The sequence below is a fragment of the Poromitra crassiceps genome (assembly GCF_964638095.1).
Source record: "Poromitra crassiceps genome assembly, chromosome: 13".
Lineage (NCBI taxonomy): Eukaryota > Metazoa > Chordata > Actinopteri > Beryciformes > Melamphaidae > Poromitra > Poromitra crassiceps.
In genome coordinates, this window is record NC_139644.1 from 26894359 (window position 1) to 27038537 (window position 144179).

General features: G+C 42.6%; 10 protein-coding genes across 10 annotated transcripts; 4 read left to right on the plus strand and 6 right to left on the minus strand.

Annotated features, from left to right (window-relative positions):
- The first annotated feature begins 11758 nt into the window (after window positions 1-11758).
- Window positions 11759-15040, plus strand: LOC310788261 (uncharacterized protein). The gene is made up of 4 exons (XM_083649805.1): window positions 11759-11990; window positions 13582-14046; window positions 14729-14822; window positions 14926-15040. Exons 1-4 carry the CDS (start codon window positions 11825-11827, stop codon window positions 14996-14998), a joined length of 798 nt encoding a protein of 265 aa, XP_083505931.1. The 5' UTR covers window positions 11759-11824; the 3' UTR covers window positions 14999-15040.
- A 36977-nt stretch (window positions 15041-52017) lies between these two features.
- On the plus strand, window positions 52018-64522 carry LOC310787982 (testis-expressed protein 2-like; the record flags this gene model as incomplete). The annotated part of the gene is made up of 11 exons (XM_083649448.1): window positions 52018-53250; window positions 59146-59346; window positions 59903-60188; window positions 60450-60637; window positions 61626-61826; window positions 62484-62583; window positions 63158-63290; window positions 63402-63539; window positions 63716-63925; window positions 64020-64140; window positions 64376-64522. The coding sequence occupies 11 exons, from the start codon at window positions 52018-52020 to the stop codon at window positions 64520-64522; spliced, it is 2958 nt and encodes a 985-aa protein (XP_083505574.1).
- LOC310787817 (uncharacterized protein) lies at window positions 56184-59135 on the minus strand (the record flags this gene model as incomplete). The annotated part of the gene is made up of 6 exons (XM_083649294.1): window positions 56184-56219; window positions 56872-56956; window positions 57146-57304; window positions 57457-57625; window positions 57919-58050; window positions 59129-59135. The coding sequence occupies 6 exons, from the start codon at window positions 59133-59135 to the stop codon at window positions 56184-56186; spliced, it is 588 nt and encodes a 195-aa protein (XP_083505420.1).
- Window positions 64523-65462: 940 nt separating the features above from the next.
- LOC310787466 (large ribosomal subunit protein uL3-like) lies at window positions 65463-70048 on the minus strand. The gene is made up of 10 exons (XM_083648899.1): window positions 70031-70048; window positions 68893-69085; window positions 68361-68529; window positions 68099-68234; window positions 67081-67267; window positions 66715-66875; window positions 66439-66540; window positions 66171-66266; window positions 65871-65990; window positions 65463-65631 (listed from the first exon to the last, which is right to left on the minus strand). Exons 1-10 carry the CDS (start codon window positions 70031-70033, stop codon window positions 65572-65574), a joined length of 1227 nt encoding a protein of 408 aa, XP_083505025.1. The 5' UTR covers window positions 70034-70048; the 3' UTR covers window positions 65463-65571.
- A 2063-nt stretch (window positions 70049-72111) lies between these two features.
- ndufb10 (NADH:ubiquinone oxidoreductase subunit B10) lies at window positions 72112-74726 on the plus strand. Its single transcript, XM_083649004.1, has 4 exons — window positions 72112-72328; window positions 72647-72785; window positions 73275-73414; window positions 74574-74726. Exons 1-4 carry the CDS (start codon window positions 72181-72183, stop codon window positions 74660-74662), a joined length of 516 nt encoding a protein of 171 aa, XP_083505130.1. The 5' UTR covers window positions 72112-72180; the 3' UTR covers window positions 74663-74726.
- Window positions 74727-75519: 793 nt separating this feature from the next.
- On the minus strand, window positions 75520-79088 carry rps2 (ribosomal protein S2). Its single transcript, XM_083649384.1, has 7 exons — window positions 79066-79088; window positions 78629-78763; window positions 78394-78483; window positions 76576-76683; window positions 76127-76460; window positions 75742-75833; window positions 75520-75650 (listed from the first exon to the last, which is right to left on the minus strand). The coding sequence occupies exons 2-7, from the start codon at window positions 78758-78760 to the stop codon at window positions 75567-75569; spliced, it is 840 nt and encodes a 279-aa protein (XP_083505510.1). The 5' UTR covers window positions 78761-78763; window positions 79066-79088; the 3' UTR covers window positions 75520-75566.
- Window positions 79089-79967: 879 nt separating this feature from the next.
- rnf151 (ring finger protein 151) lies at window positions 79968-82780 on the minus strand (the record flags this gene model as incomplete). The annotated part of the gene is made up of 4 exons (XM_083650007.1): window positions 79968-80417; window positions 81233-81329; window positions 81908-82077; window positions 82775-82780. 4 exons carry the CDS (start codon window positions 82778-82780, stop codon window positions 79968-79970), a joined length of 723 nt encoding a protein of 240 aa, XP_083506133.1.
- A 333-nt stretch (window positions 82781-83113) lies between these two features.
- On the plus strand, window positions 83114-109611 carry tbl3 (transducin beta like 3). Its single transcript, XM_083648648.1, has 23 exons — window positions 83114-83242; window positions 83486-83537; window positions 83648-83743; window positions 83829-83876; window positions 84084-84225; window positions 84332-84416; window positions 84830-85000; window positions 85312-85387; window positions 85552-85648; window positions 85786-86006; window positions 86204-86345; window positions 88095-88153; window positions 88896-89002; window positions 89173-89308; window positions 89785-90024; window positions 93540-93610; window positions 93782-93938; window positions 97103-97161; window positions 99427-99530; window positions 104805-104876; window positions 107126-107284; window positions 108152-108245; window positions 108920-109611. Exons 1-23 carry the CDS (start codon window positions 83211-83213, stop codon window positions 109323-109325), a joined length of 2826 nt encoding a protein of 941 aa, XP_083504774.1. The 5' UTR covers window positions 83114-83210; the 3' UTR covers window positions 109326-109611.
- Window positions 109612-112679: 3068 nt separating this feature from the next.
- Window positions 112680-118037, minus strand: noxo1a (NADPH oxidase organizer 1a). The gene is made up of 8 exons (XM_083649908.1): window positions 117863-118037; window positions 117673-117753; window positions 116637-116709; window positions 116360-116543; window positions 115398-115594; window positions 115041-115166; window positions 114738-114855; window positions 112680-114320 (listed from the first exon to the last, which is right to left on the minus strand). The coding sequence occupies exons 1-8, from the start codon at window positions 117926-117928 to the stop codon at window positions 113546-113548; spliced, it is 1620 nt and encodes a 539-aa protein (XP_083506034.1). The 5' UTR covers window positions 117929-118037; the 3' UTR covers window positions 112680-113545.
- An 18759-nt stretch (window positions 118038-136796) lies between these two features.
- On the minus strand, window positions 136797-142657 carry gid4 (GID complex subunit 4 homolog). Its single transcript, XM_083650217.1, has 6 exons — window positions 142340-142657; window positions 141698-141757; window positions 140415-140522; window positions 140198-140299; window positions 139960-140090; window positions 136797-139795 (listed from the first exon to the last, which is right to left on the minus strand). The coding sequence occupies exons 1-6, from the start codon at window positions 142574-142576 to the stop codon at window positions 139732-139734; spliced, it is 702 nt and encodes a 233-aa protein (XP_083506343.1). The 5' UTR covers window positions 142577-142657; the 3' UTR covers window positions 136797-139731.
- Between the last annotated feature and the right edge of the window lie 1522 nt (window positions 142658-144179).

Genomic DNA, 144179 nt, shown 5'->3' on the forward strand with positions numbered 1-144179 from the left:
TTAATCCTCGATTATCGATTCATATGTCCAGAGATCGATTTTTTTTTTTTTACTAAACAGGCTAAAATATTGTGCTGTGTGTGGTAGTTGAAACATAGTTTCAAGTTGACGTTTAATTATGTTTGTAGTTGAAACAAAAACATAAATACTGTAGGCTACATGAAATGTTTGATCATTATTAATATCTACTTTTAGAAATTATATAGGCTGAAATCAAATCACTGTGCATAATTGTGAAAGTGATATTGACAGATGAAAAGGCTGTTATTTACCATTTGTCACCATGTGGTGAGTAAATATATGTGTAACTAAAACCATTAAAATTGACAACAGGTCTGCAACTTTTTTTCCCCATGTATCTACTTGGCTGGTTGGAAACCCCTGTGTTACATAACTGGACAGTCATGTAATTCAGGGTACAGCTCAAAAACCACGTTTTGGTATCACTAACCAAATCAATATTGAAAATTGATCGAATCGGAATCGAATCGAATCGAATCGAATCGAAATTAATCGATTCGCAACCTTGTGAATCGGAATCGAATCGATTCTTGAAATTTGAACCAATACCCAGCTCTAACTACAAACTAAGCATGTTCCCAAATCACTCCAGGTTCTTTTCTGTATGAATCCAGGCTTTCCAGATGAAGCTCTGGACTCACTGTACCACACTGTTTCACTACACTGTAATAGTTAATTCCTTCTTTTTTGGCCGGGCCAGCAGGTGGCAGTATCCACAATAAAAGTATCCTTCAATATCATTGAGAGCCTTGCTTGGCAGTAGTATTAAGGCACATGGGGCGGCTGTAGCTCAGGAGGTAGAGCAGGTCGTCAAATCGCTTTGGAGAAAAGAGGTCGGTGGTTCGATTCCCGCCTCCAGTCTGCATGTCAAAGTGTCCTTGGGCAAGATACTGAACCCCAAATTGCTCCTGATGGTGTGCCAGCACCCTGTGTGGGAGCCTGCCACCTGATTGTAAAGCGCTTTGGATAAAATCGCAATATAAATGCAGGCCATTTATCATTTTATTTAAAGCACATGTTATTATTCACTTTCCATATTATCTATACTTTCATTTATTTTTCTAGTCTCTGGGGTACCAATGCAGGCCTTATGTAGAACTTAAAGATATGCATTTGAAATCGTTTTTTTCCTTTCAACTAATTGTCCCCATTGAACTGCGGAATAATTTTTATTTACCCTGTGTGTTTATGTCTGTGGATGTGGACTGTTTATTACTCTTGTATAACAAAATCTACCAAATACTCGAATAAAACAAATGTTCAATGTTTTTAGTGTGTTGAGATTATTGGTGGCACATATGGATCATCTTTAACTTCACTGATTCACAGCATTATGGGGACGTTGCAGTTCCACGGTATTCTGTGCTCAGTGGCAACCCAGTATCACAGCAGTTGGTGAAATTGTCACTTAATTTAATCGATAGGTTTGTGTTACAAAGAATTTCGTGACAGCCTGACTTTTAAACTAATGCTTTTTCAATTGGAAGTATCTTTTGCCTCCTGCAGCACATTTTTCTGTCAGTTGGGACTCGGGAGCACAGAAGCTGTATTGTTTTTTTCTTTCTCATTTGTTATGTCTTAACTATAACCACTGTTGTAGTGCTTATTATTGAGTTCATTCTTAAAAACAGGTTTATTTGAATTAGCATTTGTGGATGTGGTATATTTAGCAAGTAGACAATAACATGTTCCTTCATATTCCATCTTGAAATCAAACACACACACACACACACACACACACACACACACACACACACACACACACACACATATATATATATATATATATATATATATATATATATATATATATATATATATATATATATATATATATATATATATATAATTAATTATTATTATTAATTATTATATATAATTAATTATTATTTTATTATAATTTTTCAGAGTTGAACTGCAGCCCATGCCGTATCAAGTTTGTCCAAGTGGTTTGCCGTAGATAGCCTTTCCCAAGATGCTCGCGCATGCGTAATTGCGCTTACACCGATAGCTGGCATTTTTAGTCTATGGCTGGCACCGATTATTTTGGATACCCTGCATTGCGGTCAAACTACTGTCCAAGTAAGTTGTATGTATTATGAGTAATAGTCTGCTGCATGTTTTGCTTAAATGTTACACTTGATGCTTTCTTTGCTATTACTAGCATGGTACATGTTAGCGCAATGGTTTAAAGTCTGACGCCTTGCTGGCTGGCTGGCTGGCTAACGTTAGCTAACGCTGAACAGGCTTTTCTTTCCTAATTTCTATTCATAACAAAACGTGAAATCACCTCATCATTTGGCTACACTTTTTAAACATTTCACTATAAATATAAACATACACATAACGCGAATTAACTGTTTCTGTTCTCCCTACAGCTCCTGTCAAACCAAACAACTCTCAACTGTCAACAACTTTAAGAAACACAAAGGCACTTTTAAGAGCCAAACTCTGTCTCTCTATCTATAACATATTTCTATCCATCTCTCTCATCTCTATTTATCCCCCAGGCTTGATATATTTCTCAGTCTCTCTGTCTACTCATCTGTCTTCTGTCATCAGTCTGTCAGTTTGTCTGGCAGAATGCCAGGGTCTACAAAAAAGATTTGCCCCTTTTGTCAGGGGATTTTATTTTGTGCGCAGAAGATCTGCTCACATTGTAAAAAGGAGCAGCCTGTGAAGCAGCGCCTTAAGAAGAAGCTTCAAAAGTTTGATGAAAAGCGAGAGGAATGGGTGGTTAGTCGCAAGAAGCACCACAATATTGCATCCATTAAGGATGAAGCCATTGTCATGGTATGTACATGTTTTATGACTTTATGTTTATGTTTTATTAAACTATCCAGATAATCTCGGAAATAAGTTCAGTGATATCATTCGTGATTAAGTGAGGATTTCACTGCAAGTTTAGAAAGTGATTGCTAACATTTTGCTAATATAATAGGTCAGGATAAAGTTGTATTTCTTTGTACTGGCTGTCTCATCTGAACAAATTTAAGCACAATTTAACTATGAACTTCGAAGACAGATGTAATTGTGATTATGCAAGAGTATCATTACTGTGTTTATTTCATAGTAATACCCATAAGTAATTGCATCTTCACCTTCAGACATCAGTCATAAATTGTTTACTACAGCAAAATTGGAACACACAGCAAATCTAAGTGATACTCAGGAATTCTGAGTTCATAACAAATACAGGCCTACATTATGACAGAATCACAGGTGCAGGATCATAATCAAAAGTTCTTATCAAGTGGACGGGGAAATATCAAATGGAATGCATTCATGCTACTACTACATTCATACTCAAGGCACTTTACAGTGTATGCACAATCATATTGTCAACTGTAAATGTGTGCAGCATTCACCCATTCAGTCATAGAATCACAAAGGTTATGCATTTATTTTGAATTTCATCTATAGCACCCTAGCTTATTTCCTATTGCAATCATTGCTAAAACAGTAGCTGGGTTTCAAAATGTTCTAAGAAACAGAATTCCAGTGAAACAGTTTATAGATTGTCCAGTTGCACAGTGGTTACAGTACACATTCCAATCTATATAGTAAGGTGCCAAACCTGTGCTACAAATGTGACAAAAAGTTTGATTGTAACCATACCCATTTCAGGCAATGCTGAATGGCTGAATGGTTATTGTTGCTGTTGCTTTTCCTTATCTTTAAACCGTAAATACATAATGTTCTCATTGCAGCTTGAGAAACTTCATGCCCTTGGCTTTAAGCCAGTGCTGCTTCTTGCCAAGAAGACCAAAAAGAAAGAGAAGAAATGTGAAATATTAACCCCTCGATGCACACTTACCACCTATGCCCAGGACTACCTCCAGAAGATATACTCATTTTATGAGTACCTTTGTGAAGGTGAGATGCATGCACTTTTTAAAGTTACAGTTCTCAGCTAGAGTTGGGTATGCAAAATATTTGATCAATGTTTCAATCTTAAATGGTACTTTATATGCTTGTCCCAAAACACAACGAAATGGCTACAAGTGACAACATTTGATAGAGCCAAGTGGTCGTGCTCGGTGTGCAGGTGCACTTACAATAAAGCCCATGACACACCAATCAAACATTCTCCAACAACTGCCAACATTCAACAAGGATTGAACATTTTATGTGACCAAACATCTCCAAACAAGGACAGACAGCCATGGCACACCAAACAAACATCTGTGTTTGTTGTAGAATGGTTGATTGGTGTGCCATGAGCTTCTCTGTGGCAGTTGACCGGCCGACATGTAATGGAAACAGGTGTCTGTAGGGTAACTTTTGCCTCCTTCTCCTTTGTAGCCACAGAGCCTCTACAGGCCAACAGCACCGTGGTTGGAGAGGAGTGTGACCCGACTCTGCTGCAAGACCCAGGACCCTCAACACCACTTGAGATGGAAGAAGAGTCAAACTTCAGTCTGAGGCTTGGTGTCCCGGGACCTTCTCAAAACAATGCTGATACAGGAAATAAAGACTGGAGCTATTGCACGCTTCAGACAGACCTCGACATATCACAGATAAAAGAAGAATGGGAGGAATTTAGCATTGACAATCAAGAACAAGAGGATATTTTTTCATCTCCTGATATTATGAAAAATGAGCCAGATCAACCAGAGAAAGAATTGACACATGAATCGCAGCCTCTTTCTTCAGCTCAGAGTGAGAACAGTGACAATGATGAAGATTGGGTGAAGAGCACAGGAGTACAGAGAAGCTCGAAGAGATGGAAAGAAGAGGGAGTGCAAAGACAAAGTAAGCAGGTGGGACTACAGTGTTGTCTTATGATGAAGGTTCTGCTAAAAGTCCAACTGAAATTGCCTTTCAAGTACGTAGGTTCTAATGAAGCACATACAAATGTATAACAATGTAGTGTGTTTGTAGGAGTCATGTGCTATAGGATCAGCTGTCACTAACCTATATACTTCCAACCATTCCCTTTATATCATATGAAAATTAAACTCTACGGCATGTGTTGCCAATGTATAGGGCACTTATTCTCATAAGCACCCTCTCATTTGGGTTATTAGGGAAACTGGCTACCTTTTGACTTCTTTGAGTGTGATGTAGAAATTCTGATTATTATACTATGCAACTATTTAATTAAAAAACATACACTCATAGAAAGGTTTTCCCTCTGAATCATCACTTATGACCCATAGAATTGTGTGGTGGTGTATTTATGGGCAGAAACACTTCCACTTGTCTGTATTTGTGTGTTTTCACAGTGTTTTGCTGTTTGTGGGTGGAAACATTTTGTCTGGTCGCGCAAGGTTGACCGTAAATGGGGAGAGCGAGCGGCACAAAATCTGTGAAATGCAGGCATTAAAAGTTTTTTTTTCTGATGGTTTCACAGCGGTTATGTTATATATATTTTTTTTTCGATTTTTCTATCCCATTTTTAATAACAATAACTTAAACCAATAATATAAATTATCATAAATAATGACTGCATTGTTAACAAAAACACACTCGATTCGCCAGCTTGTTTAACAGAACAAGCATATATAAAAAAATTAGTGCTAATTTAATTTATTTATCCTGCTTGCTACTCCACCCTCTGTCAATCTGGGGAGAGCCGAAACTGGCTCCATGCTTCCTCCGAGACATGGGCAGTTAGCCAGCTGCTTTTTTTCACCTGACAGGGGAAGCTTCACCGGTAGGACATAGCACGTGGGCCAACCAGTTCCCCTCCCTCTGAACAGGCGCCCTTAACGACCAGAGGAGGAACCACATTAGCAACCAGGATATTGCATGTTTTGGTGAAGGGGGTTCCTATATGAAGGAAACCCCCGGGAGGCACGGGGAGAACATGCAAACTCCACACAGAAAGGCTCTTTTGACGACCCCACCTGGGCGGTGGGCACTCGAGGACATGCGGACGGGCATGCATTCCTTCAGCGTTCACAACGTCCCAGGTGGGAATCGAACCCAGGACCTTCGAGCTGTGAGGCGACAGCGCTTACCACTGAGCCACCGTACCCCCCTACAGCAGTTATGTTATAAAAAAAAGCACTAATAAGCACACACATACCGCCATGGTTTGGAGGTGTGTGCGTCACACACACCTCCAGTCCAAACCATGGAGGTATAAGCTCCAAACACCTTGCAAAACGCTCTGGGAAGGTGCTGCATTTCCTAGTTTCAGCAGACTGCCTGACTCCGCTCTGCTGAGCTGCACCGCTCTCCGCGATGTTATTGGCTGGGGGCTACACGCCGCCACATGGGGTTCTGAAAATGCTGCTGCCCAGAAACGTCCTAAACAGACCAAAACATTGTGAAAATACAGACAGGGGGCAGCGTCTCTGTACATAACCACACTGCCACACAACTCTATGGGTCATAAGTAGACTCAGTTCTCATGCTTAACTCATTTGGTGTAGGGGGCGCTGTTGGCACCGCTCACCAATCGTCTGGGAGCCAAGACTGGGGAAACTTTTGAATGAGTGTCTATATATATCTATATATATAGATATATATATATGGATACACACATACATACATACAGTATACACCATATATACATACATATGCACATATGCATATGCAGCATGTGTGTATATATATATATATATACATATATATATATATATATATATATATATATATATATATACACACAGTATATGTGTTTATTTATTTTTTATGAAATAGTTGCATGGTATACCTTTAATGACTTCACTGCAGTGTTAACAGGACCATTGGTCATCTTTCTTTAGGCATCACAGCACCACCCCCTTTCCCACTACCGTCTCAGCTCCCATCAATGTCGATGGTAAATACCCCAGTATGGAGACAAATGCAGAGCGAGGCAGCCACTCGTAAGTAATTTTAAGTTCAAAAGAATGCACAAAATGACTTGACTGCAGTGTTAACAGGATCATTGTGATATGACTTGCCTGCAGTGTTAACAGGATCATTGTGATATGACTTACCTGCAGTGTTAACAGGATCATTGTGATATGACTTGACTGCAGTGTTAACAGGATCATTGTGATATGACTTACCTGCAGTGTTAACAGGATCATTGTGATATGACTTACCTGCAGTGTTAACAGGATCATTGTGATATGACTTGCCTGCAGTGTTAACAGGATCATTGTGATATGACTTACCTGCAGTGTTAACAGGATCATTGTGATATGACTTACCTGCAGTGTTAACAGGATCATTGTGATATGACTTACCTGCAGTGTTAACAGGATCATTGTGATATGACTTACCTGCAGTGTTAACAGGCTCATTGTGATATGACTTGACTGCAGTGTTAACAGGATCATTGTGATATGACTTACCTGCAGTGTTAACAGGATCATTGTGATATGACTTACCTGCAGTGTTAACAGGATCATTGTGATATGACTTGCCTGCAGTGTTAACAGGATCATATGACTTGCCTGCAGTGTTAACAGGATCATTGTGATATGACTTACCTGCAGTGTTAACAGGATCATTGTGATATGACTTACCTGCAGTGTTAACAGGCTCATTGTGATATGACTTGACTGCAGTGTTAACAGGATCATTGTGATATGACTTGCCTGCAGTGTTAACAGGATCATTGTGATATGACTTGCCTGCAGTGTTAACAGGATCATTGTGATATGACTTGCCTGCAGTGTTAACAGGATCATTGTGATATGACTTGCCTGCAGTGTTAACAGGATCATTGGTAATCTTCCTTTAGGCATCACACCACCACCATCTCAGCTCCCAGTACCAATGGTAAATACCCCAGAAAGGAGACCAAAGCAGAGCGAGGCACCTACTCGTAAGTAGTTATAATTTGAACAGAAAATCAATCTTCAGTCAATATTCAGTCTTAATTCAGTGGAGCAGGAACTCCATGAAAATCCAGACATTGGATACATGAGCAGAATATAGACCTATTTACACCTATTTACTTTTGATGGAAATTATTTGCTGTATGCCTGGAAAGTTTACTTAAAATAACACATGCACAAAACACAATTTTCCCAAAATACTGACTTAGATTGATTTTCTTTTGCAGAGTTCTCTACATTTGGCGCAACAGTTCAAATGGAAACTAGAGCACAAGATCAAAGTAAGGATACTTAATGATATGATATGGAAAGAGCTCTTTGCTCATTGACAGTTATTTGCACTTGTTTCTAGAGGAAATTCAGTTTTGTGAAAAGTGCAAAAAATATTGAAGTACTTTCAGACACAACTCTGTTTATATCCAGAATTTCAGAGAGTGGTATTGCAGCAGCTTGCCTCAATCACTGAGAACCAAAAAGACATCATACAGATGCTACAGGGACTCAAAATCCATGAGTCTGACTCTGACACGGTCTCACTGTGGAATCCACTGGACCCTGCAAAATCAGAGGATGAGCTGCAGGTCTTGGAAGAGCAGTTGAAGGACAGAGAACATCAGAGGAAGATGGTGAGTATTAGTAACTGCAGTGCAGAAGATGTTTTCCCCCCTTTTTTAAATATATTGACATAATTGCACTGGTGTAGTAAAAGTGCCATTCATACTAATTGGTATTGGCAGTGGAAAAAGTATTGAATTCGTGCATCGCTACTCAGTCTCAAGGCAAAACATAAGTAAAGTAAATAACACTAGATTGTCTTTGTACTATGCAGACACAATATCTGAGTACAATTGGTGGGAAAGACTTGGCAGATGGAGTCCGGAGGGTAATGTTAGCGATCGCTACCCGCACTGTTTGGAGCAACTACAGTGTACATGGGAACAAAGGGAAGAAGCCTCTGAAGAATATGACAGTATACAATGTCATATTAGGTAAGGAATAATTCATATTGTTTCCCAAAATATATTTCATTGTCTTTTGTTGTGTGTTCATGACAAATCCATTGAAACCATTGCCTTTATTCAAAACTTTATGAAGGGGCAGTTATGGCGTCCAGGCCAGAGGATACCATGGCAGATGTGGCTCTCCAAGTGCAGAAGACACTGAAACATGCCCCTGCTCGATACAAAATGGTATGTGAATTCAGGGTTTATTTGATTTCTCCTATCCAGTGACATGACACACACACACGCACTTGTGTGTAAAAGTAATCAATGTGTAAACTACAGGGTAAAAGTATTTTTATCACCAGAAAGTAATCAATGTTTATGTCAGTTGTGTGTTTACAGCCATTACTTTGGATATGTTTTTAGGTGTCTGCTGAAGCTCCAGCCCCTGTGTCCAGCTCACCTTCAGATGGGGAACTTTAACCATCTTTGATTCCAGAAATCTTGCCCGACTCTTCATCCTTCGTGTTGGGACTTTTTTTTTATTGACTAAAAAGTTGTTTATGGACCCGCTGTTAAAGCCTCTCTCCAGGTGGATCAGGTTGGTTTAGTTCTCTCCATAGTCCTTGTTGAAGTGTACGCCATGGGACGCCTCCCTCCCTCAAGCTGTTTATGGCACCCGAGAACTCTTGGGGAGGCAGCACAGCCAAGTCATCGCAGATCAGTTTTGGACTCAAGTCACACAGTGCTACCTGCCCAACCTCCAACCTCATCAGAGATGACAGCAGTCCACTTCAGATCTATCGTGGGACAACTGTTAATGGTTATGGACTCACAGTTACCGGCAGAGGATGCATGTCTCCCTTTGGCTAAACATATTTGAACTAGCAGAAATGCCTGTGGATACTGATGGCAGCACCCCCTCCATAGCAACGGGAACTTTTTGGAGTTCTAATTTGCTTCACAAATTAGGCGGCGGCTGTATAAACCCCCCTGTTGCTGCCACTAGGTGGACTCATGCGTGACATTGGCAGTAGTGTCGGGGAAAACTGACTAATTTCACAAGTCAAATGCCTGTGCAAGTTCAGTCCAGTTCGGTCCAAAGTAAATTCCATTATTCCAGGGACTTAATGTTCACTTCTTTGTTTGTGGACTTGTGTGCATTCATGTTGCATTCTACCCCTATTCTGTGACCAAAGGAAGGTCATATTTGCTGTAGCGGGTGGATAATGCTATAATATGTAGCCGCATGGTTTTATGCTAGCACAGGAGGACACGAGGCAGCACTCAGCGCTCATGCAGATTAAAGCTGATGCAACCAAGGAGGTAATTGCGTTCCTGTGTTATGTCGTATATGTGGCATAGTTAATTTTTTTATTTATTTTTTTTATTTAGCCTTTATTTATACAGGGAAGCACTTGAGAGCGAGCTCTCATTTCCAAGAGCGCCCTGTTACAAAAGAACATATACAGAAGTTACAGACGGACAAGATAATATTAATATTAATATTCTGTAGGCTATATTATATCCTAAGCAATGTTGCCTTGTGTAGATATTTGGGTTCGCTATCTCTCAACTCTCATTGATTTGTGAATTTCTATTGTTGTTACTTTGTCATACTAGCCTGAACCTTTGTAATATTTCTTACTTTCACATTCATGTCATAGGTATTTCCAGGTTATTACTAATTTAATACTGGGTAATTGAACTGGTGCATTTAATCTTTGTGTGTTTAACCACTAGTGAGCACAATATTGGAGTATTTTCTGATTATAGTCAATGCCTGCATTCTTTGCCGTTATGTATATTGGGAAGCAGTTTTCCTTGGATTGTTATTCATTATATTGTTGTCATTGTTTATTTCAGATACCTCCCATTTCACATGTTGATGTTATCCACAAGCAACCTTTGAGTAAAGAATTATTCCATTCCAAATTCCATTTTGGGCCAAATACTGTGTGGGGCAATGTTCCTCCATGGATATTACCAGTTTTCAGTGTGGATTTAAAACTTGTGGAACAGAAGAGAGAGTGGATTGAAATGGATGGTAATAATATTTGATATTTGGCTAATGACTATCTGAAGAGGAATTATTATAGTTATATGCTAATATTTACTGATGGATCTAAAGATCCAGAGTAGTCATGTAGGAACAGGAGTGTTCATACCTGAGTTTGATATATGTAAAAGAATTAATGACAGATCTGTATTTACAGCAGAAATAGTTGCCATTATTTTAGGATTACAATGGATAGAGGTAAGGCCTGGGAGCGCTGTCATTTGTTCAGATTCTACTGCAGCTCTTAATCATTTGAATTTAAAAGAAACAATAGATGATTTATTGATGGAAATATTTACAATAATGTTGAGAATCCAGAGTTGGAATTGATGTAACATTTTGTTGGGTTCCTGCTCATGTTGGTGTTGAGGGTAATGAGAATGCAGATGAGATCGCAAAGAGCGCATTGAAATTGAATTATGATAAAATTAGGAAAGTTCCCTTTGGAAAAGGTGAGGCTGAATCATTAATAAGAAAAATATGTATGGCAGAAGAAGTGGGACACAGGCGGATACCAAAGAAAGACACTAGCCTACTACAACATACAAAAATCAATGTGAAAGCTTTCAAAGGGAAGTGCAGAATATATACTGTATACATTTATTTATTTATTTTTAGATTAAAATTGTGACATAATGGATTAAAATCAACTCTTTGTTTAATAGCAAAGTGCTTATCAGATAAATGTGATGTTTGTAATGTTCTTGAAAATGGCATTATGAGGAGTATTATTCAGAGAGGATATTACCATACTTCAGGATGGAACTTGGAAGGGATTTTAGTGATGAGTGAGAAAATGAGGGAATGCTGCCTGCAGGGCTTATAGCAGGGCTCTCTTTATTTATCATTCCGGTGCAGCAGGTGGCGGTATGTACCTATATACACGGTTGCGATCCGCCATTAAAAGTAGAGAAGAAGAAGGTTCTCTATCGCCGCGCTGAGTGTGTTGTTCATGTTGCTACAACAACACTCATTTGCAACACATCTTTCCATTCAGAATCAGAAACTGTTAAACGATGTTTCAACTGAGGGACTTTGTGAACGAGCGACTCTCTGCAGCAGCGCTGGAGATATTTGGAGAGGTGGAGAAAACGATAGCATTGTACCAAGTCGAATTTCTTCGTTCCAGAGATGAGATCGACAATCTGCGAAAGCAGCTGGACCTTCTGCGAAAAGGATCAGGTTTGGGACCCTAATTTATTGCGTGACTTATTCATTTTACAGCAACTTGCCACTCGAAACGGTGGTGGCAAGTTACACATCAGCCACGATTTCAGCAGCTCTCCATTCGTTGTCTGAAGGGAAGGGAACCGAAGCGCCAGTGTAGGCCGAGCCTCGAGCAGTTGACTAGCGGCTAACGTTAGATGCTAAGTCGTGGCTAACGCGATTTTCCACTGTAACTGTTAAAGTAACGAGGGTTGCCAACTTTGGGTACCTGCTGGCTGGAGTGAGATTTTGATGGCACTAGGAGGGTGGAGACTGCAGACTGACACCTCCATCACTGATGACATCACAACATTTGCTCGAGTGACATCACTGATGGCATCACAATTGCCCAAGTGACATCACTGATGATGACAGATGGGCACCACTTAGCCAATTTTAACTTTGATGGCATGGGTTATGCATACGCGCACGCAATCATGTGTACATGACTCAATTCACCATTACACTTTAAAGACCCCCTAAAGTCAAAAATCTGTATTTCTTCTTGTTCCTACGGTTGGATGTCTGAGCTTCACTGTGCAGAATGATGTCTGTGCAGAGTTTGACACTAGAAGGCTGTTTCCACAATCGTCTGCTGAAAGTGGAAACAAACTTCTCTGGGCTCACTGAAAAGGCCGTTTTCAACAAGCAAGATTCATGACATCACGAATATTGGAGCCAATCCCTGTCCAGTATTCAGCAGTTAAAGCACCAACATCACGTCATCTGGTGCATACACACTTGGTGTTCTCGTGGAAAACGCTGGGAACGGCCCCCAAAAAACAATTCTGGTCTGAAAACAAGGTGTCATAGTAACATAAATAAATGTGATCCACGTTTGTAGCTATGTAGCTACAAAAATAAAATGAACTAACACTATAAAACCATTCCCTGTTGTAATGGGTACCAGGCTCTCTCTCCTTTGAGAGAGCCTGGTGACGCAAGGTTAGCCAACACATTCTCACTCCCAACTCGAACTATACTGCAGATCGGTCATGAACCTCGTCACCACTTTGTCATGACTCATGAGTGAGAATGTATTGAAAAGCCTGTATTGTATGCTGTGATTGGCAAGTTATGTTCTAGATAACCCTGATTGCTTGCTTTGGATTTTTAAATAAGGAAGAAGGTGATAAAGACCATGAGAAAAAGGTTAGATGTAACCTCTTTATTTTGAGCCGCTTATTTATCAAGGCACACAGGTAATAATTTTAATGTTGATACAATTACAAACACAAATTGAGTGTTGCAGCTGTGTAATAAATATGCTGGTTTGGGAACTTTAGGATTTGTCTGATTGATTGGCTGTATTGAGTGTCATTCGTAGCACGCTCCATTATCAAGGGACATATCGATATATTGAACTATTTTCTTATTGTATTGATGATTTGTGTATCACCGATATATATTGCTATTGATTTATCGTGCAGCCCTAGGACAGGGTTGTGAACAGAATAGATCATGTAACAGGACAGACTATCGAAATCATCCGCTTGACAACAAGGGAGCCAACATGTAATTGAAACATGAACCTGTAGGGTAACTTTTGCCTCCATCTCCTTTGTAGCCACAGAGCCTCTACAGGCCAACAGCACCATGGTTGGAGAGGGGTGTGACCCGACTCTGCTGCAGGACCCAGGACCCTCAACACCACTTGAGATGGAAGAAGAGTCAAACTTCAGTCTGAGGCTTGAGGTTCCAAGACCTTCTCAAACCAATGCCCATACAGGAAATAAAGACTGGAGCTATTGCATGCTTCGGACAGACCTTGAGATATCACAGATAAAAGAAGAGCGGGTGGAACTTGGCGTTGACAGTCAAGAACAAGAGGCTATTTTTCCATCTCCTGATATTGTGAAGAAAAGTGAGGAAGATCAACCAGAGACAGAATTTACACATGAATTACTGCATCTCTCTTCAGGCTGTTCTGCAGCTCAGATTGAGAACAGTGACAATGTTCAGGATTGGATGAAGAGCGCAGGAGCAGCAAGAATGACAACGAACCAGAACGAAGATATAGCGCAAAGACAAAGTAAGCAGGAGGGACTTACAGTGTTGCCTCATGAAGATTCTTCTGCTAAAAATCAAACAGACCGAAGCTTTTGCCATTTGTGTGGCAAAGCCTTCCAGTACATGGGTTCTTTAATGAAGCACATACAAATGCATGACAAGTTTACATGTCAAGACTGTGGCAAAACATTTCTCCAAAAGAAACATTTCATTGTTCATATCAGGACTCACTCAGGTGAGAAACCGTATGACTGTGATATTTGTGGCAAGGCGTTCAGCCAGAGCCAAAGTCTTAAAATTCATAAGCGAAGTCATACAGGTGAGAAACCATATGACTGTGATATGTGTGGCAAAGCATTCAGCCAGAGCCAGAATCTTAGAACTCATAAGAGAAGTCATACAGGGGAGAAACCATATCATTGTGATTTGTGTGGCAGAAACTTCAGCCAGCCCAGTCACCTTAAAGCACATATGAAATACCATTCAGCAGAAAGAGATTATTTGTGGTAAACATTTTCCATGTCGTTAAATGCAGGTTGGACATTTATTTGTTTTACATGGACCTGTTATAAAAAAAACTGCTTTGTTATTGGATGTTTTTCATTTTTGAGCCAATTCTCAAAATCTGTCTCAAGCATTTATGCCAGAAGATTATATGGATGAAAATAAGTATAAAATGTGATACTTCACTCTTTTTGAGACAGTGACGAGTGGGAGAGAGAGGACACGGAGGTATAGAGAGAGAATTAACCTGGATCCATTCAAAAGGGAGGAGATCCTAAGAGAACGACGCAGAAAGTAAATAGAATTTAAATGTTATGCAGCCATTATTATATATACTTTAAAAATAGTTTTCCCCCCTCTTAGATTGTAATGTATTGTCTATGAATTTTTCAAACAGGTATCATGAAAAGAAGTCTACGGCGAGAGTGGAAACCTTCACTATCAACTTGCTGCCACAGGAAGCAGAATGAACTGTAGAAAGTGGAAACAAAATTAAAAGAATAATAATGAAAAGAAACTTAAATAAAAAATACTTTAATACCATACCTCTCACTTTTTTTTCATGCAATAACTAGAATTTCTTTATGTCCTTTAGTGTGACATAATGTCATCTGGTGTGGCACACAGAATAAAAAAATCGATTTTTTTTCTTTTTCTTTTATCTGAAAATATCTTAAAGGAGCAGTTCACCCAAAATGAAAATTATGCCGTACTCACCATCATGCCAGTTGAAACACAGGTGAAGTTTGTCCATATAACGCACAGGGAGGTTGCCAGCACAACTTGAGGGGAAACCAGTCACCATTGACTTCAGTTATACTGTACAGAAGTCAGTGGTGACTAGTTTACTATCTTGAGTTGGGTTACATGGATAAAACGTCACCTGTGTTTTAACTTGCATGAGGCGGAGTAGATGATGACAGAATTTTCTTTTTTTTTGTGTGAATTGTTCCTTTAAACTTTAAAGAAACAGTTCACACATAATTTTTTTTTTTTGTAGAAACAGTTGTGTATTGCATTAGGGAGTATAATCATCACTCATCTTAAATTGGTAAAGGTCAAATCTCACCGCCAATTGGTGGAAAGAAAAACGGGTCAGGTGAGTGCAATAGATCAAATACAATCACATGTAGTAAATAAAAAATATTAATACAGATAGTGTGTTTTGCTCCGAACATAAGCCTATGCAAAATTTACCAAAGTAAAACATACCCAAGAAAGACAAAATTGCCATTTCAAATATTAATATACTACATACTTAATATACTACATTCACCCTTGTGAGTGATCTATTTGTATTATTTTTGATATTGTTTTTACATGAAAGATTAGTACTATTTGGAGTGATAGCACCATGTTCAGTTACCAGACTAATACTTTTCTGGGGGCATCTTTGTCTCCTGTTAGGAGTATAGGCTAGTTTGATATTTTCTGTTTCTTCAGCTCTGACCTATACATTTACTATGGAAATTTGGATTTTGGAAATGTTACGAAGACGGAAGAAAGATTAACCTGTTATCTAATGATAGAATACAATTGTTTGGAACCATTAGCCTACCTACTGTGTTGTGAATGTTTTCTATTTTTCAATGTGTGCATGGACCCTGACAAACACTGCCTGCAGCTACATACAGTAACTGGAGTGATAATTATCAATGTAATGGAAGTTTGTGGAGCTTCAGAGTTCATCGTTATTCCCTGTGGTTTGGAATGATAGAAAAGTCACGCATGCATATAATATAGGCCTATTAATCATATGAATACATGGATATTGATAATCATTTTTATAACTATAGCCTATTGATGTATTTTAATGTTTGCAATATATTACAGTATATATCTTAACATATTTATTATTAGATTTCTAATATATATTTCATATAGTTTTCATATACAGTAATTTTTTATTTTTCATAATACAGCATTTTGTGGACTTCTGAAAGAAAATACAATACACCCTCCGACCAGCGGGGGCGATAGTTACAAAGTTTCCAGCGGCAGACCTCCGGCCTAGGAGGATATCGTCATAGGTACACTCCTCAAAACAATAGAAAAGTGCCGCCAAATGCTACTCGTTTCACTAGCAGGGTTAGCTTCAGTGCTGACTCTTGAGTTGTTGCTAATACTAGCGTTGATTTGCAACACATCTTCCCATCCATAAACTTTTCAACAATGTTTCAACTGAGGGACTTTGTGAACGAGCGACTCTGTGCAGCAGCCATGGAGATATTTGGAGAGGTGGAAAAAACAATAGCATTGTACCAAGTCCAGGTTGCTCGATCGAAAGAAGAGGTCGACTATCTGCGGAAGCAGCTGCACCTTCGCTCAGGTTTGGGACCCTCATTTATTGACACGCGTGTTCATTAATTATGGAGTAACATAACTAAGGGCAACTTACTAGAATCAGGTGTGGCAAGTTGCACATCAGCCACGATTTCACAGGAATTCAGCAGCTCTCCCTTCAGAGTGAATGGCATTAACTGAAGGGAGCCGAAGCGGCATAGGCCGAGCCTCCAGCAGTTGACTAGCAGCTAACTGGCTAACACGATTTTCTACTGCAACTTTACAAAGCAACGAATTAATGGTGTTGAGATTAACATAAATTCGGGAATTTACAAATTACTTATACTGTAGTTATTTTTAAACTACTGAGCGGGTACCTATTATATGGTTACAGGGTATGAATTACCTACTGAGCATGATCTGGAAGTTTGGGAGGAAATTAGAGAGACTGTGAATGCGTTTTATCGGGCCTGGAGAAGCTTCGTTTTTGCACCGGGGTTGTATTGTTAAAGAAAACGTCGAAATAGTAACGTTATGAACGAGTACACCCGAGTAGGCTACTCTCGCCCACCCCTACAACGTATTCTGTTATTTCGGGGGTACAGTATGACTGATCCAAAATCTGGACGTTTCAGGGGAAAGAGATGGAGTGATGCCTTCTGCAGCACTTACATTTAGCTACTGGTTCCCTTTGCAGGAGATGGATCATTCCAACTAGATAAAGGCCTGGGTAGTGTAGTTTGCTAACTTAATTTTGTCATTGATGTAAAAACATGACATGTTGATACTTTCTAATCACATCCAAATAGCCACTTAGCTAGCTAACTTGCTAAAGAAAGACACATTATAAAGATTGTATTTGGGCAAAATTAAAAAAAGAAATAAAACCGAGAATTAATTAGTCAGATGCTTGTGTGGTCGTGCTTGGTGTGTATGACATGCGCAGTAGGCTAGCTTACTTGAGCTGCTTTCACACATGTCTGGAATTCAGGAGTTATCTAGAGGCCATCCGTATTGGCTGTCATGTGTGAACAGATTTTTGAGGCTCATGCGCGCTCCCGCGAGCCTCATCCTAGCCGGAGGGAAGTGTAGCCCCTGCCCTACACACAAGTGCCTTTTAAACATGAACTCTGGATCATGTCCTGCTAGAGAGAGCAGGATATTTTCAGGTTTTGCCTTTCTAAACATCAGGGGTCTTTGTTAAGAAACAACTGGATATGAGCCGTTTTTTCTGCCAGTGGGCGGGGGGGGGGGGGGGGGGGGGCGCGGTAGCATCTATCGAAAACAAGAAATGTGATAGGAAGCAGCTGTAGCTATGAGGCAGTCAAAATAGTGGTCGCACCGTCGTCAATCACTGTGGGTGATCTATTTTACAAGTGGCAACTAGTCATATCTGACTAGTTTTAAATGTAGGCTATTTCTCCCCACAAAAGTTTGATAGCCTATCAGTCAGTCAGCTCCTATCCTCTACGCAGTGGAGAGGCACACAACACTGCCTGCTGATATAATTGGCTGCATCACGTTAGCGACAAATCTGGAGACTTCAAAAAGCATGCCGTTGGTTTTAACGGAGTCCATTCCAACGAGGGGTGGCAATGTGCCAAAAAATGAGCGCTTCACATTGCTACATAAAGCAGGCGCAGCCCAGTCAAAATAGTGGTCGGACTGTCGTCAATCACTGTGGGTGATTTATTTTATAAGTGGCATTTCAAGTCATATCTAACTAGTTTTCAATGTATTTCTCCCCACACAAGTTAGGCTTTTTCTGACATGGGAGCAAGCAAGCAGCAGCAGCAGCAGACCTGATGCACTGGACCTGCCTGGCTGCAGCTGAAGCGCATTGGCCAAACAATCAATCAATCCGTTTTTGCAGCACTTGAGGAAACCGTGAGTTTGCTCGTTGATATAAGCGATTGCCCGAACGATTCATTAATTAATAAACTAGTGAACGTGAAGTGAGTCACGAGCCACACCTGCCCACTACGGATATGCGGATAATATCCTGCCAGCTGTTTAACATGAGCTGCGATTGCGTGGAAGCGGATCTTATACCGGTGGTCGAGGTAGATAAGATACGGACTCGCGGGAGTGCGCGTAGGCCGGCTAATTGTTGTTTAACATGCAGGCCAACCGGCTAGGTGCAGGTTATAATACGGATTCCACTGCATGTTAAGAAGTGGCTACAGGGGCGGATTGTCCCCCCCCCCCCCCCCCCCCTCCAGAGCTCCGTGAAGTAGTCAGCTCGTGAGTGCATGAGGACAGACAGAAAGCCAGCATGACAGATTATTATTATATAAATAGTCGATGTGAATGAGCGAGCAAAAAAACATCATGCAAAGTTTTTCGAATGAAGCGCCTCAAACCTGCTCCGTGTGCGACTGTGCCATGTTGCTGGATTGAAAGGCTCATGGCTCTGGTCCGATTTCATGTCTGCATAGCTTCGCACAGCACACACATTTAATAAGCATTTTTGGACGCGAGGGTCGTCCCACTTCCCAGTATTGGACATTGCTAGGTAGTGTATCTGGATCTGGTTGCGTTCATGTCTTTGATTTAACGTTTAAACAGCGTTTGTGAAGATTCAATGGCAAATGGCAGAACCGCAAATTCCAAGTAGCGTCAAGTCAGGCAGTATAAAACGAAAACTTCCGGGTATAACCTTTGCAATAAATAAAGTAAATGCACGTGTAATGTTTTTTTGTGTGTGTTTCGAAAGATACAGAACGGAGATAAACTGGAAGAATATCTGCTCCCTTCGAAAAGTCAATTTTAACCCGTAGTGAGTCGACATTCAGATTTTTTGTTACTAAGTAATACAACATTTATTTTATTTTGAAGGTAAAAACGACTAGCTTCCTGTATTCTGTATAATTCTAGTAGGTTTGATGCATTTTAGGACTGAACATAGCAAAGACCTGTTTTGTATGTAGTGCTTGCAACTCGAGGAAATCGATGCATCTGGGCGTGAGTTGTAGGGTTGTTTAATTAATTACTAACGTTATGCGCAAACGATTATATGCCGTGAACGTTAGGCAGTTATCGCCCATTATGTATTTTTAGTTTACTCAACATTGTGTGGTCATGCCCAAATTCCCCCACCCCCGCCGCCCGCCCCCTCTCTACTTTACAAACTCTGCGGAGGTGCTACTCATGTGAGAATGCAACATGCCTCATGTGTGAAAGGGTACACTTCACGTATCATCCGGGGCAGGCTCAGTGGGGAGCAAACCTCACCTGATCCGGAGTTCATGTGTGAAAATAGCTTTGGAGTAATTGGCAGTTGACTCGCCAACATGTAAAGGAAACAGGAGCCTGTTTGGTAACTTTTGCCTCCATCTCCTTTGTAGCCACAGAGCCTCTACAGGCCAACAGCACCGTGGTTGGAGAGGAGTGTGACCCGACTCTGCTGCAGGACCCAGGACCCTCAACACCACTTGAGATGGAAGAAGAGTCAAACTTCAGTCTGAGGCTTGAACTTCCAGGATGTTCTCAAACCAATGCCGATACAGAAAATAAAGACTCAAGCTATTGCGCGCTTCAGACAGACTTCGACATATCACAGATAAAAGAAGAGGGGGAGGAACTTAGCATTGACAGTCAAGAACAAGAGGCTGTTTTTCCATCTCCTGATATTGTGAAGAAAAGTGCGGAAGATGAACCAGAGACAGAATTTACACTTGAAAGGCAGCCTCTCTCTTCAGACTGTTCTGCAGCTCAGAGTGAGAACAGTGACAGTGATGAGGATTGGGTGGAGAGCACAGGAGTACAGAGAAGGCCGAAGAAACGGAAAGCAGAGGGATTGCACGGACAAAACAAGCAGGTGGGACTTACAGTGTTGCCTTATGAAGATGCTTCTGCTAAAAGTCAAACTGTCCAAAGCGTTTGCCATGTGTGTGGCAAGGCCTTTGAGAACAGAGGTTCTTTAACGAAGCACCTAAGAATGCACAAGACATTTGACTGTTGTGTTTGTAAGATAACTTTCTATTCTAGAGAAGACTTGATAAGTCATTTACAATGTGGTCACAACAAAAGCCATCCTTGTGATGTTTGTGGCAAAACTTTCACCAAAATCCAAAACCTCAGAAACCACTCAAAAATACATGCAAGCGTAAGACCGTTTCCATGCCAAGACTGTGGCAAATCATATACCAAAAGAAGTTATCTCCTTGTGCATATGAGGAGTCACTCGAAAGAGAGCCAGAGCCAGGATCTTACAATTAATAAGATAAGTCATACCGATGAGAAACAATATCATTGTGGTGTGTGTGGCAAGTGCTTTGCCACTAGCAGTCCCCTCAAAGTGCATATGAGATGCCATTCAGGACGAGAAAAGCCCTACTTCTGTGATATTTGTGATAAACATTTTAGCCGAAACAGACAACTGACCAGACACAGGAAAACACACACGGAGAGCGGCCGTACAACTGCCATGTTTGTGGCTGGTGAGTAGGGCTGCAACTAAGATCTATTTTTTATTATTAAACAATCAACTATTCAGATTTTGAATCACATAATGGTTTTTATTTAGCTGTCGATTTAAAAAAAATTGATCTTGACGTTTTTTGGAATGTGCTAACTAGGGATAGGCCGATATTCAGCATTTTTATTATTATTCGGTATCACAACCTTTTTTGGGCAGATTGTCGATATTTATTGATATGTGTTTGACTTCCTGACGAAGGCTTGATGCCGAAACGCGTCGAAGTTTGGTTTTTAATGTCTATTATGACATTGCCATGCAAGTAAAGTCATTTTAACCTTTTAAAATGAGAGTGCCTTGGAGTTTTTTTTAATTTCTTCAGCCTATATGTATCCCTATCCAAAGAGCACCTCAACCAAACACATTTTGAGTCCAGGAAGCATTCCCTTCTAAACATTTTTAGATTGTCGATATTTATTTAGAAATGCGCTACTTTGGCTCTGAGCAGCTGCCTCTCTCTGTATTAGTCCACACTATCTGATCGGTTACCTCACACAGGGTTCCCGCGGCTCCTTAAAATGTCTTCGATTGAAATAAGGGAAATTAAGGTTTATTGTTGGACAAGTCCAAGCAGATATATAGCTGGAGAGCTATCAGCCCGCACACTCACCGGATAATTTAAAGTCTTAGGTGCACGGCACAAGAGTTTCTTGAAGCAATAGAGAAGGAGCCAGCACTCAGAAAGTCCTTTTGAGGGTTTTTATTCCTGTTGCACCACAACGTACGAGTTTCAGCGATAGCCTTCGTCAGCGTTGTGCTGTGTCAGGCGGAAAAGGGCGAAATTTGTCTTGCTTCCCAAGACAAATTCTCATGAATACAAAAAAGGTATTACATTTGCAGATGGCATTTGTAAGGCTGATGGAAAAGTATCCGTTTGATCACTGCGCTTGGAAAAACTCACGGTAACGTAATGCAAGTGGGTTTGTTTTGGTCAATGAAAACTAGTGTATCATGGTGGAAGGCAGTGACGTGTTTTAGCCTCATGACAACTGTCAAAAAGGGCTTTCGTTTTTAGGGGGCATGGTGGCTCAGTGGTAGAGATGTCGCCTGCAGGTTAAAAACAAAAATTATATATATTTTTATTATAAAAATTATCGGTATCGGTTATCGGCAGGAGAAGCAGATATTTATCGGTTGAAAAACTCCATATCGTGCATCCCTATGGGGGATAAAAAAGGGGGGGGGGCTTTAGTTTTTGAGATACCATACCGGAGGTAGAAGAAAAGACAACAATGTTTTTCCTCTTCTCTAAGGTCTCCCATATATGAAATGGATTCTTGTATAAAATGTTACGTCAAAAATGATTAAATTGATAGATATTTATTTTGCTATACACCCCAAAACTAGTAAAAAGAACCAAAATATAGTCTGGTCGTATGGGAGTTGAGACTCATGTAGAGTAATAATAAAAGCTCTGAGAGCTTTCAAACTTGACATGCTAGCAGTCAGAAAGTTGCTTAACCTATAGAAAAAACTGGATATGAATATCTTAAGTCATGTAGGAAATATAGACCTATGAACATATACCTAAAATAAGATGAAATGTAAAAAACTATGCTAAATGTACTCATCTACTTTGTAGTAACTCTGCTATGGATTGTTGTAGAAACACCAATGGGCTTGTTGCAAAGGTGTGGTTGTGCTGAATCCAGCAATATCACATGTGTAAATATAGCATGCATAATCAGAGAGGTATGGGGTGTCCCAAACGAAAGAAAATGAAAAGTCCAAAACCCATTATCAGTGGTGAGAAGAATGTTGACAAATTCAATGTTATTGCAAAGAAAAGTCACTTGAGGAAAAGTGCTGCTCTATAATGCTAATATTCATATATGTATGATCAGTGTAGGGGGAAAAAGGGGTGCTGCTTTTGCCCCACTGTCTAAAAATGGGGGCATTTACACAATTTTAGGGACACTTTAAAAAATAGTAAATTAGTCCATAAATTCGCTAAAGCATAGTGTGAACAACAGCGCCCTTTGTGTGTGCTTTTCATCGTCTTATCCTGGCAACCAGCTTGCAGGTGCTGAGTATGTTAGAGAAGGAAATGGAAATTAAATGATCAAAATCTTGGAGGCGCTTTTAGCCCCTTGATCGTGGGTTTTAGGGGCATTCTGGTGTTTCTTGGGGCATTTTTGCCCTTGCACCTGGCTAAATTCCTACGCGGTTTATGATACATTTCATATATGGAAAGTTTGAAACAGATTGAAATTGAACACCTTTATTGAAATGTTTACATCCACTTTTGGCCAAATCATTACTACAGAATAGAAAAGAACCATGTTAGCTTCTGGCTCTGGCAAAATAAACTTGTCTTTGTTCACATAATTTGTGTGTAAAGAAAATGCTTTTAATCACTGAATGAAAAAAGTGATTTCAGTCTTATTGTCTGTTGTTGGTTGGTATTAGGCATCATTGGCATTTGCTGTAGTACTGCAAGATAAACGTCTGTTTTCAGCTTGACCCGCCCACACACACGTGTCAGAGCAAGGGGGCTAGAATTTAGAAAATGTGACCATATATTTAAGCAATAGATCACGACAGGCCATGATATATGCTCATTATACCACACCTAAGAGTCGTGCTTAGGTGTGGTACAATGAGCATATATCACGATCTGAAGTAGGGCTGCATATAACGATTATTTTCATTATCGATTAATCTGTCCATTATTTTCTTGATGAATCGATTAGTTGTTTGGTCTATAAAATCATGAGAAAATGTGGATCAGTGTTTCCAAAAGCCCAAGATGACATCCTCTGTCTAGTTTTGTCCACAACCCTATCTAAAAAAACGTATAAATGTCCCCCACACATAAACATAGTCATTGGGTCCTATTGATCAGTCTAACAATGCTATTGGATAGGACATTTGTATAGAAGTCGCGCCCACAAGGTCATGATGTATCACAACTTCCAGAACTTGGCTGAGCAACCACACTTTGTTTCATTGGACTGGGTTTATCAAATCTAAGTAAGTAAAATGCCTTTAATAATTTTTTGTGTCATCATAGACTAGAACATGTATATACGGTATGATGTTATTGTGAAATACATTCCCCAAATATAAATTAAAGCATGTTTTATATCTATTGTATTTCTGCAGCACTGGGAGAGTGTGGCAGCAAATAGCCATGTTGTAAGTTTACATACCTGGATAAGTGTAGTCTAAATAGACATGTTTTGTCAGGGATCTACTGGTTTTCACAATATCTTTTAAATTACACACAATTTCTACTCATTCCATACCATATTATATAATGTGGGATATACATGTATATTTATTTTTACTTTAATTTCTAATCCAATAATCCTTGTAACCCATTGTACTAGAAGCTGAATTCCAAACGTATATTACAATAGCATATCACTTTTCACTGCAGTTTCTCCTGTTTACAATCTGCCCATTATTTTTGCTCAATCCATAGTAAAAGCAGTTAGTTCTGGGAAGATGCTGGTAGATGCCTGTTGCAATGTTCAGGAATGCAAGGTGTGGTCCTAAGTGAGGGGCTGCATGAACCCTTTTACGATGATAATCAGAGCACAATACATTGGTAAAACAGTATTGTGTGACTTGTGAAATGTGTGAATAGGTTGAAATGTGGAAACACTTTGCCCCACCACCCATACTAAAGCTAATCCCATTTTATTTTCTGGTAAAAAAAATCAATTTCTGTTATTTACCATTCGTAATACTTTTTAATATTTCAATGTTTGCAATGTCAGACTTGTATCTTAATGTATCTTTGCCATGTATATTAATTGATTCTGTTCTACTCAGGTGGACACAGTCAGAACTCCAAAGAGGGGATGGCCATCTTCAGGCAATGGAAGCCCAGTGACATGGACCGTGACAACAAGCAGCGCTCTGAATGCTCAGAAGAGACCATCCTCAGGTGATGGGAATCCAAACAGCGTCCCACCCAAGAGATCATGTGGACACCTGCCACTGGATGTGCGCAAGGACCAGATTGGACATTTCCCAATGAAGATACAGAGAGGGCGCTGCAAACATTGCCCTGGAGGGTACACCAACACACAATGCCGCAAGTGTGATGTTCGTCTTTGCTTTTCAGAGGCCAGGGACTGTTTCTGGGACTATCACAGCTAATGAACAAGTGAAATGTGAAATTATGTCATATCAAAGTCATGCAAAGCCACTCGCACTACTCCCCAACCTTCTGTATATAGCTTACCCTGGGAAGATGCTGAAGATGCATGTTTTTCATTTCTTAAAAAATAAAATCATAAAAATATAACTAATGTTGATATTATCATTCATATTACATACTGTTCTGGGGCTAGGTGATAAGCAATCAACCATGCAAGTTAACCCTTTAGTTTTATTGAAGTACCATAAAACCTTACAAAAACAAAAATTTTGCAAACACTTCATTATCATCTCCAAAGGCCTCCTACAACACCATCTAAAAGGTTGCATTTTTATGCCTCCACCGGCGATAGCCAGGCCGGGGGCATTATGGATCCGGGTTGTCCGTCCGTACGAAGTTCGTTAACGCGATATCACAGGAACGCCTTGACGGAATTTCATCAAATTTGCCTCAAACATCCACTTGGACTCAAGGATGATCTGATTAGATTTTGGTGGTCAAAGGTCAAGGTCACTGTGACCTCTCGAACGCCATTTTCAAGCTTGTTAACGCGATATCTCAGGAATGCCCTGATGGAATTTAATCAAACTTGTCTCAAACATCGACTTGGACTCAAGGATGAAAGGACTAGATTTTGGTGGTCAAAGGTCAAGGTCACTGTGGCCTCTCAAATGCCATATTCCAGCTTGTTAACGCGATATCTCACAAATGCCTTGACGGAATTTCATCAAATTTGCCTCAAACATTGACTTGGACTCAAGGATGAGCTGATTAGATTTTGGTGGTCAAAGGTGAAGGTCACTGTGACCTCTCGAACGCCATTTTCAAGCTTGTTAACGCGATATCTCAGGCATGCCTTGACGGAATTTAATCAAACTTGTCTCAAACATCGACTTGGACTCAAGGATGAACTGATTAGATTTTGGTGGTCAAAGGTCGAACGTCAAGGTCACTGTGACCTCTCAAACACCATTTTCCAGCTTGTTGACGCGATATCTCACAAATGCCTTGACGGAATTTCATCAAATTTGCCTCAAACATCGACTTGGACTCAAGGATGAACTGATTAGATTTTGGTGGTCAAAGGCCAAGGTCACTGTGACCTCTCGAACGCCATTTTCAAGCTTTTTAGCGGAACATCTCAGAAATGCCTTGACGGAGTTTCATCAAATTTGCCTCAAACATCGACTTGGACCCAAGGATGAACTGATTAGATTTTCGTGGTCAAAGGTCAAGGTCACTGTGACCTCACGAATGCCATTCCCAAGTTCGTTAAAGCGATATCTCAAGAACGGCTTGATGGAATTTCTGCCAATTTGGCTCAAACATCGACTTGGGCGAAAGGATGAAAGGATTACATTTTGGTGATCAAAGGTCAAGGTCACTGTGACCTCCAACGCCATTTTCAAGCTTGTTAACGCCATATCTCAGGAATGCCTTGACGGAATTTCATCAAATTTCCTCAAACATTAACTTGGCCTCAAGGATGAACTGATTACATATTGGTGGTCAAACTTCAAGGTCACTGTGACCTCACAAACGCCATTCCCAAGTTGGTTAACACAATATCTCAAGAACGGCTTGATAGAATTTGTTCTGATTTGGCTCAAACATCGACTTGGACGCAAGGATGAACTGATTCCATTTTGGTTATCAAAGGTCAAGGTCACTGTGACCTCTCGAACGCCATTTTCAAGCTTGTTAGCGGAACATCTCAGAAATGCCTTGACGGAGTTTCATCAAATTTGTCTCAAACATCGACTTGGACCCAAGGATGAACTGATTAGATTTTCGTGGTCAAAGGTCAAGGTCACTGTGACCTCACGAATGCCATTCCCAAGTTCGTTAAAGCGATATCTCAAGAACGGCTTGATGGAATTTCTGCCAATTTGGCTCAAACGTCGACTTGGGCGAAAGGATGAAAGGATTACATTTTGGTGATCAAAGGTCAAGGTCACTGTGACCTCCAACGCCATTTTCAAGCTTGTTAATGCCATATCTCAGGAATGCCATGACGGAATTTCATCAAATTTGCCTCAAACATTAACTTGGCCTCAAGGACGAACTGATTCCATTTTGGTGGTCAAACTTCAAGGTCACTGTGACCTCACGAACGCCATTCCCAAGTTGGTTAACACAATATCTCAAGAACGGCTTGATAGAATTTCTTCTGATTTGGCTCAAACATCGACTTGGACGCAAGGATGAACTGATTCCATTTTGGTTATCAAAGGTCAAGGTCACTGTGACCTCTCGAATGCCATTTTCAAGCTTGTTAACGCGATATCTCAGGAATGTCTTGATGGAATTTCTTCGTATTTGCCTCAAACGTCCACTTGGACTCAAGGATGAACTGATTACATTTTGGTGGTCAAAGTTCAAGGTCACTGTGACCTCACACACCCAATTTCCAAGCTCTGTAACGCAACATCTCAGGAGCGCCTTGACGGAATTTCTTCCAATTTGGACTCAAGAATGAACTAATGGGGGAGGCATAAGTCCGCGTTGCGGTCGTTCTAGTTTTTTTTATGTTTTACTATGTCTGGGTTTTACAGGGTTAAGAAGCTAGAATCAGATAATTTTGACATTTTTTCTTAAATTACTCAACGATTAATCGATTATCAAAATAGTTATCGATTATTGTCAATCGACTAATCGATTAATTGTTGCAGCTCTAGTCTGAAGTAGGGCATTCACGACTAGTGAATTTTACTAGTCGACTAGTCGTCCCTAAAGGTAGTCAACTAGTATATATATATATTTTTTTATCTTTAAGAAAGAACATGAGGTATTTACACGACATACATGGACTATCATATCCCATATCCCCCACAAAGAACATCAAAACACAACAAAACAAAACAAGAAAACTGCATAAGATACACAATAATCCAAGAACAAACAAGACTATTGGCCAAACAAAAACAATGCATTCAGCTCCTATCCTGATAAGCCTAATGACACTGGGGTAAAAAGTTCTTAAAGTCAAACTCTGTATGTGGTTGCCATATTTTGGGGATGTCTAAGAATCTGCCTTTGCTCTTGTAGTAAATGTTATCCAACGTATGGTAGCTTGAGAGTTCATTCCACCAGTGAACTACAGCTGGGGGATTGGATGCTTTCCAATTTAAAGCTATGCATTTCCTAGCTGCCAACAGGGCAAGATCTGTGTATTTACTTTGAATGCATTGTTTTTGTTTGGTTGTTTGTCCAATAGTCTTGTTTGTTCTTGGATTATTGTGCATCTTATGCAGTTTTCTTGTTTTGTTTTGTTGTGTTTTGATGTTCTTTGTGGGGGATATGGGATATGATAGTCCATGTATGTTGTGTAAATACCTCATGTTCTTTCTTAAAGGAAAAAAAAAAAAAAAAGACTAGTCGACTACTAAGCACAGTGTCTACTAGTGGTTTTACTAGTCGACTAGTCTGTGAATGCCCTAGTCTGAGGTGATCTATTGCTTTTATAAAACGGTTACCAAGTATGGCAATATGAAAATTTATTATTATTATTATTTAAATGTCTTAAATCATTGTTTAAAAAATGAAGCGTGAAATGAAAGAGGACCTCTGGCTCAGGTCCAAAGAGCTCACCTCTTTATTTTCATGCTTTCATGAGTGGCTCTGACTGTGGTATATATATGCTCAATATACCACAGCTGTGAGCCAATCAGATTGCTTGATTTGAGAGAGCCGTTTTATATTTTTTTTTAAAAGGTAAATCTGTGTAATACTTTGACACTGAAATGATCATATGCTATGACAGACAACCATCGCAGACAAGAAACTGATGAAGGCTATCGGTGGGCTGTCTCGCCAGATGACACAGTTTCCTGTTGAAGTGAAACGGCAACTGAAAACAGCGAACACCAAATTGGTATCCATGGAGGAGAGGATGGCTGCTATGGAAGCCAAAGTAAACTGCCGCCCCATTGTGGAGGAGATTGAGCTTAAGAGGAAAAGACGGGCACACAATCCCAAAATTGCGGTAAGAATATATTAGAATTGTAAGCTATTTTAGTGAGTTGCCTTTCAAGGCCAGTTCACACCAATGATTCGCAATGCAGCGAAAGCGTTTTAGAGCGTTGCAGGGAAAAGTCGCAGTGGTCTGAACACACCCGTCTCATCTCGACTCCAGCTGGCTGATGGCTGCGTGTCAAGTCGCAGGGGCTGTTTCAACCAGCCAATCTGCCCGCAGGGAAGTCAACTGTAGCCTACCTGTTTGTTGTTTGTTGTTGAAATGGCAGAGTTTTGGAGGAGGATCAGGTCATTTGTTTGGTTAATTAATAAGTACCGGTATGTGCGGACGTTAATAATGCCACTTATCGCCTATAAACACCTCTTTATCAGACTCTAATGTTATACAGGGTTCGTACAGTCATGAAAAACCGGGAAAAGTCATGGAAATTCAAAATACAATTTCCAGGTAATCTGTTACTCCCCGTTGTCTTTCAGAAACCACGTCAGTCATTAAGTACGCCAAGCATCAATCAATCTTCATCTATTTTCCAATGTAACATAGACAGCAATATATGTGCAGCTGGATTTAATGTATTGTATATATGTATGTATATATATGTATATACATATACATATATATACATATCCTTCTACATTTTATTATAGGATTAGGCTACGACAGTTATTTTAATTATCCAGCTGGGAGGGAAAAAGCCAGCCTGAATAGCCGGCACTGAACGCAAGTGCACAGTGAAGAGGCACGTTCATCTAGTTGCATTGTTGGGTCAGGTTTTAGGGCATTGCAGACCCAACGCATTGCAAGCAGTTGCAATCTGCATCCAGTCTCGTTGCGAATCATTGGTCTGAACTGGGCTTTACACTGGGTGAAAAAATCAGGTTTTATTTATTTTAATATTTTTTCACTTCCATTCACTGAGCCCCCCCCCCCCTGAGTGTTTGGAGCCCCCCTGGGGAGGCCTGTGGCACCTCCCACTTTGAAAGCCTCTGCCATACAGTGACTCGAGTACTAGTTAGCTAGCACGCAATAGTGAAATCCCTTGAAATCTGTTGCTCGGTTAAGTTTTTCTGCAAGCTAATCAATTGTGACACTTCCTAACTACTCCATTGTGATCTAGCTAGACTCACACAATGGCGAAATACATTTTCTGCGCTCAGTTGCTCGCATGCATCCCCGGGTATAGACCTGCATCCCCGGGTATATGGACCTTTTTTATGAGTGTTTTTTGGAAATGCAGACTTGCTACACAGCAGGCCTGCCGAATAGCTCTAATGCAGAGGTTTTCAAAGTGGGAGGCGGGCCTCTCCAGGAGTGATCCAAACCGTTTCAGGGGAGGCTCAGTGAATGGAAGTGAAAAAATACTACATCAAATAACAGAATATCCTAAATGTTTTTGGTATGGTTAAAGATAATTTTTATTATTTTCTCACTTTCCCAGAGGCAGAAACAAATAAATGCCTTCAGATAGAGCATTTTTTAACTGTATTTGGTGTAGTCTGAAGTCTGTCAAACAGCAATATCAGGCTATTTTGGCTCAATTGTTGAGTATCTACAGCAGGGGTGCCCAAATTCTTTCCCATGAAGGGCCAAAACTCAATCTGGGTGGAGGGCCAAAAATAAACGTTGTGGAATTACATTAAAATGTATTGTGTTTTATAGAAAATTAACATTCTAAATCTAAAATAACATTTCAATATAATTACTTTTTATCTGTTTGGTAATTGTAATAATTTGCAATTGGTTATATATATTTAAAAAAACATCTGCATTTGTGGGGAGCTTAAATATTTAATCAGTAAACACCCAGTTAAAAATAGTTGTATTTTCCACCTTTGTAATCAAGTGAGAAATTTGACTTACGGTAATTCACAACTTGAAAAATCCTCAAGGTACTTTGAAAATCAGCTTTATTGTCCATCTTTTGTAAACAATTTGCCATGACAATTTGCAGGGATGCAATCTCAGGAGTGAACACAGTATCCGCAGCCACATTCAGACACTGTTTCACAAAGTCACCACATGAAAAAGCTTGTCCACCCTTTGCAATCAGTGCAGATATCTGATAACTTGCCCGAGTTGCATTCTGGATAAAAAATAAAAAATGTAGTGAAACTGAGCAAATAAACTAAGGGGAGGCACCTTTTTCCAAGCTTTGTCTGAGGAGAGGCCCATAGTCTCAGACTTTGAAACCCCCTGCTGGCCTAATACAAACTTGATATATTGGCCACAACCGAACTTTCAAGAGTTGAATATTATTGAAATGTTTAAAAATATAATAACAATTCTAATGCTGAAATTGCAAATATGTATTTTTTTCTGCAACTCTCGCCCGTCTCGCTATGGCCAACCAGCATGTGAAAACAATGCTTTTAATATGTGATGAACTATTTAAAGCTTTCTGAGTCTGAATCACAATTTTGTTAAATCTCTTGTGCAGTGCACTAACATTACAGAAGAAATGGCAGAAAGCGATCCATCTGAGGCGGAGATCACCACTCCAGAAAATTTAAGAAGTGATGTGTGGAATTATTTTGGATTTCCATCAACAAACGGCAAAATAACAGATAAAGATAAAGTAATCTGCAGAATATGCAGGGTCCAATTGAGATACCACTCGACAACAAGCAACTTGAGGGGACACCTGATAACACATCACCCTGGTAAACTAGCAGATCTACTGGAGTCGGATAGCACGCTGCTAAAACAAGCAAGGATTAGCTCTTTTCTGTCTTACTCCTCGTCACGACGCTTGCCAGCAACTTGCCAAAGGACGATCACAGATCAACTGACACAGTTGATCTGCAAAGATATGAGACCAATTAACATCTCGCAGGGGTCTGGGTTTGAAGATTCCACCCATGAGCTTGAGCCAAGGAACAAGGTTCCTAGCGGCGCTATGGTCATGGACATTGTGAAACAAGTGACCACTAAAGACAACATCATGAAAAGGATTAGTGGAGAAAAGCTCGCCTTGAGAGCCACCAAGGCCTATGTGACCGCACATTTCATAGACAAGGAATGGGACCTGAAATACGTTCTTCTCAAAACGACCGAAGCTCAGAAAAGCCATGCTGCCGAGAACGTTGCAGAGTGCATCGGCAACATACTCGAAGTGTACAATGTGAGTCGTGATTCAGTGCTCTCCATCACCACGAACAATGCGGCTAATTATATCAACCCCGTCGAGAGGCACCTGCAGGCTGTCAATGTCCCGTGCTTGGCTCACACTATTGACCTGGCTGTGAGGAAAGGGCTAGCAGTGCGAGCAATTGAAACGCCCGTCAGCAAACTAAAGACCACTGCACTGCATTTGAACAAGTCAACTACCGACAGCTACCTCCTCCAATCTGCAGAGCTCATCAACGACTTCGCTACCAGGTGGGACAGCACTTACGACATGCTGTGTCGGGCAGCTGAGCAGCAAGCTCCGGTAGCGGCGGTCATCATCGAGAAGAAACTCAGTCATCTCGAGTTGAGCACCAGCGAGTGGACCCTGATGGAGCAGGTGAGTCATATGTAGAAAGGTCGAGTCTATTTACTTTATAAACTCAGCTGTAGACATTGCTAACACATCCAGAACAAGCCATGCCTGTTTGTTAGTCGTAAACAGCCTCCTGCCATAATTCATTACACTGGAAAGTGACGTAACAATTTAACATGTGTGGTTTTTATGCAGGTGAGAGGAGTGCTTAAGCCTTTCAAAGTTGCCACTGAGGCGTTATCAACTGACCGATTCCCAAAGGCATCAGCCCTTCTCCCTATGAAGTTTGTGCTTTTGTCACAACTCCAGCCGTCCACCGGCGATCCAGCAGCGCTCAATCAAATGAAAACTAAGATCTCGACAGAACTCAAGATGCGATACAGTGATGACAAAGATGCCTTCATGTTGCTTAACACTGCTAGCTACCTCGACCCGCGTTTCCATCGGCTCATTCATTTGGAACGAGGCCAACAGCAGGAGGTACGTGACAAAGTGAAAGGGGAGCTGACGGCGATTGCGACGGAGGAGGGAACAGCCATGGCTACGGGGACGCAGTGCCAGGAGAAAACTCATGTCGGGGTCATGGGAGACCTTTTTGGAGATGTTTATCGCCAAAGTGGAGCTGTTGGAGCGTTGCTCCAGCAAGAAATGGTGACGTACGAGAGTGAGAGCCCACTATCCTTCAACAGCAACCCATTGTCGTGGTGGAAGACGTCAAGGTCCAAGTACCCCCACCTTGCCCAGCTGGCACGCCGTTATCTGAGCATCCCAGGCACCTCGGGTTAGGGCGGAACGGGAAAATACGCTCCAGTAGATTCAGAAAACGTGGATTGCCTTGTGTTTTGGCAAACAACCTTTAGGACCAAATCTCACCAATGTTTGAAAAATAAAAGTGCATTTTGCAGGGTTCCCACGGGTCCTTGAAATTCTTTAAAGTTTGTGAATTTGGAAAAAAAATCAAGGCATTAAACATTTTTGAAAATAGACATGGGCCTTTGAAAGAGCTTGAATTTATTTTTATTATTTTTTTGCGTAGAGAGTTACGGGGGGACCACCTCTTTCTAACAAGTGTTGCAGTCGGTGGCTTTCTGTCATTTGCAATTGGAACTAACAGCACACAGTTGAGAAGTGTTCACACATTCAAGCCTCTCTCTTTAATTGTCTGTGAGCTTCTGCTAGTTTTTTTAACAGTAATTAACCTTGGTCCATGTCTCAAACTATGCCATGTTGGGTCCTTGAATTTGGGGAATTGGGCTTTGAAAGACCTTGAATTTGATGTTGAAGAAGGTGTGGGAACCCTGATTTTGATTTAATCTTTAATTTAGTTTGTACCTACTATGGGACTGTTTTTAAGAAGAGAAACAAAATACTACTGTAATGAATGTATGAGCCATATATTTTTCTTTATTAAACATCATTGCTGGACTATTTCTGATAGCGTAACATTATTTTAAATATTCTAGGCGTTCCTTAGATGTTTCAGTAAAACTTTATACTAATGTTAAGTCATAAGTCATTTATAAGCCTTGAGTTAATGAACTAATCATTTACAAAACAATATATATTTGTAGATGATTAATAAGTGCTATGCTAAAGACCCCCTAAAGTCATGTTTCAAGATGTATATAAAAAAAACTCTACTTTGAATAATAATTTGTATCTGATGTCTTTCCCCACAAAAAAAGTTAAATTATCTTGTTAAAATCCTTTAATATGACTCCCCCCTCCCTCATTTAAAAATCCAAAGCAACCAGTCAGGGTGATCTAGAACCTAACTAGCCAATCACAGCATACCACACGGGCTTTCAACACATTCTCACTCACTCCCAACTCAAACTCGTGACAGTGAAGAAGGGTTCCTGACTGATCTGCAGTATATGACGAGGTGGGTGTGAGAATGTGTTGGGGCTTTAACTGCAGAATACTGGATAGTATTTGGCTCCAGGATTCCTGATGTCACAAATCATGCTTGTTGAAAACCGCTTTTCCAGTGAGCTCAGATAAACTTCCCACTTTCACCAGACGATTGTGAAAACAGCCTTCTGTCAAACTCTGCACAGTGAAGCTCAAACATACAACTGAAGAAAAACAGATTTTTGACTTCAGGGGGTCTTTAACATATGTGTTGTAAGTCATAAACTTTTAGTAAATTAAGTGTTTCTCACCTGTTATAAATTATGTGTAAATCATTTAGAATTCATTTACAAGGCTTTCTGCATCCCCTAATCTAAAGTGTAAACAATAGAGCTCAACAGTCACGTGACATTTCTTCGAAATTTCGTGTTTTTTTTTTGCTTCAACTGAAATGTTTTATGGTCACTCATGATTCAGTAGGTCACAGGTTGGCGCTTGGTTCCAGCCTTAAAACTCATTATATAAGGATTTGTCTAGATGTCTGGAGAAAATGAATGGGAAACTCACTTCCAGTGCAAAAGATGTCACCTGACTGTTCAGGTCTATTCATCACACATAAATGTGTTATATACTAGGGGGGGTACCTCCATTTGTGAAACCTGAAGCCAATGCGAAAATGTCTTAAACCTGCATTCTTTTGAATGGCCTGCAGGGGGCGACCCATTGGTTTGTGAACTTTCCTGTTTTGAAGCCTCAAGTATGTCATTTTGGCCGTGGCCCTCTTGGTTCTCGCATAGCTCGCACGAGACCAGGGCCCCGTTCCAATACCCATACTTCCATACTATTTAGTAGGCAAAAAAAGATTTAGTATGTCCCAATACATTAGTATGCCAGATGCAGTATGCCAAGAGTACCAGGATGTTATACTACATCAGCCCCTTTTTCGGAGTATGCATCGATGCATGCTACACCCAGCCAAACTTCCCCACAATCCTTTGCGCAGCGGAAGTTCTTCTTCTTCTAATGTTTTATGGCGGTTGGCAAACAACTTTTTGTGCATTACCGCCACCTACTGGAGTTACGTCGCGCTGACTGAGCTGCGTGTATAATCCACGCCCACCTCCATGACGCCGACACGGAAGACAACAGAACACTCGTGGCACTCACAGCAGAGGCAGCCAAGCGGAGAGATGACAGACAGCAGTCCGTTCAAGTGTAAGTAGGCTACTATTTAATGTATGACTGTTAGACATACCAATTCACCTCATTAAGTGATGATGCACTCGGATATTAAGTAATTTCGCCAGTTTGTTAAACAATTTACTGGTCGGTCATCAACATTGTCTGCCTTTTCTCACTGGAAAATAATCTATTTCTAATGTTAGGGTTGGATGAACACACTGAGCTCCTCATCAAGTGGAGGAGTGAGAATGAGGAGCTCTTCACTGGGAAGAGAAATGCTGCCATGAAAGGATACGAGTGAGTGCCATTATTATGTGCTGAAATGTGATAAAAGGAGCATTTTATGCATGTAAGCCAATTATTCATGGAACACACTACTGCCTGTTACAGTTAAGTTAATCAGTATCACTCAGCCTGACTCATACTGCTATAATACTACTGTACATAATACTGCTTTATACCTCATACTTTCTGCTACTTCTTTTTATATCACATACCTTATATACATATGCTTAACAGCTAATTCATATAATTCATACTCTGTTTTGTTCACTGTAGATGCTACATCCTACACTTCTCACTGTCTTTTCAGTCTCCCAGCAAAATAATGTCACAAGTATAATCGGAGTGACAATATACATCTTTAATCTTGTTGGGTTCCTCTTAGGACGTTTGTTGTTAACAACAGCCTCCAGGGGAAGGTCCAGCCTGTCTGGGTGAAAAAAAAATATGAAAATCTGAAGGCGAAATACAAGGTCAGTTACAGGGTTCTGTTTTTGCGTTTGATTATTATTCACTATGCTTTAGTAACATGAATTCTCTTGTTCTTGCAGGAGCTGAAGTCTCCCAAAACAGGGATAAACACAGAGGGAGGAGAGACAACAGCAGCGTCCTGGAAGTGGTATGAGCTGATGGATGCAGCTCTGGGGAGCAAGCCATCCATCAGCCCACCACTGCTCATTTCATCAGCAGGCCAGGACACTGTTGTTGTCTCTCCCCCCTCTGTCTCTAATCCAGAGGTGCCTGAGGACAGCTGCCCCAGGCCCCGGCCAAGAAAGAGAGGGAGGGAGGAGGGTGACATGTTTGCCTATCTGAGGGAGATGGAGGAGAAAGAGGAGAGGAGAGAGCGGGAGCTTCAGGAGAGGGATGATGAGCGGTACGCAGAGGCAGAGAGGAGAGATGAGGAGGCTAGGGCGAGAGAGGAGAGGAGAGAGGAGGAGGCGAGGAGGAGAGATGAGGAGGCTAGGGTGAGAGAGGAGAGGAGAGAGGAGCGTTTCTTGGCTCTGATGGAAGCGTTATCCAAGAAAGTTTGATTTATTTATGATTATTTATTTATTTAAGTCATGTGTTCCTTTTAAAGAAATTAATCAGCTAGTTTATGTTCACCAGCTTCCTTTCAAGTTTCTTTCAATCAACACAGTTGATTTGTTTATGTTTCCTTCAAGAAACGTTTTTACATAGCTGATGTTTTTATGTTTCCTTTTTGAAACAGTTTCATGTATGCATTGTATGCATTGCACAGAATAAATATATTGTTTACTCAACTCACCTATCTATTATGTGTTCCATTATGACTCAGTCAATATACTGTGTACTGAGTGTTGAATAATTGACAGGGGCACTGAAACGGTGTAACTGTTGACATGACTTCAAGGTTAGATGTGGGACAAAGTGAAGCATGGATCACATGGAACACAATACACAAGTCATGACTGATTATTGGAAGATTTTTAATTATTGCATGTCCAAAATCATGCATAGTGGTTATTCCATAAATGAATACCATCTTCCCATTAATTAAATGAATCAAAGAACAAAAACATACTAACATAGGTTTGGGTGTGGTAAGGCAATATAATAATAATATATATATATATATAATATAATATAATATAATATAATATAATATAATATATATATATATATAATAATCCATAAACTAATAATCATGCTCCTGCAGAGCTGGAATGCAGTGGAGAGGGGCCGACACTGCTGCAGCCAGGAGATCTCGGACACGCTCGCCAGGCTCCTGTGCCCTGTTTTCTGGCTCTGGCTCTGGCCCATCGTCCCCTGCTTCATCCTCCTCAGGCTCCATGATGTCACCATTGTCTATACAGAGGTTGTGCAGGATGGTGCAGCAGGTGATGACAGCTGGGGCAAAGGTGGGGCTCACCTCCAAGGTCTTAAAGAAGATGGACCTCCATCTCGTCTTCATCATTCCAAATGAACGTTCAATGATGTTCCTGGCCCTGGACAGCACGCTGTTGTACCTGGCCTGCACAGGATTCAGGTTAGGTGCACGGTAGGGTGTCAACAAGCGGATGGGGGCAGCCAGACAGGGGTACCCGCCATCCCCTATGATGCACCGTCCATCTGGTGGGTACTGCTGCTGGAGGTACACAGGGCTGTTCTTTAGCACACGAGAATCGTGGACAGAGCCTGGGAAGCCACAGCAGACATCTACATACCTCCCACGATGGTCGCAGATGGCCTGGAGCTGGATGGAATAGAAAAGCTTCCTATTGAGGTAGCAGTTCTCGTCGGCTGTACAGGGCTTAATTCGAATGTGGCACCCGTCTATGGCACCGACTACCACATTGAATTGAGGACAACGTGCCAACCGGGCGAAGCCATCACCCACCACATCTATTTCGCCCCCTTGAGGAAAGCGAATGGTCCTTTTCAGGAGCCCAACCACTGCCCAGGTGACCCTGTGGACCATCCTGTGGACCGTCGTTTTGGGGATGTCAAATGCTGTTGACACGACCCTATAAGATGCTGCATGGGCCAGCCAGAAGAGGAAGGTGAGGACGTGGATGTCCTTCACCCAACCATGGTCAGCCTCAAGGGTCAGAGCAGCTGTGAGTGCAGCGATCGACTCCCTGCTCATCCGGAGGTCACGGCGGAGGTCAGACTCCCCATCCAAAAACAGCCGCAGGATGGGCACGTTGGGGTTGGGGTTAGCATATGTTGCGTGGATGTTCTGTTAAATAAATGAATCCAATATTATGCAAAAGCCTAATTAGAATTCCTGTAAAATCCAATTCTGCCTGTTTTATATTGTTACAACTAATCTCAATTATGCCAATACTGATGATGATGATGGTGATACAGCTACACTTCCTTTCATACAATGGTTTATTTAATTTGAGATACTTGCACTACATATTAGGGCTGCAATGATCTGATTATATACTGTCACATATACAGTTTTTGCAAGAATATGGTTACAACATTCAATTTTATTATGATTGCAAAGAGTATAAGTAGCTTACTGATTCAATGTTAGGGTTCAACTATGACTACAATATAGAAGATTCTGCCAGTAGGCTATAGGCAGTGGTGTAAGTGTGCTATATAATGAATGGATATGAATACACCATGGGCCAGGTATGAGCAGTATACACTAGTGAATCTAGAAATATAGTAAAAGTCAAATATAATGTAGTTAAGAATGTGCAAGTATGTAGGCTACACTACAAATAAAAGTAATGTGAATATAAGGCTGCTTCACGTGCAGACAGAATACAGTGACAGCAGCTGCTGAGCTGTAAATATATTTAACAACAAACATCTGCCAGCAACAGCTATGTGTGAAGGGGGCTAATTATGCCTACTGGTGACTAGTTCATACAGGCTATTATATGCGTGTTATTGTTTACGTGAACACGTGATTATGATAAAAAACACTGACCGAAATATGCACGTTATTATACTGTTAAGAATGAGACTGCATGTAAGTATCATCGCGTCAGTTTATTAGAAACAACAACATACATTACAATATAACAGCAACAGAGCTCTCCGGAGCCTCCGACGGTGCGCACGTCCCTGGAGAGCTTGGCGAGAGGCGATGCTGCTTCTCAAATATGTATTTACATCGCCAGGCATTTTGACAGTTTTGAGCACAAACAACTCAAATGTGGCGCTGCGGACATCGGCGGAAGTGAGCAAGAGGTCGGAGTTCAGGAAGCTCACGTCACGACAGATGTAGTGTGTCCCAATAGTATGCATTTTGCATGCATGCTGCACACTACAATCCATACTATGTGAGGGCAGCGGCAGTACATACTAGAAGAAAGAAGTACAAGTATGGGTATTGGAACGCAGCCCAGGGGTTTCCCACACAGCCACAGCATGGCCTGCTATTTTGTTCCATGATCAGCTGTGCCATCAATGGACAAGCGACCTGTCAACCATGCCCCAAAAACATTGTCTGCTTTATCATCTATTTTACTCTAAATGGGACCATCATTTACAAAATGAACATCCATGCTGTATTGAGGAAGACTTAAATTGTTATAAATGATGTGTAAATCGTTTACAAGGCTTTCTGCATCCCCTAATCTAAAGTGTTGGACTCTTAAGACCCTTGACCACCGCCAGCCACACCAAGAGGCGCAGGTGAAGTAGGACCCTGGTTGAATCTGCTTGAGCTGTAGATATTTAGTTTAATTGTTATTCATGGTTCCTATGCAGGTTTGGAAAAATGGGAAAAATTAATTTGACCATTTCGAGGTCTTGAATGCTTTAGGAAATTGGAAAATAAAATGTCTGGAAAAGTATGCAAATGTGATTCAGGACAGATCCGATACACATAATTATAGGTTTTATGGTGTTTTAGATCATAGTTTTTGTTGTGATAGAGCAGTGGTTCCTAAACTGGGGTATGTGTCCCCCTAGGGGTACGTTGAGGTACTACAAGGGGTATTTGAGAGAAAGGGGGAAATGGAAACATTTAAGAATAAATCATGAAAATAAATGAAATGTTAAAATAAATCTGCTCAGGAGGCACTAATTGCAAGTCTCCATTTCTTATTTTATAATGTTATATTCATTCATTCATTATAATCATAGCTATAGTTTTCTCTTGCAGTTTTCTAAGCAAACTGTTGTAGTCGGGTAAAGGGGCCGGTGATACTTGGATTCAGAAATCAGGCAAAGGCGGTACTAAGCCAAGAAGTTTGAGAACCACTAGAGCAGAGGGATGCTCTTAGTATTACTCACCCAGCCACTGTCATTATGCATTATATCAAACACTGACCAAAATAAAATTAGGTCAAGAAATGGAAAATGGAAACCATGTATAGGAACCCTGCCAAATGCACATTATTTCACATCATCTGATATTTGTCGCTGTGAAGAACAATTTTCATTTATACGGTTAATATGACCTACTAAACAGAGGCAAGATGTCTATCTGCGTAAATCATTGAACACCAGACAAAATCTTAGAAACAAATCAAGGTCTGGAAAAAGTAATGCTTTTTTAATTAAAATGTGTAAGAACCCTGTTATGTTATATTTTAGTATTGTATTTTCGCCCCATCTAAAGTGATGTTGTTTATAAGTTTGAATGCACCTCTGCTGTTGCTACCAAGGTTTTAATGTTTTTAAAATGTCTACTCCAAGGGCCAAGTTAAATGAAAATTGACCATTGTGCATTTCAGTTCACAATTTAAAAATACTATTTACAAATGTTACCTTTAAATAAAGGCCAATTTATTATTTCTTACTATATATATGTGTGTGTGTGTGTGTATATATATATGTACGTATATATATGTGTGTATATATATATATATATATATACATCTTGTACATGATCTCACATTCTGTTTTGCTCCACTGAAACAAAATGAGTTCATGTCATCTGCATGGATTGTATCAAATGGATAAGGGGCATGGCAGGCAGCTAATGGAGTGGATCAGTGAGGGGGGGCGGGGTGAGTTAGCAGTTTATGAGAATTTGAGAGTACATCAGCAGGTGAGTCTGTATCAGGTATTTCACAACTTGTGCCCTGTAATCTGCAGTTTTTCCAAATATACATAAGATATGCCACCTTGTTCTGAGTCATGGCTAAGTGTGGAAAGGTTCCGCACCCATCCAGTCACAGTAGTGGTTAGTTTTCGACAGGGATCGGAAGTTTTAAATCTCAGATATGGCATGCCAGGTGCCCAGTCTCTTACTATATACTGCATTTCTGACTGTGACCGTGTATTTCAAGTGTCCGGAAACTGAGGTTTTTGCCCAGTGTTAGCTCAATGCTATTTATTTCACAAAAGTGACTTTTGTCTTTTTGTATTTTATAGGAAACAGTGCATCGTCTTCGCAACTCGCAAACTCGAAATTGCAGACGCTACGGACCTGTACCTCCTGCTCCACACGGAGCACATCACAGGCCAGCACACATCTGTGGGAGCAGCACAGAAGGTCGGCGGAAGTGCAGGCTGTGCCATGCCAAGACACCCATAAAGTGTTCCTCCTGTGATGTGCCTTTGTGCTTTGTACCAAACCGTGACTGTTATAATAACTGGCATGTTGCAAATAACGTGTAAATTAAAAAAAAGCTAGGTACACCTGGTGCACTAGAATTTCTATTTCGATACCCAGGAAAATATCTATACTCTATACCATTTTCGATACTTCTCCCCATGGCTGTGCAGCAGTCCCTGACACAGGGGATGATCGTCGCCAAAATACTTATTTTGAAAGACTGGAAGTCCCCCTCTCCACCCTCCTTTCAGCTGTGGCTGACGGACATGGTCTCAGTAGTGCATATGGAAAGACTCAGGTCTCTGAGGACTAACTCAATCAGGAAGTTCTCGATTATCTGGGACCCGTTTCTGGACTACCTGGATGAGGTCAGAAATGAGTAACTTGCACATCCTCTCATGGACTCCCGGTTGGCATAAGATATTGACTGCTATATTATTACTGTGACATTATTCAATTTCATGCAAGGGCAGACACCTGTGTTCCACCTACATGTGGATTCATCCTCATGTTCAGTAACTCGAGACTCCACTCGGACTCGAGGATATAGTGACTTGACTACAACACTAACTCCCAGTGCAAACTAAAAATCTCTTGTCTGTCTTTTTTTTATCTTTTTTTTACATGACCCTTTACATTTTCTTTTTAAAGTGGTATTCAATAAAGTTTTTACATTTCAGCATGTTCCTTGCATATTCCATATATATCCTCACATGTTCTCACAGTGTGTGAGAGTGTGTGTCACTGCACTCACTGCATTTTTATACAGTAGTTGTGATTCTGATAGTTGGAGTACACAATCACTGGCCATTTAGTCAGGCCTCACTGGATTCCTGTGGGACTGGGAGTAATTTCACTATTCATCACGTGATTGGGAGGGGACAGGAAGAAAGTCAATGGGAGCGGGAGCAGGAATCATGACAAGATCAGTCTTTATATATAAATATGGCCAAATGATGTGAATTAAAATGGGAGTACAACACAAAGTAATCTAAAAAGGATGGGGAGAACATCAAATCAAAATCATTGCGTTGCCTAAAGTCTAAAGAAAAGAAAATGAATGAAAATAAAAATGGGAGCATGACGTATTTATTTAGGCCTACTCTGAACCGGGATTGGGATGGAACGGCAGTTTTTTGTGAGAGTGGGATGGGATGGTGACAGGAGTGAAAAACGAATCCTGTGTCACCCTCTTAATTCCGACTTCCACTAATCGGCCATTTTTCCCCATTTAGTCGGCCCTAATTACCCAATTAAAAAATCTGGCCCGTTAGGTGACCCGCAGGGGTGCTCTTTACACTTCCTGAAAGATTCAGCGTGATCGCAAATAAAATGGCATAGCTGTGGCAGAACACCATTTCTGCTCACACACACACACACACAGACTTTGCATTCTTATTATAGGAATAGGATGAACCCAGGTCTTCAGATGAAGCTCTGTACTCACTGTACCACCCTGTTTCACTACACTGTAATAGTCAATTCCTCCTTTTTTTGGCTGGGCCAGCAGGTGGCAGTATCCACACCAAAATTATCTTTCATGTTCAATATCTTTGAGAGCTGGAGGCCAAATTACCCAAGGATGTCTAAATGAAAGCCTACATCAGCTGGATTGAAGGCTACATGATTCATACCTGTGGAGGTTCACCTATTGATAACACAATCTAATGTTCAGCAGCCAGACACTTTGTGTTAACATTATATGAATGTCCAATTACCAAATATAATTGTAATTCCACTAGAGCAATCAGGGCTTCACTGCCTTGCTTGACAATAGTATTTAAGGCACGTTATTATTCACTTTCCATATTATCTATACTTTCATTTATTTTCATAATAAATCTCTGGGTCTCTGGGCTACCACTGCAGGCCTTATGTAGAACTGCAAAAAATATATAAAAGATAAAAGATATGAATTGCAATATCAATGTTTTTTTTCTTCAAATAATTTTCCCATTGGACTGTGGGAGAATTTGTATGTACCGTGCGTGCGTGTGTCCCTGGATGTGCACATTTATCTTTACTATATAATCATGAAATGTCTGTCCATCCAGCCGAGCACATTTATCTCCCCAGCCGTTGCTCAGATTGCCTCCACACAAAAAATCCACCCTGGGCACTACAGCAATATTTTACGTTTTAGGCCTTCACACTCACAGAGCCATTGTGACATCATCAGCATCCCTTCCTTGCTTCCCACTGATGATGTCACCGATGACATCATCAGTGGTGTCACTCGAGCAATTGTGATGCCATCAGTGATTATGTCATCAGTGATGTCACTCAGGGAATTGTGATGTCATCACTGTGTGATGTCATCAGTGATGTCACTCAAGCAAGGTTGCTGCTGAGATTCCCCTGTCTTATTTTGGGGGCAGATCTCTCTTTGTTCAGCTCAACAGTCATGGTCAACCCAGACCTACTGAGGCCTTTATGACTAGGAGGGCTACGCTCTAAACAGCCAATCCCTGACAGAGACTGGTCAGCGGGCAGCGGAGCAAAGGTTCAACTGGAAAACACCACTGATGATGCATGGCCCATGCCCCACAATCATCAGGTGATGTCATACTCACTGATGATGTGGATGGCGTGGCATGAGTTGACATGTTTGGTCAAAACCCCAAAAAGTGCACCCATGCACCGTCTGCAGTCTCCACCCTAGAAATCGAGCGTGCAAGATTTAATAATAATAATGATAATACTCTAATAAAACACTTTTTCAATGTTTTGTGTAAAGATTATTGGTGGTACGTGTTGATCTTTAACTCCACTGATGTGGCATTAGCATCAATGCCTGAGAGATTCACAGCATCAAAATTCCAAGGCAGTCAATGCACTGGCCAGCGAACACCAGCTCAAATGCAGCGTACATTCAGTTGAGTGAATGTGTTACTGGACGTCCTGTGTGTAAAACTACATACATTTTGCCTGTGTGAGGAAGTGCAGACCTGGTGAAAGTCGTGCGTGGTGAAGGGCAGGTTATTGTCTCGGTGCCAGTGTTTGGACTTCTCTCCTGATGAGATGGGCAGGGAGTAGTGTCATCCATTATATTCTAAAAGCTGTTCCAGCTGTTCTGCCTCCAATTCCATTTCTCTCTGTCTCCCTCACTTGTATTTCACTTACACAGAAAATTGATGGAACGACAGATGTTGAAAGAATTGTGAAGGCCTAAGTCATCACTGATTAGATCCATCATGGCTTGTTATTATGAAATTGGGAATGGAATAGGAATTAGTGGGGAAAACCCTGATAAACGATATCCCTCTATTATCCTCATTCATCACATAATTCATTTTTGTTCTTATTGGAAATTAGCATAATGCTTGCTTTTAGGAGAGTGTTGTGCAGTGAATCTGGCGTGCCCAGGCATAGCCCATTACATAAATCTGCGTAGGACTGCGGTCGGTGGCAGAGGGAGAGTTCAGCCACTCATGTCTGTTTTTTTGACGCTGTGAGTGCAGAGACTAGAGAGATGGTGTCGCTGTCGCGCTGTCAACTGCAGACTGCTGAAGTCTAATCTGGATTAGAGGACTCCCTAATAACCAGATTATTCTGCTTTCGTCTGACACCTCCTACACACCGAGCTGTTCCCAGGAAGGCACGGGGATCTCTAGGCTACATGCAGGCTACCAAGTGCTCTGCTCTGATGGTGCACGGTGGCAGACAGCTGTCATGGCTCTTTTGCAGTCTAATACTTAAACGAGAATAGGATCTTTTTTTGTCGATTTGCAGTGAAGACGAGTAGTCAGGCTATAACCGGAGTAAAGTTGAATGACGGTTGGGTCGGTGGATGGCGCAGCACGCCGCAAACTGCAGCATCCAGACGGATCACTGCAACCCGCCGCTGCTCACACACGGCCAGGCGGCTCACACCAATGCCGTGTTTCACTGTCTACCTCTCCCAACTTCTGTCGCTGACATCACAGAAGCAGTCTGTCAAATAGGCTACATGACACGCAGGTGAGTCCTCTAGCTGTTATTCATTGCAGTATTGTTGGTTGGGTTTTGGTGAAATTGTTATAATGCAATTTGGCTCCAACGATGCAGTAAAATAACAATTTCATTTTCACATTAGGCGTCTTGCTTGTGAAATGATAATCCACAGGTGGGGGGTGGGGGGTGTAAAGAATAGTCCAGGGTCCAGACTAGCTATGAAATGTAGAATTATTTGTTGAAATTGCATTGAGACCTGCTGCGAAAAAGTTTAAACAGCATAGGAGCTCAACGTGGACAGAGGCTGTAGGTTTTTGTGCATATAGCAGTAGCCTACTGTATTGCCTATAATATAAATCAATTTGTCCATTAGCCTATAGAGGGAATGCACCGACGCCACGCCCCCTCCCGAACACGCCCCCTCAGCCGGACTGAGCAGCACTGAGTGTCAAATTTCCAAAACAAACGTGGCTTCTGCCAGGGGTAGTAGCGAAACCACGGCTAATATAAACGATTATCTGCTTAAAATAAAGGCAGTTGGACTCGAATGTGACCCTTACAGCTTGCCAAAGAACCAGTGGTCCATGGACGTAGACATGTGGCCAGGAATAGGGTTTCCTGACATTTATATGTACTTAATATCGACGCCGGGGAAATACACAAACCAAAGCATGAAAGCATACAAGAGCCTGGACGTAGCGTGGTCGTACTTCAAGGCTGGATTTGTTGGCGACATTAAAGTAACGAGGACAGCAATGGATATTCTGGTTGTATGTGGAGAGGTACATATTTATTTTATTACAACTTTTATTAAGAAAAATATAGCATACGCTGTCCCTAGCTTTGTTCAGAGTGAACACTATCACTCATGTAACGTTATATCTGTGCAGTTAGAACACAGCCAGAGAATGAATGAGCCCTCATTGAAACCCTGGATAGCTGCAGAGAAGACCGGGACCGTTTCATTAGCTTTCGGCAGCCTGTAAAAAGATACCTCCGACGCCTTGTTGAATCTATTTTTACAGTCAATGGCACAACAGCACTTTACCATTTTCATTGTTTTCTCGCGGAAGCTGAACGCTAAACACCGTGACCCGGCGGCGCCACCTGGCTTGTTTAGACGTTTTGACACTCACTGCAGCTGAGTGGGCGTACCCGCACTGACTGTCGCGTCCGTGACGTCACGTGCATTCCCTCTATAGGCTATTATCGGGATATCTTCCTGATTATTTACTTGATGAGATGAGGTAGGCTATAGTTTTGCTAATCCTGACCATCTGATACCCAGACAGACATTCAATTGAATCCTGTCCCAAATGTGTCAGTCATTTGGGACCAGGTCAATTGGAGGTTTAAGGACAGGATTATAAACACAGGGATGCGATTGGAATTGCATGCCTGTTCACACATGATTGTCAAACAAAGGCTATGCCATAGGGTTCTCAGATCAGATCTGATACATCGTACAATACTAGACTTGGCTTATTCTCGAATTCCTCTTAGGGGGGAGGGTGAATCAGTGTTTTCAAGAAGAGTGGACACATCATTTTATTTTCAAGCCAGTGTAGAAAGGCTGAGAAGGGATACAGGAGTGAAGCCACAGGAGAGAGAGGGTCTGGCAGGAGTCAAGCCCAGGCCAGGCAGTGTCTTCTGTTTCAGAGATGGAAGAAGGACTTTAACCTCAACAGCATCTCAGTCCACAAGTCATTTCATTCATGCCAAGGTTTAGCTATGGAATGCAAATGGAGAGCAGTGTAACCACTTCACCGATTCGTACAGGACTCTCCAGTTAGTCTTTGTTGTCCCACACAGTTATTATCATTAGCCTCCTTCACTGACCTGTCATTTGCCCTTGTGCCATTTAGGTGAGCACCTACTGTATGTAACATGCTTGGATGTCAGAGGACACCGTGGCTCTGCCATTGGGTCATTGAATTAGGCCCTCCAGTCATCAAGACAGGCTGCATCCCAGCACCCTGGATGCAAACCCCTCTGAACACTGATCAGACCTATCTAAATTCACTTAACTCTGATCACTAACCTTTTCCATGCCTTATGATATATACATTTAGTAATTCATATTCTACTAAATATAAAACTACAAAAGATTTGCCACATTTGCAGATCTTTGTTCTAAATTTAAAATGACAAAATCTGCTTTAGTTTTCACTTCTAAGGGACAAATGAGTTTTGGGGAAAGTACCTGCAGGGTCCCCGGCTTTCCCTCGGAAGTCCTCTGTCAATCCCCTGATGGCTGCGCTTTTCCCTGCTCATCCAGCGGCCTGACTGGCAGACTGCCAAATCCCTGCTGACTCAATATTCCCCTGACGAGGAAAGGTTTTACCCTCTCTGTCAGCATCAACTGATCCAAATTGACTCCGAAGAAGAAATTGATTAGGGTAATGCAGGAGTGTCTGGATCAGCGTTGGCACTGTCTGGGGAAGCACCACTTTTGGCTAATTAGATACTGTATGAGGAACAGCACAGCACGTTGATGCTATTTTGTGCTCATCTGAGTAATCTCACTTCTTATGAACACTGAACAGTAAGTAGTATGTAGAAAAGGAGAGAGACAGACAATGCCGGAGGTGATAAAGTAAGTTAAAATACAAACCAGCTGTCAACCCAAGACATCAAATTCTGCTGCTAGAATTGCGGAACCGCAGAGTATTCAGTGACGCAATCAATCTGTTATTTATTGAGAAACTTGTACAGTAGGTCTATTACAATCATGTTACAATGCGTCAAGTTCCAAGCACAGCCACTCTTAAAGGGAATGGGAGATGACACTCTGAGGCCATTTACACCTGCTGGCACTAACATGCGTTTTCTGTGATCGGATTGCAATCGGATAGTGCTTGACCACTTGAAAGTAGTCTCGCTGGCCAGCCTCCTCTCCCTTCCGTCCGAGGAGTCTGGCGCCGCAGGTCTCCATAACTGGGATAAACCCTCCCCTGCTCTACTCTGCTCTCCCATTGGAGCGACTGTTTCGGTGGCAGCCGGATGTCCGCTCCCGGCTTATTACAAACTCTGTCATTGGCTCCGACCATGTCAATCAGAGCGGCTTTCGCTCCCTCCTCCCTGTGTGTCGCTGTAAATAGTGCCCTGCCGCCTCAGTGAAAACAACAACGCTAACTAGCTAGCAAGCTAACGGCAGAAACCTACACGCTAGCTCGTTGCTACAAGCTGAAAACGGCAAGTTGGATTGTTTGAAACTACTTTCCAAGCGCACTGCCGCTAAGCGCCGCCCATCGCAATCCCACTATGGAGACCTGCAGCGCCAGACTCCTCGGACGGAAGGGACAGGAAGCTGACCAGCGAGACTACTTGAAAGTAGCCTACAGGTGTAAATGCCCCCAAGACACATTGAGGACGGATTGCGATCTGATCGGCCATACCACCTCCGGAGGTCGTCAGGGACGCATTGTGACCACATTGAACACACGTGTAAATGCAATGTTTCCTGTATGCAGATTGAGAGGACACCCGTTTTGGGTGATCAGATTGCAATCGGATTGATCTGATCACCCAAAACGCATGTTAACGCCAGGTGTAAATGAAATCAGGCTAATGTGGTCAAGCAATATCCGATTGCAATCTGATGACAGAAAACGCATGTTAGTGCCAGGTGTAAATGGCCTCTCTGATTGGTTGAGTTCATGTTACGCCCAAAACACACCTCTGAATAATTCTGGTAGTTAACCCAGCCCATTTCAGCTTTGCCCATGCAAAAGGGCAAATCTGTGCCGCCAAATTAAGAAACGACTTGGACACGCCTCCAGCTGTGCCCACGCCTGGCGTTAATTGCCCTAGCGTCACTGCTGTGCAACAAGATGTAAGATAGGGGCCAAAGTATTGGAAACTGACAGAGAAACTATCCATACATATCCCAATGATTCATGCCCCAAGTGTCTGAATTTCCTGTCGTAAAAGCCTCTTCAATACAGGGGATTACCGTTAATCCAGTCTCAGTCTGGATCATACTATAGGCTAGCTCTTGACTCCTGACGTGGGCTGCAGACTGTAGCATGCCTGCTACAACATGTCAGCGATCGCCACACGGAAACAAGCAGTGAAGAGCTCATGTGGATGAGTGGATCCATATTCTCCAAGCCCTGAATTCCCTGGGGAGTTTCCAATTACTATGCTTCTGAACGGCTAATGGACAGTGGTTAGGCCTAGCTAGCAACATCCACAACCTGGAGAAGTCTAATCCTAACTGTAGGCCTTACTCTTTGAATTGTGACATAAATCATTTGTTATATTTATATAATTTGGATAGCTGGATTTAATGTAATATATATATAGTTGTGTGTGTGTGTGAGAGAAATAAGAAAGAGAAATCTAAGTATAGCCTAATTCTCTGATCTGAACTGCTTTGTTAACAGTTTCTAAAGGAAAACAACTCATATGCATCCATCTTGAGTCCTTTGTAGTGTGTGTGTGTGTGTGTGTGTGTGTGTGTGTGTGTGTGTGTGTGTGTGTGTGTGTGTGTGTGCGTGTGTGTGCGTGCACGCGTGTGTGTGTGTCTGCTCCTCCTGGGCAGCAGTCTATTCTCTACACAGGAAATGTCAGCATGTGCTGCTCTACCCTCCATCCCCACAGGCAGATGTCAGCACACATTCAGTTGTTGGTGCTGCTCATGCTTTCCGGACGGAGGTTGCCACAAACGTAGTGAAGGGATCTTATGATTGATAAGGTGTGATGATAAGGTTGTGAATCCCTGGACCGGCAGGGAAAATCTATGCTGTAATGGTCTCTCCTCCCTCACTTACTACTGTCAAGATGCCACAAGAGAAGAAGAACAAGAAGAAGAACAAGAAGAAAGGGCAATAGACACACAAAAAGCCAGTGTGCTAATATTTTCCCATCTGGTTTGCCTGCATATAGTCTCTCACAGGTCATCTAACGTAGTTCATCTTAGTCTCGGATCATGGCAGCTAATTTGGGATTAGCGGTTGTCTGACTGCCCTTGGCTGTGGGATTAAACTGTCTGTGCTCTCTGCTGTCCTACTTCTCGGATGATCCCAGAAAGAAAGGACCCAACCACCCCGTAGTTTATTTTTATTTACATCCTGACTCAGATGTCATGTGACTCGACAGCACGCACGCAGAGCGCAACATGGCTCCCCTTATGCCTGCAGAGGCGAGTGGGTGGGGAGAGAGAGTGGAGGAGATTAGAATATAAAAGGAGAGGTGGAAGTGGAGAGAAGGGAAGGAGTGAAGATTAGAAAAGAAGTAGGGAGGAGAGAATAGAGAGGGTAGAGGTTAAGGTTGTCAAAAGTATCAATACAAAAAATGTGAAACACCGTACAATATGTGCAACATAGTATCGATATCCGCTGTGCAAACATACATATGATTTCCAGGAGCCAGATGTGCAGCCAGGAGTCAGAGCTGACAGCCCCTAGCTGTGGCTGAATGGTGTGGGCGGGAGCAATCAGTCACCAGTGTAGGATGGAGAAGCCTGCAGTACTGAGAGACTGCGACATGAGAGAAATAATTAGATCTGCAACAACCCCAGCACACACACACACACACACACGTGCGCACACACGCACGCACACGCACACGCACACACACACACACACACACACACACACACACACACACACACACACACACACACACACAGTTAAGTCTTTTATGCTGTGTTGCATGCTTGCCAAGGTTACTAGTCCAGACTGTGTGGCTGGGTGATTGTTATTTTGTCGTTAAATGTAATGTTATCATAAAGATTTTGTGAAGCTTAGCTGACAATAACAACCACATCTAAATATATTGTTCTTGTCCCTCACTAGGTTTCCAAGGTCCAAATTGATGGACTAGACTTGAGAAGGATGATTCAAGCCATGCCCCACTTCCTGTTAGGCTGACCACCATCTCACCATAGCTCCTGGGTGGTGGCCAGCATGGAGGACAGCAAGCTCATCTTCAGCCTGGACAGCCACGATGAGGGCCCCACCGTGGCCTTCTCCAAAGACAAATCAGAAGCCAGGGAGAGCAGGGCCGACCGCAGCCAATCAGAAGCCAGGGAGAGCAGGGCCGACCTCAGCCTGGCCATGGATTTGGACCTGAGCCAAGGCCACCGCTCCCAGGCCTTCTTCATGCCTCACTCCCCCTCCTCCCCAGGCTCCCTGGCTGACCTGTCAGCCTCATCAGCGGGCCTGCTCCTCACCACCAACCTGGTCAAATCCTCCTCCACAGAGCTGGAACCCAGAGAGAGCAGTTCTCTCAGGTCCAGACCTCTGCTCAGCCTGGTCAAGTCCCTCTCCACCGAGATCTCCCGGGGGGAGCCGGAGGTCAACCTCTCCAAGTCGGACTCCAAGCTCCATATTATGCACCCCTGGAAGCAAATCACCCAGCCCAAGATCCTGGAGGCCAGGCCTGAAGCGGTGGGACCAAATGGGGATGATGACTGGGCATCGCCTCCTTCCCCGGGCAGCGAGCACCGTGGCAGCTCGCTGATCGCCGAGCTGGAGGACACGCGGAGGAAGTTCTCGGAGGCCATGCAGGACCCACTGAGCATGCTCAGTAAGATCATGGGAGACGAGAGCCCCGGCAGCCCCAAGCAGGGTAGGGGCTCTGGTGCCGGCGACTCGCCGGGCTCCCTGGGGAGCTGTGGGAGAAAAGGAAGCCCAGTGAACAGTGACGATGGTGGAGACTCCCAGCTTAAGTGCCGGAGGAGAACTGATGGTGAGCAGAGAGGTGTGTGTGACACACCCCTGAGAAGACTCCAAAAGGGTGCCTTAAAATCCCCTCCCCCCACAGAACCCCACACTCACAGCAGAGATAGCCATTTTGAGATTTGCACTTATGGAGATATGATTCAGGTGGTGGAGTTGAAGGGGGGATCACGAGGGACGCATCGGGGAGCCTGTGCCCAGCCTCGGGGCATGCTCCCCGGTGCGTCCGTGCCTCTTCACTGGCTCTTCTGTGTGGGCCTCCTAGCTTATGGGTTCTTGGTGCTGCCGCTGCCCTCCTATGTGACGGGTCTGTCTGTGGGGCTGGCTTGTGGATTCATGTTGGGCCTGCTGGTTGTGTTCCTATTCGCCCCTCGACGCTCAACTGCCAGGAGCCTCCAAGCCAGCACCTCGTACCTGGATCCACTGAACAGTGAGCTCAGGGAAGCAGAGCTATTCGAGGTAAGCAATGACATGTAGACATTGCACCTCTCTGTGTCTCTCTTTTGATGCATATTTCAACTCCTCTAGCTGTCCTTACTAGGGATGTCAATTTTCGGTTAATTTCACTTTCGATTAACCGACGCTAATAATCGATTAACCTATCGGTTAATTCATAATTTTTTAATATAAAAAAAAAAAAAAAAAATTTTTTTTTGTCTATTTACTCAATTAACTCATGCCCAAACAAGGCGTGTCTATTTAGATGCTGAAATGTTAATGCTTTTTGTGTTAGAATTTCTAACACAAAAAGCATTAACAAGCATTAACAAAAAGCATCAACATTTCAACACAAATTCTTTTTGTGTTAGAATTTGTAACACAAAAAGCATTAACATTTCAGCATCTAAATAGACACGCCTTGTTTGGGCATGAGCTCATTGAGTAAATAGACCAAAAAAAAAAAAAAAAAAAAAATTTTTTTTTTAATATTAACTGATAGACCGACAGCAATAACCGAACAACGACGTTAGCGACGGTTAATCGATTAACGGTTAACCGTTGACATCCCTAGTCCTTACTGTTATCCTTCAGAAGTTGGCATATTTACTGTATGACATGAATATGAATGAGAGCCGTGGGCTGTGATAGTCAGCCGCCAGTGTTCTGGAGTGTACAGCCATGTAGTGATAATGTCACCACCACAGCTCAATGTCCTATCCTGTGGTGTTTGACACGCGCTTCTGCAGGTTCACCCCATGCAGGCTCAACTTGTCACTTACTTGCCTTTGTGTGTGTGTGTGTGTGTGTGTGTGTGTGTGTGTGTGTGTGTGTGTGTGTGTGTGTGTGTGTGTGTGCGTGCGTGCGTGCGTGCGTGCGTCTCAGCTGCTGAAGGTGTGAGATTTCAACTCAATTCAGAACTAGAGGGCACTCGGTAGAGTGCATACCTCCACCACGGTTACGTGAATCTGTTTCCAACTTAGGCACCTTTTTGTGATTGGCTACCTCCCATTGCCATGCCTCCTTTTGGCCAGCGGGCGTGGAAAGTTAATCAGTTCTAAGTTGGCCCGCTTTTCTCCAAAGTTTCGTGCAAATCCGTTCATAACTTTTTGAGGTATTCTGCTGACAGATAGACAAACAGGGAGCGCAAACATAACCTACATGACCAAGTAGTAAGAAGCTGTAAAACTCCCTCTTAGGCCGTGTTGGGACCCATGAAAAAGTGCTTAGAAAATGAGTTTCGTTCCCATGTCATGGGCACTACTCATTCAATGCATTTTTTCATAGACAATACCCTTCTGGACTTTGGGTTAAAAGTTCTACTCATAATATCCTGCAGTATTTTGTCACAAGCCAGAAATGTATAAACAGTTTATAACCAAAAAACGAAAATCTTGTGCTGCTGTTTTTGCTTGTAAAATGTGTTTTTGGCAACACAAAATCTTTCTCAAATGTCATAAATGCTAAAATGCATATACTTAACATCTGAAACAAGTATTGGTGCCTTTAGTTTACTCATATGTGAATTTAGATCATGAAATGTAGCATATTTGTTAAAGAATATGCTTCAACTTAAGTGTTTGCCACACAGTACAATGAAACCTCCACAGTAAATTGTGCCAAAAGCTTATGTTTCATACATAGAAAATGTCTCAACCTACTGTGTAATGAAAGGTAGAAAAGAAAATCAGGGCACCTTGGACCAAAATGGCAGAAAATCTATCAAAATGTTACCACGCCCCCTAAATTGGAATAATGCAAAAAATGGACAAGACTAAAAATTAAAGTACTAGAGGTCAGAATTATTACAACATATGGTATGAAACATTTATTCAAGTACCACAAAGTGTCACAGCATCTGTCATTTGTACTTCCCCCCCCCCCCCCCGCCAAGGAAATATATGAAAATACAAAATAGCATACAAATGCATCACAATAAAACCTTCTGTTGGCTGTGTAAGTAGTCTGTGCTGTTTGCATTTTTATGCATTGCATTTAACTGGATGTAGGCAGTGTGGCAATTCTTTAACAATTTAATAATTCTTGAACAAAACAAGTAGTAGGCCTACATAGTAACATGTTGGGTTACTCATCCCTATCACTTTCATCAGAGTCATCATCCCATGTACCTCTTTTTTCTGTTTCCTTTGACACATTTTCACAGTCCTGGCAGTGACATAAATCAGTGCAAGACAGTTTTGCAGACATGCATGAACATCTTCCAGTTTCACATTTGCTTTTTTTACAATTACAGTGGACTACCTGCAACACACTATCAGGGGCAGGATTTCTAGTCATCCATGTTACTGTTAACTCCCCATCCTCCATGCCCCATCCATTGCCAATGGGTGAAGGAGCACACATCCTACTAGTCAGAGAACGTCTCATCACTGCTGCTTGGTAGTTTGCCCTTTTGCAATGTTGGTGGAGAGCATCACTTGTTGGGGGAATGGACAGTTCTGGCAAAGCTGATGATGCCGTACAAAATGATTTGTACCTTGCATCGTTCACGTTTTTGGCAGATGATTGGCCATACAGGTGGCACACATATTTGCTCAGTGTGTTGAAAGTTGACTGGTCAAGGTTAAAACTGCTGCCAATATTTGTGAACCCAGTCAGGTATTCTTCTTTCTGGCAAGCAAGAGAAAATGTCTTCCCTTTGCCCTTGCCATGAAAGGCACTGGTCGAGTCACAACCTGTGAAGGTATGGATGCCAATGAGTGCAGAACAAACACTGGTGCCAAGAGCTGCTGACACCTTAGCCACATCAATGATCCTCGTTCTGTTGCCTACTCCTGTGAAGAAATACAAGCTACACTGTAAATCTCTCTGCAGACTTACAGCAATCACTGCCACGTCAGTATCGGGGCTTTTGATGACTACAGTTTGGTGTTCTTGTGCAGCATGCTGTGCATGTACAAATACCCTAGTGTCATATTCCTCATGGTCACATGTCAGTTCTTGAACAGCAGTGACAGTTTGTGAACCCTCTTTTACGGAAACACAGTGACACAGTTCTCCATGTGCTATGTACAAGCTGAGGTCCCTGCCCAAAATGGTGAGGTCAGCATCTCGCCATGCAACATAGAGGAATTCTGCCAGTTCTGCTTTGTTTGTTCCATCTGATAGAAACTTTTTCCATTGCGTTGGTGCCTTTTGATCCCGTCCATAGATTTGCACCCGTTGTGTACCGACCCCAGCCCTACGTGACCGCTCTAGGTTCTTAATGCTAATTTTTGGATACTGGTCAATGACAAAGTCTATCCGTGTACACTTGTGCTGCAGAGCTAATTTGAGCACATACTGTAGTACGTTTTCAGCCAATTCTCCAAAGGTAGCCGGTTTGGAACGAATGGCTTGAATGACTGCCATGCCATCGAAGAGAATAGCTCCATCTGACGGAACATTCAAATCCTCTGCTGTGGGAGGCCAGGGGCATTTCATCCCGGGAGTTTCATTCACAAGTCTCTTCAATATCAGTCCTGCACTGTACAGTGTCCTTGTGTGCTCTGTAGTTTGTCCAGATGTGTGTTCATTGTCACTTTCAGCTTGGCTTACCTCGGTTGACTCAGTTGTTGTCGTGTCTGATGGATGCGGTAGCCTGTCTAACAGTGTATCTGCTGATAATGTTTCAACAAAAACCAGTTCGGAGATGTTGCGCGTTGCAGGGCTGTGAAACACCAGCTGGGGGAAATCACGGGCCAACCGCTTTTTCAGTTTATCCTGCCTGCAAAATGAAAATATAGAAAAAGACGAGCACAAATGTATAAATAAAGGGATTTTTTTCACAATGAGAAACAAATACATTTAAACATACTGTCAGCCTTTCTTGTGAGCGAATAAATCAATAAAATGGAAACTTTTCAGTATGAAAGAGGTTCTTTTTTGTTTACTGAACTGTCAAGGACACAGTTACCTGTAGTCTGAAGCATCAATATCCTCATTCTTCTTAACGATGTCTATGAACTTCTTCCTTAGTTGGTTCATTTTCAGGATTTCTTGTTTATCGATAATCCTTTGACGGATGACTCGTTCGCAGAATATCTTGTAGCTGGCAGCAAAGGGTTGTTCATTTCTGAAAACACACACACGCAGACAAAAAAATACTTAACATGTGCAAAGAGGTCTGCTGTCAACATTGTATCTAAAGACAGACAAAATAGTATTTGTTGTAGGTCAAAGCCTTACTTTTGAAATGTGCAGTGTTAATGCAATGTAATAACTCACACTTCATCTGTGGTTGCAGTATGTGTTGCCGTAGACTTTGACAAGGACCTTGTGTATTCTCTGTAACAGGACCTGTGGTAACGCACTTCCAGAGACACACAGTCTTTGTCTTTGATATGCAAAAGAACGCTAGAGTCTTCCTTCTTCTCAGCAGCCTTCCGCAACTGGCCTGAAAACAAAAAAAAGTTATAATCAGCTTTACTGTCAAATCACACATTTTATAATTAAAAAAAAGTGGGTGACATTTGTTTTTGTATCTTTTATCCATTGTATTGTTATTACAAGAAAAAATAGGTGGGGGGGGGGGCAAGGAGATCAAGGCAATAAAAGAAAATGCTCCCTCTCTCTGTGGGTGTGTGTGTGTGTGTGTGTGTGTGTGTGTGTGTGTGTGTGTGTGTGTGTGTGTGTGTGTGTGTGTGTGTGTGTGAGTGAGATAGAGAGAGAGAGGGGGGGGTCGCTTACCTGCAGACACTGTCTCTGCTTGTGAAAGTTGATCCTTCTTCCGTTTTCCACCAACAGTAATATATTTGTCCACCTTTTTACAAATGATGCAGATGGCTGGAAGGACAGGGCCAGCAGAACGGACGGGCAAACCTGTCCGAGACCGAAGTTTCTTTCGTGGGGGGTTTCAGACGTGGCTCCGTCGGGGCCGATGCTGTCCGAGGCTGCGGCTGCATCTGGTTCTTCTTCTTCTTCCCCCTGCACCATCTGTGTGCAGCGTTTCTCAGCCAAACCCAAACGTCTTTTACAAATAAAGCGACGGTAACACGTCGCGTGAAATCCAGCGTCCTCGGGAACATGGTCAAAATCCACGTCCACGCAATGTTTAAAAGTTTCAGCGATAACTTTACTATCGCCGTCCAGACAAAGCCACTGTTTGACGACAGACCTGTAAGTGTCCCACCTTGTCTGGGTAAAATCCTGCACGTCCTCATTCTGTACTGACAAAAAGTGCATATAGCATCGTTTGGAGTCCTTTGATTCCCGGCTTTTACGCACTTTTTTCCGCTGTTTTGGTTTCTTTTTCCCCTCTTCGCTGCTTGAACTGGTGGTCGCCATGGCTCTAATGTTATTACGGCAAGGGAATAAAGCGGCTACGCGATTGGTCCACGTGACCAAAACCACACCACTTCCCTTGCACAGATTAGTACGCCTAGTAAGAAATAGTGCCGTCTTTGACCACTGATTATAAAAATACTGCAGGATAACACGAGTAGAACTTTTTTATTTGTACTTTCTACCTATAGATCTCTTTTATGGAGAAAAAAGTGTGTAGTGCCCCTGCCGTGGGAACGGAAGTAAACGAAAATGCTAGTCACAATATGGCCTATATGTGCTAGATTAGAATATGTTCCAGGTGTTGTCATCATATTGACATGGAGTCAGTGTGTGTGGGGCACACAAAGTAGATGTGAAGTATGGTGAGACAGTAGGTGTTGAATGAATGGAGAAGTTATTTTTGCAGCTGATAATGACAAGTTCACGTGAATATAGCCACAATACAGTTACTGTATCAATATAGTACCATTCTGAAATCAAAGTGTGAATGTGAGGTATCATGACTAGTGTTCAAGGGAGATTTTTCTGAGCGGAGTGTAGTGTTAATAGTTAACTGTGAAATTGCCCCAACTGCAGCAACACGGCTCTTTGCAATAATTTGATGCTATTGCACTAAACATTCTACTACAGGGGTGGATGAACGAGATGCACAGCTATGACCCAGAGACATACCACCCCTCCGTCACAGTCTCTGTCTATGTCACCCTGGAGGGCAGCCGGCTGCGCCTGGCCTACCCACGTGCCAACATCCCTCGGTGGGCAGCTTTCGACGAGACACCCCATGAGGCCGTGTTTGTGCGCGCACGCACCTACCAGCTGGCAAACTGTAAGGTCAGCAAACACGCACGCACGCACGCACTCACGCACACACACGCATACGCACACACACACACATGCATACGAACACACACACACACACACACACACACACACACATGTGTCCATCAGGTCCCAGGAGAGCGTGCAGGCCGCTACGCAGGGGAGAAAATGGGAGAGGCAAGGTGACCGCTCACCTGAACTCTCATCTCTCTGCACCCACTTTGTCATCTAACACGGAGGTGAAAGACCAGAAGGATTATGACTGAGGTGATGATGCTTAGGATAAGCGTGACCTGGCTGCTCTCCCACCAGACATACATCCAGGCAGAATAGAGTAACTTCCACTAACTGAACAACAATGCTTACATAATAATAACAACAACAACAACAATAATGATAGTGCTTACACTCAGTCAAACTGCTGTGGGGAGTGCTGAAAAAAGGGGGCGAGTGTCTTTAGCAATGGTGAACTGAACTCTGTCCATGTTTTGTAAAGAGAACATAGGAGGAAATGATCCCCAAATCAAAATTACACTTATCATCATTCTTCATTCATTTTTCATCCCAGGTGTCTCTGTTGCCTCCTGTGCTGGCCCGTAAGAGGGTGTGGAACAGGAAGTACCCCATCTGCATCGTCCTGGCTGAGGGGGAGGTGGGGGAGGAGGAGAGCCTGGTTGAAGGGGAGGACGAGGAGAGGACGGAGAGACAGACCGCCCTGGACCCTCCAGAGCCCCCGGTCACTCTCTACCTGTTTGGCCGTACGGGAAGAGAGAAGGAGGAGTGGTTCCAGCACTTCTTGTCCGCCTCCAGGGCCGGAGCCAAGAGCAATCAGAGCAGGGAGGAGTCCATGACGGGTAAGAAGAACTGCTGCCCCCTACTGATGTGGAGGGGTTGAGCTGGTGGACATTGGATATTTATACAGTAGACTGGAAATATTAATTTGTTGTTTCAAACTTGCATATAGTCACTGTTGAATTGATCATTCTATTTCTATCTCTCATTCTTCTGGTATATAGGACCAGATAGATGCTGATGCAGATTCTGAGTCCTGTTATATTTACCAACTCTTTCTTCTTGCTCTTCCATCTCTGCCCATCATCTCTCTTGTCACTCAGATGGCCTATGCGGCGCGGATGCTGTTAAAGGAAGTGTGGAGGAGCTGCACGACTTACCAGGGGCTATAAAAGCAAGGGTGCTATTGGAGTACAGCACCTACATGGCTCATCTGATTGGCTCAGAGAGTGACAATCCCACCCCCAGCCCCTGCGACAGTGATGAGGGAAGCCCCACAACCCAAAAGAGGGTGAGTGAAAAGCATTGACTACATAGTATGTGTATTTGTTTTCCTTCTAGATCTAGCATCGGTTTACTGCAGGTTGTAAATCGATAAGATGACAAACTATGCATTACATCTTATTTTAAATGTCCACCTTGGCACCCTGCCCACCATCAGTGCCAACCATCAGAACTTTGTCTCTGCTATGCCCTTTGGATGTTGTGCTAATCCTTACATGACTCCAATTGATCAGAGCTAGTCAATAACAGCTACTGTTCCACTGTTCTGTTCTGCACTGATGATGGCCTTGTCCAGGATGCTGGCTCAGCCAGATGCATCCATGCTGACTGGACCAAATGCACCAAATGTCAACGTGCAGAAATATCAGATATCACCTGGCTGGGAAGTATTTAGAGGAACAGACTGTGGTGCATCTGCAGCATACCTGACTTGAGTTGCTAACCCGAGTTTGACTAATTTGGGATTGACACCGTACAAATAGACATCCTGTCCTAAAGTTGAGTGGAGGTAGAGGCTGATGCAGAATCCGTATGAGAGTCCGCCTCAGGTTGGTAGAATGGGTTAAGGCTACAGCAGAGGTTTTCAAAGTGGGAGTGTCTATGGGATCAAATAATATAATCATGATCCCATAGGCATCCAGGAATTGGGGGTGCTTTTTCCAAGCCTTGTCTGAAGGGAGGCCCATAGTCTCAGACTTTGAAAACCCCTGGGCTAGAGAATAAATTACGGTAGATACAGTTACAGTAAGGGCTAGCACGTCCAGAACTTTTCAGTTTTATCAAAGCACTCATTCTGAGACAATTTAATATAGCAATGGGTATTGTATGTTGCTCTTTTGTCTATCCTGAGCACACAGAGACAAATTCACAGAAACCTGGTTGATATAAGGGGGGGGGGGATCTTGTATCTTGGTTCCAAGGGAAAATATATATTTTTTTTTTTTGACATTTCCCCCCATAACACCATTCTCTGTTGTTCCCTGTCTCCTATGCAGATCCCTAGCGAAGAGTGTAGCTCTGGAGGTCAAGCTGGAGCTGAGCCTCGGGTGGAGTCTGGAGTAGGGGGATGTTCTGCGGAGGGCCAGCCCGCCTGGGTCAACTCCCTGGTGGGCAGGATCTTCTGGGACTTCCTCCGGGAGAAGTACTGGACCGACCAGGTGGCACACAAGATCCAGAAGAAACTCACCAAGATCAGAGTGAGGAGATGGATGAATGGATGGATGGATGGAACTGATGTGTTGGAGTGAGTGTAGTAGATAGTGTTTTGATATATGCAGCTTATGCAGCAAACATGTCATATTTCTTCTGCTAGAGTGACCTGAGCATCAGTCATGGTTGTCTGTACAAGGTCAGATGACATGACATTGGGCCTATCAACACTGTAGCTATCTTCTGTGTGTGTGTGTGTGTGTGTGTGTGTGTGTGTGTGTGTGTGTGTGTGTGTGTGTGTGTGTGTGTGTGTGTGTGTGTGTGTGTGCGTGTGCGTGTGCGTGTGCGTGCGTGCATGTGTTAGTGTGTGTGAGAGAGTCTGCTGATGGTGCACTCCCTCTGGTTCCAGAGGGAGGAGAGGAGCACTCAATGCACCGCAGCATCCCATTACTCATCTCTCGCTCTCCTTTTTGACACACACACCATCGCGTTTACTCCTCTCTCATATCTCTTTCACACACACACACACACACACACACACACACACACACACACACACACATGCTCACTGTGCAGGGTTCATTGCCTGCTCATTTGTTAAGGTAATGAGCTACCTCAGTGGAGCGTCTCATTTATTTTTGGGAGTGTTTATGTGTGACATATAAGCTCGCAATAATTTAACAGTGCAGTTTGTCTCATTGTAGTTGCCATACTTCATGAATGAGCTGACCCTGGCTGATCTGGACATGGGCACCTGTCTACCCCAGGTCCTCAGCACCTCCAAACCTTCGCTGGACCGCAGAGGTGTGTGTGTGTGTGTGTGTGTGTGCGTGCGTGCGTGTGTGTGTGTGTGTGTGTGTGTGTGTGTGTGTGTGTGTGTGTGTGTGTGTGTGTGTGCGTGCGTGCGTGCGTGCGTGCGTGTGTGTGTGCGTTCGTGTATATGTGAGGCTCTCAGTCTCTGCAGTCAGCTCAGGCCATGATCTCATTTGTATCATTATAGAGCTGGTCATGGCTGCTCTAAAACCTCCCCATTGTTTCCTGTCCAGGCAGTTAGCAATCCTCTTAGCCTCGACTTAGCTCAACCCACAATAGCATGCCAGAGTGCATTGCTGTCTTCTATTGGTCTAATCTCCAAGTCTGTGACAACACAGTGCCAGGCCAGATCAGGCTCTGCCTCCTAACTCAGGCTTTGGTCAAAGTACATGACAAAAGTATTTTTGTCCAAAGGTTATTCTTTAACCCACATTCTAGATGTCTAAAGTCTTACCTGGATCCTTCAATAACTATGAAGTGTTACAGCTGGTCCTTCCTATCTGTCTCTCTCCCTCCTATATCTTTCCTTCCCTAACTCCCTCCCATCCTCCATTCCCCCTGCAAGGCCTGTGGCTGGAGCTGGAGGTGGTGTACACAGGCTGCCTTCAGATGACCCTGGAGACTAAGATGAACCTGTGTAAGCTTGGCAAGGAGGGTGGAGCTGAGGCCCACAGCGTTCCAGAGACCTTCCAAGTAGGGTGAGTCCCGGGTCTGTCTCTTGTTCCCCTTTACTTACTACTTACTTAAGGAGATGGGGGAGGTGTTTTCTGTCTGAGCTCAGTAGTTTGTATCACTGGTGTGTTTTTCAGCTTTAAACCCAGGCTGTGCATACTGGCCGATAGTGACGAAGAGTCATCCAGTGCAGGGTCGTCTGACGAAGAGGAAGGCCCTCCCCCTGAGCCCCAGGGCTCTCCAGGAGATAAAAGCACACCAGTCGGGGCTGATGGGTAAATTCAATAGCTTTTCCTACTTGAAGCCTGGTGCAGAGTAGGAAGTGCAAGACAGCTGATAATACACAATAAACACAATCTATTTCCTGCCTGTCACTCACGTCTGTCCTATCGCACCATTTCCAGTTCAGATATGTTCAATAATGTGCCACTGTGTCCTTTTCTTGACCCAGGCACGCTGGGAGCAGCACAAGTAAGAAGATCCTGCGATTTATGGATAAGATAGCAAAGTCCAAGTACTTCCAGAAGGCCACAGAGAACGAGTACATCAAGAAGAAGATAGCCGAGGTGTCCAACATGCCTCTGATGCTCTCTGTGGAGGTTCTAGAACTGTCCGGAACTCTGGCCGTCAACATCCCTCCTCCCCCTACTGACCGGATATGGTACTGACAGAGTTTCCTCGTTCCCTTTGTCACGTCGTGCCACATTTTCAATATGTACTGTTGTTAGATTCTTTCTTTCTTTCTTTCTTTCTAGGTACAGTTTCCGGGTGCCCCCCAGGTTAGACCTCCGTGTGCGCCCCATGCTGGGGGAGAGAGAGGTCACCCTGACGCATGTCACCGAGTGGATCGAGAAGAAACTGCAGTGCGAGTTCCAGGTCAGTCCATCAGCAAGTCTATCTGTCTCTGTTCATCTCTCCCATCCTTCACCTCATATAGTGCAATGCTACGCTGAAATATATATATTTGTATGTACATTTTACTGTATACATGAAGAAGTGTGTGAAATACAATTCACATTTACCTTTTATAGAAGACAGGGAGACTTAACCATTGTTTGCGCAGACTGACTCACTATTAAGCATGGTTTTGTTTTCCTTTCCCCCTCAACAGAAAGTGTTTGTCATGCCCAACATGGACGATCTCTATCTGCCCCTGATGACCTCTGGTCTGGATAACCCGCCTCCGTCCCACCACTCTCCTGCTCACTCCTCATCCCGCCAGTCCTCAGTGGAGTCCCAGGAGTACCTGTCAGAGTAATGCCCCCCTGAGGCTTCAGGTGGAATTACCTTGATGTAACATAGCCGTCATGTGGCTACTGGCATGGATCCATAATGGATTCTTATGCTCTTGCAGCTTGGCACGGGCACGGTGTCCCCCCTGTGTGTGTTCATCATAACCAGCAGAGGGTAGATGCCCACAGGTGCTACAGGCACACAGAGCAGCACTGACCTGGGATCTGTGAGGCTGATGTTGTAGTGCCCCCTACTGCTGAAGAGCAGTGAACTCCACAAAAGACATTGGTGAACGCACATTATTTTAACAGTTTTTTCAAGAGGGAACTTTTCATTTGAGGTAAACTTTGTTTAAAAGATGCAAGGATGGATGTTTGTTATACAGAACCATCTGGGAACGCGTTGTCGGAATCTGTTTGGAAAAGGGCAGGTACTTTCAAAGAATACTTGGCAGGTGATTGGATGAAGCATATGTCTATCACACGCTCACTTCTCGCTGTGGTCACAGCTACATCCCGCCCATAGCTGCCTCGACACTGATTGGTCCAGCCCACTGCTGGGACATTCAAATGCATATCTGGCAGCGCGGCAAGATGGATTTCTCACGTTATCGTTCGTGAGCTCACGAATCCAGCTGCCTGAACTACTTGAACTCCTGGAGATGACATCTCACTGCGCATGTAAGAAAAGAGCGCTGTTGATTACTTCTATTTTGAAAAGTTGCTGCTTGAAGAGTCTAGAATCTGTGAAAACCATGGAGATGGCAATGAATTGTTCTCAGTGTTGTACCTGACTTCTGTTCAGCTCAAGCTGTCTTGGTGCATGTCATTTTTTGACATTGTAAATGTCCTTATGGATTTATCAGTGAACAATAAATAACTGTTTATTGCTTTGAATTTATTTTAAGAAATTAACTTCAACTGCATACAAATAATGAAAGTTATTTATCAAACCAAACTTGGATTTCTAATTTACAAATGCAGATACAACTCATTTGCACAAACCTTTTGGACAAACTATATATTGGGAACACAATTGTATTGTGTGTGTGTGAGAAGTGTGTGATCCACTCTGTTAGGCCTCCTCTGGCAGAGGCTCTGGCAGTGTCTTCATGGCATCCTTCTTCAGTGGCCCCTGCAGGTAAACCAGGGTCAAAGGTCAGAGGTCAAACTAGTTCACAACTGCTGAGCAGGGATCAAGTCAACATAGGAGACACAGAAAAATAGATCCCTGATAGACATTACTCACTCAAGCTGACATGCCCCAATTGAAGTGCACGCACGTTTGTTTGTGTGTGTGTGTGTGTGTGTGTGTACGTACGTGTGCACGCGCGTACACACACACACACAGAAACCCTAATGTTCTCAACTCACCATAAACGCCCTCTTCTCCTGAGCGGTCTGGAAGCGCCCGTGACCAAATTTGGAGGTGGTGTCAATGAACTTGAGTTCAATTTCCTCCTTGGATTTGCGAGATGTGTGCACCAGCAGAGACTGGGGGGAGGAGGAACACACAAAGATGCACACATTTGGTTCCTGCAACAATGTGCTGAAAAAGTCTGTTTTTACTTATAGCAAATTAAATGTCAGTATTTTGCTACCATACACATTCTATGCATTTTTAAGTACATATAAGGAATTGTTTTACCAGTGAGACTCCAAATCATACTGTACCTTTCTGAGGGTGAGAACGCGTTTCTTGGGGCCGATCACGCAGCCTTTCAACATCAAAAAGTCATTATTCACATCACCGTAGTGGGGGAAGCTTCCCTGCATGCCCCCGCCGTGCCCAGTGAAAAAAGAGGGTTGAAAGAGAGGGGGAAAAAAGGAATGGAAGATGAATGATGAATAAGTATTCAAGATTTATTTTATTTTGCTAGATAATCAATTTGTTCCTTTATTTGATGCCTATTGGCATTTTGTTGTAGAAAGCCTGCAGTACCATGGGGGTAATGGCCTTCTGGGTGGTGTCGTAGCTAGTGGAGGCATTGTTACGGATCACTTTTCCATCCTGGATGTGGATCCCCTTACCAATACGGTAGACCTGGGGAGATACAAGTGTTCACAAATAATACTTGATATATTTTCAGAATCCAGAATGAGCAATATAGATTTATTTTAGGGAGAACTTTTGACAAGTTTGATGAGCATCTTTCAAGTGATTGAGTGTATTCAAACTAGAGCGTAAGTGGGTGAACTTGACCAGCGTGTAGCTAACCTTCTTGTTGAGCTCAGTACGGTGGTGATAGCCCTTCTGACCAGCACGGGCAATGGTGTAGCTCACACGGGACGGATGCCAGGCTCCAATACAGGCCACCTTCCGCAGACCCTTGTGGGTCTTCCTGGGCAGCTTCTTGGTGTGCCAGCGGCTTGTCACTCCTAGCAACATAAAGGGCAAAGGTTACATTGACTGATTGTGTGATGTATTCATAGATCCAAGTATGGATAACAGGACAAGCGATAAGTACACAAGTCATTGGACTGAGATGCCCTTGGACAAATGCCTGTTCGCCCAGCTCGGTGAGATTCACTATAACTAAGCAACTTCGTGGCACAAGAGTAGCATGCATTCCCCCAGTCCTACCTTTGAAGCCATGGCCTTTGCTGACACCGATTACGTCGATCATCTCATCCTGGTAGAAGACGGAAGAGACGGGCACAGCCTGCTCCAGGCGCTCCTTCGCCCAATCCACCTTGTCTGAGATACTGCCCCCGTTCAGCTGCACCTCCATGATGTGGGCCTTCTTCTGCTTGATGGGCAGCAGACGCATCTGGAGGAGGGAGGAAGGAGAAATGGAGAAGACAGACCTGTGAAGCCAGTAATCAATAAGTAACAGATGTCCAGAAGTCTAGTAAAGCCACAATGTTCTTGCTTAGTGAGATTGAAAAGCCACGAACAGACACAGACGGAAGTACAGTGCAGAACACACAGTGCTATTTTCATTACTAAATTATATTAATTTCCAGTCATTTCAGGACCCTTTTCACTGTAAATTGTCCCTGTTTGAATTTTTGCCTCACAGCCAATATTCAAGATTGCCTCTGAACTTGTGGTTACAATGTGTCCCCCAGCCCTGTCTGTTCATGACTCAGCATAACATTATGCTCTATTTAAAAGTACATCTTCATAACTCCCACTGCTACATCTCACACCTGCGAGACATGATCATAGTGTTTAACTGATTTTGATAGTGTTTACTGCCAACATAAAGGTTTCCCCCTGGGCGGAGTTTGCGTGAGCAGTCAGGTTCTGCCATGAGGACTATTTTTAAACTGCCATTTGAAACGCCACACTCGGGTGCTCCTCACACACAGTGAGACGAGGGGAGATGGGCGGGGTATATTTGGCTGTCAATCAATGCCGACTAACCAATGGGACCTGACCAATTTGAGAGGAGAGCAGGCATATAACATGGTAATATCGAGTTAGTTAGAACAGGCTGAGACAATTGTTGCATTACCTTTCTGAAAGTTAGATGAGAAAATAAATCACATGCTAGTATCATAATCATTTTGCTGTGACTTTAATGGTTAAGAAGTAAGGCTTATTGTGAAGTATTAGTGGAGTAGTCTATCATTCTGAACAATAAATGCTTGCTTACCTGGGAATGAATAATAACCCTGATGGCTGAACAGTATTTCTTCATCTGAGCAAAATCCTTGTCCAGCTGCTTCTTACCATTCTCATCTTGCCACTTTTTACTGTACTTGCTGAAGGCCTTCTTCTTGCTCTTGGACCTGAAACACAAACAAATGTAGATATGTGAAACAACAGTGGCAACCAGAATGCACGAATTAATGCAGAATGTCAGCAAGATGATAAAGAATCCCGTGATGAATTTGCGGTATATGGGATGTATGCACCAGTTTTTGTAGAATCTGCGCCTGCACTCGTCACTCAGATGCTCTGCGAAGATGGTCTTGAAGGAACGCAAGCCACGCATAGTGTCAATGTATCCCACAATCCCCACCACGATGATTGGGGGCGTGTCGATGATAGTGACCGCCTCCACCCCCTCTCGTTTTGATTGCTCTGTTGGAGAAACATGGATGGACAGTTGTTATTGACCTAGAGTACTATTGGTATCTATCAATACTCCGTAATGGCACATCCCAGAAAAACAATTGTCAGGAGAGAGGGATGACATGTAACATAGGTTGTGGGCTGGGTTTCAACCCACAACATAGTAAATATATGGTGTGAGCCATCTTATAATAGTGTCAAAATGGTTCATATTGGTAGTTTCACAAGCTAAAAAGGTGCATGAAATTAAATGAAAACACTGTGGGTTTGAATTGAAACATTCCTACCAACTACAAGGCGAACACATTTAACAGTCAAGTTTTCATCCCAACCCTCCCGTGCATCCATGACACCCGGTCCAGTGGTACATACTGAGGGCAGTGCGGTGCATCTCCCTGAGCGTGTGGGTCATGCCTGCCTTATATCCCAGGAAGGCAGTGAGGTGGACGGGTTGGCTGGGGTCATCCTTGGGCCAGGAGCGCACCTTCCCCCTGTGCTTCTTGCTACGCTTGTGGGGCAGGAAGCCCAGGTGCCCGTGGCGGGGGGCATGGAATTTACGATGAGACTGGAAGGGAGACAGACCCACACAGAGACGATAACTACTCACACACCCCCGTGAAAATCAAACCCAAACTTTAATATGTAAAGTATCCCTCTACTACACTGTCCAGCCAGCTATTCATCCATCCATTGATCGTGTGTACCCACAGTGTGTTTATGCCACATACCGGTAGGTTAGTCGATCGGTAGAATATTTTGAATATTAGATAGTCATCACTGTGTGCCTAATGGCAGCGCCACCAGTGCACATGTGGCTGCATGCCTTCCCTGTCTATTACTGAAGAAGTATCAAGTCGCCTTAACCTTAAATCACTCAGAAGGAAGTTGTCATTGCCTACACTCAAGACAGTCCCCACATATCAAATTACTGGTTGTAGACGAATAAGAAATGGCATATGTTGTGGTCAAACTTGGTCAACAACTGTGTTTGGTGACTCGCGTCGTAGAGCTTTCACGTCACACATTCAAATACTCGAATGATAAGTAAAATGTGTGCTACTAAACATAGAACCGAATGTCTACTGTAAAGGATATTTAATTATGCAATCAAGTCAGTTAGGCTTTAGACTTGTTGCCTTTAAATCAGGACAGGTGTTTGTGTTTTCAGTTTGGATTTCTAAAAACATAGGGTTTCAGTTTCTTGTGATTCAGAAAGAAACAAACAGCTGGAAGATTATCCAGTCTGGGAAAAACAACAAAGAAGAATAAAACTCATAAGTTGTTGGGATGCCTTCCAAAAAAGTAGTCGCCATTTCAGCATTGCACGTGGCCGAGGCAGCCATGACAAGATAACTTCTCAACACACTTCATCTACCGTTACAAATCCCAAATAGCCAGACATAAACCATACACACATGCAACAACACATATAGAAGACAAAGACAGACAAAAGTGGACACTGACATATCCTTTAGAGGAGAAAAGAGGCCAAAACAGGAGGAGCACTGACCATGTCTGTGTGCGCTCTCCAGGCGAGGGACAGAAAGAGAGAGGAGCAAGTGCTGATCCAAGGGTCATGGTGCGTCTCTAATTTGGTAGCTGGCACTTAAGGAGACGTATTCGCTTTCAAAGAAGGCATTTGCTGCCAAGTCCTGACAGGAGGACATGGGAGGAGGAGCGAAGGGGTGCACCCATGTGTCTTGGGTGTTGGGGAGGCCCCGTGAAGAGGAACCATCTGTAGGGAGCACTGGGGCAGAGAGACACAGTGTTATTTGCACCTCCCAGTGGTTACTTTTCTAGATTTACAGTAGTTGCTGAAACCAAGAATCTAGCATGAGTCATGACCAATATCTAGGCTTTGATATCACATGACATTCACCCAAGTAAAATGTTCCAAATGTGATCATGTAAAAGGCTGCAATTATAATAGACAATAGCTTTCCTCAACTGGCATATACTTAAGCATTTGAAGAATTGCAACACCAAGATTATTAGACCAGTAGGCTATAGTATAGTATAGTCATCTATATTGAAAGTTAATTTATTTCTGATAAATTGTGTACTGCCACATACAACTAGCCTAAGTACACTAATTCTTATGTAGGATGAATGAAGGTATGCAGGATAACACCTGGCCTGTACAAACCTTTATGAAGAGTGCAGATTTCCCAACAAACTAGAGCAGTTTGGGGTTCAGTACCCCACTCAAGGGGTATTTCAGTAGTGTTGGTAGGCGTACTGTCTGACTTCTTCTGGGGTGAAGAGTCAGGCTTTGATTGTTGGTGGGCACCATAGACATACTACCAGACATCTCACAGTTGGAACCCTAACCTATCTGTCAGCAATAAGGATCAAATCAGTAGCATTCTGAGGCCATTTACACCTGGCATTAACATGCATTTTCTGCCATCAGATTCCAATCAGATTGTGCTTGACCACATTAGCCTGATTCCATTTACACCTGGCGTTAACGTGTTTTCTGCCATCAGATTGCAATCTGATTGCAGAAATGGGTGTCCTCTCAATCCGTATAAAATTGCTATATTGAGAGGACACATTGCATTTACACTTGTGTTCAATGTGTACACAATGCATCCCTGACCACCTCCGGAGGTGGTTTGGCCGATCAGATTGCAATCAATTGCAGATGGATGCATCTTCAATGTGTCTTAGGGCATTTACACCTGTACTTTCAAGTGGTCAAGCACAATCTGATTGCAATCTGATGGCAGAAAACGCATGTTAATGCCAGGTGTAAATGGCCTCTCTGGTCACTGGTGACTGGATCTTTTCGGATAATCTGCCTTGGTCAAAATACTCAGCAGGAGAGGATTTTCCCAACTGAATAATATGCAACAAAAACTTCTTGTCAACTGGTAAATATTGGTAGGCCTGGGGTGCATGGTCATGGTTGTCTTTGTATCACTCAAAAAGTGAAATTTAGAATAAGAATATAAGTAGTGTTATAAATGTAGCATAATGGGAAGACCAGTTTTCAGGTTTATGTTCCAATCGGTTTCAATGCACAAACACTAAACATATAGCCTACTGTGTCCCAGGTCACACATAGCCAAAGGCCACACTGTTGCATTATGACTGGCATCCACCCAATTCACCCATTTTGTGCCTAAAAGGCAGGAAGTAACACAGGTGCAATAAGCCAATGGGTGGGAAGTGAAAAAGGCCAATTGGCATTATCTCAGCAACAAAAATCTGTACAGTCAGTGTTCTGGAAGTTTGTATATCTCTAATCTTTGTCCAGTGCTCCAAATTGAACATCAATAAAATAAAATCGGCATGTGGCTGTTTGTACTGTGCTTATTAGTTCTTTAAGATTGTTCTACCACCACATGACCACCACCTACCGAGTTCCCATGGTACAACAGCTACAACGGTGACCTTTTACCTTCGACCTTTATGTAAAAAAGAAAAGCACGAGAAAGAAAGGAGATGGGCTAATGTTACTAATTTAAAACAAAACTTCGCAGTACGATAATTCTAAATTATGACAGAGTAACGTAAAACCATAATGAATTAATATTGAAATCGGTTGACCTCTAATTCGCCATGTTAAGTCTTCTACGCATGCGCTACCTCGAAAGGAGAGGAGTCGAGGTCGAACTGTAGGATTTCTGTGGGTCTTCACCAAAATAAGGCAAAATGCCTGCAGACTACGATAAAGACGCGTATCCAGAGCCTCCTCGTCAGACCCCAGCTGTGGATAAACTGACAGCACTGCCAAATCCAGCCCTGATCGTGTCTAAACTATTCTACTACTCCGTGGACCTACCTGTCACCACATTCAGAGGTGGGCTAACAGGCTAGCAGCACAACACTAGCGCTAACAGTTACTGCTAGTATTGTTGGCATTACCCTAAGGTATTAACGGTACTGTCACTTGCACAATATTACAAAATGCATTGATACTCATTCATAGGACAATAGACGCACGTAGGCACGCCAGGCTAACCGTCCTTAGCTACCTTGGGTTAGCATCATCCATTGGTTCTGCCAGGTTATCGTCATGCAGCAGCAGTAGCAACAACAAAATCCAGGTGGTTTAAAGCGTGTTAGCAAAAGCTGGCAAGCCCTTATGCCACTGAACAGTGCCTTTCCCTTCACCCAGGTGTGGTTGACAGCATCCGAGCTAACAACAAGTCCGTCTACTACCACCAGAAGTTCCGCCGTGTTCCTGATCTGACGGAGTGCGAGGAGGGAGACTACGTCTGCTGCTATGAGGCAGAGATGCAATGGAGGAGAGACTAGTAAGGAACTCTTCTTATTTTTTGTGTTAATGGTGAATTGCAATAAAGAGCTGGTGCTTCCATGTAAGCTAGCCTCCTGGAGCTAAACGGCTGCTGGCTGATGCTCCATTACAGCACTAGCATTAGTTTGTATTGTGCGTCAGTGAAATATATGACAGCCAGCCACAGCTAAGCACCTCTTATGTATTTAGAAAACAATTTTGTGTAATAACTAATTATTTTTTATCGAGTGCTCTATTAAGTGTTCAAGATTTTGTTGTCATAGGGAAGACTTTCAATAGACAAAGAAACTGCATACACCATCATAAGGATACATGTGTCTTGTTACCCCTTGATCGTTGGCAAGCAACAGTGTGACATTGTGAGTAGGGAGTCTGCCCAGCTCTCATGAGGGCAAGCTTCGGCCCTGCTTAAGTGCCGTTGAGCCAGACACGGAATACCTACAGAGAGTTATAGTGTCATATTTGTGCTGCTGTCTCCACTCCTCAGTAAGGTGGACCAGGAGATAGTGAAGGTGGTCCAGGAGCGTATGAGGGCTTGCCAGCAGAGGGAAGGACATAGCTACCATCAGAACTGTGGCAAGGAACTGCGGCAGTTCAGCGAGGTGACCAACGCCTTCCAGTTACGCTGTAAGTAGTCCAACTGTTGACTGGCTGGAAGAACTGGAGTGTGTGGCGCAATAGCAAGAAAATGTGGGCCTTACTTGGTGTTCTCCAAGTTGCTGCTATTCAAGAATCCTTAGACAATGTTCCACACAGTACTCACTGAATGTGGTAATGATGGCTTACTAAATGTTCCTCATGTAATGTAACCCCACAATTAAAGATGCATTCTTGCACAGGTTACAGGGTTCCCACACATGTTCATGGAAAAAAAAAAAAAAAACTTTTCAAGGATCCATAATAGAATTTCCATGTAATGTGAGGCAGTGAATCAATACCAGAAATTATTACACTGGCAAATAGGACACACGTTTTTATATTGGATTTAGTGCTTTAGAGTCACTGCATCACATTCCCTGGAAGCAATTTGAATAAAACATGAATTTTCCATAAAAATATTAATATAAAATACAAGAAGCATTAAAATTCAATATAAAGAGGTGTCTTATTTGACCACTGTAGTAATAATCACAAAAAATAACGTTACATTTTTAATTTATTTTCCTGTTATTTTTTCGAATGTTTTATGGTCAACCACGATTCAGTAGGTCACGGGTTGGCTTGTTCAAGCCTTAAAACTCGTTATATAAGGATTTATCAAAATGTCTATGGAGAAAATGAATGCGGAACTTACTTCCGGGGCAAATTACGTCACGAAAAGTCACGTGCCTGTTGAGCTCTATTGTTGTGATGTCACTCGAGCAACTGTGATGTAGTATGAGCTGATGGCACAGTTGCACAATGGTGCCTAGGTGGGTGAGTGGTGTGTGTCTGTCAGTCATGATTTTGGGAGCCCGCAGAGCGGGCGATTTCCATGACTGCAGCCATGGCGCATCATCTCCGGAGTCTCTACCCTAGGAATCAACCTAGTACAACAAAACACAACATCATTTCCATTACTTTTCCAGGGCTGGAAAATTAGACTTTGAAATCCATGACTTTTCCAGGTTTTCCATGACCGGGGGAACCCTGGTGTAGTCAGCGAACGGCAAATTAGTTAGAATCGCATTGAAATGAATGACAGACATTTGATCTAAAATGTTTTTTTTCATTCATAGCCCGTTTGAAAGTTCAGCTTGGATATCATTGGAATTAATTGTTGAATTCATGACCTGTCACTTTCCAGATGGAGACCTGGGAGCATATGCCAGCGGAAAGAAGTGTCTAATGAAGCAGAAAGAAAGGATGATGGCAGCTCAAGCTCAAGAGGCTTAAGAACACTACTCTTCTTCTGAAATGCTTTGTCTGTCCCTTGTGTAATAAATGTAAAATAAATTTATGGGAGAAATCATGGTATTGTCTATTGTGTAGTATTTTCACCCTGCATTGATTAAAAAAATGTTTAACCTACCACTCTTGCTGTACAAAAGCCTACCAGTTGTACGTCCTCCACACTAACTTCAATACACCACAGCTGTTCGTTGATAAATACATCCGCCGGTAACTTAACATTTGCTCATTCTCCAGATCAGTGGTTCGCAAAAGTGGGGTCCAGCCCCAGCAAAAAGGGTAGTTTTAATTATAGAATTAAGTTCTTCTGATAACTGCTCTGTCATGACCTAAGGCAGTGGCTATCAAAAGTGGGGGCACTAAGCAAATTAATGTTCATGCTTAAAATATTCATGGTGAATGAAATAATTCACTTACATTTGTTAATACTACACAGTAACAAATGTATATTTTTATGTTTTAGAATCCTTTCCTTCCACACATTTGCCATACCCAGCTGTCTAATTGCCTGCCAGTCAACACATTCATTCCCTTTTACCCCTGGTGTGGGTAATATAGTAGTCTAGACTGGGACAATGTTTATAATGAAAAGCAAAAGATTTGAGATACAAATGTAATTTCTAGGATATAATAAAGGGATATTCTGAGATTGTATGGAAGTGATTTGACATTTTCAGTAGTATTGTCAATGGGTTTTTAAATGCATCTTGCAATGGGGGGCCGCAGCCAAAGGCTAATGCTATTTGGGGGGCCTTGGTATGGAAGTTTGGGAACACCTGACTTAAGGCAGCATCTTCATAGTATAGAAAACATCCATAAAATCAAGAGAAGACTGCTTATAGTGGAGTTACTGAACGTTTTATTCAATGAATCCACTGTACAAAAGAGTTTAGGAAGGAGCGGCCTGGACAGCAGCCTGGTTCCTCTGCACAGACACCCTGGTGTGAGTCTTGGCAAGATGGTCAGTGAACTCCTGCAACACAAATCAATAATTTTTAGTTACATAATACACCACAACCTCATCTTAAAATTAGTGCAAGACATTATTGGCCTTTGGTACGGACCTGGTAGGGAGACTTGGTGAAGACAGTCTCCTTCCAGAGATCAGGGGTCAGGTAGCTGTACGTCTTGGAGATCGCATCAAAGGTAGCCTTGGCTGGAGGGGGAGACAAAACAAGTCGAAGTTAGGATGAAGCGAAGCACCAAATTTACCAGTGCTGCAGTCTCACAGGACAGGATGTCGAGCACAGAAAAGGGGAACAGAGAAGACCACTACAATAGTCCTTCTGCCGTGCATTACTATACTCATTTATTTCTCTCCTGATAACGACAACTACACCACTGGAGAGGTGAAGCTGAGCAGAGCGAGGAGAAATCTCACTAAAAAAAGGTATTGACATGTGCATCAAGACTAGTCAAGCCTGGCCAAGACCAGCAGAGCGATCTTACCAAAGTTGCCGAGGGTGGCAGTGCAGCCCCTGGCAGAAGTGTAGCAGTCATCAATACCAGCCATCATGAGCAGCTTCTTGGGCACAGGGGCGGACACGATACCGGTACCACGGGGGGCAGGGATGAGACGCACCAGGACAGAGCCGCAGCGACCGGTCACCTTGCAGGGCACGGTATGGGGCTTGCCGATCTTGTTACCCCAGTAGCCTCTCCTGACAGGAACGATGGACAGCTTGGCCAAGATGATGGCACCACGAATGGCTGTGGCCACCTCCTTGGAGCACTTCACCCCCAGGCCCACATGGCCATTGTAGTCACCAATGGCAACAAAAGCCTGTAAACATGACACAGGAAGTCAACAAACCATGCAGAACAGGTGGGCAATGTCACATTTGGACCATCAGTGCTACAGCCAGGAGGAAGTCCATATTATGAGTCCTAAACCTCACCTTGAACCTGGTGCGCTGACCGGCCCTGGTCTGCTTCTGGACAGGCATGATCTTCAGCACCTCATCTTTCAAAGCAGAGCCCAAGAAGAAGTCGATGATCTCAGACTCCTGTAAACCAACGCAAAGCATTTAGGAGAACTGCAACTCCCACGAATTTCAAGATTCTATATTCACTTTAATAGCCACAGTAAGTAATCGGATTACAAATGAGGAATTTGACTTAGTGCAAATATGCAGCGCAGCGGGCACATCAATAGTGGAAGACAAATACAGAAATAGAGAAACAATCACAAATGTCAAGTTTTTCTTACTTAGTACAAAAGAGAGTAGAGCGCGCACATCCAGTCCAGTGTAGTTGATTGGGGCCTTTATTTATTTTTTACCCCAGATTATCTATTAAATTGTGATGTGTAGCCTACTGTGTACTTTGTACAACTTATTACACTTGGCACCAATCTGTATACACATGTGAGTGTATGTATTTCTATTTTACTATTTCTACACTGAGTCTTTATATTGTATCATTTTATATATACTCTTCTACTTATTTTCATATTGTACTTTTTATAGTGGGATTGTCTTACTATGATTTATTTTTGTATCGAGCATGATGTACTCTGGTTGATTGTCTTCACCTGACTTATTTTCTCTCTGCCAATTGGTGTAACATACATATAATATATATATATATATATATTTAGAACACGGCTCTCTTGAATACTCGATTCTGATTGGTCAATCACCAAGATTCACCGGTCATTATTTCTCGACAACCGACCGCTGCTCTGCCACACCTGGATTAATCAGTTGATAAGAGCTTTTTGTCAGCAAACACTACTAATTAGGCCAACCAGTTGCAGCTGTGGTGTCTTGTGTGCCAATTACGAATGAAACCGCTTTGTCGTTGAAAACGCTATTAAAAAATCTATTTGAATAATTATTTTTGTCAGATTATTGAATGATTTAGTTGTAGGCCATGTTCTAAGCGGGATAATGTATATTGAGGCGGTGATTACTGGGAAATAATGACCTTCAGGTGAATCATCACCTGTCGGTCATTATTTCCCCCGTAATCACCGCCTCAATATACATGATCCCTTACACATATATGTGAGTACCGTGTCATTTCCTGCTTCATTCTGAAGAAGGTCGTGTGAGACCGAAACATCAAATCAATAAATCTATCCGTCTGGGAGACATCTTGTTCAGCAGAGTGCGGACTCTACTCTCTATCTACAAAGTTTTTCTTACTTAACCAGGTATATCACACCTTGCATTTAATTTTGTCTGTGTCTCAAGTAATTGATGCCATTGTCTGGTGTGGGGCTGTATACTCTTCCTCATGTGTATGCCAGTGACATTGTGTCACTGAAATATGCAATAAAACATCTTGTTTGTACATTAAATCTGCACTTCACTTGATATTCCATCACATATGAAAAAGGAACACTTTTCCTATGCTTCTGCTAAAATGATTTCCTGGTGTTGAGCAGTATTCAGATTCTTCAAGACCACACTAACATTTAACTGGCAACTGACGATTATATGATTTCATTGAACTTTAGGCGCAAACAGATTTCGCCTTTTATGTTTTGCAGTAGAGATAGGCAGACATGGGAGAGGGGAATGACGTGAAAGGTCCAGACCACCCCCTTCTGTAAGCCTTTTTCTAAGTACAGTATTAGGGTAATATTTTAACAGTTAGCTAGCCTGGTAAACCAGCCGGTCACGTGAACTCACATTTCATTTCGTTCGGCTAACAGTTAGCAGCCCAGTGTTTCAAACTTCCAATGGTTCTTAAGATGCTGCTTTGCTTACCTTGATGGGTAGGGAGTACAGATAGATCTCCTCCAGGGTTTTGATCTTCATGTCCTTGACAAGACGGCCCAGCTTAGTGACTGGCACCCACTGGAGGAGAGAGCATCTCCATTAGCATTGCGTTTTAGCATACATCGCTTTTGAAATGTGCGAGTCAGAGCAGCTTCAAGCGTTATCCGGACCTCTTATTGACATGCAAACCAAAGGCATAATAAAAGTATGTGGAGAAACGTACTTCCTTGTCCTCGGACTTGCCCCTGGCTCCACGGCCCCTACCACGGCCTCTGCCGCGTCCACGACCGCGTCCCCGGCCACGGTCACCAAAGCCTCCGCGAAAACCTCCCCTACCACCGGCGTCGTCCGCCATTTGCTGCAGAATAATAAATGCATGAAAATATTAGTACATAACCAAGCTCTGAACCAGACAACTGGTATTTACCAGTCTCTTTCTCGCAAGAACACGAGCATCGCCGCCATATTCAAGGCTGAGGATAATTCTTCAAATATGTCCAATTATCATCTAATCTCACTTCAATGTTAATCAATATATAAACTGCTTTGCTTAACTATGTTCGACAGTGACTTTATCACTATATTTAACATATTTTGTGGAGCGATGCTTGAGATAATTGAAGATTTTGATGGGGGAAAACGAGTCCGTATTACACTTACGTGATCTGTATAACAGGAAGAAGGCCGGAGAAAAGTTCCGCCCGGTTTTATCTGACAGTGTCATCGCGATATTTCCATACAGCGAATGAGACGACTAGCGCCTCTATTGGCAGAGTTTATACCACAGTCCGTTCTGTTCTGTGCAGCGAATTCTTTTTATAACTGAGTCTGGAATAGCTAGGCATAAATACTGAACAAATACTATCCTGGTCAGATATTAATGTACTTTTCTTGTTTTAGATTTCCTTTAAGAATGAATGAGCTAGTTTTCTTGGTGTCATCTGTGAATTTCATTACAACATGAATGCATATACAAACGTCATCATCCCAAAAGACCTTCATGGTCTACATCAGTGATTCTCCTTTTTCATATCAAGGACCCTTCCACATTAGGGCCACGGACCCCCATTTAAAAATATTGTGTCTCTTGGACCCAAACCTGAGAAGATTTCTTTATTGTCAGATGATTTTGTCCATAACTCCATGACTATCTGTACTGTAGGTGAAACTATGATCAAAATAGCAATTATTTTCTATTCTATAATTGTTCTTGTGACTTAAATAATGAAGTTTAACAGTTCATCAATTTACTCGGGACCCGTGGAATGCCCTCAACGACCCCTGGGGGTCCCTGGATCCCACTTTGAGAACGTGGTCTATAATAGCTGCTGTTCTCTTGAATAGGCCTACAGATTAAAAAGGGCAATGATGACAGTGTACTGTTTACTACTTTATTTACAAAATAGACAAAGCAACGGGAGAAAACTTGTTACAAATTCAACCATTCCAATCGTATACCTACATCATCAAAAACACACCTTCAAAGAAATGATACACATGTTAAAATGATAAACAGCATGACCAGCCAACAGCAGCTTGGCACATCCATCAGGAACTGCTGTTCAGTTTGTCGCGGTGGAACTGCCACTGGTCTCTCCCTGGTCCTCTTCTTCCACCTCCTGCAGGTCATCCATCACCTCCAGGCTCTCGCAGATCAGCCCGATCTGCCTCTTCATGTGGGCCATGGTGCTCTGCATCCTCCTCATCTTGCGCTGCAGAGCAGTGGCGATCGCCCTGTGGTTCCTCTGCCTGACCTCATACTCCTGCCTCAGCTGCTTGTAGCAGTTGTGCTGGCCCTGTGTGCGGTGGGACAGCACCGTTCCACAGCCCATGTGGCAGGGCTGGCGCCAGTGCTCACAGTGGCGGGCGTGGGCATCCAGGTCCCTGCGGAGCAGCTGTGCCCGGCAGCCCTGGTAAGGGCAGGGGATGAGCTCGTACAGGCAGCTCATGCTGTGGCAGTACTGCTCTGACAGGGGGAAGGTCCCCGGACAGCCACGGATCTCATTCTTACACTGGAAGAACCCAGATAAAAAGTAATACATGTTTATAAGAGACATCATAAGGATTGCCTAACTAACTCTGTGGCATTTTGTATAGAAACATTTGGTATATTTTGAATAGTCTACATATTAGATTTTTCCATTTTGTTTCCTACCTTGAATAAAGTATAAACTGACCCGCACTCAGGAAAACCGTTGATTTATTTTATTTTTACATGATGACCATAGTGCAGCCAAACGTTTCAGCCACTGCCTTCCTCAGTAGCTGCATATAGTAACTATGTAGTTACACTATAGCTATATGCAGCCACTGCCTTCCTCAGTAGCTGCATATAGTAACTATGTAGTTACACTATAGCTATATGCAGCCACTGCCTTCCTCAGTAGCTGCATATAGTAACTATGTAGTTACACTATAGCTATATGCAGCCACTGCCTTCCTCAGTAGCTGCATATAGTAACTATGTAGTTACACTATAGCTATATGCAGCCACCGCCTTCCTCAGTAGCTGCATATAGTAACTATGTAGTTACACTATAGCTATATGCAGCCACTGCCTTCCTCAGTAGCTGCATATAGTAACTATGTAGTTACACTACATGTACTAGCTATATGCAGCCACTGCCTTCCTCAGTAGCTGCATATAGTAACTATGTAGTTACACTACATGTAGCTATATGCAGCTACTGAGGAAGGCAGTGGCCGAAACGGCTGCACTATCATGTAAAAATAAAATAAATCAACAGTTATCCAACACCGCAGTGAATTTAATCAAGATTTTTTTGGGGGGTTGTGAGCAGTGGTTCTCGAAAACTCTGTTTCCTACCTTGACCTTCAAGCGTCCGATAGACTTGCTCAGCTTGAACATGACAAAGATCAAGCTCTGGTGAACAGGCTTTCTGCAGCATGGGCAGGTCTCCTGCCTGGTGGATAAGGAACCATTAGTCCTGTCCTTCACTTTGCACTGTTGATTAAATGAATAGTTTGCCCAAAAATGAAAATCATGGCATCATCTATTCACCCCTATGCCAAATGAAACAGGTTAAATTTGTCAGTCCACATAACACACAGGGAGGTTACCAGCACAACTTTGTAGCAGTCTTCTCAAAACAACTGAAGTCAATGGGAACCCTGTTCTTCTGAGTAGTGTTACAAAAAAACTGCAGAATAGAAAGACCTATAGGCTACATACACCATTATTTGTTGAAAATCAATCAGCTGTAGGTAAGATTTGCACAAATTTATGATGTAGTCCGAGGTCGTTTTGGAACTCTGAAGAACTGGTCTCTGACTTCGGTTGTTTGGGAGAAGCCTGCTATGGAGTTGTGATGGCAACCTCCCCATGTGTTATATGGACTAACTAGCATGAGGGTGAGTAGATGATAACAGAATTTACATTTTTGGGTGAACTATTCCTTTAAAGTTGAACTGTATCATTGTAACACATTCTGATCCAGTGGTATTGATCCATATTGTGCTTGTGGTGAGGCATGTTCAGTACCTCTTCAGCCACTGTAAAATGCATTTCTTGCAGAAGATGTGGTGGCATGCAGCTCTCACTGGACACCTGAGGACCCCCTGGCAGATGGTGCAGATCAGGTCGTAGTCCGGAGCTTCCACAAACAGCTCCACATCGTAGCCCCCACTCTGCGCCGACATGTCTGGGTCCGCCTGGGCACGAGGTTGCACATATCACTTTAATCAGATTTGTCCTTATGTATTCTCATAGTGATTTTCAGGGAATATTAATGATAGTTTGATCATGTTTGACTTCTGGTTGTCACAGTAGTGTTGTGGTAGCTTCATGCAACAGGGGACTATGTATGTAAACCTTGACTCTACAACTGCCTCACCCGTCCACAGTTGCCAACATAAAGCAAGAGGTCACAAATGACAATAGAATCGTTCTGGAAAGTCATATGACTGATCACGTGATTAAAAAGGGAACAATAACAGGCGCAGTTTCTGTGTTTATATTTTGTTTTCACCATTAAAAAACTTTGTAGAGATCAAATTAAGTACAGCACAATTTACATTAATTCCTCGTCTATCTTTACTAAATTAATTTACAAAATTTTACTTGGCGTTACATAAAAGGCTATAATGTCAAAGCAGAAGCAAATTTGATATGTAGGCTATACAAAAATATATAATCATAATCGCCTACGAGCCGTTAAAATAGTGCTGTAGCCTATCTCAAATATTAATTATTTGTATTTATTTATCGAAATAAACTCGTATGTTATACATCTTAAATAAACAAAAGGTGTTTTGAACTCACCATGATAATCACCCGTCCTCACCGTGTTTCCATTCCTGTTGTCGGCTGCTCCATATCGGTCGCTGTCATGTAGCACAGGGCACACACCCTCATTATCAATACAACACATACATGAACATTCCTGACAGAACATGAAGGAGGGACCGACAGCACCACACCATAAACCACGCACGGAGAATGATAATGGTGTTCATTATGGAACGTCTCCCTTCCCTCCTGTTCTAGCACCAAACGCGAGCCTCGTGAAGCGGAACTTTTTTGGGAGATGAATAGGTCTCTCTAGCAGGATCCATTGTTCTGAGCTGCGGGTTTAGCTATCAAAAGTCGAATACCATCTAATTTGGCCGAAAACCTTCCAGCCAATCACAGTGCCGTGCGCTGATATGACGTACATTGTGAGCGACGCACTTATCAACATGCGGGATGTGTTGATGTGTTGCCAACGTGTTTTATGATAAATAACAACACCGACATTACTTTAATAGCTAACCTTTAACTGTCTGTGGCACATCTTCTGAACAAGATGGCAAACGCCAATCTTCATTTCAAAACAAAGTAAGTTTGACGCACCGCACGTGGAGGCTACAGACCTCGCTAGCGGGCTAACACAAGCTAAACGGCTGTAATAGCTAGTTTACTATAACTAATGGACTAAATGGTAAATTGACTGCATTTATATAGCGCTTTTATCCAAAGCGCTTTACAATGTGCCTAGATTCACCCAACGCTACTATAACTATAACGTTACTGTCACTTCAGATATAACTTCACCATCACATTTATGTTATTCCCCAACAGTTATGCTGCTTCCAGCAAGATCGAGCCGTTTTATAAAGGTGGAAAAGTGCAGGTGAGTTGTCTGCTAAGCCTACCTAGTGCTCTGCAGACTAGCTACAGTAACTTGTAGTATACATATAACGTTACATAACTAACATCACATTTCTGGTTGTTGTTTTTCAGATTAGCAAAGATGAAAAGTACATCTTTTGCACTTGTGGATCACATGTCAATGTTCTGGAAATTAGCACAGGAAAGATTGTCCACAGCATTGAGCAGGTGAGTCCAGAGTTTATTCCTACTTTAGTTACATGCACTGGACTGTCTTGAGATCCATTCATCATGTCTGGTATTGTGATTGCAGGACGACCAAGAGGACATCACGTCATTCGCACTGAGCTGTGATGATGAGGTGAGCAAACACTTGAGCCAGTTACACTGACATTATCCATGCACCACTTGCAGGCATGAACTTAGAATACATGAACCAGAGAATCTAAGGTCAGATACTGGAATGACACTTCTTCATGTTTGGTACTAAAAAGATGCTTGTAATCTTTTACTGTAGAAGATGCCTCACCATATTGTGTCTGCCTCTGCTCTCTTTCTCCCACCACAGATGCTGGTGACAGCCAGTCGTGCTCTGCTGCTGAAACAGTGGGACTGGAGGCAAGCTCAGTGTACTCGCTCCTGGAGGGCCATTCACACTGTGCCCGTGGCCAGTATGACCTTTGACCCCACCTCCACGCTCTTGGCCACAGGTCAGCTAACACAGGACTAGTGAGTTGTGGTGTATGTGGCACATATTTATGTCTAATCTCTACTACATTGTATAATTTAACAGTTTATCTCCACCTTGTCGTGCAGGTGGCTGTGATGGCACCATTAAGCTATGGGATGTGTTGAAGCAGTATTGCACTCACAACCTTAAAGGCTCATCTGGCGTTGTACAGTAAGTCCAGATATTTGTACCATCTATATCTACCTAGAAATACCCTGGGGCTTATTTCCTAAAATTTGAATATAGAAAAGATGTTGCTTGTTTTACTAAGGGATTTTGTTGCTGACACTTTATTTACTGTATAATTTTCAGAAGAAAGGAACTATTCCATTCAATGATTTAGTATGGAGAGGGCTATAATAATGATATGTTAAAATATGCTGGATAACAACAATTCTACAAAAATAAATCTGCATATTAAAGATTGGAAATTGTAAACTGTTTTCCTTTTTGGTGTCATATCAGACCAACACATCTTGTTTGTTGGGCTTTGGTAACTTGAAGCTGTTAATTATGTGCTGAGAGTTGAAGTGTTACATAACGATAGTAACGGTAATAACATCCCTGCTTGTTTGTCTGTGCAGCCTGGTCCAGTTCCACCCAGACATCAACCTTCTGCAGCTCTTCTCCTCCTCACTGGACTGTGGCATCAGGCTGTGGGACCTGCGCTCCAGCCAGTGTGTGTGTGTGCTTCAGAGCCACTATAGTGCTGTCACCTCCCTCGCCTTCAGCCCGGATGGTGACACCATGCTCAGGTACTGTGTGGTCTTCAGGGTCTGGCACCTGTTGGTGACAGTCGAGGCTGTCTGGCTCAAGCCTAGAGCTTTTAAGATGTTTGCCCTCTTTTTATTTTGACATGTATATGTTTGCAAATCAGTAAATACACAAATATTGCCCAGTATTTATATATGTCATTAGCTTTCATTTATAATTTATTTATTAGTTGTATTGTCTGTAAAGGACTTTGGAACTGTCATGCTCTTTACTGACACCCTTCAGCAGACTGCAGACCATGCACATGCTATGTGCTTCATGGTTGTAACTGTGTGCTGATCCTTCTCTGTAGTTCCGGCAGGGACAAGATCTGTACAGTGTGGGATCTGAAAACTCGGACAGCCAAGAGAACTGTACCGGTCTATGAGGTAAGACTAAGACTTTCGTTCTTTACTAATCAATGCTGATTTCCATGTCTTGATCACACAATTTAGTACGTAATGAAATAAATCTCTTTGGATTCCTTGTATACATAGTTGTGATTTTGTGCTACATATGTGTCAGTTTCTCAGTGTGTTGTCTTTGTCTCTAGGCTGTGGAGGGAGTTGTGCTGTTGCCTAAAAACGAGGACTTCTCTCAGATTGGAGTAAAGAACAAGGACTTGCATTTCATCACAGCAGGCAGCAAAGGTTTGGCTCTTATACCGACCTGACAAATCTGTGGCACCATGAATGAGTCCAGATGTTTATTGTGCGGACAGCATTTCTCCAGAGCTGCACTTGGTGAGTCTTGGCGTCATTCCCCTCCTTCCCCCTCCTCCCTCTAGGTGTGTTGAGAGTGTGGGAGGCCGGCACGGCACGCTGTGTCTACAGCCAGAGCCTCCCCTCTGCCCCCGGCCCTGTGTCTGAGGAGGGCGAGGAGGAAGACGGGGACCCCCGGGGCCTAACCTACCTCCTTCCCCTGCCCACCTCCTCCAGACTAGCCACCGTCACCGCAGAACACAACATACTGCTCTACCAGCTGCCCGACCTCACCACACAGCAGCAGGTGAGTAGTAACAGATTCAGGTTTGAGATGTTTTTGGTACTGGTTAAAGATTTCTGGTGTTTGTGGTGACGCAATAGTGATGCTATATTATGTGTTTGAGAGATGGAGTTGTTAGAAAATAAGTTTGCTTGGTTGACTTGATGATTTCCTTGCTTCCTGCTTGGATTATCAGAGATTCTTTCCCGTTCCCCCTGCAGTTTGTGGGTTACAATGACGAGGTGCTGGACGTGAAGTTCCTGGGCAAAGGGGACAGCCACATAGTGGTGGCCACCAACAGCTCCCAGCTCAAGGTGTTCGAGCTGCTCACCAACAGCTGCCAGATCCTCTACGGACACACAGGTCAGTCACCAGCAGAGGGCAGTAGAACATTGGCAGACTGCTTGATGGGGTGGTGTGTGTGAGTACAGTACATATTTTCATGTTTCCTCTATCAATTGAATGTTGAATTAATTATTAGGGGCAGCTGTGGCTCAGGACACAGAATGGTTTCTCCACTAATCGCTTTAGATAAAAAGAGGCCGGTGGTTCGATCCCCGGCTCCTCCAGTCCACATGTTGAAGTGTCCTTGGGCAAGATGCTGAACCCCAAATTGCTCTCGATGGTTGCGCCAGCACCTGCGTGTTAGCTTGCCACCACCGGTGTATGAATGTGTGTGTGTGAATGGGTGAATGTAGGCTTATTGTTATAAAGCTATATAAATGCCGTCCATTTGACCATTTACCAATTATTTTGTTAAAATGACTAGATATTAGGGGTGTCACGATACACTCAGTTCACGATACGATACGTATCACGATACTGGGTTCACGATAACGATACGATACGATACGATTTTAACAATATTTTTTTAAACTTGAATAATGACAATATATGACTGGAAAAATAGTATTTTATTTGAAATGCACAAATACAAAACATGCTGTTGTGGGAAATTGTTATTACAATAACAACCAGAAAAAACATGAGATTGGAGATAAGGCTTATCTTGAAATAGAATGAGTTACACCGTCACTTAGATTTACTTTGAACTAAAAGGTTTCTCAGCAGTATTAATTCTCATTATGCATCTTCAGTTTTTCTTCAAACTCAAACAACAAGACTTTTCTTAATCTATTTTTTATGCATCTTCAGTTTTTCCTGTCAAGTAAACAGTTTTGCCAGAAACTCAATTGAATGGTTTCTCTCCTGTATAACTTCTCATGTGTCTCTTCAGAGACTTGTTCAACTGAACTACTTTCCAGACATTGAACGTCAACAAACAAAGACGTTTCTTAGTCTATTTTTGAAAAAAAAAAAAAAAAAAAAATTTTTTTTGCGATATGAGATTTCATCTCAACGATACATATCGTGACGTTTTACTATCGCGAAATTTCGTGGGACGATATATTGTGACACCCCTACTAGATATGCTAAACATTAAATACGCTAAACATGTTGTTATTATTGTTATTATTATTATTATTATTATCATCATTAACAACAACACACATTGTAAACCTACTTTTGAAACATCATGTTCACTCAATGAAATTGCAGTCACCAGAGGACAGAGCCTCTCAGTCCACAAAGGCAAAGAGCAGGTTATTTCTTAATGCTTCAGTGGTATGCTAATGCTATCCATCTTGTGTGTAAAGATTCTACTGTAACTATCTTAATCCAAACCCCAATTCTGCAGTAGTTTTTCATGACGTTCTGTTGTTTCAGTGCTCCTAAATGATGAACAGACCTGACAATCTTAATACAATTAACCTGGCTTTACCTTTACCATTACCTGGCTTACCTCTCATAATTATAGAGTCAAATTTCAAACATCAATTTGTGGTTGTTAGGCAAAGACAAAAACAAATCCCTTCATAAAGATAGCCTCTGTAAACCATGGAAGAATTTGTGTTCACTTTGTTTCTTTGAGTTACTTAAGAGAATAAAAGCTGTCATTAGAGACATCAGAATCCAAAGAATGCGTAGCAGTGAAAACCGCAATCGGCCTGGCAGGCTTTGTGTTGTGGTGCGGTGACCGGCTGAGCAGGTCTGACTCCTCATGTGCTTTATCAGTCATCCATTAATCTCCCTTTTGGTCTTCCTCCACAGATACTGTCCTCTCATTGGACGTGTTCAAAAAAGGCTCCCTCTTTGCAAGCTGTGCCAAGGTGAGCACACAAAGGCTTAACATCAGTTTGCCTAACTTTGATTTGGAAACTAAGATCAGCCAAACCTGTTGTGGTAACGGTTTGTGGTGAGGTATTGTGTCATGCATGTTATTCCTGGGATTCAGACTCCCATGGTTCCATGCTGTGTAACCTGGTTCCTTTTGAAACCATTTGATCTCTTGTTTCAAAAGAAAATGCACATACAGAGCTTTAGCAGCTTAAATGTAGTGTTGTCACGGTTTTCGGTACTTCGGCACTTAGTCGGTACTACATTGTTTTCGGTACTTCGGTACCTGTTTTTGCATGGTACCGAGGGTATCGATTTATTTTTTATTTTTTATTTATTCAATAAACAAGAGGGCTACATGCCACTGGTGTTGCACTGTCTGCACTCACTGCCATACAGAGTTGAATGTAAGAAGTAAGCAGAAGCACATTGTTTTGTTTTAAAGTTGAAGGCTAGATGCCATTTGTTCATTGGAAATGGTTGCATACTTTAATAAAAGAGAATATGTTGAAGAAATATCAGTCTGTTTTTTTTACCGTGGTACCGAAATTGGTACCGAGTACCGTGGAAATTCACTAGTACCGGTACCGACTACTGAATTATTGGTACCATGACATCAGTACTTAAATGTCTGCACCTTTCAACAACACTGAAAAAAAAGACTAAATTGTGTCTGTGTGTGTGTGTGTGTGTGTGTGTGTGTGTGTGTGTGTGTGTGTGTGTGTGCGTGTCCAGGACAAGTCAGTGCGTGTGTGGCAGATGGACAGCGTCAGCGGTCAGGTGTGTTGTGTGGCCCAGGGCTTCAGCCATGCTAATGCTGTGGGCTCCATCTCCTGCTCCAGGTAATGCTTTAGCGCCTGAGATCAGACATTCCCTTCAAGCCTACAGTGTGTATACCAGGCACTGTGTAGAAACAATCGTACTAACCAAGATTCATGGATAAGTTAGTTCTAAGATACAGAGGCAACAAGGATACTCCATTCCCCCCCTCTGCTTGTTTTTGTGTGTCCAGGATGAAAGCGTCATTTGTAGTGACTGGCAGTCAGGACTGTACTGTCAAGGTGTGGGACCTCCCTGCCGACTTCTCCACAGCGCAGGTGGACCTGCATCAGCTGACCGCCCGCGCCACTGAGAAGGCTCATGACAAGGTGCACACAAATGTTCATGCACACAGTCATGAGTCAGTTTCCAGCGATACAGCAACGTGACTCTGCTGACAAGGAAATCTAGGAAAACCCTCATCAGTGGCTTTTCAGTGGAGCGGGTTACTGTTAATAAGATGCACAAGGAAGTAAATCAAATGTTCAACACTTAGGAATTTTGGCACCCACTCACTCCTGTTACAATTGACTATCACTCAATCAGCAGTGTTTAGGAATTTTGGCACCCACTCACTCCTGTTACAATTGACTATCACTCAATCAGCAGTGCTTGGTTAGTCATCATTCCTTAAAATATCTGATCCAATGCAAGTCCTCAAGCAGAGCCAACAGGTGAATGATCAGGTGAATCATCCACATCTGTCCCAATGCTAAATATGACCATTCACATCTGTCCTACTGCTAAATTTTGTGAGGAGGTTTTGCTCATTTCCTCATCTGCCCCCTCCCATATTGTCCCCCAGGATGTAAACAGCGTGTCGGTGTCGCCCAATGACAAGCTGCTGGCGTCGGGCTCGCAGGATCGCACAGCCAAGCTGTGGTCGTTGGCGGGAGAGGGGGACCTGGGCCTGCTGGGGGTCTTCCGGGGCCACCGGCGCGGCGTCTGGGCCATCTGCTTCTCTCCCGTCGACCAGGTGCTGGCCAGCTCCTCTGCCGATGGCACCACCAAGCTCTGGAGCCTGCAAGACTTCAGCTGCCTCAAGGTGGGGGGTGTGTGGGTGTGTGTGTGTGTGTGGGTGTGTGTGTGTCATAGGGTTGCACGATATACCGGTACTACAACAGTAGTACCGGTATAATCGTAGTACCTGGCATTAAAAAGGATACTATACCACGTTAATTTAGTACCGGTGCTTTTAAAAATGACATGAGTTGCGTTGCATCCATGTGCCACCGTCTGTTTCTCCACTGGAGTCTGTGTGCTGCAGCTTTGCTCTGTCTGTTTCAACTCCCTGTGGGCGTGTCAAGTCCGCCCTCCCCTGTCTCACTGACACTCCACTCTCCACTCCTCTGTTCAGCCGACATGCAGTGTTGTCAACTTGGCGACTTTGTCGATATATTTATCTACTTTTCAGACCCACGTGGCGACTTTATTTCTCAAAGGCGACTAGCGACAAATCTGGCGACTTTTTCTGACCGTGGGAAGCAACGTTAATGTGTTGAATCTCTACGGATTTTGGTGCGGGAGCTGCTGGCTTTTCTCCCTCTCTCTCTCTCTCTCTCTCTCCTTCTCTCTGCATGTCTGACACACACAGCGCTTCGCCTTCACTCGACTGCAGCCCATGCTGCAGCCTCTATCCTACCTGAGAGCGGCAGCATAGGGTTTGCTCATTTCTAACAGCGTATGTCGAATCTGGCCCACACGGGCGGAGTCAGCACTTAATATTACAACCATACAGTCAGATTACAACGGCTATGCCGAAGCGTGCACGGACAAAGCTGTCCGTCTGTAAAGCGAGGTTTACACATGTTTACACAGGCAAAAGGGAGACAACACGTCCACTTGACTTGCCAAAGCATCTCTCCAACAGACGATCCGACTAGTACAAAGTGTGACAGTTTAGCGAATGTGATAACGTCAAGTCAAGCGAGTGTGATTTATTTTGTGAGAAGCAAACTTTTTTCAGCGTCGTTTGATGAGGCAATTAAAGGCAATGCGCCTAACCTCTGCCAAGGAGGTAGGCTATATGACGGTGTTTAAGATTGATATGAGGTTGCAAACTGTATAACGTTAACTGTTAAATAAATCACATACACTAAGTATAAGGGACATCAGATTACTGCATATTACCATGTAAAAGCTTTAATAACACTGAAAATTATTTATTTATTTAGAATAATCCATGATTAATGTTATACTAATTGTCAAAAACTCACCTACATGTATTAACAAACAAGAAAACACTTGACACCACATACCACATAGGCCTACTGTACATTTTATTGTGAAAAATAATAAACATACATGACATTAACTGTAAATCTGGCACTTAATGATGAAGCTCAAACTCAGGATTATACTAAAGTAGACTGAACAGAAATTATTCTATTCTGCGCTCTACTGAACACATTTCCTCATTTTCTATTTAGTCAAATGAGATGCCAGCAGAATCAGCACCAACTCAGTTGAGGCAGCCTTCCCCAGCTATCTTTGAACACCACATAAAGTATGATGAAGACTCAAAACATGAATTTTAACTTCCATGTTCTTCTGTCATCCATTATTACACGACTTTTCCTGTTGCTTTAGCTTTTTGCCGTGGTATCGTTTGAGTATCGAGATATTTAGGCAGGTATCGGTATCGAAGTCATAATTTTGGTATCGTGACAACCCTAGTGTGTCAATTATCACCACTTTTATATACATTAGTCATGTATGTAATTTTCCTTCTTTCTCAGTGTCCTACTTTGAGACATTTTATTTGACATTGACACCCTTATTTGATTTCCGATATAATATCTTGCACATTGGCATTCAGTAGCTGATTTTTACCACGTGCGCAGCTCAGTGCGTGGTCAAGACATCGTTCTTTGGAGTGAGTCATTCACTCAGTCAGTCAGTCATAATGTCACGGAAAGGTCGTTTGGTGAGATCCCCTCTCGTTTCCCACGGAGTGATGTTTCAAATGTGCTGCTTTAATGTTCAACCCCGCCCACTTGCGGCGAGCCCTGGACTACAACGAGCACACCTACCCACACATACACACAGAGCAACATGGCAGCCTCCACTGTTCGGTTTGGCACGCATGTGAACGGCGGATTGGTAAATGGTAAATGGACTGCATTTATATAGCGCTTTTATCCAAAGCGCTTTACAATGTGCCTACATTCACCCATACACACACCGAGGGCGGCCAGCTGCCATGCAGGGTGCTGGCACAGCCATCGGGAGCAATTTGGGCTTCAGTGTCTTGCCCAAGGACACTTCGACATGCGGACTGGAGGAGCCGGGGATCGAACCACCAACCTTCCGATTAGTGGACGACCTGCTCTACCTCCTGAGACACAGCCGCCCCATTGCATGTTTGCACGGATTAATTGCATGTTTCACTATCAGTGATTCACTTAACTGCCACTTTCTCTTTTGACAGTAATAACAATTAACGTTACCTACATCGATGCAGAGTAGCAGTGATCCATGCATGCAGAGTTGCAGTGAAGCAGCGCGTTACTTTACAATGGGGAGGGGAAAAGAGCGAACGACTGATTAAAGCCATCCTCTCGCCTCAAGTACGTGAATGTGACATCGGCCATTGTCCGTGGGCACGCTGTGCTTTCTCATCATTGAAATAGATCACAAGATTGTGAACTTTATGCAGCGATACTTTACGGCGCGATACTGCTTTCCCTTTGAAAAACACAGCTCCAATCCACTTCGGCCAAGTTGGAAATAGATTGACAGATTTGTACTTCCCGGATCAATAGAGCTCATAAGCTAGCCATTTCGAATGCACAAACGACGCCTCTTTTAGTAAGGTAGACAACGAGCTAAAACATCATTTTCACCTAAACATCCTCCGAGCTGGACAAAGAACATTGTTCTCTGTGCAGCCGGCTGTGCGGCCAGTGCTTAGGGACCGTATACAAAGTGCAACACAGACTACTACACACACATTCCATAACTTCACTGTCGTACAGTGTAGCTTCACCAAAATCACATCACACATCAATGGCCTCCTGCTGCTTATACTTCAGCACTAACTTTGGAAAAATATTATTTTGCATAATTTCAGTGAATTTGTATTGGAAAAATGAATCAATAACTTCATTCTCATACAATGTGGTGTCACCAAAATCACCTCACACGTCAATCTCCTCCTGCTGGTTATACTACAGCACTACATTTGGAAACAGATTATTTTGCATTACTTGGCTGATCCAAAAAATAATTGCCACGATTTGCCCTGACTCCATCCGTGCCAGTACCCCATCTAGCCACATCCCAGGTAAGCCTGCCCCCACAGGTGCTACATGACGCACATGGTCCTGGCCCGAATTTGCCCTTGTTTTATGGTCCTGCACCTCTGAGGGATTATATCTGAGACTTACACAGGCAGTTATCTGGAGTGTGACGGCCAATGTTGTTTGTCTAAGTTATAAAACAGTTTTATTAAATTATGATATATGTCTGTGATTTTAGGCCAAATAAGGTCTGTTTTCTTTTTGGCTGCGAAGGAACACCATTGTCATTCATTGTGATTTTTATTCTTAATTTGTCTAGACGTTTGAGGGGCACGATGCATCAGTTTTGAAGGTCATCTTTGTAAGCAGAGGAACTCAGCTACTCACCAGGTACCCCCTCTCATGCAATACATCTTTGCATTAAAGTATGCTTCAAATCAACCCACTACAATCCTACAATTTCCCATTTTGATCAATAACTAATGTGGGTTTAAAAGGAAAGAAAGTTTTAGAAAAAATATACACTTCTAATTCTACGCCCCATCCATGCTCCCTCCCCAGTGGCTCAGATGGTTTGGTCAAGCTCTGGACCATCAAAACCAATGAGTGTGTGAAGACACTGGACGCCCACCAGGACAAGGTGTGGGGTCTGCATGCCAGCCGCAAGGATGACAAGATGGTGACCGGGTCAGCAGATTCCAACATCACCATCTGGGAGGTGAGTGGGATTTGATTGACAGCCACCTGTTGAGATGGTGGGGAGAGAGGAATAACAGAACATGTCTCCCATATGGGTTATATTCATTCAGGCATATTTCTCAAGCAGGTACCACTTGATTTACTGTATGTAGTTCACATTTTATACTTGATTTTGAAATGTTATTTTATACTTGATTTTTGAGACCCATGCTGATTTTGGTGGTGGTGGTGGTGGTGGGGGGGGGGGATTAACCAATTACTGATAGGCGGCCAATATAATGATTTTTTGTTGTTGCTGGAATGACAACAGACGTTTTCTATGTGGATTGTGCACCAATATGACTATGCAGAGGTACACAGAAGGCTGCACTCTTAAACGAATAACTTCATAGCATTAAAGTGTGAACACATCGGTGTAATGCCGCAATTACAAGTGACAGAAATCCAGCGAGTGCGACACTTGTTAGAAAAGAGTGTTTTTCATGAAGATACCTGTCAGGGTTTCATCAAGAGCTGGAGGTGGTATGAAATGTGACGGAGGTGGCCGCCTCCTGAATTCTCCATGCATGAAAAGGCCTGGCTCTGGTTCACTACATGTATTGAAGCTTTTTTTTTTACTTGGGGTTTTTCTGTACTTCTACCTCCACTACATTTAAAATACAATAAGCAACCTTTCAATGCACTTTACATTGGTTTGAAAAGGTTATTTCTTTGATTTTTTGATGAGATTGCAAATGCATTTTCCAAATGCTTTCTGTATGTTGGTTTTTCTTTCTAAAACTGCAAAGCACAGCATTGTAGTGGCAATATTGATAAATACACACTTTAGCGGGTAACCATGACTCCCTCTGATAAACTCTGACATGTCAGCGGCACATACAAAACTGTGGTACTCTATAGCAGCAACATTAGGAAAAACTGAAATAACAGTGCGAAGCAGTAATACTTTGCACTGAATTATACTGACCTCTAATTCACAAGACACACATACCCTCAACATATTAATCTGTATTGAAAATGTGTCAAATGCCCTTCTGTCATTATTGGGTATTAGGTGTTTTCCTCCAAGGCATTAGTGCCATGATGTCTAAACGCTGTAGAAGTAGGTAGTGCAGTATAGCTGGCCAATAGCTACACTGTAACTAATAGGGTATAACTTTGAACCTATTTAACTCTGTTAAATGCTATATCATGTTGATACTGTAATTCTCCTGTGAAGAAAGAGCAGTAGGTGTTACGGTATGCAGAAGAACAGTAAGAATTCTAAGGGGGCGAGCGTCTGTACAGGCACAGCCGCTTCAAGAAAGCCTAGGCGGACGGCGTTGGGTAAAACAGCCTGCTGCGCCTGTGGAGCAGGGCTGCCTGGGTGACTGGTTTCAAGACGGCTAATATCAGTTTTCCTCTGTCCCACCGTTCCCACTAGGGCTGTGAATCTTCACTGGCCTCCCGATTCGATTCGATTACGATTCATCTGTCAACGATTCGATTCGATTAAACGATGCATCACGATGCATCGCGATGCATCTTAAATCGATGCATCACTTTTTCCGCAATACATGATTTATTTTTTCTCACTTTCTTTTTTCTCACTGTGTGGCTACTTTTAAAATAAAAGTGCATTTGGAATTGCATTGTATTATGATCCATAATTAAAATAAACAACTGCATGTACTTACATTCTATTTTATTTGATTATAAAAAAAAAAAAAAAAAATTTTTTTTTTCTTTTTTTAACACATTGACTGCCAGCCGTTTTTTTTTGCTGTAGGTAGCTTCTGCCAAGCCGTTTTTTGAGGATTCTGGCTCATTTTACAAGAGCCGAGGATTCGTTTCAGCTTGGACTTTGTGAACATACAATATCTCAAAAGTACTAATAGAATGTGTACTTTCTCTGTCTAAAAGAGTTAGTTTGTAGAGTTAGTAGTTATGTAAGCATTAGCAGTTGAATACAGCATGGTTTTAGCGTCAGAAAAAATATTCAGAGATAAACGGCTTTTTGTGAAATTGGATAGAACAGTCACTTTAACCATTCATTTTTGGCTCTCTCTCTCTCTCCCTCCCCCTCTCGCTCTCTCTCTCTCTCTCCCTCGCTCTCCCTCCCTCTCTCTCTCTCTCTCTCTCTCCCTCCCTCTCGCTCTCCCTCCCTCTCTCTCTCCCTCCCTCTCGGGAGGGAGACGCACTAGGTTTAATCCTAGTGAGAGGGGGAGAGGGAGAGAGAGAGAGAGAGAGAGAGAGGGAGGGAGGGAGAGAGAGAGAGCGAGAGAGAGAGAGAGAGAGGGAGAGAGCGAGAGGGAGAGTTGCTTCAACTCCTCCCTCCGTGGGCGTTCTTCTTGGCTGCAGCGCCGTGTAACAAGCACTTTCCTACCTGTGCAAATTCACTTTCTCATACTCTCGACCTCTCAAATAAATTTCTGAATAGAAATTAAATTACTCTAAATTAGAGCGAAAAAGAAACAAAAAAGAATGGGTTGAAAATCCCATTCTAAAAGCCTTTTATGGCTGTTTCCAATTTGGTGCTATTTTGCAAGGCAAAATGGCCTGCTGCTTGTCACCAGCCTCACTGCCCCGCTGCCGCTGTGCCTGGCTGTGCCTGTCTGCGTGGCCGCTCCCCGAGGAAGCCCGGCTGGACTCGCCCGCCTCCCGGAGCCCTGGCCGAGAGCTCCGATGAAGCCCCTGCGACTCTGGTCATATTTACGCTGCGTGCCTCAAAGTGTGCTCCATCCGCAATCCACGATGCAAGTTTGCAATCCCGCACCGCCAGCAATCAACGCGAAAACGAAAGCGCCTCCGCCAATCCATTTTCATGAGAATGGAAATGGATCACACTGCTTTTTGCTTGCCTTCCTACTTCCTTGTCGCCACTTAGTGGGTCGGTGGAATGGGTTGTACACGTTGTACACGTCCAATACTTATATAAGATATGTAAAAGGGTTAGATGCACAACCCCCCGTTAAAAAAAAAAAATCGATGCCAAGGACGTGTTTACACGTTGTTGGCAGTCAACAGCTGGATTCTGAAAACGTGTTTACACGTTGTTGGCAGTGAATGTGTTAATAATCGATTTTTGATATTTGTTAATCGATGCAGAATCGTGCACGTCCGCATCGCGATGCATCGTATAATCGATTATTTTTGACACCCCTAGTTCCCACCCATTTTTGTGTGTCTTCCCTCTACCTCCAGGATGTGACCGAGGTGGAGCTGGCAGAGGAGCAGGCCAAGCAGGAGGATCAGATACTCAAGTGAGTTTCACAGCTAACATTATTCTCTCGATATCAAGTCAAATTGTAACCCACTCTCCATCCTCTCATTTGTCCACTCAAGTAGTCGGCAAACTATCTTCTCTTGTTTTCTGGTTGGAGGTCAGAGGTCGTAGCTGAGTTTGTCAGCCCTGAACTGTGTTCAGCCTTCCTCCTATTGCCTCAGTCTGTCTGTCACCTCATAGACACACACAGACTTTGTTAGGCTAAGGTGAACCCCACTGGACCACGGGTCATGCCTAGCTCTGTGTGTGTGTGTGTGTGTGTGTGTGTGTGTGTGTGTGTGTGTGTGTGTGTGTGTGTGTGTGTGTGTGAGAGTGTGAGAGAGAGAGAGAGAGTGAGAGACTGTGAGGGGAAGTGTGTGTGCTGCTTTGGTATTCTGATAAGTGGGATAATTTGAGGTGCTCTGTGGAGCAGGGAGCACGTCAACGCTGATGCGCAGCGCCGGTAATGGAGCTCGAACATAAGATTAGAAACCTTGCTTGTTGCACCCATCCTCCTCTGTCACCTACCAGGAAGCCCTCTGCATAAATGCCACTGGATCAAGGAACTGTATCTGTTGTTAATCACTACACTATACAAATGTAATAAAAGATGTATCTGGAAATTAGTTTCCATTGACATAATATCCAGTGAACGTTGTTGACCATTGAATACTGCTCAACAACTTGTGCACACTGCACACATATGTACGGTACCGTAAATTCCGGACTATAAGGCGCACCGGTGTATAAGCCGCACCTGCAGAGTTGACTGTTTTTTACATATATAAGCCGCACCGGACTATAAGCCGCGGGTGTTTTGATGTTTAATTACCATATGTAAGGTATCGTGGACAGAGGGGATTGTCGGGAAAGAGATGGCTGTTTGGGGAAGCTCCCATTTATTAACATTTCAACAAAACAAGTTGCATATTTGCATAACGTATTCAAGTGTTACCATTTAGTGCAATAGTAGCTACAGAACATGTACTGTGCTGTGTAAATTTAGGGGTCCTTGGCATGAAAAAGGTTGAAAACCACTGATCTACATTATAGCCTACAGTAGTACCATAACAAAAAACAAAGCTTACAGCGCTTGACGAGGCAATATCAATGGCTAAATTAAATGTGTTTTTTTTAAAGTGCAAAATAAAGTGCCTGTAACACGACAGTAAGCGCGTAAGCCTAAAGTTGCAGTAACACGGCTGCTTAAAATATACGGTAATCAGCCTACCAGAAAAGTCATTAATCCTCGTCTTCATCTTTTAGGCTAAGGTGCAGTACACGGCTGTAACCAGAAAAGTCAAGTCATTAATCCTCATCTTCGTCTTCTTCCTGCGTACTAAAACCACCAAAGTCCTCATCTTCAGTGTCGGAAACGAACAGGCTCAGGGTGGCTTCGTCAGCCACTCTCCTCTCTCCTTCGTTGTCGCTCTCAAAACCAACGAACTCCTCTTCGTCACTGTCGGAATCGAACAGCCTCTGAAGGCCCTCAGCTGTGGCAGCGTCCTCCTCTTCATCACGCAGCAGTCCAGCCTTTCGGAACCCGTTGGTGATTGTGGATGTTTTGACACTCCTCCACGCTGTCAGGATCCACTGGCAAACTTGAGCCTTCAGTCGGATCTGAACGGCACCTCGGCCGTCTGCTCTCTGTGTCAACACCCTGATGCCAAGGTTACGTGCTGCTGCTCGATTTCCTTCTTTCCTTCTTCTTCTCGCCGCCATCGTCGTAACACAGCCAGTTCTCCATCTTTTGAAGCATGATGTTAGATTACAACGAGCTAGTTGTGTGGCTTAGCCTTCCAAAATGTTGCCGTTAGTTTTTTAGAATGTAATACATAGAATTGGGAATGTTACATTCAATTTCATTCAGACTGTCTTTCAGGCTCAATCGCTGCCAGTTTCCCCCCGGAGCGAGGGAGGAGGGAGGGTGTTTTACCGTAGTGGCTGAGAGAGCGTAGTGGCACAGTGCTCCAATCAGGTCGCGAGGCACATTTTTTGCAACATCATCCAATCAGGGTCTCGCTCTCGTAATGTCTGTCTTGCTCTCGTTCTGCCTCATACCAACATCCATAGATTTTGGAGGTTCCCGAGTGGCCGTTTGCTGAAAAAATCCATAGATAAGCCGCACCGTTATATAAGCCGCAGGGGCCAAAAAAGGCCAAAAAACGGGAAAAAAGCCGCGGCTTATAGTCCGGAATTTACGGTACATGTGCCTGCCCTGCATGAGTGTGAATATGTGCCTGTGTGTGTCTTGTCTCTGAAGAAAGCAGGAGTTGTCCAACCTACTCCATGAGAAGAAGTATCTGAAGGCCCTGGGCCTCGCCATCTCCCTGGACCAGCCTCACACTGTGCTCACTGTTATCAAAGGTACAATATGGTGCAACACTACAATCCACGTTCTCTACCCTAACCGCTATTGGTTTCTTTCACTGGGCACCATTTTGGTTCCTGGTTGAATGGAACTCTGGGATTGAAAGTAGCTTGGAGGAAGTGGGTGCAGGTGGGAACTGTTCTTCTGCTTTTCACACACACACATACACACACACACTCACACACACACACACACACACACACACACACACACACACACACACACTCTATGGCTGCCCTCCCTCTCTTCCTGCCTTTATATCATAGCCTGCTCTCTAGTCAATTTGCCAAGATGGTAATGTCATCCAGTTCAGTGTGGTCGGCTGCTCACTTAAGACTTTAATCATTCATGAATGGAGGCACGCTTAGCAAACCAGTTGGTTAGCATTTTTTACTCCACATGAACCCGTGACAGCACGTGATGTCTCCAGCCTTCCTTGCTCCACAGTTATCACCACTTTGGCCCTTACCCAATCATTTGCCCGTCCCTCCTTCCAGCTGACTCTCAGTACTCGTCTCCACAGCCAAAGTGACAAGTGTTTTTTGCTTTACATTTTACTCACTTTTAAGACCCACGGGGTATTAAAGACCCACGGGGTCTTAAAAGTATTTGAAAAAGTAAAAAGTATTGAATTTAATATTCTCAATTCTCATTGCATTGGGCTGTCTTGATTGCATTGTGCGGGGAAAATGCGCTTGGGCGGTTTTTCAACAGCCTTTCGGCTGGAACCCATCAGTTGTATCTGGCAACACGATTCGGAGTATATGGCTTGTTGATTCCATCTCGCCTGACTGCACCATTCATCTATTTTCCAGGCACGCAGCTAACGATAGTCCTCTCAAACAAACCTTTTGATAAGGCTACGTTAGCCCTGTCACTTACGTTAGCTGTGAGTTTGACAGTCTGCTAAGCTAACTGTTCTGCTCTCCTTTTCCCCCCTTTCTCCCTCCCCACCTCCTCCCTTTCCCTGCTCTCTCCTCCCCAACATTCCCTGTTTTTACTGTCCCTTGTAACTATTCATGACCATATCGCCCAGCTAGGGCTGGGTCGGTTTGAAAATTTTAAAACCGGTTCGATATTGCCGTCTAAACCGGATCGAACCGGTATACCGATTTTTTTTGTAATTACGGTAAAAAAAAAAAATTTTTTTTTTTTTTTAAGCAGGGCTCCCGAGTGTGGCCCATAACTGTCTGTAGTGCAACTTCAGTCCACCTGATAGCGATAATACACCTCTAAGCTGGTATTGTCAACCAGCAATGATACTGAATAAAAAGAAGCAGGACACCTGTGTAACGCTGTATTTATTTCTCATAACTATTCAGCTTAACTTTTCTTCAAACATCAACATAATAAACAAAATAAGACTTTTGCATACCAGTGCAACTTGAGAAGAGGCTAATATGAACAATAGTGCAATCAGAATGGACTGGCAAAAAAAAACAAAAAACAACAACATTTATTTAAAAAAAAAAATAGGTTTTTTCGGTTCGCACGTGATCAAACCGGTTTGGGCTCGTACACCGAACCGAACAGGTAAAACCGGAAATCGACCCATGCCTACGCCCAGCCACAGTATATTCTACCTCTCTCCTCTTCCCCTTCCCCTGCTCCCTCCCCACCTCCTCCCTTACCCTGCTCTCTCCTCCCCCACTTTCCCTGTCCCCTCCCCACCTCATCCCTATTATTATTAGGGGTCCAAGCACGAAGTGCGTGGATCCCTATTGTATCTGTTCCGATTATTAGGGGTCCAAGCACGAAGTGCGTGGATCCCTATTGTATCTGTTCTGATTATTATTATTTTTTTTTTATTCTTCTTCTCCGGTAAAACTGTATGTACAGCAGAAACTGTAATGCTCAGCATAGCCAGACTGGGCACATAGATTGTAAATGTGCCTCACTACTCAGAAACAAAAAATTACCCATATCGGCCAGATGGTGGCGCTATAACAGACCATTTCGCGTTATGGTCCATATCTTCTGAACCGTGAGGTGTAGAATCAAAATTCCACTTCGGCTGTATTCCCTGGATCAATACGCATCTATCCATATAGGCCACGCCCATTTGCGTGTGCCTAGATTTCCCGCCATTTTGAATTTTATCAAAAACCTACTTTTGCGAAATCCTCCTAGACCGTTTGGCCAAATCACACTGAAATTATTCTGGGACATCTATGGACTAACCCGACCTAAAGTTATTAAAGGATTTTGTATACGTGAAACCGTTTTGAAATTATAAATGTCTAAACTTTTGTGTATTTACTTTTGTTCTTTTCATGCCCTAAAAGTGTGTGGATCTCAGAAACCATACACCCCCCATCACCCAAACTTTCCACACAGGTTCACGACATCACCCACTACTCAGAGTAAAAAAAGTACACCAATCCACCAGATGGTGGCGCTATAACAGCCAATTTCACATTTGTCGGTCCATAACTTCTGAACCGCGAGCTGTAGAATCAAAATTCCACATCTACTGGTTTCCCTGGAGCATCATGCACCACGCCCATTTCTGTCTGGTAGATTTTCCGCCATTTTGAATTTGATCAAAAATCTACCTTTGCGAGCTCCTCCTAGACCGTTTGGCCAAATCACACAAAACCTTTTCTGGGTCATCTATGGACTACACCGACCTAAGGTTATGAAAGGATTTTGGATACGTGAAACCGTTTTGAAATGATAAATGTCTAAACTTGTGTGTATTTGCTTTTGTTCTTTTCCTGCCCTAAAAGTGTGTGGATCTCAGAAACCATACGCCTCATATCACCCACCTTTCCACATAGTTTCAAAACATCACCCACTACTCAGAGGAAAAAATTACACCAATCCACCAGATGGTGGCGCTATAACAGCCAACCACCACTACTACTGCTGCTGCTGCTACTACTACTACTACTATTCTTAGTACTTCTGCTGCTACTACTGCTACCACTCCCACTACTACCAACACTACTACTACTACTATTAATACTACTGCTACTACTACTACTACTAGTACTGCTTGGAAACCGTCAGGTCACCGGATCTCAACCAAACTTTGTTTACTTACCAAGTCTGAATAAATGTGCACTATCTGACAAATACCCCCCAAGTCACCGGAAGCTTGGACCCCGCATCGCCGCTTGCGGCTATATTTATTATTATTATTATTATTATTATTATTATTATATTGTTATTCTAATACTATACACTGTGACAGCACCCAGAGTGAGATTGCTCTAGTCTAGCATGTTGTCAATAACTTAGAACATTTCATCATTTGGAACTCCTGTCTTTTTGCCGTCTGTGTTGAAAACAATGCAGAGACAGATTTTTTCCTCATTCCATTGGTAGTAGGCTATCTATCCCCAAGACCGGTTTCAACCATGTTAATTACAGTCTTACACAACAATGAATGCAAGAAGACAAGCAGGTGCAGACAGTAAAGGATGGATCAGCACATGTCACTCTGCACATTGAAGAATTGACTGGTATATTTTTAGTCTCGCATGAGTAATATTACAGAGCATTCCACTTTGTCCTCACTTACATCCAAATGGATTTGCCCAGTCTGAGTAACAGCAGTTTGCACCTCCTAGTTTGACCATGTTGAAATCTTACCATTATGTTTATATTACAATGGCTTCCTTGTGACTTCCTTCATGAGTTGTTCGTTCTGTAAGCTCTCCCATCATGGCAACCGAGCAGTTCTGTAGCTCTTTAAGGTTTGTCCCTGGACTCTTAGGGTGCTTTTTCACTGGGAACGATTGCTTTCGTTCAGTTCCGTTCCGCACCCGGGAACGATTGCCCCCCCCCCCCCCCCCTCCTCTCCACCGCTGGTCAGCTTTCACATGACAACATTTCTTCCGCGCTCGGAAACGAAACAGAGTGCCCTTGCGTCATCAACTATGCCTGCAGTGTATCCTTTCTCCGTGTGTTGTCTATGTGGTTTGGAACGGTTGGCTTTCACACTCGCAAGTGTTCCGTGCCCGGGCACGCCAAAGCACTCCCTGTTCCCTGTTGCGCGCCCGTGCCCGTGCCCGGAACGGAACGGAACGCAACGTTCACACTCATCAAGCGTTCTGAAACTGGGGTCAATTTGGCGACAAGTGTGCTCGGGAACGGTACCTGGGCACCACTGTGAAAACACCCATAGTCTCCTCCCTGACTAGGGTCCTTCTTGCCCAATGCCCGGTTGCTGTTTGTTCAGGACCAGCTCTAGGAAGAGACTGGATAGTTCCATATTTATTAATTTCCTTATGATGGAGCTTATTGTGTTCTTGTGACCTCCCAGCACTTCACAAATTGTTCTATACCTTTTCCCTGACCTATACCTACTCATGATTCTGTCTCATTTGTGGGATCTTCTATAGACGGATATGTTTTGTTCAAAATCGTGTCCAATCAATTGAATTGGCCACAAAGAAATCTCAAATTCAATTTAAATGGCTTTAACACCACCAAAGTGTGAAAAAGGTGAAGGTGGGTTGAATATTTTCTAGAAACACAGTATTTGAACGCATTACAGCAGGGGTGGCCAAACTACGGCCCGCGGGCCAACTGCGGCCCGCTGCCCGTTTTTAAGTGGCCCGCCATGAATTTAGAAAAAAAAAAATGTTTAAAACGGAAAAACAAAAACATTAAGAAAAAGAAACTGAAAAACAAAAACAAAAAAATGGATTCCCCCCATTTCATTTTTTCAATTTAAAACCATTGAAAATGGGTTATACTTGGGCACGATGACATGGTCTATTTATAAAAAAAAAAAAAAATACAGAATTAATGTTTAATACTAATGTTATGTTAAATTATCTCTGTCTTAACCTGTTGGCACAGGAAAAGAAAATTTGATAACATACAGAAATACCCATTGTAATAGGTGCAATAAACTATGTGTCATATATTTATTTAGGTAGAAATTCAATTTTTGATGGCACAAGGGTTTTCTGGTCCAATTTTTTTGCCGCGAAAACTGCCGCGCTTAATATTGTTTGGCCCGCGACTCCTTATATTTTTCTGTATGCGGCCCACAACCAAAAAAGTTTGGCCACCCCTGCATTCAGTATTGTAATGCTGTGAAAGTACTATGTAGAGACCAGCTGATCAAGATTACTGTACAGCACCAAAGTAAACTGTGACATCACTACTCTTAAGGCACTACTTGTGCTTAGGTACATACATTTCTTTGGTGAGGTCACGAAGCTTACAGGCCCAAGTTTTACATGAACAAACCTACGTCAGCCACTTACTCTACATGTTTTGTTTTTAAACATCTTGTCCTGTGTTTCCCTTAGCGATCCGTCAGGGTGAGGATAGCCATGAGCTGTTGGAGAAGACCGTGCTGAAACTCCGACTGGATCAGAAAGGTAACAGGACAAAGGATGTCCGTAACTCATTCTCTACCAATGAAGCACTGAAACGACTAGAAACATACTTGTGAAATAATTAGAACATTAGCGTTATTCTTTTATAAGCGTGAACAATTTAACAACCTGATGCCACTATTCGCTGTCCACCATGCATTTCTGAGAGGGGAAAATTAAATTCTTACACATTTAAGAATTTAAGAAATGTCTTAGTAAAGTAGTACTTAGTACTTGTCAAGTATCAAATAGTCGAGTACATCTGCACACTACTGTACCTTAATAAGCTGGACCGGAGTCACTAGCTCCAAGTGTGTAAGATTCCAAAACTGGAGAGAATAGTAAAATAGAAATTGTGGGAATAGCATGAGTGTGCTGGTGCTACAGTAGGGATGGGAATTGATAGGATTGTATCGCTATCGATTCCCTTATGGATTCCTGATCAATTGTTGGGCTGTACCACATGTAAGGTTGGCCCATTGACTGAAGCTCAAAAACTGAGACAACACTCAGTTATGCAGTCCAGGTGTATTTATATGTACCAGTGGAAACCGACAATCCGTGCAGCAATATGAACAGTGCAGGCTTGGCAAAAAAAAGAAAAGAAAAACAAAACAAAAAATACAAGAAATAACTACGGTACATGTAAAAACTGTGAAAAACAAAGAGAAGGCTCTGCCAGGAACTCCAGGCTCCTGATTTATATCAGCTGGGTCCTACTAAGAGACATTGATTAGTCTTTGATAATCAATTATCCCACAGTAGAAACACCTGGCCCACAAAATGTCTGAACATTTACAATTGCATTACAAAATATACTAAAACACATTTTTTTAGGCAAGTACTTATTCAAAAGGCTATTAAAATACCATGACTCATTGACAGACAAAACACCCGTCCAACTCGCCAACTCCCATACTTTACTTCCCCCGGAAAACCCCTTTTCATAAGCCAATGTTCCGGGTCTGAACAGAGGAGCGCAAGTAGACTACAGCAGAGTAGAAACAGGTGGCACAGTTGGTTTTCCTTGCCAAACACTTTTAATAATAATAAATAGAAATGTTGAATACAAATACTAGTCCTTGTGTCTTATTAAAAAATACTAGGGGTGTCACGATATTTCGTCGCACGATATATCGCGATATCGAAACGTCACGATATGCGTATCGTCAGAAAAAAATGATATCGTAAAAAAATATATATATAATTTTGCTCCTGAATAATAATAGAACAAATTTAGCAGAATCAACACGCATGAGTGAGGGGGTAGACTACTACTGGCATGGCAAAACAGCTCAAGGGGTACATAAGATTACATAAGTTTAGGGACCATTGAGCATGAGTTATTTAAGAAATAGATTGTATACTTTATTTTTCTTTCACCATGCAACAAACATTTAGTTTGTGACAGTGTGACACATTCTATTGCAAGAGAAGCATTATCTTCCATGTTGTTTTCTAGTTATTATAATAACATTTTCCAAAAACAGCATTTGTTTTGTATTTTGTGTATTTCAAATGAAAGACTATTTTTCCAGTATTTTCCCAGGGCTCCCTTGAAAAGAGGTTTCGATTTCAACGGGACTCACATGGTTAAATAAATGATAAATAAATACATAAAAATGATTTACTTTTGTTATAAAAAAAATATTGTTAAAATATCGTATCGTATCGTTATCGTGAACCCAATATCGTGTATCGTATCGTGAAATTAGTGTATCGTGACACCCCTAAAAAATACCTTCCGTGTGCTTTGTTACACTATGACTCACGATAGAAAAAAATTGCCTAATAACAAACAGAAGTAATGATGACGATGTCAAAGCATGCTACGCTAACACTACAAACACAGACACCTCTAAGCCCACTGTTGTCATCTAACATAGTACAGCGTGTGTTCTCTCTGGCGTTACGTCAACTGTCGGGAAAACATGGCGTCGATAAGAGGAAGCAATGGTCGCGGAGGCATGCGATTCCAGGAATTGGACAACTCAGAACTGGTTCTCAATTCCCATCCCTAGCTCACCTCAGCTAGCCCTCTAATGGTTCTCACAAAACGACGGAAACAATCCCTTCCGGACACATTGGCATCTGTTCAGAAATGTGACAGCGGGACATTGAAAGAATGCCTGTCAATGGTGCAAAAGATTATAATACAGAATATCACTTTCCTTTCCTCCCTACCCTCCTACGCCACCCCTGACTGACATCCTATACACTAACTACCCTGTAATGTCTTCCATCCTCCTCAGAGTCGCTCCTGCGTTACTGTGCGGTGTGGAACACCAACGCCAGAAGCTGTCTGGACGCCCAGGCCGTCCTCCAGGTGCTGCTCAGACACCTGCCTCCCGAGGAGCTGCTGCAGTACCAGGGGGCCCGAACCCACCTGGAGGGACTCATACCATACACTGGTCAGTAGAGGCTGTGTGAGTGTCACAGTTAAAGCCGTGCAGTCACAATGAAAGTGCAGTTTGAGGGCACCGTGCGGCTTTAATTTCATGTATTTGCAGTTGAAACAGGGCCGGGATATAAGGCGGGGAGGAAACATTCAAAAGTTTAAACATGTCATTGTGACAACACTCACATTATGAAACAGTGAATTAGAACCACACAGATACTTCCTGTAACTAAGTCGTTTAACTTCACTCTATGAAGAGACTGAGTCAGTCCCAGTAATTGTGCAAAGCTAAATTTGGCCAAATGATCGTGAAAAGAAATGGTTTTTAAGACATCTATTGAATTTCCCTCTTTATTTGCGGCAGGGAGACGTCCCACAGAAAGAGAGCACAGCAAGAATAAGCTCTGCTACCTGCACTTTTCTTTTTGACTGCAGGGATAGATACATAAGTAGCCAGCATCCTGTGGGGGCGGCTGTAGCTCAGGAGGTAGAGCGGATCGTCCACTAATGGCTTTGGATAAAAGAGGTCGGTGGTTCGATCCCCGGCTCCTCCAGTCTGCATGTCGAAGTGTCGTTGGGCAAGATAGTTAACCCCAAATTGCTCCCGATGGTGTGGCAGCACCCAGTAACTTGCCGCCATCGGTGTATGAATGTCTGTGTGAATGGGTGAATGTACCTACTGATTGTAAAGCGCTTTGGATATAAATGCTATATAAATGCAGGCCATTTGGTGTTCGCAGGGCATGTGGCAGAGTATATGCCTCAATGAGATCTGATTACATCCATGTACCTTGAAGTCACATCAGGCATGAATCTGTAACCAGTGTGAGTTATAATGCTGACTGAGAGACCGGCTGGTTATCTGTTTCCCTCCCCACAGAGAGACACATGCAGAGGATCGGTCGTTTGCTGCAGGCCTCCATGTTCCTGGACTACATGTGGCAGAAGATGAGAGTGACGGGAGCACCAGCCAGGTGAGAGGCCAGGGTCAGACAGGACTCAGGCTACAGCTCATCACACTTCCTCATCCTAGCCCACTGAGTCTGACCTCAAAATCCAAATTCACTGAGCATAGCAAACCAAGCCAAAACATGTATGCAATCATGGCATTGTTTTCAGAACCTAGACTGTTCTGATCTTTGGGTTATGACACAAAAGATCTTCGGGTTATGACACAAAAGATCTTCATGGCAACTTGCTTCACTTTAGATTACTCTACTCCTGGGTGCTTCCTTACTATTTTCCCACGCAGTTACTGGATATTGTCATGTGATCCAGCAATCGTTATTTTGGCCATGCATGACAAACCAGTCTGTAATCAATCTACGGTAATCCAGGCCTCCAATACAAAGACACATGGAAGAGGAAATGCTGGTTGACATAAATAGACGTATCTGTATCGCTGTAAAGGTAAATACACTAAGACCAGACCAGACCGGCCATCTAAGTTGCTTTAGTGAATGAAGCATTACCTGTTTAGATCCAGAGGGATTAGGCACTCTTATTATTTTATATTATTACACTCTTTTCCAACGTTTTGTTAATACATCAAAGTCAGTGTGTGAAGTTACATGTGAGATATTGTTTCAAGTTAGTCTTTTGCATTTGTGGTTTGTGAATCTAATCCACAGTGGTATTTCTTCTGTAGCATGGGCCAAGATGAGGAAATGGATACCACTCCTCTTACGGAAACGCAGCCTCTGTTCATCATTGACAAGGAGGCTGGTGGGAGTGGAAAGGGCAGCGGCGTGGAGAAACGAGAGGAGGAAGACGATGAAGACAGCGACAATGATAGCTGTGAAGCTCCAAACTGCCCAATGGAGGAAGAGGATGATGAGGTCAGCGTCACTAAGAAAGCCTCTGTAAGTGGTGGGCAGGTAGCAAATGGAGAGAACACCAAAACAAATGGCCAGCACCACTCTGGAAGTGAGGAGAGTTCAGATGAGGAAGATGTGGTCGAAGACGAGAGGGACCAGGGGGATGAAACGACAGCCAAAATGGTGAAATGTCGCCCTGCCGCTTCCCATCCACACCAACAGACTGTTGCCAGCTGAGGCAGATCACAGAGCTGAACGTAGATGACTCACTCCTGGTGCCAAAACTCCAGGGAGTCCCTGTATCCCGCACCGTTAGCTGGAGTGAAACGCTTCAGAGACAGGCAGGTGAGGGATGGCCTTGCAGTAACGTGATATTATGGATAATACTTCTTGTCTGCGGGTTCCCCTTCTCTGCAGCCAAGTCCTAAAGACTTTTATTCCTGTTCTGATACCTACATCTCGCATCCTTTTCTGAAGGCACTACTGCTCAACAGGATCTAAGCAAGCAAGCCATGCTGTTTAACTACCCTTTTAAAAGGGAGGGAGGGAGGGAATGAGGAAGCATCTGAGTTTTAATATTCAAGTATTCAACCAGGACCATCATCCTCGAGTAGATACCAGCACCCTTTGTCTGTTCCTGGAATGTTGTGTAGTCCAGGTCTACCGGCTCTCCCACAACAAAACAAAAGGTTCCTTATGTAACAATGGATATGAAATGGATTTTGAATAAAATTTGTGCTTGCTTTGTGATGATAATATTCCAAATGAGTTGTATTTTTAATAGAGCTATTAAAAAAAAGGCTTTCTCAATTATCATTTGGGTTTATTTTTGCAGCAGTTTTGAAGGCAAGTCTTAAAGATATACAGTAATTTGCCATGTAAATTCTGATAATTAGGTTCCATTAAATGCCTGTTCTGGCCCAGGTCCGTCTTTGCTCATCAGAGCCAGGGCCGTAGCCAGGGTTCCGAAATAGGGGAGGTCCAGCAAAAAATTGAGTTTTTTTTCCCCCTTTTTAAGCCATATTTAGAGTAATATATCATTTTAAATCAACATTAGGATTATACTGTTGTGATGTCATTATTCAGTATATTCTCTTTCATGTCACCACCTGCTCAGCTCTCCTGTCAACATAATTGTAACTAACAAACACAAACTGTTTTAGCCAAATTCATATCAAAATGACACCTACAAACACAGGTACACAACCCAAGCCGTACACAACACACAAAGTTACTTTTACAGACTAGACACATACTTTCTTGGTTGTTGCTAAAAAATCTGTCAGTGTGTGTCACTCACTGTCTGTCGTTCACTCGCTCACTGTCTCGCAGCTCGCTCACCTTCAATTATCTCGCCAGGCAGACAGACAGTCATCACTCACCACCATGCTGCTGCTCTCTCAGAATCAAGTTACCGCGGACGCGGCGTCAGATGACTTCCTGCCTGACCTGCCTTTCGTTTCAAAATAAAAGCGATCCCGTGTTTTTCATGCTTTTCCTGTTTTCCATGCAGATTGTTTTATTTTTTTACAATCTTCGTTCTCAGGACACTCTACAATTTTCTGTTCCCAAAGTCCGAACTGAATTGGGGAAGAAAGCTTTTAGGTTCTCTGCACCCACCGCATGGAACAGTCTGCAGTCTGATCTTAAACTTAATAGCTTAGTAACCTTAAATGGTTTTAAGGCTATGGTAAAATCTCTTGAGAACAGGCTGTCTGTATGCAAATGTTTTATTTGATCATTTTAATGTTTTTCAATTGTATGTGTTTATGTGTTTGTTTGTTGTAACTTTGTGTTGCTGCTGTTTCTTGGCCAGGTCTCTCTTGTAAAAGAGATCTTTGATCTCAATGGGACAAACCTGGTTAAATAAAGGCTAAAAAAAAAAAAAAATCTCTGAAATATTAACACATTGACTGCCAGCCGTTTTTTTTTTGCTGTAGGTAGCTTTTGCCAAGCCGTTTTTTGAGGATTCTGGCTCATTTTACAAGAGCCGAGGATTCTTTTCTGCTTGGAGTTTGTCAACACAAAGTTCACAAAAGTATTAATAGAATGTGTGCTTTCTCTGTCTAAAAGAGTTAGTTTGTAGAGTTAGTAGTTATGTAGATATTAGCCGTTGAGTACAGCATGGTTTTAGCGTCTGAGAGTGAAAGCTGAGATAATCGCAGTTTTGTGAAATTCAATCAAACAGGCAAAACAGTCACTTTAACCATTTATTTTTGGCATCAGTGAGAGATCAGACATCCAAACAATATAGTTCCGAACGCTCTCTCCTTCAACTCCTCCCTCCGTGGGCGTGTCTAGTGGCTTTCAGCCTGCGTTTGTCACAAGCGAGTGCTCTGCTGCTGCTGCTGCTGCTGCGAGTTTGAGCAGCCTCCCTCCCTGGCAGCGAGTGTGGATAGGTCTCACTCGTCTCTTGGGTTTGAGAGCCCCGATGAAGCCCCGTGCGACTCTAGGCTTTATGCTGCCCACCCAGTCCATTTCTGGAACCTCCCACCGCAGCAGCGCGAAAGCGCCCCCGCCTACAGTATGAGAATGAGGCTCGTTCATTTCTGACTGTAAAATCGCCAAGCCATTTCCTTGAGAATGGAGGAAGCAGCCGCGGGAGGCGGCTGCTTTTGGTTGACTTTCTCTCTGTCGGGAGAGGACCGTCGCCACCTAGCTGGTCGGTAAAATAGATTATACACATTCAATACTTCCAATATCTCCATAGGAGACGCGGGGGGCATTGATCCACGTAGCACCGTCAAAAATCGTCGCTGGCAGTCAACCGTTGGATTATTTTTGACGTATTAATACGTCAATGGCAGTGAACGTGTTAAAAGAATCTCTGAAATATTAGGGGAGGTCCGGACCTCCCCGTCCTCATAGCTAGCTACGGCCCTGATCAGAGCCCATGTGGAGCATATCACACATAGCATTCATTTCTCAACTTGCACGAGACAAAAGAATGTTTCCATTCAGAGTGAACAAGGATGTTGACACAGAACTGTGTGTGTGTGTGTGTGTGTGTGTGTGTGTGTGTGTGCGTATGTGCATATGTGCATATGTGGTTTGATTTTGGTCTGGGTTTTGTTAAAACACAAAAGAGGTCTTAACTGGAATAGTGACTCAGGTGCTAACCGGAATTTGGATCGTGTGAAAAGGATAATGTGGGACAGATTGACCAGTTCAGTTTCTGGGTCTGACATCTGCTATTTAATGAACAGGTGGAATTGTATTATGGCATCTCTTTTGAACTACTTACATCTGGCTTAGTTTACACTGATTTATTTGACTTTTTTCACTCTGAAATGTGCCTGGACTTTTGACACAGTGACAACTACGCCTGTATTATATGCATACTCAGGTATGTTTACTTGATAAATGTTTCAAAACACCATTGTAAAACCTATATTTTTAGGCAAGAAACTTCCCAAAAATACTTTACTATTTGTCAAGCTGTTCAGTTGTAGCATGTGATTCCACCCAAAATTGACATGGTCAAATTCTGGTTTGTTTCCTTGATGTTAATAACACATATACACACTTTATGCAATTTCTCCAAACAGATTTTTTTTATTGTGCTTTAGCAGTAAATAAAATGGCACAATGTGATATTTCAGACAATAAACAGATACTTTTATTACAGTGGTTACAACAAAAGTGCCTCTGTGCTAGGCAGTCGAGCATGCATATAAAGCACAACACAAGTTTTCCAGTATGGAAAGTAGATGAGCATTCAAGACAGATAGGCAGAGAATAAATTATGTATATTTAGTCTATCTTAATCTAATTGTCTGCTAGTTTATACATGTAACACTTAATTACATTTAGCTTACCGTACTTAGAAGAAAACTGATTTCAAGTTGAAACTAAAGTCTGGAATTTACTCATTTGTTGTAATAAAGGTAATTGAAATAAATACCAAAAAAAGTCAGTAATCTCTTCAAAGTTCAGTACTATGTATACAACATTAACATGGTATTTGTATCAGATCAGCATAACCCCAGTAAAATATCATAGCGGTTACATCAAAGCAACTGGGCAACTTAAAAGCTATCACATCTCCCCATAGACATGGCAAGGCATCGGATTCCCAATTCTTGCATTAAAACAAAAACAACCCTCTTGTTTATCTTCATCAAACTTAATTACATTTGGTAACCCTTTATTTTATATGTCCCTAACTACATTATGAACTGCAGTTGAATAGACACTCCACTTTGTAACTATATCGTGTAATTAGACATGAACAGCAATGTAATTACGTTGGTGTTCATATGATATGTAGTTCTTAGGGACCTGTAAAAAAAATACATTTCTATACACAGTTTCTCTCCAAGTTCCAAGTCAATCATCCAACAACTATTTCACCAACTATAGTTCAAGATGCAGGTCTCCATCCTGAGGTCAGAGGAGACAAGGTGCGGTTTTCTGGCTGGTGTCACCATAACAACATCGCATCATCATGGGAAACTTTAGCGGCTCAGAATCTCAGATTTTACGGGGGCCCGCCCAGCTTTGGAGGCATTCTTGCGGGTGATAGTGGTACAACGGGTGAGGATCTCCTGCGCCCGCGGCCTAGGTGGCACCTTGGGTGTTGAGGGACCTTTGTAGAGGTTTGGGTCGGAAACGCTGGGCATCATTTGACCCTCTGAGCCACTAGCAGGGCTGAGGCGGTTGGTGGACATGGGCGGAGGGGTGCGGCTGAAACGCAGACGCTCGTCCATGCCGCCCGGGCTCAGGTTGATGGAAGAGCTTTCTGAGGAGGAACTCCGGTCACTGAAGCTAAAATCACTGCTCCCACTTCCCAAGCTTTCGTCGCTTCCCATCGTCGAGCTCCTCGCACGTGTATCCTCTTCTCCGTCAAGCGACACCATGATAGTGGGCGTAGTAGGAGATGTTGTGACACTGGTGGGGCTAGTGGTCGCAGAGGCGTGGGTGCTTGGCACGGGCATGGCCGGGCGGGGTTGGGCCAGGATGTTCAGAGAGCGGGACTTGTGCTTGTCGGCAGGCTGGAGCACATGGGGCGAGGAGGGCCGGCTGTGGGACATCTGCAGCAGGTTGCCTTGTGAGAGGCTGAGCTGGTGAGACTGAGGCAGTCCCAGGCTGGAGGAGGAGGAGGGGACCTGGGGCTGAGACAGGTTCAGCGTGGAACCGCGGAGGTTTTGCTGAAAGGCCGCCATTCGGACGCGCGGGCTGTTGTAGGCCTGCAGGTACATGGCAGGGATATAACCTGCTTTACCGCTGTATCTGTTCAAGACAGTCAAGTAGAAAGACAAAATCAGACCCTGACATAATAACAACATGATATAGTCAAAGAATCCAAGTCAGAAGCTTGCAGACTGATCCATGATGAGTTTCCAGATACATTAAGATACTGGCTCTATTGTTGCAGTTGCCTATTGGAACTTGCTTCAAAGGATCATAAAGCCAACAGCAGCACAAATACAGTCTGTGTGGTATTATTCTTGATGCTCAGTACAGATTCCTCCTGTCCGCTGGCTGATGGATAGGGCAGTGATGCTAAATGATTCCCCATAGTGGAAGCCTCGAGTGTCTGTTGGGTTTACTTTTCCCAAAAGTCACCAAGCAAATCTTGTTCAAACGCCATGTTGGAATTTTCAGCCAAGAGCCACACCAGTGTTTACATTAATAATTATAACCTACCTAATGAGCCACCAGCCATTGTCTGACTTCTGCAGGACTTCCACCACTGAACCAATGTCCACAGTCATCTCGTCGTCTTTGGTGGCCTTGTAGCTTTTGACTGCCGTGTACAGCACACCTGAGTGGAGGTCAGAGAGATGGTTTTAAACCATGTTGCATCATGACAGACATTCACCCACTGACCTATAATACTGTATGTGTATCATTGCAGAGGCCTTTCTATACTGGATACATCATGATTTGAGAAAGGAAGTGTTGATAGTGTTACAGTATGTCCAAGTGAAAGTGTATCCAGGCACTAACTTGTTCCAAGAGGCCCGTCCATGTCATCTTCATCTCCATCAACATCATCATCATCATCTACCTTCTCCAGGTAGGGGGCAGGGAACCAAGCCAGCCGCTTGTCTTCATTCTCCACAAGCCACCACCCTGAACACACGCACGCACGCACAGACACACCCACACACACACACACACACACACACACACACACACACACACACACACACACACAGGAGAGCCTGGGTTAGCAAACAGGTTCTGTGTATTTGGGCTGATGAAGCCTACTGACGGGACACTGCAGACACTGATGATGAAGCTCATTTATTAGTGTCTCAAGCAGCATTTAGCTGCATGGTTATGTGTGTTTGTATCGCTCACCTGCTTTGTCTTTGATGAGTACATCTACTTTTTCGTCCACCACCACTTTAAAGGGTTTGTTCTTGGTGTCCTTGGTCTCATAGGTGGCCACACACTGGTAGGTTTCTGTCACAAATGGCTGTGTCACAGTGCCAGGGTTCAAGCTGTCATGTCCTCCATTGCCTCCGCTGGTGTCATCTGAAGGCAGGATCATGATGCTGAAGATGAGAGCCGTGGGTTAGTTTGGGGGTAAATTCTCCTCCCAAATTCTAGCTGTTCTAAAATGACTGTATAACACTATTTTCAATGGTCTAATACACGGTTATTTTAAAAGAAAGAATGCAAATGTTCTCTTACTTTTTAAAGTCTATCATTGTAACAGCTGATTAAATAACAACCATTAAATGTAATGCCTAGCAATAATAAAAAATTAACATGAAAATGAATAGGTGCGCCTTGTAGGGCCAATGTATGCCCATTCAAAATATTCCCTTGATGTTGCATGCATTTCCTACCAATATATTTATAATACCGTAAATAAATACATATGGTTATTATTGTTTTTTTATTATTATAGGAAATACATTATAGGACGAATCAGTATGACGTCACAACCACCCAGAAATGTGGAACCCCGCAGCAGTTAACTAGTATGAGTTGTGCCAAACAAACGTTAATATCTCAAAAACTATATCAGAATCAGAAAGACTTTTCACAGAACTTTTCAGAAAGACATCACATCACTTATATTTTGACATTCTAAGTGAGAGCAGAATTTGCTCACGAGTTTGATGTATAATCGTGTTAAAGTTGTGTGAGCTGTCGCAGTTTTTAAAATAGTAAACAGCACAGCCGGCTAGAGTGAGACACTCAAGCTCAGGCTCCATAGGGTCCCATTGCTGTTTCCACCCAGTGACGCCATTTGTTTTCTGAAATGCTGATTGGCTGATCCCTCGTATTGGGTGCTAGTAGCCTAGGCGTACCTGTTCTTGGAGAACTCGGGCTGCAGGTCCTGGTCTTTGGGCCGGAAGAAGATGATGAGGTCCTGGGCCTGGATGATGCGCGGGTCGCAGCTCAGCAGCTCGTTGCAGTATTTCTCCAGGACCTTGAGGCGGACCAGCGACTTGTTGGGACCCTTCCTCCCACCGCTCCTCTTCATCTTTTTGTCTGTGTGGAAGAAGAATGGCAAACACGACATGAGGATACATATAGCCTGTAGCCTAGTTACAACAACTCCAGATAGAATTTACGCACACGCACCTCGGAAGTTGGGAATGATTCTGTCCGACCTTTTCAGTGGATTTGCGGGTGGAAATGCTTTCTTCATTTGTTTCTGTAATAAAGAGTTGAATATATGAGTAAGAGCTGTAAACCCTTTAAAGGGATAGTTCGGATTTTTTGATTTGGGGTTGTATGAGGTACCTGACGACAGTCAGTGTATTACATGCAGGGGCGTTTCTACGGGTGGGCCCGGGTAGGCACAGGCCCACCCACTTCTTGCCCTAATTGTTTTCTAGAGGCAAACTTGCTGCTGCCTTGCTAGCTAATGGTTTTTAGCTTAAAAACGCAGGGCACATCCTCTCCAGAGTCTAATGCATGATGACTTCATGACATCTAGGAATTTTGCACGCTTCCCGTGCAAAATTTCGTCATGCAATTGCCCCAGCAATTTTATCCAGGCCCACCCATAATTGAATTTCTGCCTACGCCCCTGACTACATGTAGTAGAATGCAGCCTGCGCGGTCCCAGTTTGGAGCAAGTAGAGCTGTCTGCTGAGCGTGAATGGGGTGACGAGCAAAAAATGTAAAAAAGAAAAAGAGAAAAAGAGATAAAATGGCTTCCATACTGCTCAACTGGTGTAGGTGTAATCCAAGTCTCCATAAAGCCCTGAGATGCCAAGTTGACTTGAAAAGATGTCACCCCTGTCTTTAGCTGAAATATGCAGCTGGTCCCTCACTTCTTCTTCTTTTCCTAGCCCGGGTACCTGGCTACAGTACAGATTTGGGTTAAAAACAGGGTGCAAATGATATTCAGTCATTTTCAACTTGGCATCTCAGGGCTTGTGGAGACTTGTATTATGCCAGGTGAGCAGTATTTGTTTATTTTTGCTCAGTCATGACCCACACTGACAGACACTTAGCAGACAGCTCTACTTGCCTGATGCGTCGGTCTCCATTTCTCCAAACTGGGACCATGCCAGCTGCATGTAGTGCACTGACTTAAAAAAAAAACTCTGAACAATCCCTTTAACAACCGGGCTATGCGTTATCTATTTTGACAGTCGGTTTTACTTACATGCATTTTCTTGAAGTCCTGAAAGCTTCTGTAAACTACAATTTCATTCTGGTCTGACCAAAGCACGGAGGTCATGTACATCTAGGAACGGGGGAGAAATGCGAAGGTTATCTGACTGTTTTTGCATTAAAAATAAAATAATGAATAAAAATAAAATAAAAACAGGAACATCCATTCCAGCAGCACTTACTTTGCTCTTCTCTTTGTGCATCACTCCGATGAGTCGGACGCTGAGGGGATACCGCTGGGACTCCATAAGACAGAAAGTGGGTTATCTGTGTGAGCGTTATCTGTGTGAGGTGTTATGTGTGTGAGGTGTTATCTGTGTGAGTTGAAATAGAAGACAGTCAGTCACTCAGTCTTTGTCTGGGCTGTGTACTGAGTGAGGATGCTCAGGCAGGTGAGTTTATATAGGCATATTTCCTCCAAACGTGTAGGTGTGGCTACCTGAGTCACGTAGGCCCAAGACAATACTAATTGGTGGAAAGTATTGAGTCGTCACTTCAGGGAAGTCCAACATTGCAAACCTGTACTGTATGTGCCATGGTGAACTATTGACTGTAAATGAATATGACACATGCCATATCTTCATGCTAAATAGGGTGAGACAGCACTCTTTGGGATGGGTGTGCATTATTCTCTCCTCCAATAGCCTATCCTTTCACTGATGGCTTCCATTAAACTTCCACCAGGCAGATCTTTCTGAAATAAGATCGAGACTCTTGTTTATTAGCTTAAAATGTGAACACAAATCTGATTGACATTGCCCGCTAATTATTCTGGTCATGGGTGGATGGGTTCTGATGTGATGATGTGTGTAGAACAGGTTTTGGCCAGGCCCATTGCAAGGATACATAGTTAACTAAAACTATAATAATACAAAATATTTGAATTTCAATGTACAAGACCACTTACTTTTTTTTAAGACCACTTAAGTCAAATATTTGTCCTTTAAAAGTCTGGTCTTATCAGTAGGCTATATGAACATAAACACCTTACTCTCTCAAAGCTAGAAAGGAGGTTTTTGCTATAATACAGATGGAAATTAATTTGGTGCCCAGAAATAGTTATTCATTGTTATTCTCCTCTATTGCATACTAGTGTTGCAATATGGCAACTTACTCGCAAATTCCTTCCACACCGTCTCTTTTGGCCCACAATGCACTTCTATTTTGGGATTTGCGGCAATGTGCCCTAGAGGTTTCGATTTATTTTTACCAGTTCATGGAAGAAGGAGTGCACAGCATTTCCTGTCATGTGATAGTTTTCCCTCTAAAGTCAAATACTTCCTTTTCACAACCAACCAGTAAAACATAGCTGTTAGGCTACTGCCTTTAGTCAAATTGAGACAAATTAATTAGAGGGTTTGGCTGTATTACATTCAGAAGAAAATACATTCCCTATAAGGTTGTCATTTAGGCTACCTCAATCAATCATTTAGCATGTTAAAATATTGTTATTAAGAATTGATTCTTATCCTTTTAAAAAGTACCCTAGGCTACTAGGCCTATTATACTAGGCCTAATTTGTTTCAAAATGGTCTTGTTTGGTCTCAACGAATAAAAGTTCCTCTCTGAATTGAATGAATGAACAAACGAATGAATGAATGAGTGTTGGGATTTAACTACGTTTACAGTAACTAGTAATCTACCAAATTACGTTTTCAAATTTAGTAACTAAATTTAAATGGGATAGTTATTTCCTTTGGGACGTGAAAATAGTGGACAACTTCATCATAATCGGACCTCACTATAAGTCCGGGGAGAGACGCCACCTCCCTGTCCAGCAAAAATGCTCCACTGCAGCCAGGGCCGTACGCAGGGTTTTAGAAATACAGAGGTCAACATTTTTTAATTTCCCTGATCTAAATGTGCATTTTAAGACGTTTGGAGAGCAAACATTGGATAACAATAGCTTTACAACCATGCCAGTGGGCAGTAGCATAAAATCTGTGTGTGTGTGTGTGTGTGTGTGTGTGTGTGTGTGTGTGTGTGTGTGTGTGTGTGTGTGTGTGTGTGTGTGTGTGTGTGTGTGTGTGTGTGTGTGTGTGTGTGTGTGTGTGTGTGTGCGCGTGCGCGTGCGCGTGCGCGTGTGCGTGTGCGTGCGCGTGCGTGCGTGCGTGCGTGCGTGTGTGTGTGTGTGTGTGTGTGTGTGATGCTGTATATCATAGCGCTCTGCGTTTCATAACAGGTGATGGTTTCCTCACGCATCACTGTACATTGTATGAAAATGTGTGCTGGCCCTCCCTGACGGCTCGCAGAGAGCAACATTGTTTCTTATTTATTTATAAAGCATTGATTGGGAAGCTGCCATTATATCTGTCCTCAATTCGTACTCATAATAGCGTAAGTTACCAAACATGTTCACAGACCTATGTTTACTGTTTATACTGTTTATACTGTTTATTCCATGCTATGTTGTGTTCTTTCTTCTTATTCTGCTTATTTTACTATCGCATTACTACTGTGTATTTTATTTTATGCTATGTGTGTTATGTGAACGAGCAATTGTAACTTGTCCCAATTTCCCCCCGGGGATCATTAAAGTCTTTCTGATTCTGATTCTGATTCTGATGTCAGACCTGTCTGTCCCACGTGTGAGGACTGAGCAGGGAAAAACTGCCTTTTCTTTTTATGCCCCCAACAATCAATATTCTAACGTAAGTTCAAGCCAGGAAGACTATAATATGCATTTTACACTTCCTTAATTCACTTTTTATATCTCCACTCTTCAATCTACTCATAAGCTCATGAGCTGTCAATTTCCGGGTTTCAATTGAATAATCAGCTCGTTGCCGCTTAGTCTCTTTTAACCAATAGCATAGTGTCACATCACTGCTCTCATCACCTCTCACCCACACACCTCCAGTGTAAACCTATCACATTGCTTCGCACCCCTGTCGCCGTCGTAAGCCAATCGCTTAGAGGCGGTTTCCTTAAATATGCTTTTTTCTGTCTCATTCAGCCTCTCAACACCGCTGCTGTCAGTCTCGCACCCTCCTCCTCCCCCTCTCCTCCTGGTCATCGCAGACCTATCCGATTCTTCAGTCGGAAGAGTCTCATCATGATGAGTCTCAGAAGGAGATCACCAGCACCACCAGTATCTAGACTCCACAGGGGGATTTATCTGGATGCTGATCTGGGCTGATGCAGATCTCTCAAGATCTCCCTGCAGTGTCTAACCGCCAAAGACTAATAACAATACCTTATTCTCATCATTCTTTCTGTAAAGCATCATTCACGTTATTGTAATAAATATAATTTGATTCATTCTTTGGTCTCTAGTCTCTCCTGATTGAAATGGAATAGGCTGCAGGACCATTTAAAACTGGAGGGCGTGATCCCTCTGAACTCATTTAGAGTGCTCCTAGAGAGTACCCTACACCTGTTCTTACTGTTTAATTTATCCTGTCTGTCTGTAAACCTACTTACTTGTACTCAGGGCACTCTTGCAAATGAGAGCTTGCTCTCAAGAGATACCCCTGTATAAATAAAAGCAAAATAAATAAAAATAAAAATAAATAGGCTATATTAGGCCTCCCCAATAAGCAAATGTTCAAGTATCCCATGCAGGTACAATGATAGATCAAATTTGACAGTATGTCTTGTCCCACACTGTGCCACAGCAACGCTAAAATAATGTCTGCATTAACAAGAGAATCAAAGCAGACTTTTAAAAGTAACGCAAAAGTTACTTCCCCTAGTAAGTAATTACTTTCATTATGCAGTAATTGTAAAGTAATTCAATTACTTTTTGAGAGAAGGAACTAGTAACTAATTACTAATTTTCAGTAACTTGCCCCACACTGCGAATGAGTGTGAACATGTGTAACTTCCTGGCAAGGAAGCAGCAGCAGAGAGGTGTGTGTGCCTTCTTATCAGTCATAAAAGAGGGACAAGGAAGTTATCTCGTTTAAGATCGATTTACAGCTGCTTATTTCTTTCTATTAGTGACCTTTCTGTGAGTGAGAATGTCTCTTTGTCTCATGTTGGCGACAGCACGTCCAGCACGTCCTAACCAACCTAACCATCACACCTAACCCTTCTCTCTCTAACACAGCACGTCCGCCAAGTGGCAGCCACGTTTATTGCTGAACAATCTCAATCATCTTATAGGTGGGAAGCCTCGAGATATAAAGGTGAATCATCAGTCCATCATACCCATGCAGAGAAACAGCCTGAAACAAACTGGCTCATCTGTTTTTCACCCTATATTCTCACGCAAGGCGTCTCTGCTATGAAAATAATGTGTAGCATTGTTGTTCTAATCCAAGGATAATACTGTATATCATTAGGGATGACATCACCTAAGAAGGGAAAGGGAATTTGGCTAGTATTTAATATAGGGAAGAAGTGGTATACAAGAGGATTTTGATCATTAGCCCCATTTATGAAGTGTGTGTGTGTGTGTGTGTGTGTGTGTGTGTGTGTGTGTGTGTGTGTGTGTGTGTGTGTGTGTGTGTGTGTGTGTGTGTGTGTGTGTGTGTGTGTGTGTGCTTGTGTTTGTGTGGTGAGGGGAGGGACACACACACACACACACACACACATGAAGGGGTCGGGATTCGGAACACCAAAAACATAAACAAATGTCAGTTACATGCTACTGGTTGGTTAGTTTATCAGCACTACGGCTGTTTTCTTTCCTCATAATAGTGACAAGTGGTTAAACACACATTGTTTGGCACCCACAGAGAGAAGAGCTGTTGCAAAATGTTCTGGTATTTCAGAAGGTTGAGGTTGGTTGGTGCTCAATCGTTTTAAAGCTGTCATGCCTGGTAAAGTCAACAAAAGGACTGAACTTACTTTTGTAACCAGAGAGGATCTTGTTCATGGTTCACTACTGTCATCTAGTGCTGGCTGCTGCCTTTGTCACACCTGCTGCATGGATACAAACACATAAAAGGGCACACATGCATCCATGTATGTATGTATGTACCGTATGTATGTATGTATGTATGTATGTATGTATGTATGTATGTATGTATGTATGTATGTATGTATGTATGTACAGTATGTATGTATGTATGTATGTATGTATGTACTGTATGTATGTATGTATGTATGTATGTTGTACGTATGTATGTATGTACTATGTATGTGTGTATGTATGTATGTATGTATGTATGTAGGTATGTATGTATATATATGTATGTATGTATGTACTGTATGTATGTATGTATGTATGTATGTATGTATGTTGTACGTATGTATGTATGTATGTACTATGTATGTGTGTACTATGTATGTGTGTATGTATGTATGTATGTATGTATGTATGTATGTAGGTATGTATGTATATATATGTATGTATGTATGTATGTATGTATGTATGTATGTATGTATGTACAGTATGTAGGTATGTATGTATGTATGTATGTATGTAGGGACCCTCTTTTCTTTCCTCAGACACACATGCACGACGCACACACGCAGGCACACACACACACACACACACACACACACACACACACACACACACACACACACACACACACACACACACACACACACACACACACACACCTACACCTACACACACACACACACACACACACACACACACACACACACACACACACACACACGCACACACACATATGTGTCCATATACATATCCTTAGACATTGTTGTGGTGGATATTGTAACTCAAGAGAGAAAGAGTAAACTAAACCAAAAACCATGTTTACAGTTTTCATCTGTCAGTCTCATTGGGCATCCAGTCTGTCCTCCCTGTTAGGCCACAGCACTTCATCAACATCACACCTGTCTTGCCTTTCAGGGCACAGAGGGAAAGACCTTCAGTGTCACAGCCATCCTCAGCAGTCCTCAACTGTGATGTCCTCACAACCAGCATTCATTGCATCATAACAATAACTGGTTATGGGGCTGAAGTTACTCCAATCAGCCATCCATCATGCTGGCCTTCTCTGTTGTACAAGCACAATGCTCACATAGTATTTTGCATGTGGTGATTTACCCAATGAACAACTGTGTCAATATGAGACTGAAAGGTACATGGCTGATTGAGAAAAATCTGTTTTGGCTGCCATGTCATAGCCCAATGAGAATTGCATCTATTCAGACAATTGTGTTTAGTGTTTTGCATTTTGTGTGAATAATGAGAAACTAAATTGTGTAGTGGCCATTGTGGTGGTTTTGATGCACTGTTTAGAGAATGATGCTAGAGTTTCAGGAAATGCATCTATTAGCGATTGAAGAAAACCCTGAACCACAGCTTCATGTGAGCTGGGTGAGTGGGTTGGGTCAGTCACAGCACCAAGGCCAAAAAAGTTAAAGTAACAAAAGAAAAAAGAATCACTTCTAGAGCAGTGAGGAGAGGAAGCAAGGAGAAACTATCATATAGTATCACTATATATATCATAGTATCACTATATGCACTGCATATATGCACTGATGATACTAACTGAATGGATCAGGGAAATGTGAGGCTTTATTTGGACATAGTTCACAGAAAATGACTTACTTTGTAGTTTACTATGAAGAAAAGTGCGGCAAACTGAAAACAAGTCTGGATATATCAAGTATCTGAAGATTGAGACAGAAAATGGAGATGTCTGATTGTGTCTACGCCAACGAAGATCCTGTGGAAAGAGAGGAGCGTCTACGAGAGAGGGAAGAGAGGGCCTTCATCACAGCTGGAGGGAGCGACGAGGTGGAGGAGAGGATAGTGGACATCTATGAAAGTGCAGACAACTATGAGGGTGATACCAGATCAAATAGGGAGAACACACCAGATCAATCCTAGTTTATTACATTTCCACTGATCAAAAGAACTGGGAGGACAGCAGGCAGGACTCTATACAGAGAGGAGCAGAGCTAGTCATCATAAACAGTGTGTGCATTATGAATGTACATGTACTGTACATTTGTGCAAGCTTATTAAGCGAGTTTCGGGAGCAGGACCACGCAATCAATCAGGCCTTCACAGCCACGCCTCCCCAGGTGAAGCTAACCTCCTATATAACCCGGGGCGGGTTATATAACATATATAACTATATAACATAGGCGCGGCTGTAGCTCAGGAGGTAGAGCGGGTCGTCCACTAATCGCTTTGGATAAAAGAGGTCGGTGGTTCGATTCCCGTCTCCTCCAGTCTGCGTGTTGAAGTGTCCTTGGGCAAGATACTGAACCCCAAATTGCTCCTGATGGTGTGCCAGCACCCTGCGTGGTAGCCTGACGCCATCGGTGTATGAAAGGGTGAATGTACCTACTGATTGTAAAGCACTTTGGATAAAAGCCCCTATATGACGCTATAGTAGGAGGGGGTGGGGGTTGTGGTAGGTACAGATGTCTAGCTGTCCATTTTCAAGTCGCGCTTTGCAAATGCAGAGTGTGATATGAAACTCATATGCCTGTGCAGCGGAAGCAGGTTTCATTTATGTCAGATGGGAGACTAGAACACATGCCATTACAGGCAATGTACTAATGAGGGATCGTAGCGTAGAGGGATTCTTGCACCGTCCCTCTCAAAAACCCACCAAAATGCTTCCACACATGCTAATATCATCTTCTCTGAAATAAAAGGTCACCAACTCAGTCACTTGTCACGTGACACACACACACACACGCACACGCACACGCACACGCACACGCACACACACACACACACACACACACACACACACACACACACACACACACTTGAGGAAACAGTAATGTACAGAAGACAACATGTTTTGTGAAGCTGTAAGGTGTAAATTTCAACTGTTGTGCCTTTGTTTGGGAGTGATGAGAAAAATGCAGTGACTCACTCACTCACTCACTGCATCGACTCAGCCCGGGATGGCCGCCGTCGGGCACGATGTCGGATCTTCCACACGTCTCGTGCTTCCATCAGGGAGCGTAGCTCCCCAGTTGTTACAGCTCCGCAGTCCTCTTTTAGGGTGTTGACCATGGTCTTAATTGGTCTTCCTGGGTTCATCCTTCCATGAGTTGGTTCCCACAGAATGACTTGGCTAGCAGGCAGCTCGGGGTGTCTCGCGCAGTGGCCAGCTAGCTGTAGTCGCCTGTCTCTTATTTTACTGGTGAGGGATGGTAAGTCATCATAGAGTTGCTTATTTGTGATGTGCTGTGACCAGCAGATGTTAAATGCCATTCGCAGCATCCGCGTGTAGCATCCGTCTATAGATCTTGATGTGGCCTTGGAAAGGGTCCATGTCTCGCACCCATAGAGCAGTATGGTCTCTATGGTAGCGACAAAGATCCTTTTCTTGAGCCCCCGGGATAAATTTGAGGTCCAGATCTTCTTGGTGTCGTTAAGCACCTTCCATGCAGTGACAATGCAGTGACAATAGTTGTAAGTCCGTCACATTCAACTGCTTCTAAACACACAGCTTTAAACTACCCAGGGCGCATAGCAGTATTGCTGATACCAAGTCCATATCAAGATAAACATGTAGAGCAGAGGGAAATTTGTTAATGTACATTCTACACATTACATTTTTGTGTTGCATCCAATGTCCTTTCCAATCACTACTTTAGGGCCCAAACTGGTGTGGCCTTCTGCATAGGGCACACAGACATCCGTAATGTTCTGGTTTAGTGTTTCTAAACACCTCTTGTGAGTGAAAGTTTCAAAGTACTGTCACATATCAGAGCTTCAAATGCTGGTCCACTGCAATTCACCAAATCTCTTTCTTCTGTCTCTGCATTTTCACAAACTCTCTGCACTCTGGTGGCGGTGTGTGTGAGGTCACTCACACTCTTAACACTTTTAAAAAGTCATCTGGAAATAAAATGACGTTAGGTGGTGCTGGAAACACTAGCTAGCGGTGAGCTTCTGCTTGCATAGAAAAGATTTGTCAGCCATTCACAGTCCTGTGTTGTTGGGACGACCGCATATAGAGGATTTGGGAAAAAGCAGCAGCTTGGACATGATTGGTTAATGGTTACTTATAGCAACCCCCAAAATCACTCTGACAAGATCAGGCTCATTGCAGGCCAAAGTACTATCTGAGAAGAATGTAGAATCAATAGGTTCAGGGGTTTTCAACTGATGGTGACCCAGGGACTGCCATTTTGAAGCAACCCAAGGACACTGGTGTGAGGAAAGGGGTAATTTGCATCATAACAATAACTGGTTATGGGGCTGAAGTTACTCATTCCAATCATCATCCATCATGCTGGCCTTCTCTTTGCACAAGCACAATGCTCACATAATATTTTGCATTTGATGATTTACCCAATGAACAACTGTGTCAATATGTGACCGAAAGGCCTAGGCCATAGCTGATTGAGAAAAATATATTTTGACTGGCATGTCAGAAGAGAATTGCATCTATTATGACAATTGTGTTTTGCATTTTGTATGAATAATGAGAAATTAAATTGTGTAGTGGCCATTGTGTTAATGGTGTGGGGTTTTGATGCACTGTTTAGAGGATGAGGTTAGAGTTTCAGGAAATGCATCTCAGAGATTGAAGAAAAACTGAACCACAGCTTCCTGCGAGCTGGGTGATTGGGTTCGGCCAGTCCCAGCACCCAGGTAGAAGTAAAAAAGAAAGGAAGATTTACTTCAGAGAAGTGAGGAGAGGAAGCAAGTTGAAACTGTCATATAGTATCTGCTGCACAGAGACGCATGATACTAATTGAATGGAGCAAGGAAATGCAAGGCTTTATTTGGACATAAAATTGATTGAGACAGAAGATGGAGATGTCTGAGTGTGTTCACATCTACGACAACGAAGATCCACTGGAAAGAGAGGAGCGTCTACGAGAGAGGGAAGAGAGGACCTTCATCACAGCTGGAGGGAACGACGAGGTGGAGGAGAGGATAGTGGACATCTATGAAAGTTTAGACAACTATGGGGGTCGTGACCCCAGATCAAATACGCAGAACACACCAGATCAACAGCTAGGTGAGTAACACACACGCACACACACACACACACACACACACGCACGCACGCACGCACGCACAGACACACACACACACACACACACACACACACACACACACACACACACACACACACACACACACACACACACACACACACACGCACACACACACACACACACACACACACACACACACACACACAGCAAAATCACAAGTCATGTTGTGCAGTGAACAGCAATATATTCAGTAGCTGTGTAACAGTCCCTCTGGTGCTTGTGTTACTAAAACATGGCCGGCCTGTCTTCTTACAGGTGATGTTATCCAGCCAGTGAAGAAGACCTGCAGGGTGACTACAGTGTGTCTGCTGCTGATGTGTCTTCTCCTACTGGCTGCTCTTATAGGCGTTGTGCTCTACTGTGAGGCATTCACTTCCTCTATGGCACAAGAGATTCAGCATCCATTTTGGGCGTTTGTTTCTACCTAAATTCTACCACTGTTTTTGATTTCCTGTGCAGATGAAAAAGCTAATGGCAGATTAGGAGAGAGGCCCTCAATGTCTAACTTCACTGGCAGATCAATAGAGAAGGAACCAATTTGTAACTGCACATCCACAGACAGAGGCAAAAAGACCCTCAACAACAAGACTGACCCTCAAGAAGACAATAACAGTGAGTCTATCTTATTCTACCTTCTGTGTGTGTGTGTGTGTGTGTGTGTGTGTGTGTGTGTGTGTGTGTGTGTGTGTGTGTGTGTGTGTGTGTGTGAGAGAGAGAGAGAGTGTGTGTGTGTGTGTGTGTGTGTGTGTGTGTGTGTGTGTGTGTGTGTGTGTGTGTGTGTGTGCATTTATGAATGTACATGTACTGTACATTTGTGTGCATAATGCATTCATGCTATTGTTTGCTGCTCTTAGATCCTCTGCTCTTGCAGACCGTTTGTGTGAGACTGGATGTAGATCATTCAGCAACAGTATTTTCTCTACTACTATCTATGCTCTGGATGATCATGTTTCTATCATATACAACTCTATCCTTTGACGTGTGCCATGTCACCTCACCTATGCCACGTATGCCTTTTATGCAGCCCAGACTGGAAAAAAGTAAGAAGCGGAGACAGGAGGGAGCCACTGAGCAGGGCAGGTCAAAGGAGAAAGATTTCCAGAGACATGTCCATGTCTCTCATGATGAGAGGTCTTGGTGGCAAGAATAAGAAAAGGAGATGGATGGATTTGAGTGACTCTGATGATTCAGTGGGGGAAAGAAATCTTTTTTGGTTGCAATGGTGGCTAGAGGATGGTATGACGGGACTATTCACCTTATGTTTTCCAAAACAGGGGTCAGCCAGTTACTTCCTATTGTGTTGACACTTCCTGTGACAGTACAGTACTAGTGACCAGGTAAAACAGAGTTTTGAACAGGAAGTCATAACACAACTGGGTCAAGTGGGCGGGGCTACATAAGGTGAATACAGCCTGACGACTTGAAGATGTATTGTTTGTTAACTCTCACAGTACACATGTAGCTTTACTTTGTGATTAAATCTTGCTCCAAATATCCAAGAAGCTCCTTTTTCTCTTTATTGTTATACTTTTGGCTTGCTGAGCTTTCTTGCGCCACGTTGTTGATTTTTCCTCCACAACAGTATTTTTGTGCCTTCCTAATGGACATTGCACCTTGTTCACCCAAGGACATAATCTATCATTAGTGTACAGTATAATGTGTCGTTAAAACAAATATTTTTCTTTATTAGTAGGCTTACCTCTCAACATGGGAGCAACATTGGCTGAGTTTCCCAACAAAGAAGCTTCTTAAGAGTTAAGAAGCTTCTTAAGGAGTTAAGAAGCTTCTTAAGGAGTTAAGAAGGCTCCAAAGAAGTGTTTCCCAAACGCCTTCTTAACAGTCGAGAAAAATAAAAAAAATAGAAGGCTCTTAAGAAGCATCTTAACTGGAGCGGCTCACTTGATGGCACTCTGAGCCCAGCAGTGGGCCACGACTCAGTGGTTGAGAAACACTGTTAACACCTAATCATGGTCATGTTAAACTTTATTAAACATTATTTATTTCAGACATGGACTGCAGTTCAAATTGCTTTATATACACAGCATACAACAAAACAGAGAAACACTACAGAATTTAAGCGACCTTGGGTTCTGTGAAAGGTGCTATATAAATCCACAACATTATAAAAGGAATCCATTCTGATTAGATAAATATAGCCTACGGTAAAACATTTAAAACACAAGTAACCATACATACAGGGGAGATTTTCAAGTGTTCCCCAATTTTAAACACTAAAGGGTGCATGAAAGAAAGGAAAAAGGGAAAAACACAAGAGGAACAGTGGACACAAGTATCTCCTTTTGCCTGATGCGGCTGGATCTGCCAGTGTTTTGTCATTAAGAAGGTGTTAAGAAGGCTCCAGACCCTACAAAACCTTCTTAACGAAAGATCATCTTAGCGCTAAGAAGCTTTTGGGAAACGCAGCCTTCTTAACGGAGGATAATTGGAAGATAATTTTAGGCTAAGAAGCAATCGGGAAACGCGTTGGCTTCGTTGGCTTCTTACGGGAGCCTTAAGAAGGGTCAAAGAAGCTTCTTAGCGCTAAGAAGCTTTTGGGAAACGCATGCCTTCGTAAAGAAGCAATTGGGAAACGCGTTTGCTTCTTAAGGGGGCCTTAAGAAGGGTTGAATTAGCTTCTTAGCGCAAAGAAGCTTTTGGGAAACCCAGCCATTGTAGTCCTACTCAGAATTTTAGGCCCTTTAAATTGGCATTTAAGGGGTTAATGTCATTATAAAGGCACAAAAGGTGAATTATTTTCCATCCCATGAATGCAAAATTATTTTTTTGATGGATTAACAGGGCCTGGGATATGTCAATGACTGGCAGCAACATTGAACTCACGCTTTGCAAATGCAGAGTGTGAGATTAAATTCACACCTCTGCCTGTGCAGCAGAAGCAGAAGGCTTCATTTACTTCAGATGGGAGACTAGAACACATGCACAGGCAATGTACTAATGAAGGATCAGTAACCTATGATGAGGTCAGATAATTATAGTGTGAGGCTACTACAGGGTGGACAATAGTCCAGTGATACTCAACTTGCGGCCTGGGGGCCAGATGCGGCCCACGATAGGGTGCAGAGTGGCCCCCCGACCATTTTCTAATTCACAATGAAAACTAATGTTAAATAAAGTTTGACTGAGTTCCAGCTAAATTGTCAAATATGGCCATCTGCTCGCTGCCCAGGCATTTAAAGTATATGTACTTAACTTAACCTAAGGAACTAACTATCCTGTGTGCACAAGATTATGAAACTAAACTCTGGCTGACGTCCCCCCAAAACCTACAATCCATTACAGAAAAAATTAATATTAATGTTTGTTTATTAACTGGCCCTTGGCCTCCTGTAATTTTGCAAAAGTGGCCCCCGGACAAAGCAAGTTGATTATCCCTGCAATAGCCCATACTCAGCATAAAACACACGTCGACCGCACAAGTACTCATCCATATGCATCAAACCCACAGCTGCAACACCACAATGCAACAATGCCAATGTCATATCACTGCCCTAAAATATGACAAAGTAGAAACAACTGAAGAAATAATGTTACTTTCTTCTTTTTGGACAATTTGTTTCTTCTTGCATTGTATGTATTCTCATTGTGCAAATAAACCTTTCTTAAAGCATTCTTATTTGTTAGTTAACATTTATTGGTGCAAGTGTGTGTGTGTGTGTGTGTGTGTGTGTGTGTGTGTGTGTGTGTGTGTGTGTGTGTGTGTGTGTGTGTGTGTGTGTGTGTGTGTGTGTGTGTGTGTATGTATGTATGTATGTATGTATGTATGTAGGTATGTATATATGTATATATATGTACTGTATGTACATGTATGTATCAGATTCAGATTCAGATTCAATAGTTTATTGCCATATCAATTAAAATTGATTGGAATTTGTCTTGGCATATGCTCAAACAGACAGAACAATCACAGTGACAGACTATGAAAGACAGACAATACAACTACACATCTGTTGCAACATATAAAAAGTAGTGGAACATGCAATCAAGAATAACTGTAGAGTGCAAAACAGTATGCAATACAGTGTACAGTGCAGAGTAGGCACAGGCGGCTAGTGCAATAAAAAAGGTGTATGATGCATTAAAGTGTCTGGTGCATTAAAAGACTAGGGGGTCAAATTAAATTGGGGTCGTGAACTGAACTGAGGAGGAGTTAAGGGCCCTCACTGCTTCAGGGTACGAGCTGTTACGCAGACGAGTGGTTCGGCATTTGATGCTGCGTACCCTTCTTCCCGAAGGAAGGGGGGCAAAGAGAGCATTGGCTGGATGGGAGGGGTCCCTTATTATCTTCAGTCCTAGCTTCAATATGCGGTCATTATATATCGCATATTCTCGGCAAATCCTTACCGATGATCTTCGATGCCGTTTTCACGACCCTGCTCAGTATGTATGTATGTATGTATGTATGTATGTACTATGTATGTACTATATATATATACATATATATATATATATATATATATATATATATATATATATATATATATATATATATATATATATATATATATATATATATATATATATATAGCAGACTGTTAGCAACCCTTCCCAGAGACGATTGGAGAATCCTTTGGGGCTGTTGTAGTGTGCTGTGACTGTCCTCTGGCTGATCATATCACTCCAGTTCTGAAGTCCTTACACTGGTTGCCAGTGTGTCATAGAATAGATTTTAAAATACTGTTATTAGTCTATAAATCACTTAATGGCCTAGGCCCAAAATACATAGCTGAATTGCTCCCACGCTACGAGCCATCTAGAACTCTTAGGTCAACAGGGTCCAGCTTATTAACTGTCCCTAGGATCAAATCAAATCATGGGAAGGCTGCATTTACCCACTATGCTTCTGCTAGCTGGAACAAATTGCCTGAAGACCTCATCTGCCCCAACCTTACTTACTTTTAAAAATAGACTAAAGACTTTTATGTTTACCGTCGCTTTTAACTGCTGACAGTACTATGCAAACCCAATGAGTCCTCTATAAGTTTTTTGCTCTTTCTGCAACTGCTGCGCCTGTTGCTTAATGCACTTTTTATACTCTTTTTTAAAGTTTTGTTGTGATGCTTTTAAATGTCCATTTTATTCTCTTCTTTTCTTTTATTTTCCTGTCAACCATTTTATGTGAAGCACTTTGAATTGCCTCTGTGTATGAAATGTGCTATACAAATAAACTTGACTTGACTTGACTTGACTCTTTCTTGCACTGTCCCTCTCAAAATACACACCAAAATGCTTCCACACATGCGAATATCAAACTTCTCTGAAATAAAATGTCACCAACTCAGTCACTTGCGTGATTCGTTTGCTGCACTAATGTAGGCTAAAGCTGCTCATTGCGTATTCCCTGACATTCAAAATTCAAAGTATTAGCACCCAAAATGGACAGACAGTTTTTTTTGGTGATCAAATTTGGATTTTGTTTCTTTACTGTGTACAAATCATACACACATATCTGTACACATCTTATTCATATGTGTCCATAATGTACATCTCCTCAGTCCTTACACATTGTTGTGGTGGATAGTGTAACTCAAGAGACAGAGAAAAAAACGAAACCAAAAACCATGTTTACAGTTTTCATCGGTCAGTCTCATTGGGCATCCAGTCTGTCCTCCCTGTTAGACCACAGCACTTCATCAACATCACACCTGTCTTGCCTTTCAAGGCACAGAGGGAAAGACCTGCCATGTCACAGCCACCCTCAGCAGTCCTCAACTGTGATGTCCTCACAACCAGCATTCATTGCATCATAACAATAACTGGTTATGGGGCTGAAGTTACTCACTCCAATCAGCCATCCATCATGCTGGCCTTCTCTGTTGTACAAGCACAATGCTCACATAATATTTAGCATGTGATGATTTACCCAATGTCAATATGAGACTGAAAGGTACATGGCTGATTGAGAAAAATCTGTTTTGGCTGGCACGTCATAGCCCAATGAGAATTGCATCTATTAAGACAATTGTGTTTAGTGTTTTGCATTTTGTGTGAATAATGAGAAATAGTGTAGTGGCCCATTGTGTTGTTAATGGTGTGGGGTTTTGATGCACTGTTAGAGAATGGCGTTAGAGTTTCAGGAAATGCATCTAGAGATTGAAGAAAAACTGAACCACAGCTTCCTGGGTGAAGGGTTAGGTCAGTCCTCCTAGGCCACCCAAGTAAAAGTAGAAAAAGAAAAAATAATCACTTCTAGAGAAGTGAGGAGAGGAAGCAAGTTGAAACTGTCATATAGTATCTGCTGCACAGAGACGCATGATACTAACTGAATGGAGCAAGGAAATGCTAGGCTTTATTTGGACATAAAATGACTTACTTTGTAGTTTAGTATGAAGAAAAGAGCAGCAAACTGAAAATAGGTCTGGATATATCAAGTATCTGATGATTGAGACAGAAGATGGAGATGTCTGAGTGTGATCACATCTACGACAATGAAGATCCACTGGAAATAGAGGAGCGTCTACGAGAGAGGGAAGAGAGGACCTCCATCACAGCTGGAGCGACGAGGTGGAGGAGAGAATAGTGGACATCTATGAAAGTGCAGACAACTATGGGGGTCGTGACCCCAGATCAAATACGCAGAACACACCAGATCAGCAGCTAGGTGAGTCACACACACACACACACACACACACACACACACACACACACACACACACACACACACACACACACACACACACACACACACACACACACACACACACACACACACACACACACACACACACACACACAGCAAAATCACAAGTCATGTTGCACAATGAACAGGAATACTAGTAGCTGTGTAACAGTCCCTCTGGTGCTTGTGTTACTAAAACATGGCCGGCCTGTCTTCTTACAGGTGATGTTATCCAGCCAGTGAAGAAGACCTGCAGGGTGACTACAGTGTGTCTGCTGCTGATGTGTTTTCTCCTACTGGCTGCTCTTATAGGCGTTGTGCTCTACTGTGAGGCATTCACTTCCTCTATGGCACAAGAGATTCAGCATCCATTTTGGGCATTTGTTTCTACCTAAATTCTACCACTGTTTTTGATTTCCTGTGCAGATGAAAAAGCTAATGGCAGATTAGGAGAGAGGCCCTCAATGTCTAACTTCACTGGCAGATCAATAGAGAAGGTCCCAAACTGCACATCCACAGACAGAGGCAAAAAGACCCTCAACAACAAGACTGACCCTCAAGAAGACAATAACAGTGAGTCTATCTTATTCTACCTTCTGTGTGTGTGTGTGTGTGTGTGTGTGTGTGTGTGTGTGTGTGTGTGTGTGTGTGTGTGTGTGTGTGTGTGAGAGAGTGTGTGTGTGTGTGTGTGTGTGTGTGTGTGTGTGTGTGTGTGTGTGTGTGTGTGTGTATGTGTGTGTGTGTGTGTGTGTGTGTGTGTGTGTGTGTGTGTGTGTGTGTGTGTGCATTTATGAATGTACATGTACTGTACATTTGTGTGCATAATGCATTCATGCTATTGTTTGCTGCTCTTAGATCCTCTGCTCTTGCAGACCGTTTGTGTGAGACTGGATGTAGATCATTCAGCAACAGTATTTTCTATACTACTATCTATGCTCTGGATGATCATGTTTCTATCATATACAACTTTATCCACTGTGAGGCATTCACTTCCTCTATCACACCAGAGATTTGCACTCTTCAGCATCCATTCTATGTATTTGTTTCTACTTAAAGTTTACCACTGTTTTTTTTATTTCCTGTGCAGATACAAACGCTGATGGCAGATTAGAAGAGAGGCTCTCAATGTGTAACTTCACATCCACAGACAGAAGCAAAGTGCAGACCCTCAACAAGATTGTATTTGATCTCAGTGAGTCTGTCTATCTTATTCTGCCTTCTCTCTCTCTCTCTCTCTCTCCATCTCTCTCTCTCTCTCTCTCTCTCTGTCTGTGTTTGCATATAATGTACATGTACATGTACGTTTGTGTACTTTTGTTTGCTGCTCTTAAGATGCTCTCCTCTTGCAGACCGTTTCTGTGAGACTGGATGTAGATCATTCAGCAACAGTTTTTACTACATCTCTACTGGGGAATTGAAGTGGGAGGAAAGCAGGCTGGACTGTCTACAGAGAGGAGCACACCCCCCCCCCCCCGGAGTTGCTATTTGATTGTAAAAATCGTTTTACTGTCCATTTAATTTGATTAAAATGGTCAGACATTCCATACTTTGTTTGAGTGCTTCACAAGTGTGTGTTGATGTATTTTGTCTTTTTAACAATTCCACAGATATTCATCAATTCCTTGAACAAGGTCATTTGGATTGGTTTGAGTGACAGAGTTGAGGAGGGAGTCTGGAAATGGGTGGATGGTACTGTACTTCTGAACAGCACAGGGTAAGACATCCATTCTTCAGTCCTATTTAACAGTCATCACGTTGCCCTGATAATGCATTGTGCATCTTATTTTCCATCAAGTACAGTTAGCTACTTTTTTCTAACAGGTTCTGGCACAAAGGTGAGCCCAGTGAATCTAGCAAAACTGCAAACGAGGACTGTGTTGACACACCTTGGCCTCAAGAACTAAACAACTGGAATGATGCCCCTTGTGACGCTCGGAAATACTGGGTCTGCGAAAAAGTGATTGACTTCTAACATTATGTTAGCCTGGTTAAAACCATCCAGATCAGTGAACTCACATTTGATTCTGTTAACACAAATGTGTCACGTGACCGGATGGTTTAGCAGGGTAACACTGTGTGGTTTCTCTCAAATGAAAAGATACACCCACACCAAGAGTGCCATTAATTCACACAGAGAACATGATGCTCCTTTTAACTCTTGTGCAGAGCGTGAGATGAGATTCACACCTCACATCGACCACACAAGTAGTCATCCATATGCATCACACCCACAGCTGCAACACCACGATGCAACAATGCCAATGTCACATCTACTGTGTCAGCCCAGCAATAACAATACCTGATATCACTGCCCTAAAATATGACAAAGTAAAAACAACTGAAGGAATAATGTTACTTTTCTTTTTGGACAATTTGCTGCTTCTTGCATTGTATGTTTTCTCATTGTGCAAATAAACCTTTCTTAAAGCATTCTCATTTGTTAGTTAACATTTATTGGTGCAAGTGTGTGTCTATATTTTCAAAAAGTGGTGGTAAATGACACAACACTGTATATCTTTGTAGCCTATAGCGCGAAGCCACTTATAAAACTCAAGAGTGCAAGAATGTATATGAAACAATAGTTCACTCTTTATTCCTCATTACTGAACACACTCGTAGCAGATTTATCATACATCATCGACTTTCAACTGACATTTATAAATGGTATATCCAGTCAAGATTTTTTTGACACACACCCACATAAAATTTCTTACACATTGCACTTTTTTTTCATATTCTTTCTGTTGTATGATTAATAAAGTCATTAGAAGTCATTCAGATTGTAACATCTGCAATCCAGATGCTGTTTGTGGGTAAAAAAAAATAAGAACAAATAATTCTAGTGCCACATTATCCCACAACCATAACCCATCAATTCCACTTGCCATGCTGTAGGCTACCCACGAAGCCAGCTGAACGTTTCTATTCATACTGTCATAAGTGACAAAGACTGACCACTGAGGTAGGCTAAGTACATGCACTCTCTCTAGCAGACTGTTAGCAACCCTTCCCAGAGACGCTTGGAGAATCCTTTGGGGCTGTTGTAGTGTGCTGTGACTGTCCTCTTTCTTGCACTGTCCCTCTCAAAATACACACCAAAATGCTTCCACACATGCGAATATCAAACTTCTCTGAAATAAAATGTCACCAACTCAGTCACGTGCTTTGTACAAACATTTTTTTTAAGGCAGCAGGTTTTTCCTAAAGCATCAAAGGAGGTTTTCTTTTTTTTGTGCCACCCTGTTGCACTGGACGCTTCTTTTCTCACACACACACACACGCACGCACGCACACACACACCACAGGATGTATTTTTTACAAGTTTTTCTCCACTTGAGGAAACTAATGTACAGAAGACAAAATGTTTTGTGAAGCTCCACGTGTAAATTTCAACTGTTGTGCCTTTGTTTGGGAGTGATGAGAAAAACGCAGTGACAATAGTTGTAAGTCCATCACATTCAACTGCTTCTAAACCTGTCAATAGAATCAAAGGGATGGAGATTCACTTTAACACACAGCTTTAAACTACCCAGGGCATATAGCAGTACTGCTGATACCAAGTCCATATCAAGATAAACATGTAGAGCAGAGGGAAATGTGTTAATGTACATTCTACACATTACATTTGTGTTGCATCCAATGTCCTTTCCAATCACTACTTTAGGGCCCAAACTGGTGTGGCCTTCTGCATAGGGCACACACATCCGTAATGTTCTGGTTTAGTGTTTCTAAACACCTCTTGTGAGTGAAAGTTTCAAAGTACTGTCACATCAGAGCTTCAAATGCTGGTCCACTGCAATTCACTAAATCTCTTTCTTCTGTCTCTGCATTTTCACAAACTCTCTATTAATACACTCTGGTGGCGGTGTGTGTGAGGTCACTCACACTCTTAACACTTTTAAAAAGTAATCTGGAAATAAAATGAAGTTAGGTGGTGCTGGAAACACTAGCTAGCGGTGAGCTTCTGCTTGCATAGAAAAGATTTGTCAGCCATTCACAGTCCTGTGTTGTTAGGACGACCGCATATAGAGGATTTGGGAAAAAGCAGCAGCTTGGACATGATTGGTTAATGGTTACTTATAGCAACCTCCAAAATCACTCTGACAAGATCAGGCTCATTGCAGGCCAAAGTACTATCTGAGAAGAATCAATAGGTTCAGGGATTTTCAACTGATGGTGACCCAGGGACCGCCATTTTGATTAAGAAGCAACCGAAGGACCACTGGTGTGAGGAAAGGGGTTGAGATTATATGGGAACTACTTGGGCTGTAGGGTACCAACTCAGAATTCTGTCGAATCGGATGTGGCTGTTCAATACGAATATTCAACTATTCTTTTAATTTTTTTAATCAGACTATCTGACAATCAGAAACTCCATTGGCATGAGGTTGTTTGATTTGTTGAATTGGGACTTGGTTTTACGGTATTAATCGACTGATACTTATACCAAAATAAGCTATATATATATATATATATATCATGATCTATTGGGAGAAACCAAGCAATTCTATGCAAAATCAGACATTCAGCACTCCCATATAGCCGGAATGGAATGATCCTTGTTTCATAACCACATTCTGCGACTATTCGACTCAGATTGGCAGTCGAATCAGGCTCCTTCAAACGAATCATCGACTATTTAGGGTCACCTAGAGACTTATTGAATAGTCTGCTATGCCTTCACGGACCACCAGGGGGCCACGGACCACCAGTTGAAAACCCCATGGTTTAGGTTGTCCCTTGTTGCATTCAGCCACTTCCAGCTCCATCACATTCAGCCAAATCAATCATCAAACATCTATTGCCATGATTGCAGACCATCCCTGATCAATAGGCCATGTCTTACACACCTTGCATAAAAAGTAGGTCACTGCTGATCATTGCTTCTGTTGCAACCTTTTGGCAAGACCCACCCCAGTCATCATCCAACAATCTCTATGGGACTCCCATCTTGCAAAGATATATTTAAAATATAAGACAAATATAAATTAAGCTTTACTGAACAGAAAACTCTTATTATACCTTTATACCTATTATACTCTTAGACCTAAAGCAACTCTCAACTGAAAGGCAAAGATAATCTAGGTTTGGCGTCTCTGTTAAGGGAAAGAGGAAAATTATTTTGATTTCCAATCATCAGGAGGAAATCAGGAAGCATAAAAATTAAATAAATCTGAGAAACAGGTTAAAAAAAATGACAAAGGAAAATTGCAAACTCCGTTCCAGGAAAACACCAGTTAAGGGATAACCATGAGAATTGTTCATCAGTCACTGATCTTTGTCTTTCTTTCGTTTCCACTCTGTGTCCCATTGTATCCCCTTCTCTGTGTTCCATCTTCCCTTCAGTCCATCTGAAGGCCGTTTGCCCACATTTATTTCGCCTCGGTAAGGAAAAGCGGGTAAACTCCACTCTTGGCATTAACCGGCCATCCATCTCTCCCATCCCATTTGTCCGTAGGGCAGTGCCAACTGTCCCGTCCTCCGCCAATTATTCCTGCATGTTTGTCACCGGAATTCATAAATGGGCATACTGTGTTCTCGAACATGGTTGAGGTTTAGAGACTGGTACCTGCAGAAGTGATGAGTGAGAAATCAGAACCCAAAACCATGTACTAAGTGACAAATTATATTTTTAAATCATTTAGCGCATTAAGACAACACAGACATTTTTCAGCTCTCACACATCATCTATACTTTGTATTGTGGTGAACAACAAACACTGGTGGTAGTTACCATTCAGAGCTGCGATGGTAGTAGTAGCCCTCAATGGTGGCTGTGGATTTCTGGAAGCAGATGTAGTAGAAGCCGGCGAAGGAGGCGCCACTGATGTCTTTGATGGTGTGGTCTGGGACCAGAAACTGTTCCTTAAGGGCACATAATGTAGAAGGTGAGTGTTAGAGTTCAACATTAACATCAGGAAAAAGACGTGGTGGTGGGGGGGGGGGGGGTCAAAGCAGAATAATACACTAACCTTCCATCTCATGAAGACGTAATCACTGTTGTTCAGTGCCTCGTAGTCAAAGTCATCCGAGTTGAAGCTTTTGGCATATTTGCAAAAAGGCTGAAACTTGCCCTGTTAAGAGTCCATACAATACTGGTAAGATAACAAGAACTACGGAGACCACAACGGGACTACAACTACAGTGGAGCGTGATAACAGAATGAAGTTGCGTGGCGGCGGCACATACCCAGTGCTTCCTGTCCACATCCTCATCTGCGTCCCACTTCCGAGTTAAAAAAGGCCTCTTTCGACTAATAATTTCGCCAGCAAAGAATGTTGTGAGAGTGGGGTACTCCTGTAAAGGGGAACACAAATGAGAAAGGGAGAAATAAATGAGTGGAAATGACAACTGTCTGGAGTTGCATGTTGTTTCCAAGTGCACATTTACATAGATTAGATGATAGAGTACTTTATTTGTGATATTGACTGATATTAGTTTTTAAAGGCCACTGTTCCGTCAATTCATCACTGTGAGGTGCATGTAACATAAGGATGCTTTGGATTTTCAAACAACCTGGCACAGCATTCCACCAATTACCTCCTGTCTGATCTTACATACAGCTAGGCTGTGAATTATGCAACAATGGAACAGATTACAATACGAGGGGTACCACCCCTATGACAAATTTAGTAGCTCTTTTCCCATGTCTTGAATGTCTGTGTATTCAACAGCTTGATCAACTTGTCGTATAGATGATAAATAAGTGATAAGACAAAATCACCCAGCAGGCAGAATAGGCATCATTTAGCATGTTGATGTAACAGTATAGGTCTATAGCCACAACAGTAGATGCAGTGTGGGACCAACAAATACAATATCATCTTTACTGTACGTACAACACCCATCTTCTCTCTTGGCTCAAGATTCAAGATTCAAGATTTTTATTGTCACTCCGTGGTACAAGTATCACGTGTGAAATTCTTGTGCTGTGGACTCCGTTTACAACATAGTACAAATATAACAGGGCATATGAGTGCAAAAACAACAAGAGACACAACAAGCAATAAGGCAGTAGAGTGATAAGACAAGTCAGAGACAGTGGCATATTCACTGCACATAGGTGCACATGTCATGTGCATACTTTAGACGTGCTTAAACATTTTAAAATGTTTAAAACATACAATTAAACATTAGACATACATAATGGTAGCAGCTACAGTACGGTACAGTACAGCTACTACACTATTTGTGTATGTTAAGGAGTCTCGTGGCTGAAAGAAACTGAAAGGCCTGAAAGAAACTCAAGGCCACTACAAGAACCTGGTGACCTTTGCCATTTTAAATGTGTTACATACTGCACCAAGTGCAGAGTAGCCACACTTACGGTAGCTATAGGGGGTCTCTTTTAGACCAGACCTAGTGGCCTTTATACACGTCACGAACGTCAATCTTTGTCACATTCATGCCTGGCCTTTGACCAGTGTTTGACCAGTCTCTGTAAGACATCTGACCCAGTTTCATAAGCTTACCTCTGTCAGGCCTTTGATCTTCAGGTATCCACACAAATAGGAGTCCTCCACAGTCACATGCTGCACAAGACAAACATACATTTGTTGGACACATAATCACTGATCTCAGGTGGCTAACGGACCATAGAAAACAGGTGCAAAAAAGGTTCTCCTAATTCTCTATGAGGCAAAAATGCCAGGCTGGTGGTGGCATGAATCAGAGAAAACAACCCTACATGCACGGATGCAGGTGTTTAATTATCTGAAGATTCTCTTCCTAACTTGTGTCTGTAGAGTAGACACAGCTGTCAAAGCTAAAGCTAGGCCATTACACTCAGTGCCAATAATTTAGCTAGCTCCACGAAATAATGTGGTTGGGAAGCCCTGGCTAGCCGTTGTTATGCCTATTCAAATGTTTACTTTAATCAAATATGGTGCAAGTTAAAACTACCAGATTACTTAATCAAACACATTCCAGTGGCATGCCTCAAAATTAGGTCAGCGTGTCAGTGTAGTATGACAGCCATAAATAGCTAAATGAGCTAACGCCAGCTAGCTTAGTTAGCAACTGTGGCTAGCTAGGTTTGTGTTGACTTTGCTTTACAGCCAATTAAACTAACGTTAAAATCCAATAGGACGCATGTACATCGCTCGATAATCTACCTGCAAAACGACCTCCACGTCGTAGGAGTTCCCTTTGCTCTTCTGATAGCCCCGAAACTGTGAGCCGCTGTAGAGCAGGGAGGTGGCCACCCCGGGCTGCTGGCTGTTGATCGGGGCAGGGGGGATAAGAGAGGCCGAGGACGAGCAGGCCGAGGCGGTCGTACTGCAGCACTGTGCTCGGACACGGACAGGCATGATGAGCGCTAAGGCGTTACTGTCACCGACAGCCACCGTCATGAACCCTCTGACTGAGCAAGCCACACAGAGAGAAAGGTTACTGACAGCTACACACAGAGTCCTCCAGCTCCAAACTTTGCTCTATTTTTGCAGGCTGTCCTCCATAGACTAGCTAGTGAAAAAAATTGCAACGTCGCATTTCCGAACCCAGCGTCCCTCAATTTCATTGGCTGGGAATGAATTCTCAGCGCGAGCAAGAACCTCATTGGATGGTTTACTTTACACATTATGACATTTCACTCCATCATAGCAGATTTGGCAGACACATCTGCACCAGAGAAATGAAAACTCATTCACATGTATTTGGATAGGAAACTAATAGTTGGAAGAAACTCACAACAACACGCACCATGTTGGATTATCAAAGGTTCTTTATTTCCCACAAAACAGGCAGCAGAATATGGATTTTTCCAGAAGATTTCTATGACAATATGGAACAAACCAATGGTCTAGACCTGGATGAGAATAGACAGAATTCCAGAATTTGTGTAGTTTGAGCCACACTGTATTTTTATACAGTTTTCCAGATAGGTTGTAAAAATGTGCAAATGGATTAATGTTAATTTCAAGGCCTGGAGTAGCCAGAAATGAAATTGCAGGTGGGCCTGAAAGTAGATGGGCCACACAATTCATTCCATAATTGATGTAGCCTAATTTATACTGTCAAATGCACAAGCATTTGCAGAAAGAGGCAAGAGAGTCCAACCAAAGAAAGTGATTAGAATGAGTGTTTACATGACAAAATGTTATGTAACCCACCCCTCCCTACAAGTTAGCAAGTCAACAGTATATGTCACGTAGAAGTGGTGCACATAATCTGAAAGCTGGGAACCATGAAGATTAATTTGAGATGCAGCTCAGCACTGTGTCAAGGTTTTCTAGTCATAAATGTGTAATAAACATTGTGTTTTGGTTAGGCATCTATTCAAATGTTGAAACTTCAGAGTGTGGGCTTAGATTAGAATATTATGATGGAATTTATATGATGGCTATCCATCCCCATGCTCAATTATGTATCATAAATTATTGTAGTAGCAATTTTTGGGTTGATACAATTTTGTTGCAAGATCTAGCCATTTTTGACCAGTCAATAATTGATCAAAAATGGCCAAAAATCCATCCAAAATACCACATTAAGACGCCAAGACCTTGAGCAACATCATAGAAAAATCCATGCTGTGATTTGGTATAAAAAAAACTTGGTATCTGTAAGAATTGCATTTTTTTGGCGATTGGGTGGGTGCCGGTGGTGAGCACTTCTGTTCTGGAAATTGCTCAGAAATGCCCTTAGTGTCAATATACCTAGGAATGCCATACAGGACATCCACTGAATGCCCTAGATCCTGTTTGTGGCTGTAAAGTCATGTCAAGTCATACCCAATTTATACAATTCCAAGACTATTAGGGATCCCAGTGTGCAGAAATATTAAAATAGTCTAGAATAGGCCAAAATAACACATTTATACTCCATGCAAAAAAGAAAAAATAAATTCCAAAACCGGATGGGATTAGGATAAAGTGAGTAGGCTACCCATAGAACAACAACATAGAACCTGATTCTCATTCAGATATCTTGAAGTGAGCGGTCAAGGGAGTCCATTGA

Coding starts and splice junctions, on each gene's coding strand:
- ndufb10 (XM_083649004.1), top strand. CDS start 72,181: ATGCCTGCAGACTACGATAAAGACGCGTATCCAGAGCCTCCTCGTCAG. Junction 72,329..72,646: donor ACCTGTCACCACATTCAGAG/GTGGGCTAACAG, acceptor CCCTTCACCCAG/GTGTGGTTGACAGCATCCGA. Junction 73,415..74,573: donor CAACGCCTTCCAGTTACGCT/GTAAGTAGTCCA, acceptor GTCACTTTCCAG/ATGGAGACCTGGGAGCATAT.
- tbl3 (XM_083648648.1), top strand. CDS start 83,211: ATGGCAAACGCCAATCTTCATTTCAAAACAAA. Junction 86,007..86,203: donor ACCTCACCACACAGCAGCAG/GTGAGTAGTAAC, acceptor TTCCCCCTGCAG/TTTGTGGGTTACAATGACGA. Junction 86,346..88,094: donor GATCCTCTACGGACACACAG/GTCAGTCACCAG, acceptor CTTCCTCCACAG/ATACTGTCCTCTCATTGGAC.
- noxo1a (XM_083649908.1), bottom strand. CDS start 117,928: ATGGAGTCCCAGCGGTATCCCCTCAGCGTCCGACTCATCGGAGTGATG. Junction 117,754..117,862: donor TGCACAAAGAGAAGAGCAAA/GTAAGTGCTGCT, acceptor CCCCGTTCCTAG/ATGTACATGACCTCCGTGCT. Junction 114,856..115,040: donor GGACGGGCCTCTTGGAACAA/GTTAGTGCCTGG, acceptor ACCTCCACTCAG/GTGTGCTGTACACGGCAGTC.
- LOC310788261 (XM_083649805.1), top strand. CDS start 11,825: ATGTTTCAACTGAGGGACTTTGTGAACGAGCGACTCTCTGCAGCAGCG. Junction 14,047..14,728: donor AGATATAGCGCAAAGACAAA/GTAAGCAGGAGG, acceptor TTTTTGAGACAG/TGACGAGTGGGAGAGAGAGG. Junction 14,823..14,925: donor CTAAGAGAACGACGCAGAAA/GTAAATAGAATT, acceptor TTTTTCAAACAG/GTATCATGAAAAGAAGTCTA.
- rps2 (XM_083649384.1), bottom strand. CDS start 78,760: ATGGCGGACGACGCCGGTGGTAGGGGAGGTTTTCGCGGAGGCTTTGGT. Junction 76,684..78,393: donor TGTACTCCCTACCCATCAAG/GTAAGCAAAGCA, acceptor GTTGGTTTACAG/GAGTCTGAGATCATCGACTT. Junction 76,461..76,575: donor GTCAGCGCACCAGGTTCAAG/GTGAGGTTTAGG, acceptor TCATGTTTACAG/GCTTTTGTTGCCATTGGTGA.
- LOC310787466 (XM_083648899.1), bottom strand. Junction 67,268..68,098: donor GGGTTATTATTCATTCCCAG/GTAAGCAAGCAT, acceptor TCCCTCCTCCAG/ATGCGTCTGCTGCCCATCAA. Junction 66,541..66,714: donor GTACTGAGCTCAACAAGAAG/GTTAGCTACACG, acceptor GTATCTCCCCAG/GTCTACCGTATTGGTAAGGG.
- gid4 (XM_083650217.1), bottom strand. CDS start 142,576: ATGACGGTGGCTGTCGGTGACAGTAACGCCTTAGCGCTCATCATGCCT. Junction 140,523..141,697: donor AGATCAAAGGCCTGACAGAG/GTAAGCTTATGA, acceptor TCCCCTTTACAG/GAGTACCCCACTCTCACAAC. Junction 139,796..139,959: donor TACCATCGCAGCTCTGAATG/GTAACTACCACC, acceptor TCACTTCTGCAG/GTACCAGTCTCTAAACCTCA.